A 144,179-nucleotide genomic window follows, 5' to 3' on the forward strand; every position below is an offset into this window, starting at 1 on the left:
CCTCGCGGCCAGCTCAGCGGCGCCTCGTGACGTCACAGAGTGGCTCGCGAGGGCGGCTGCGGCTGCGGCTGCGGCGGCGGCTGGCTGGACCCCTGGCGGGGCGAAACGCGATCCCCCGGCCCGCCTCATTGTGTCTCTCGTGCTGACGCGCACCCAGCTGGCCACGGCCGCCTTTTCCGGCATGCGAGGGCGTCCGCGGCGCTTCTGAACGCAAAGTGCGGGCTCTTTCCAGATCTCGCCGGCACGCTTCGGGGAATTCTCGATCGCTGTAACGCGCAGACGATCTTTTCTTGCTGCGGAAGATTTTGGTTTTAACCTGCTATTTATGAATTACGTGAATAAGATGCCCGTAAAATTCGGAGAACATTTTTCAATGCGACGGCCTTACGCTACCTGACTGGGAGGGCGTGTATGTCTGCTCTACTGGTCGACGTCTCGCTGCATCAACAACCTCCCCCATCAGCCTTGTACTGCTTTCCCCTGTGGTGCGGAAGCTGCGAGATCGGGGCTGTAGGGTGGATGAGGAAGAATAGTTCAATGACGTTTTGCCAGCTACTTCCGGGTACGCAGACTTCTGAGAGGCCTTGCGTTGCCATGGGAAAGCAGAAGTCTGTTAGCATTTTTGTGGCGACGAACACGGTCAAGTCGTTTCTTCAGTTTTCTGAGTTTAGCACAGTATACTTCAGAGTCCCAGAAAACCATCGAAATGACTTGACCGGCTGAGGGTGCGATTTTAAACATTTTTTTCTTCGGAGGAGAGGATGTTGTGGCGCCACTCCACGATTCTCCGTTTTGTTTCCCGTTCGCTTGTGACGATCTTTGGCAAAAAATTGTCACGATCAGCTTCGTATCGCGCAACGACTTCTGCACAGATGTTCGTTGGTTGCTCTTTATGGTATCCTGGTATCCTGTTAGGCGGAGGGGGGGGGGGGCGGGGGGGGGGGAGGAGGAAATCAGCGGGCACAGACCTTTGAGTGCCCCAACTGGTAGAGAAGATTGTTGTCAGCACTACCAACAGAGACGTCTGGTTGAGCAAAGAGGTGCCTGACTGTAATCCGTCGATCACCTCGAATGAGAGTGTCCACACGTTCCAGCGTTGCAGCAGTCACAGCCGTGTGCGGCCGGCTGGCACGCGCCAGGTCCGACATCGGACGGGTTTGCGCCACCTTGGAGCTGTAATGACAGACGCCTCGCCCAACTACTGACAGTGCTTTTTTCCACTGCCAGGTCTCCGTAGACATTCCGCAAGCGCCTATGAATGACTGAGATGCTCTCGTTTTCCGCCAAAACAAACGCCGTCATAGCTCTCTGCTCTGAATGCATTTCGTTACAGGCGCCATGTTGAATGCTATGTATAGCGTCGCCAGCAATTGGAAATCCATGAAACTATAGAGGCTGAAACGGGAATATTCCACGATGTCCCACAAGAACTACCTTATCGTTTCAACAAAAATTAGCCGAGAAAAAATGTGTTCCATTACTTATTGAACGCCCCAACATGTACTCGAATGTTTTCACATCAAACAGTCTACCCTCAGCTTGTTCGAAACCTTTGCGAAAATGACTGTCCAACTCCGCCGAGAACGGCAGGATTGCGTTTCTCGTCAGGAAAATGCGACACTGACTCGGGCAATTAGCTGAGAGAGGGTAGTGTTGTATATCACATTCTTGACGTGCAACCACAGACGAAATCACGAGACGTTAAATCAGTTGACTGTCCAGTCTCAAACCGCGTTCGGCCTGCCCAAAGCTCTCTAAAACATTGAGTTAACCGCATTCGTGCGTCACCCGTATAACGTGCAGTGGCTCTACCGCGTTGGCAGCAGAAGCTGCGAGGCACGCCAAGCCCCAACGCGTCCGGCAGCTGTGGTGTGGTGTGCAGAGCAGCGGGCGATCTCGCCTCGCTCACACCGTTCTGATAACGCCCTAGTTCGGCGAGCAACAGAGTCCACGAATTTCCTAATCAGGTGACAGTATGACAGCAAATTACCGGCAGTTAAAATTATAGCATCAGGAGGGATGACAAATAATCACATTTTACTTGTTGTTGTTGTTGTTGTGGTCTTCAGTCTGAAGACTGGTTCGATGCAGCTCCCAAGCTACTCTATCCTGTGCGAGCCTCTTCATTTCCGAAAACTACTGCAACCTACATCTTTCGGAATCTGCTTACTATAGTCATCTCTTGATATCCCTCTATGATTTTAACAACCCCCCCCCCCCCCCGACACACACACACACTCCCCTCGAATACTAAACTGGTGATCCGTCGATGTCTCAGCATTCTTTTGTAGTACCACATTTCTAAAGCTTCAGTTCATCTTCTTGTCTCAACTGCTTACCGTCCGTGTTTCATTTCCATACATCGCTACACTCCAGACAGATATCTTCGGACACTGACACTTGAACCTATATTCGATGTTAACAGATTTCTCTTCTTCATAAACACTTTCCTTGCCATTGCCAGTCTACTTTTTATATCCTCTCTACTTCGGCCATCATCAGTTATTTTGCTGCCTAAATAGCAAAACTCATCTACTACTTCAACAATCTCGTTTCCTAATGTGGTTTCCTCAGCATCACCAGATTTAATTCGACTACACTCCATTATCCTCATTTTGCGTTTGTTGATGTTCATCTTATATCCTCTTTTCAAAACACCGTCCATTCCATTCAGCTGGTCTCCCAAGTCCGTTGCTGTCTCTGACAGAATTATAATGTCATCGGCAAACCTCAACGTTTTTAGTTCTTCTCCCTGATTTGTAATTCCTATTTCAGATTTTTCTTTGGTTTCCTTTACTGTTTGTTCAGTGTACAGATTGAATAACATCGGAGGTCTCACTTGCTTCTCAATGTCTCACTCCCTTCTCAATCACTGCTTCCCTTTCAAGCCCCTCGTCTCTTATTGCTGCCGGTACAAGTTCTAAATAGCCTTTCGCCTCCTGCTATGTTCAGAATCTGAAAGAGTATTCCAGTCAACATTGTCAAAAGCTTTCTCTAAGCCTATAAATGCTATTAATTAGGTTTGCCTTTCCTTAATCTATCTTCTAGGCTAAATCATAGGGTTCCTACACTTCTCCGGAATCCAAACTCTTCCGCGAGGTCGACTTTAGTAGTTTTTCCATTGTTCTGTACATAATTTGTGTTAGTATCTTGCAGCAATGACTTATTAAACTGATAGTTCTGTAATTTTCACACCTGTGAGCAACAGATTTCTTTGGAATTGGAGTTACTATATTCTTCTTGAAGTGTGCAGGTATTTCACCTGTCTCATACACCTTGATCACCAGGCGGAAGAGTTCTCCCATGTCTGGCTCTCCCAAGGCACTCACAGAATGTTGTCTACTCCCGGGGCCTTCTTTCGACTTAAATATTTCACTGCTTTGTCAGATTCTTCACGCAGTATCATATCTCCCTTCTCATCTTCATCTACATCCTCTTCTATTTCCATTATATTGCCCTCAAGTGCATCTCCCTTGTAGAGAGCCACTATACACTCGTTCCACCTTTCTGCTTTCCGTTCTTTGCTTAGAACTGTTTCACCATTTGAACTCTTGATATTCATGCAGTTCCTTCTCTTTTTCCCAAAAGCCTCTTTAATTTTCCTGTTAGCAGTGTCTATCTTTCCCCTAGTCAAATATGCTTCTAAATCCTTACATGTGTCCTGTAGTCATTCCTGCTTAGCAATTTGGCACTTAGTGTCATTTTTAGACGTTTGTATTCCCTTTCCCCTGCTTAATTAACTGCATTTTTATATGTCCCCCTTTCAGCAATTAAATTCAATATATCTTGTGTTACCCAAGAATTCCTGTTATGCCTTGTCTCTTTACCTGTTTGATCCTCTGCTGCCTTCAGTGTTTCATCTCTTAAAGCTACCCACTCGGCTTCTGCTGTATTTCTGTCGTCTGTTCTAGTCAATTGCCTGATGCTTCCTCTACAGCTCTCAACAAACTCTGGTTCTTTCAAATTATCCAGGTCTCATCTCCTTAATTTCCTACGTTTTTCCAATTTTTTGAGTTTTAATCTACAATTCATAGCCAATAAATTTTGGTCAGAGTCCACAAATGCCCCTGCAAATGTCTTACAATTTAAAATCTGGCTCCTGAAATTCTGTCTAACCATTATATTTTACTTATCGCTCGTGTAAAGTATAATAGGAAAATTACACGATAACAATGTAGGTGATTTGCGTGTGTAGAGGGCGCAGAATTTAGTTCACAGTGCTGTCACGCCTGGCACCTGGCAGCCTTCCAGTCAGTCGCATTGGAGTTGGAAGAGACGTACAGGTACGGTTCTTCCATTTTTGTTCGTCTGTATGGTTCGGTATCTGTCACAGCCGCTGACGAGCGGTGGAGGGCCGGCGTGACGGCAATCCGTGACCAGGCGTTTCCGACGAGCGACAGATCTGGAGGAAGTCAACAGCTGAACGCCGTCTGTATCGAGACGGGACAGGGCAGCACAGGCAGCACGCGCTCCGTATTACGTCTCTTGTGTCTGTGACAAATATGTAACTGCTCTTGTTGTGAGTCAGACCGTCACACATAGGCAACACGCGTTAACTGGTCGGTGAACGTTACAAGTAACATGTACACGGTCCAGTCACGTCAATGCGCCCACCGCCTTTGTTCGACATCAACTTGCAATAATAACTCACAGACGGTTGGTGGCAGCGCTTGCAGTGGAAGGTATATAAAACGTGCCGGGGCGTGGGGTGGCAGGGGGGAAAGGGGGGAGGGGGGAAAGGGAGCGATCTGTCTGACGTCTAAAATGGTGTGAGTATTGGCTTACGAGCCCAGGGTGTAAGCACCTCCGAAACGGCCAAGTTTGTAAACTGCTCGCGTGCCGCAGTGATTGAAGTATACCGTGCGTGATAAAATGGCGCCGAGGCAGCACTGTGGAGCACCACGGGCGGCACATGACGGCTGCGGAGGTGCGTGCGGCCCAAGAGACGTGCAACTGTTGAGCAGCTGACCACCCGGATGCACCAAGGAGCTGTCTACAGCGTCTCCTCAACGGCTATTCAGCGGTCCTTGGTCCGTGTGGGTCTCTGCAGCGGGCACCTGGTCCGTGCACCCATACTGACTGGCGAAGAAAGCTAGAGCATGCGCGCCAATACACCAACTGGACATCCACTGGGTGACGATAGGTGGCCTTTTGAGATGATCACGTTTTGTGCTCCATCCAGATGGCCGTTGGCGTGTGCAACGTGAAAGCAAACACCCTACACTTCTTATGGTCTGGGGAATGTTTTCGTGGCATTCTCTGTGTAATCTCGCCGTACTGAAAGGCACAACGTATCAACAAACGTTTGAATCTGTTCTAGGAGACACTGTCCATTCGTACGTGCGGTTTTTTCTTCCTTGGCATGCAACAGGACAACCCAACGTGTCACACAGCTCGCTGCGTACGTGCGTGGTTCGAAAAGTACCTGGATCAATTTACGCCACTCCCCTGTCCGAAAGATTCCCCAGATTTAAACCCGCCGCAGATCGCAGCTGGCCACGACAGTGGACTGGGCACGGTTCCGCTCCGCTGTCGGTACGTTCCACAACTTTACTGACTCTCTTCCTGCACCTCTCGCTGCTGTCTGCTCTGCAAAAGTGGTTACTGAGGCTGTTTTACAACTTAAGAATGCCGCAACAACAGGTCAGCATCACAGCTCCAGTACTGGAAAAAATATTAATAAATACGTAACCTAGTCTGTGCTGTGGAAGTAACTGCAGTACAACAACAGATAATGTAAGTGCGACTCCTAACAGAAATGAGTCGCATTACCTTAAATAACACATGAAATATTACGAACTGATGATTCACAGTTCACAATTTATCTTATTCTTTAGGAACATCATCTTCGGAAGGCATAACATTCCCACGGAGAAACGAAAAGTCATTCTCTGAAAACTCCACGTTCAAAAATCGTAGTATATCACTCACGCACAGATGTTGCTCTCTGTAGCTCTGAAGGTAACTGCATCCATCTCTCTGGTCTGCTCATGACACAGGGCGCGGCAGCGTGCATAGTGGGATACTAAAAACACACCATCAGGCAGTAACTGTAATTTATCTATTACCTCTTATGTCAGTTAATAGTTAAAGGTATGCCATTTACTAATATGTAAGTCATTGTCCATTGTGTGGATTAGTTTTTGAATATGATTCCTGTGAAATGATGCCGCCTCTGCACAACACATTCATCTAGGCGGCGTTGGAAGCTTTCGTTAACCCGCGGCCAGAATTTGCACGGATTTCTTGCGACAGACATTTCCCTTTAGAGTAATTTCCCATTTTGGTGACATTTCCTGGCCACCTCGCTCACCTGATCTTTCATGTGCAGTCTTTTTCCTTTCGAGCTACATGATGCAAGAAGTGTTCCGAACACGTTGTGCCACCAATTCTTAGTTGCAGGATAGCATCAGAATTGCCGTCGGCAATGTCCCAGGGAATACGTGACGACGAGTTGTGGAAAGCTTCCAATGCCGCCTAGATGAATGTATTGTGCAGAGGGGGCATCATTTCACAAGAGTCATATTCAAAAACTAATCCACGCAATGGACAATGACGTACACATTAGTAAATGGCATACCTTTAACTATTAATTCACATAAGAGGTAATAAATAAATTACAGTTACTGCCTGATGGTGTGTCCTTCTATGAACGCTGCCGCACCCTGTTCAAAGAAATTGCATTTCCGTCGACTCAATTCGTTTTCCTAACATTTACCGAGGGCATGCAGCTTTACTGTATGATTACATGATGATGGCGTCCTCTTGGGTAAAATATCTCCGGGCGGGGACTACTCAAGAGGATGTCGTTATGAGGAGAAAGAAAACTGGCGTTCTACGGATCGGAGCGTGGAATGTCAGATCCCTTAATCTGGCAGGTAGGTTAGAAAATTTAAAAAGGGAAATGGATAGGTTGAAGTTAGATATTGTGGGAATTAGTGAAGTTCGGTGGCAGGAGGAACAAGACTTCTGGTCAGGTGACTACAGGGCTATAAACACAAAATCAAATAGGGGTAATGCAGGAGTAGGTTTAATAATGAATAGGAAAATAGGAATGCGGGTAAACTACTACAAACAGCATAGTGAACGCATTATTGTGGCCAAGATAGATACGAAGCCCACACCTACTACAGTAGTACAAGTTTATATGCCAACTAGCTCTGCAGATGACGAAGAAATTGAAGAAATGTATGATGAAATAAAAGAAATTATTCAGATTGTGAAGGGAGATGAAAATTTAATAGTCATGGGTGACTGGAATTCGAGTGTAGCAAAAGGGAGAGAAGGAAACATAGTAGGTGAATATGGATTGGGGGGAAGAAATGAAAGAGGAAGCCGCCTGGTAGAATTTTGCACAGAGCACAACATAATCATAACTAACACTTGGTTTAAGAATCATGAAAGAAGGTTGTATACATGGAAGAACCCTGGAGATACTAAAAGGTATCAGATAGATTATATAATGGTAAGACAGAGATTTAGGAACCAGGTTTTAAATTGTAAGACATTTCCAGGGGCAGATGTGGACTCTGACCACAATCTATTGGTTATGACCTGTAGATTAAAACTGAAGAAACTGCAAAAAGGTGGGAATTTAAGGAGATGGGACCTGGATAAACTGAAAGAACCAGAGGTTGTACAGAGATTCAGGGAGAGCATAAGGGAGCAATTGACAGGAATGGGGGAAATAAATACAGTAGAAGAAGAATGGGTAGCTTTGAGGGATGAAGTAGTGAAGGCAGCAGAGGATCAAGTAGGTAAAAAGACGAGGGCTAGTAGAAATCCTTGGGTAACAGAAGAAATATTGAATTTAATTGATGAAAGGAGAAAATATAAAAATGCAGTAAGTGAAACAGGCAAAAAGGAATACAAACGTCTCAAAAATGAGATCGACAGGAAGTGCAAAATGGCTAAGCAGGGATGGCTAGAGGACAAATGTAAGGATGTAGAGGCCTATCTCACTAGGGGTAAGATAGATACCGCCTACAGGAAAATTAAAGAGACCTTTGGAGATAAGAGAACGACTTGTATGAATATCAAGAGCTCAGATGGAAACCCAGTTCCAAGCAAAGAAGGGAAAGCAGAAAGGTGGAAGGAGTATATAGAGGGTCTATACAAGGGCGATGTACTTGAGGACAATATTATGGAAATGGAAGAGGATGTAGATGAAGATGAAATGGGAGATATGATACTGCGTGAAGAGTTTGACAGAGCACTGAAAGACCTGAGTCGAAACAAAGCCCCCGGAGTAGACAATATTCCATTGGAACTACTGACGGCCGTGGGAGAGCCAGTCCTGACAAAACTCTACCATCTGGTGAGGAAGATGTATGAGACAGGCGAAATACCCTCAGACTTCAAGAAGAATATAATAATTCCAATCCCAAAGAAAGCAGGTGTTGACAGATGTGAAAATTACCGAACTATCAGCTTAATAAGTCACAGCTGCAAAATACTAACACGAATTCTTTACAGACGAATGGAAAAACTAGTAGAAGCCAACCTCGGGGAAGATCAGTTTGGATTCCGTAGAAACACTGGAACACGTGAGGCAATACTGACCTTACGACTTATCTTAGAAGAAAGATTAAGGAAAGGCAAACCTACGTTTCTAGCATTTGTAGACTTAGAGAAAGCTTTTGACAATGTTGACTGGAATACTCTCTTTCAAATTCTAAAGGTGGCAGGGGTAAAATACAGGGAGCGAAAGGCTATTTACAATTTGTACAGAAACCAGATGGCAGTTATAAGAGTCGAGGGACATGAAAGGGAAGCAGTGGTTGGGAAGGGAGTAAGACAGGGTTGTAGCCTCTCCCCGATGTTGTTCAATCTGTATATTGAGCAAGCAGTAAAGGAAACAAAAGAAAAATTCGGAGTAGGTATTAAAATTCATGGAGAAGAAATAAAAACTTTGAGGTTCGCCGATGACATTGTAATTCTGTCCGAGACAACAAAGGACTTGGAAGAGCAGTTGAATGGAATGGACAGTGTCTTGAAAGGAGGATATAAGATGAACATCAACAAAAGAAAAACCAGGATAATGGAATGTAGCCTAATTAAGTCGGGTGATGCTGAGGGAATTAGATTAGGAAATGAGGCACTTAAAGTAGTAAAGGAGTTTTGCTATTTGGGGAGCAAAATAACTGATGATGGTCGAAGTAGAGAGGATATAAAATGTAGGCTGGCAATGGCAAGGAAAGCGTTTCTGAAGAAGAGAAATTTGTTAACATCCAGTATTGATTTAAGTGTCAGGAAGTCATTTCTGAAAGTATTCGTATGGAGTGTAGCCATGTATGGAAGTGAAACATGGACGATAAATAGTTTGGACAAGAAGAGAATAGAAGCTTTCGAAATGTGGTGCTACAGAAGAATGCTGAAGATTAGATGGGTAGATCACATAACTAATGAGGAAGTATTAAATAGGATTGGGGAGAAGAGAAGTTTGTGGCACAACTTGACCAGAAGAAGGGATCGGTTGGTAGGACATGTTCTGAGGCATCAAGGGATCACCAATTTAGTATTGGAGGACAGCGTGGAGGGTAAAAATCGTAGAGGGAGACCAAGAGATGAATACACTAAGCAGATTCAGAAGGATGAAGGTTGCAGTAGGTACTGGGAGATGAAAAAGCTTGCACAGGATAGAGTAGCATGGAGAGCTGCATCAAACCAGTCTCAGGACTGAAGACCACAACAACAACAACAACATTTACCTATTCCCGTTTTAAGGAAATCTGTTGCCTATATTACTTCACTAACGGCTTTTCAATATGTAGATTCATAACTTACTCCCACAATGCATGAGAACAATTACACTGCGTTGATGGCTATACTCTTACTGATATTGTGTGCTCCTGCTGAAATGCTAATCATTTTCATATCATAGCATCTAGTACACATTCTGCTACTTTGGATTTTTTTACACGCTTTCCTCATGGTGGTGCTTTTTAAATTGCCAGCAACGTAATTTGAATTCCAGGAAATCAGCAGAAGAAATTTAAAAAAAATTGTCTTAAAGGGCCAGACTGTGACTCGCAGGCAGAACGTTTACGTTTCGTGGGCAGTGTGCTACCAGGTATACTATTGATTAATGCTTGATGCCATGACTACATTTTCCAGTTTCTCATTTGTTTCCCTCCTTACCTCCAAAATAATTGGACTAATCCCTTAGCGAGAAATTAGACAGGAGGAACTGCAATTGGTATTTACTAAGCACGAGTCGCTAAGATTCCTTCGGAGCTAACTAAATTAGTGCGAGGAACACCAACTACGAGGCAGTCTCACCAGTATACACAATGCTCGTATATAACAAACGACGTATATTCAGATTCCCATTCGAGCATTCTTAATTTGTAATTTTATTTTTTGTTCCACATGACTGTTATAAGCAGATAATCATACATCTTATTACATAAAGCGGATAACAAATAAATTAAAATTGTAAGGTGATCACACCCTCAGCCATCTCAGATGCCCACAAATTTTTTATTAATGTACAGATGATTACAACTCTTTGCATGAATTTCTCAATGTATCCCTAAACTGAGTGCCTCTTTGATGAAGATGTCTGATTATAAAAGTACCGTAAAGAAAATGAACTGTTCAGAACATCGTTGTACTCCTCTGACGATGACGTAAAAGGCGCATCTTTTGTTTCTGTCATAGAGGATGCCACGTCGGTGTGAGCTGGACAGGGGCAGTGAGAGGACGGACCTGCATGTGGACGTCCAGGGAGTGCGTGCGAAGGACTGACAGAGTTATCAGCCGGGGCAGGACATCGAGGGAGCAAGTAAGAAATGAAACAAGTCCAGGAATTACTTCAATGTTCGACACGGTGTTTAACATAATTAATCAAAGTTCTGCAAGTAGTTTCGTATGTTAACAGTTGGTGCCGCCAGGCAAAGTGGACTACAAAAATCACAACAAAAAATACTAATTGTAGGTTTCTTCTCTAATTTAATCATCCTACAAAAACCACTGCAACCGAATTTTGCAGTGACGTCACCGTTGAAGGAGCAATGAAATCAACAAGTGGCCACTGTCATGATGTAGGTAAAGCCGAGACCATTACTGGCAACCTTCGAAAACCATCAATTCAAATGTAGAAGATTGATCAGACTTTCTTTTGCATCCAACCACTGTCCGCAACTCTTGGTGTAGAGGCTAGCGTTGCTGCCTGTGGATCACGGTGTCCCGGGTTCGATTCCCGGCCGGGTAGGGGATTTCCTCTGCCCGCGGACAGGGTGTTTGTGTTGCCCTCCTCATTTCATCATCGTCATCATCATCATCATCGTCATCATCATCATCATTCGTGACAGTGGCTATATTGGATAGCGTAAAAAAAAAAAAGGACTTTCTACGGGCGCTGGTGACCGCGCAGGCGCAGTCGAGCGCCCCACAAACCAGACCAAACATCGGCTCATCCAACCACTGCGCAAATCAAACTAAAAATGGCGTTTACAGGTCCACAAGAATTGACAGACAGGTCTTGTATTCCAGAATAAACGTTCAAAGTGATTCAGTTTATTAATTATACACGAATAGCAGTAACAACTCCACCTCAGAACTGCTTTTGCAGTATCAGCTTACTGAGAACCAAAATAATAGTATTAAGAAAAACAATGCGACTGATGAAGGTGTTAGAGCTATATTATTAATAACGAGTAATGGATGGGGAAGATCATGAACAAGGCTTATATTTTGTATCAGGCGCCAGGCAAGCGTTCGCTTTATATGAGTTGCAGAAACCGTGGAAGACGCTCGTCAGCGTGCTTTGATTAGGTAACAACCTTGAAATGTCATATAGCAACAAAACTCCTAAATTTGTTCACTTGAGAGTAATTCACCATTAAATGACGTACCTTGAGAGAACAGAACACGTTTCCTGAGAGAAAACTCGAATTAGACTTGAAAATATATACGCGTAGATTGGCACTGCCTGCAGTTGTTGTTGAAGTATGTTACAAATTTCTGCTGCTAAGTAACATTCTCACAGTTTTGTTTGCATGTGGGTCTGCAGCCTCGGTATGTTTTTCAGAAGGAAACGCTGCCCGTTATGGGATGTAAAATTTTCAGTTGTTTTGCTATAGGCCAATATCGACTTTTTTTCGGCCATTGATGCCACCAATGAAAATGGCCAGGATAACGTGTTTTTGCACCATAAATCCCCTTTACACCTGAAAATTGAAAGAATATAACGTAAACCGACTCCAGTGCATTACTCCTCCCAACAACGCGCAAAATTCTTATATCTACATGTCATGATGGTGTCCAACCATCATCTAGTTTAAAGAAACCCGATGTCATCTCCTTCCACCTTTACAAGGCAGGAGAATATTATTCGTGGCAGACTTATGAATGAGAAACTGAACGTATTTTATTGCCATTGACGGACAGCTTATTAGTTGTAAAATGGGCATCGAAAACCTGCAGTGCACTAATTGCTTGATTAATCAAGTCGTCAACTGAACCTATAACAATTGTGTAACTGGTATTATCCAACCCGAAAGTTTATGGAGATCCCTCAGAGCAGTATTATCTGAACCAGAAAGGAAATGGTGGAAGTATACAACACCGAGGAACACCCTTTCAGCTTCTCAGTTCATCTCTTCTCACGTAACAAGAGAGTTGCTAATTCCTCACACTTAAGTAAGAGTGACACCTATTGTATGTCTTCCCCATTTCCACAATCGTGTGATTAATTTAAACTGGTCCACACTGTCAAAAGCCTTTGTTTGTCAGGAGAGAAAGCTACTGGTCTATTTTATTTTATCAAAACCTTCAATTATTACGTGCAACAAACAGTAAGTTATCACCACAGTTCCAAAAATAGCACGACGTGTTGAATACGAGAATTATTGAATGAAAGTATGACATCTCCTTGTTGTAAGATAGATTACATAGAAAAGAGTATAAAGCGAAACAGAAATGAGAAGAGACGTAAATCAGTTTATCTCAATTTAGGAAGCAAGAATCAGGGACATGAATACACTCATCGCATTTGTGGACCTAGAAAGCTATCTGCAAGGTGAGATGAGAGAAGACGGTGAAATTAAATTATTTTTGAAGAATGAACGAATAATCTATTATTTCTAAACTAACTGCGTGCAAGTTCTTGTTAAGAAGAGTAAAGGCCAACTTACAGCTTATTGCGAGTATTGTTTATGAAATATGTCAAGGAAATAATTCAGAATCAGAATTATGGGCGCAACAGAGGTCAGATCGCAATGGTGTTCGCAGTCATAATCTCTCTTCTGACCATTTATAAGACGTAGGAGAAATTAAATGGAGAGGCTACTTAAAGCTGAACTTGCACTGAGGCTGAACAAATCAAAATGGTTCAAATGGCTCTGAGCACTATGCGACTTAACTTCTGAGGTCATCAGTCGCCTAGAACTTAGAACTACTTAAACCTAACTAACCTAAGGACACACACACATCCACGCCCGAGGCAGGATTCGAACCTGCCACCGTAGCGGTCGCTCGGCTCCAGACTGTAGCGCCTAGAACCGCTCGGCCACCCCGGCCGGCTGACCAAATCAAATCAAAAACGGAAGTGATAAAAGCAATAAAAAGAGATGTACGACTTGCTCAACATCAAAATTGGTTACTTCACCGTAGTTGAAGAGAAAGAAAGCTGAAACTCTCGGAGCATGTACAAATGTACATACCGTGTGACAACGGATTCATAACCTGATATTCCGGTCGGGTTGTATTCTCACGGTAATGACTACAAGAATATTATTGTCTACCTGTACAGCAAGGTATACGAGCTCCTCGAAGCAGTAAACAAAAGTTCTCAGAGAAGGCAATATTCTAAAAATCCAAATGCGTTACTACTATACAAAGTCTTAAGCTCCTCTACTGATGTGTTATTACACATAGTTGTAGTCGTTGGCGATGGAGTGGGACCCTACGCCCTGTAGTACGAACTGCTGTTGCTGTAGTAATGTATTGGTGTATTCTCGTACCCTCGTGCCTCTCATCAGCGGTCTCCGCTCTGCAGCGTTCGTATCATTCATTTGCACTGCTCACTTTTACCGATTCATGATACAAAATGGTTCAAATGGCTCTGAGCACCATGGGACTTAACATCTGAGGTCATCAGTCTCTTAGACTTGGAACTACTTAAAACCAACTAACCTAAGGACATCACACACATCCATGCCCGAGGCAGGATTCGAACCTGCGACCGTAGCGGTCGCGCGGTTCCAGACTGAAGCGCCTAGAACCGATCGGCCACACCGGTTGGCGATTCATGATACACTTAGCAGCGAAGATTGCCTCATAAATACTGCTTGACATAATAACTTCTACTCGCTAATAATCATTCCTTTACGCTACTTCATATATTATTTTCGCTCATAATAGCAACGAATGATAAAGGAGCAAATGACAGTTCGCAGGGCAATATGTTGAATATCCAATATGTCCGGTCACTAGCTGTCATACACTGCCTCCATCTCATACACTTCAATTTGTGCAGTTTGCAGCAGCGCGAAGAAATATTACGAATGGTTATGAAAAATATAAGTCGTTATAACAAAGTATTTCTTTATATTGTTTTATTTCCAGTCACTGTTCCTGAGTTGCTACTTCAGTATGTTTATCATGTACATAAGAATAAGTATCATCCGTCTTTCGCAACTGAATGCTTGTTATTATTTTCAACCACGATCAGTGCCCTATAAAAAGTAAAAGATGAAATTGTTTAGCTATACATGTTTTGTTATGAGACATGTAGTTAACCTGGCAGCACTTTTAAGGCATTACTTTTAAACGGTTTAACTTGTAGCCTGAGAGCGCATACACTGCTTCGACAACGCCCTGTGGAGGGCTGTGAAAGGGAAGGGAGGGGGGGGGGGGGGGGGTGCGGGGCAGCTGTGAGCGACGCCTCCCAACAACTGACAACAGTAAACGAGGCATGAGAGCGCTCCACGCACGGTCTCGTGCGAAAGGCGATATTCCGCCAAGACGTGGAGTGGCAACGCGGCGAAGTAGCTAGCCTTCTTCATTCTGGTTCACTGCCTTGATCTACGGTATGTCAAATTAAACACCTTTCAGCCGTCTAACTTCCAACCTTATTTTATTAGGCAACCAGTTTCAGCGTTTTACTACGCCATGTTCAGGCCGCTGACCGACGTGTAGGAAGATTCTGCCTCTATGGTGATCAAAACAGGGGCCAGCAACACTGGTATTAGTGGATTCACTTCAACCATCATCTGCCGACATCGAGATTATTGCTGGCCATTGTTTTGATAACGACCGAGGTAGAATCTTGATACTCATCGGTCAGCGGCCTGAAGACGGCCTAGTAAAACGCTGAAACTGGTTGCCAAATAAAATAAGGCTGGAAGTTAGACGGCTGAAAGTTGTTTATTGTGACATCCTGAATCGAACAGCCGAGTCCCGCAACCATCTCCAAAAAGACGAACATACAGAGACTTAATGTACGGCGGTGCACGGCTGACGTAGTGCGCGGTCCGGACTGTTGACACAACGTTTTCGCACCGTTGCAGACGTGCCATTGTTTTAGGTTCCAGCCCTCTGAATCGGCTACGCTGTGGAATGCGTGCAGACCTTTCGTACAGTCTTACCCCGTCGGCAAATCAAAAATTGCTGGATTTACGAGGGTAATCCCAAAAGTAAGGTCTCCTATTTTTAAGTACATAGACTGTTCATTTCTACAATGGTTTACATCAGTTTACAGCTTGAACATTTAGCTATTTTTCGACATAATCACCATTTCTGTCGATGCATTTTTGTAGACGCTGTGGCAGTTTTAGTATGCCCATGTCATACCAGCTGGCCGCCATGCTATTCAGAAAGTTACGAACCTCTTCATTCACCTCGTCGTCGGAGCTGAATCGCTTTCCGGCCAAATGTTCTTTTAACCTAGGGAACAGGTGATAGTCACTAGGTGCCAAGTCAGGACTATAGGGTGGGTGGTCGATTATGTTCCACTGAAACTGTTGCAGGAGAGCAACGGTTTACCGAGCGATGTGTGGGTGAGCGTTGTCATGGAGAGTGTATACGCCCTTGCTCAACATTCCTCTTCTACGGTTCCGAATTTCCCGTTGGAGTTTTTTCAGAGTCTCACAGTACCTCTCAGCGTTAATTGTGGTCTCAGCGATTCAGCTCCGACGACGAGGTGAAAGAAGAGGTTCATAACTTTCTGAATAGCATGGCGGCCAGTTGCTATGACATGGGCATACTAAAACTGCCACAGCGTCTACAAAATGCATCGGCAGAAATGGTGATTATGTCGAAAAATAGCTAAATGTTCAAGCTGTAAACTGATGTAAACCATTGTAGAAATAAACAGGTCTATGTACTTATAAAAAAATAGGAGACCTTACTTTTGGGATTACCCTCGTACATATTTTCCGCTCGTCCACCTATGGCAGCTACAAGAATTATCTGCTGATTTGTAACTTCTTATGTTTTCTTTCGAATCCCGTTTCAGCTATACCTACAGTGAAGCTAAGGTTAGGATGAAATGCAACAGATATGGATGTCACCTTCGAAACAGCGGCGAGAAAATTGATCCAACCTCCCTGACGCCGGAAAGAAGGAAACGAATGAACTACGGAATCATTAAAATGGAAAGGAAAAGTGCAAAAAAGGAAAATACTACTTGTTCCCGAAAGTCCGTATCATGTTTTTGGGCAACAGCTGTGCTTTGAAACAAGTCCTCTGACTGGGAGATAAATGAACTTGGGCCCTTTCGGACTGTGTCAGTACGAGTAGTTGACAGATGTGTACCAGACGAGCCCCTGACTTCCGACAGCACACTGCTCCACAAGGAAGCAAGCACTCCGCTTCCCAAGTGCAAGTGTGATCCAGGCTGCGGTCGCCTGCCGCCAGAAGAAAGAATGGCCCGGCGCTACAGCGAGACAGACACTCCGTATTCGAGCAGGTAGTGGGAGGGAGAATACCAAGAATGAATGGAAGAAGTGAGACAGGTGAATTCGCCAGCCGACACTATGTCTCCAGTCGATTACGTTGCAATCGGTGTGGGAAATCTAAACCTTTTAAAGTCATTCCAGTCGCGTGTTTTCTACCTTTGGTCTGCTCTGTGTGTTTCCTGACAGATAAACGTCGCTCCATGGTGCTTCTGTTACCCTTCCTTCGTCGTCCAAAATCAATTGCTGAAATGGTACAAGCGACCCTTCTCTCACGGGGTTTACATTTCAGAAAAGTAGATTAGATTATTAAGAAAATTTCACATTAATGAAATTTCCTTAGGTTACCTTTGCAATTTATAACTACACCACCACCACCACCATCATCATCATCATCATCATCATCATCATCATCCACTTATTATCCTCTGCAGGATATAGGTATCTTGCAGGCTTCTTCATACACTATGATCTTCTGCTATGATTTTCTCCTTGCATCCAGATTCGTGTTGCCTGTTTTATTATGTCGTCGATGCCTCTTCTATTACGTGCTTCTCTAGGTGGTTTCTAATCACGAGGAATCCAATGCAGAATCTTCTCCGTCCTTATCTCACCATTTCATCTCGCTATATTTCCAGCCCTTCACCATGTGGGTTTCTTAACAGCCATAGTTACTATCTCAGCTTCTGTGTTACTCTGTTTTTTTTTTTTTTTTCACCTAACAGGCATCTTTCCATTGCACGTTGGGTAAATCTCAGTTGTTCAACTTTTGGTGCCTTTAACGTCCATATTTCACTTTCATAAACTCGTACTGGCAGTGTACACTGCTGAGTTCCCAATTGAGACATAGTGAGGTTTTTGTTCTGAATATAGTGTTCAGTTTTCCAAACGTGCACGAAGCTACTTTTCCCTCCTTTTTACATCTTTAAGTGTTCATCCACTTGTTGTATTCATTTCTCCTAGGTTGTTGTTGTTGTTGTTGTGGTCTTCAGTCCTGAGACTGGTTTGATGCAGCTCTCCATGCTACTCTATCCTGTGCAAGCTTCTTCATCTCCCAGTACCTACTGCAACCTACATCCTTCTGAATCTGCTTAGTGTATTCATCTCTTGGTCTCCCTCTACGATTTTTACCCTCCACGCTGCCCTCAAATACTAAATTGGTGATCCCTTGGTGCCTCAAAACATGTTCTACCAACCGATCCCTTCTTCTAGTCAAGTTGTGCCACAAACTTCTCTTCTCCCCAATCCTATTCAATACCTCCTCATTAGTTACGTGATCTACCCACCTTATCTTCAGCATTCTTCTGTAGCACCACATTTCAAAAGCTTCTATTCTCTCCTTGTCCAAACTAGTTATCGTCCATGTTTCACTTCCATACATGGCTACACTCCATACAAATACTTTCAGAAACGACTTCCTGACACTTAAATCTATACTCGATGTTAACAAATTTCTATTCTTCAGAAACGATTTCCTTGCCATTGCCAGTCCACATTTTATATCCTCTCTACTTCGACCATCATCAGTTATTTTACTCCCTAAATAGCAAAACTCCTTTACTACTTTAAGTGTCTCATTTCCTAATCTAATTCCCTCAGCATCACCCGATTTAATTTGACTACATTCCATAATCCTCGTTTTACTTTTGTTGATGTTCATCTTATATCCTCCTTTCAAGATACTGTCCATTCCGTTCAACTGTTCTTCCAAGTCCTTTGCTGTCTCTGACAGAATTACAATGTCATCGGCGAACCTAAAAGTTTTTATTTGTTCTCCTTGGATTTTAATACCTACTCCGAAATTTTCTTTTGTTTCCTTTACTGCTTGCTCAATATACAGATTGAATAACATCGGGGAGAGGCTACAACCTTGTCTCACTCCTTTCCCAACGACTGCTTCCCTTTCATGCCCCTCGACTCTTATAACTGCCATCTGGTTTCTGTACAAATTGTAAATAGCCTTTCGCTCCCTGTATTTTACCCCTGCCACCTTCAGAATTTGAAAGAGAGTATTCCAGTTAACATTGTCAAAAGCTTTCTCTAAGTCTACAAAAGCTAGAAACGTAGGTTTGCCTTTTCTTAATCTTTCTTCTAAGATAAGTCGTAAGGTTAGTATTGCCTCACGTGTTCCAACATTTCTACGGAATCCAAACTGATCTTCTCCGAGGTCCGCTTCTACCAGTTTTTCCATTCGTCTGTAAAGAATTCGCGTTAGTATTTTGCAGCTGTGACTTATTAAGCTGATAGTTCGGTAATTTTCACATCTGTCAACCCCTGCTTTCTTTGGGATTGGAATTACTATATTCTTCTTTAAGTCTGAGGGTATTTCGCCTGTCTCATACATCTTGCTCACCAGATGGTAGAGTTTTGTCACGACTGGCTCTCCCAAGGCCACCAGTAGTTCTAATGGAATGTTGTCTACTCCCGGGGCCTTGTTTCGACTCAGGTCTTTCAGTGCTCTGTCAAACTCTTCACGCAGTATCATATCTCCCATTTCATCTTCATCTACATCCTCTTCCATTTCCATAATATTGTCCTCAAGTACATCGCCCTTGTATAAACCGCCCGCATCTCGTGGTCGTGCGGTAGCGTTCTCGCTTCCCACGCTCGGGTTCCCGGGTTCGATTCCCGGCGGGGTCAGGGATTTTCTCTGCCTCGTGATGGCTGGGTGTTGTGTGCTGTCCTTAGGTTAGTTAGGTTTAATTAGTTCTAAGTTCTAGGCGACTGATGACCTCAGCAGTTGAGTCGCATAGTGCTCAGAGCCATTTGTATAAACCCTCTATATACTCCTTCCACCTTTCTGCTTTCCCTTCTTTGCTTAGAATTGGGTTTCCATCTGAGCTCTTGATATTCATACAAGTGGTTCTCTTTTCTCCAAAGGTCTCTTTAATTTTCCTGTAGGTAGTATCTATCTTACCCCTTGTGCGATAAGCCTCTACATCCTTACATTTGTCCTCTAGCCATGCCTGCTTAGTCATTTTGCACTTCCTGTCGATCTCATTTTTGAGACGTTTGTATTCCTTTTTGCCTGCTTCATTTACTGCATTTTTATATTTTCTCCTTTCATCAATTAAATTCAATATTTCTTCTGTTACCCAAGGATTTCTATTAGCCCTCGTCTTTTTACCTACTTGATCGTCTGCTGCCTTCACTACTTCATCCCTCAGAGTTACCCATTCTTCTTCTACTGTATTTCTTTCCCCCATTCCTGTCAATTGTTCCCTTACGCTCTCCCTGAAACTCTCTACAACCTCTGGTTCTTTCAGTTTATCCAGGTCCCATCTCCTTAAATTCCCACCTTTTTGCAGTTTCTTCAGTTTCAATCTGCAGTTCATAACCAATAGATTGTGGTCAGAATCCACATCTGCCCCTGGAAATGTCTTACAATTTAAAACCTGGTTCTTAAATCTCTGTCTTACCATTATATAATCTATCTGATACCTTTTAGTATCTCCAGGATTCTTCGAGGTATACAACCTTCTTTTATGATTCTTGAACCAAGTGTTAGCTATGATTAAGTTATGCTCTGTGCAAAATTCTACAAGGCGGCTTCCTCTTTCATTTCTTCCCCCCAATCCATATTCACCTACTATGTTTTCTTCTCTCCCTTTTCCTGCTGACGAATTCCCGTCACCCATGACTATTAAATTTTCGTCTCCCTTCACTACCTGAATAATTTCTTTTATCTCGTCATACATTTCATCAATTTCCTCATCATCTGCAGAGCTAGTTGGCATATAAACTTGTACTACTGTAGTAGGCATGGGCTTTGTGTCTATCTTGGCCACAATAATGCGTTCACTATGCTGTTTGTAGCAGCTAACCCGCACTCCTATTTTTTTATTCATTATTAAACCTACCCCTGCATTACCTCTCTTTGATTTTTTATTAATAACTCTGTGATCACCTGACCAAAAGTCTTGTTCCACCTGCCACCGAACTTCACTAATTCCCACTATGTCTAACTTAACCTATCCATTTCCATTTCTCCTAGGTACTCATACAAAAATTCGCTAACAGTTTTTATAACTTCGTCATTAATCTTCCTTTTCCTCACGTCGGCATCCTGGCTGTACGTTAGCCTTTGTCTTACGGCGATTAATCTTTAGACCCACTGCTATACTTGCTCTATTTATTTCCTCCGTCCATTGCCAAAGTTCTTATGGATTCGAAGCAAACAAAACAATGAAATCTGAAAATCGTACGTAGCTAAGATAAGGCCCGTTTAAGCATGTTCCTTCTTCATTCTAATTTAATGATTTGAGACCCTCTTCCTAGGCTGCAGAAAATACTCTTCGTGAAACAGAGTCCCCTTGCTTAACCCCTTCCTCAGTTCTAAAGTTTTCTCTCTCTCAATGTAATCGGATGGAAGCCGGTACATTCTATTATTTGATTCTCAAGTACTGCAAGCATAGATATTATTGTGACAGAGCCAGACGCTTTCTCACAGTCTACAAACCCCGTATTGTATGGCAACTGAGATTCGTTCCTATAATTAATTTGTCAATCTGCAGATGGTCCATTGCGCTATATTCACGATATTCACGTCTAAAGTCAACTTGCTCTTTCCCCCAGTTCATATCTTAAGTTTTTTGAAGGCAGTTTGCAAGAAGTTTCGTAAAAGTCTTGAGTAGATAAGCAGTGTATGCTCTACTCGTGATCTGTTGATAACCGGTTGCTTATCTGAAGGTCACGGGTAAGGAATTCCAGGGTCAGATTACACTTGAGGCAATTGAGAGAGATCTATCCTCAACCCCCTCCCCCCCCTCCCCCCCCCTCCCACCCCACACACACACCACTCAGACCTACCCAGACACTTATATGTGGTACATTCAAGGTCACCCCTCCCTTCACCACCCTGGCTGCCCACATACCTAGGGCGCTGCCGTTGCGGGTACCAAACCAGTTATTACTGGTTGAATCCACTGATAAGATTTCCGGGATCCTGCCATGTACATCTACGACTTCATTCAAGGTCATACCCTCCCGTCCCCCATTTTTCTCTCGACCAATAGGAAAGCTTAAAAAACGTTGGAAATCTGTGATCCCTTAGGGATCGAGTTCCTCCCTCCCTTCCCCCTTTTTATATTATGAATCCATTTTGTGTAGGTCCCCACATTTGAAGTCTCGTCTTCATAATGAACGAATCACTATGAAGTGTAGCACGCACCAGCCAGCAGTCCCAGACGGAATAAAAAGAAAAAGTAGGTATCAGTCCATCAATTATTAATAATAATGTTATCATTAATATTGTTATTAATCATTTATAAATATATTCGATTATTCTTATATTTTGTCACTTTTTCTAGCAGCGCAATGGGCCCCTGATGCTGTAGAAGCAGAACTGCTGGACCAGGACGAAATACTGTTGTCTGTACCACCACAGCAGCAGCCAACAGACGGTTTTCCTGATTCACTGAACCTGCAATTTGACACTTCTGTACCTATTGTGTAGACTGAAGAGGCTACTCGCTGGTGCTTCTCTGTTGCAGCTATCCTGGCTGTTGAGTAGACTGGCCAGGTTACTCTATGGTGGTACTCAGTAGCAAGTACCCTACTCTATCTGGCTATTGAATAGAGTGGCCAGGGTACTTTCTGGTGCTTCTCAGTAGCAGCTATCCCCTTGTGGCTGGCTACTGAGTAGACTGGCGTTTCGCAATTGCAGCTGCCGTCGTCCTGTTTTTGCGTCAAGTACCTTGTTAGTATTCTTTATCGAAACATGAAACGTCATTTTGGAAGTGATGATGCTTCTTCAGGGGCTAATAAGCGTCCCAGATTAGACCCTAATACTTTTGCATGTACGTGAAGATTTCATTCCATGTTGTTTTTGTTGTTGTATTGTGTATATTTTAGTTGCAGTCCGCTGATGAATTTCTGTTGTTGTAGGTGAGAGCGTGCCGTCGAGCCCGATAAAGCTAAAGGCATGCTTGCTGAATTAGCATATTGATGTAAACACTGAGCAGAGAACTCGCGAGATATCTCACTTAGAACTACTTTTGAATACATTGTGGGAACAAACAATGATCAATGTTATTACCAATATTTACTATCAAAAACAGTCTTGATCACAAATTATTTATTTCGGTGACTGGTTTCGAGCACAACTGTGGTCATCTTCAGACCAATGAGCAAGAACCTCATTGATGGTAAATGTCTCAATTCGAAATTTTTAAATTAATGAATAATTAACTTTTGGGGAAACAACGGAAAATGTTAGAAGTATTCACTAAATTCATTTACTTTACCGTTGGGAGGTGTGCTATGGTGCAAGGGATTTCTTCATAAGGCCAAATTTTAAGTGGGTCAATATCTTGTACCAAGGACTGGATGCTGTGGAGATGGCTAAGGTTCCAGTGCAGTTCATACAGTCTGTCTATTTCGGAATAAGTACTATAAACCTCTTCAAACTGCACATGTACTGATTCCATTATGCGTTTGAGAAGCCAAACTTTGCTGATCCCTAGTTATTTTACACAGATAAAGACAGTTTTATCCACTGTGGAGTCTAAAAGGATCTCATGATCGAGCATAGCAAGAAGTGGCTGCTCATGGGCGTTGGCCCCACTCTGCATATGGTCCACCAGGTAGCCTTTCGATTACGTGGCCATCAGGAACATACCACACTCAGCTCAAAATAGGGTTCTCACGTCACGACGACAAATGGTTCATCTGAGGGAATGGGATCGGGATCCTACCATACTCACACTACTCACTTGAGTGACTGAGTCTGTGGATGGTTGTTTATTTGTAAATGGTAGATGAAGTGCTTGCCATTGGTGTGTGTATGAGTATGTGTGAATGATTACACACTATATATATATATGCGTGTGTAGATTATATATAGGTGCGTGTGTGTGTGTTTTTTTATTTTTGTCGTTTTGTTTGAACTGCTGCTTCTCGTCGCTATTTTCTATATTTTCTCATAGAAACGAAAAATGTATATAGAAAGGAATGATTAAAGTATAAATATTGGTTAAAAAAAAGGAATGATTAAAGTATAAATATTGGTTAAAAAAGAGCATCAAGTGTATATGGAAACTGACAAAATTGGGAAATGTAGTATTAAATTGTTTTGTGTGCTAGCTTTTAGTGATTTAATGTACCAGATAGTATTAGTAATAGTTATGTATAGGTCATCAGGAAAAAATATTTATTTTACACTAACTTTGTAATTTATTGTAAATAAACCAAGTATTAGTAATGTATAGAAATCATCAGAAAAAATTGTACATTAACTTTGCAATTTATTGTAAATAAACCATATAAGAGTAACGTATATCAGTCAACAGCAAAAATTATTTGTTGTAAAAATAGCATTTTAAAGAAACCAAACATTAAGAAAAGTTTTGAAAGAAAATCGTTCATAAACAAAAATCATTCTGAACAAACTGTATTGCACAAACGTCAATGAAAAATCATGTTACTTTTTTGTATCACTGTTGCTATTCCTGACTGTCTCACTCTGAGAAAAAAAATATTGTTAACACTTTGTTTGTAACAAACCTATCCTCTGCCCATAATGAACGAAACAAGAACGACGTCGCCCATGCAACTGATGTATTAATAAAAGGAGGGGGAGGGGTTTCCCCAACACTTCAATGTGTTAGTAGTGGCCAAGAGAGATAGCGGGATAGGCTGACCTCCATATTTCCTGTCACACTAGTGCCCATAGACCATGTGACTGGTATCAACTTATGTCACAACTTCGAATGTACCTCGTACACGTGTGAGGGTTGGGTTGCCAGAAGTCTCATCGGTGGATTGCCTTAGGCGCAGAAGTGGACACGGAGGGAAGGGGCGAGGAGGGGGTGACCTTATATGTACCACATACAAGAACACGGATAGGGCTGGATGGTGGTAGGAGCTGACCGTGAACATACCCTGCTCCAATGCCTCAGTGTAACTTGACACTGGAAGTCCTTACCAGCGACCTTAAGATAAGAATCTGATTATAACCAGATCACAGCTAGGTCATACACTGCTTATCTACTATCCTGCATACTTCTGACAAAAGGCTGATGGGTGTATAGTCCTTTAGACCTTCCCTGCTCCCTTTCTTGTAAATTATAGCAGATACAGCATTGTTCCAACAATATGGTGTCATACATGCCGACATTCTGTGAACCACTGTGAAGGTTTTCTTTGACCATCTCTCCTCCTTCTACTATTATTTAATCATTTTTAGGGTTTTTCCTCTTTCCACTCATCGAACTGCTATCCCTACTTCTGCCGAGGCAACTTTCGGGTTGCACTGAGGTACACAAGTTCGCTTCCGGTGGCTGACATCAACAGAACAGTGCCGGGGAGTATTCCAGTGGAGACCAGCCCGTCCCCGCTACCAGAGACTGGCGGCTCTCTGGATCGTCTTAGGCTCCAGCAGCGACAACTCCCTCCAGACAGCTGTCGGTAGAATCCTCCGCAGCACCACCACCAGTCATCCCACCAGACTCATCTCAAGGACAAAGTGTGCAGTGACAAGTGAACAAGTGCAAAAAAATTAAGAAGAAGTATTTCTCCTCTCGCCCCAAGTAACTTACCTCCACCAAGTATAACAGTGTGAAGTGCTCTTCTCAGTGAAATTAGAGGTTGCAAAGTGTTTTTCTCTCTGTAAGAACAGTCATCTGCATAATTTCAAATAAGAGTCCAAAGTGCTTCCAATGGTACTGCCAGTGTTTCTAAATGTGTCAAGTGCTGCAGCCTGATGCTTGTCCACACTATAAAACGCGCACATTGCAAATTCCAAGCCCTTCCTTTTTTGTGTGTGCCAAAACACACACTGGATACACCTCATTTTCTGCATATGATTTCGAGAATCATTCAAAGGAACGTAAAACGTTTTTGTGATCTATTTTATTTCTTTTAGACAAATCATTTCACAAAATATTTGACCGATTTCTTTCATTTTTTTTACTGTCAAGTTTTATTTAGAAAGCATGTTCTTAATTGAACCTTATTTGTTATCCTAGGTGTCTTCTGTACTGGAAACTGTTAAATTTAGTAGTTCATTCGAAGGAAACCATTTCGACAGTTAAATACCGCATCAATGTCTCTTTCTAGTAGTTCATTCGAAGGAAACCATTTCGACAGTTAAATACCGCATCAATGTCTCTTTTTACGCAGAAGGTAGTCAGACCTTGAAGAGATGAACTTTGTGACACTTCATTTACATAGCTAACAGCGGCGTTCGTGAACTATTTCAATTTTTCCTCAATTTCCTTAACTATCTTGATTACTTTCAAGCAATTAAATATTTTCTTGCAAAACTAGACCTGATGCCGGTCACTGGGATGTCCATTTTGCTCATTTCACACTCTTCGTTTGGCAATGAAAATTCGGACAAAAATTCATTGTGCAATTCGTAGGGAGTCTGGTTTTCTTGTCGTCGAAACGTTTGACAAAAATGTATCGAGTGTTAATCGAACGACCTTTTGCGTGTGTCATCTCTTCGTTTCGCTATCTTGAACCGTTTATGAAATACGACGATTTTTACTACCGCTTCATTCCCGATGCGTAGGAAAGGATTCTGTCGCGCCGCGAGCGACCCGTCTGCGGACGTAACAGCCACTATCTCGAGAACGAAAAGAGATATAATTCTGCTCTCAGTTTTAAATACAATTTCAGTATGTTGGCTACATTTCATACGCATTAATGTATGGGCTAAAATGAACTATACTCAAAGTCTCTGCAAACTCTAAAAAATTTTGTTCTGTCATTTACTTAGTTTCGTGCAGCACAGTAACTATGACGAATAACTAAAATAATTTCAGTCATTCATCGAGCGAAGACATGATGTATGATCCGGAAAAATCGAATTTTTTCTCCGAATACTTTTCTTAAAATTGACTGATAAGTATTTCATAGCTGCCGGCGAGTCCGCACCAGTCCGCACCACTGCTTTGCCGAGGAGACTCGTAGCTGTCGCACTCAGCGTTGCGCGCGCTGGGGCAACACGATTCAGAGAGGAAGGCAGCGCCGCGGGCGTCGCCCACCTACGACACTTTCGTAGCCACATCTGCGGCTGTGTTTCGTCGTCTGAAGCTGTCACGCGCTACCGGCCGCTTCTGTCACTGGAGTAGGACGTGGCCTAACATGCAAATCGGAGCCATCGACTGCATATTATTTACGAGTGTGAAGAGAACGTAACAAACTGGTACGAGAAAAACGAAAGAGGCATGTACAAGGATGATTTTGTTTTCTTTAATACATGGCTGAATCAACAAGTGGAAAGAAAGTGGGAAAGAAAAAGGTTCAACATTAGTACGTCCGCGGGTAAGAAAATTTTTAACTTTTTGCTGATACAAATGTGCATCCTGTTAACACAAAACAGACAAGAAAACAGCAATACTTTTAAAAATCAATTACAAGACTTTATCGATTACAATTAAGATCTGTGTATTTGAAAGGATTACGCAAATAAGAGTTAAAAATGAAAGTAATTTTGTTTGAGTTTTTTTTGGTACTTCTTGCGTAAACTTTGATGTTCGCATGCTACCCGTTTAATAGGGTGTGCGCCGTACTGGAAGAGGGTTTTGAGAGCTTTTGTAAACGTAAAATCGTTGCCTCGATTCTCGCACCTGGAATTTCATTTCCAATCCTACTTCGCATTGCAAACATATCAGGATTACGTTAACTGTGGAATCTTCGTTTCGACTCCACCGCCGGTCAAGTGACTCGCAGAGGTTGGCAGCCTGAGCCGTGTGAGCTGCCGCCAATCCGCGTCCTCCGGCGGGGACAGGGAGGGTTGAAGGGGCGCGCGCCGGGCAGCTCGGTGCGGGCAGTGTCGGCTCAGTCTTGGGGTCTCCCACCCGCAGTTAACGTGGCCTGCCAGTCACCCGTCGTTACTTGGACTTTTGGACTTCTGCCTGAACGGACTGGATTTGAGTTGCTTCATTGAATACGTTGCTTGTATTGTGGCTTGCTGTGTATCTGGACGCTGCATCTAATAAACTAAACTAACATCAAACTGTTGCTTAACACGTGTTGTTCGCCTCACCGCTCTTTTGTGTTCGAGTGCTACCACGTCCTCGTCGTTTACCTCTGGGACGACACAATATCAACAATATTTAATTTAGGCTTTAGACTGAAGTTAACTAGTTTGTTTGAGGATAAGGCACAATTTACTATTATCTATCAAAATCTGTTTGTAAGTAAAGTCGGTTGATACACTGATTGGGGGTAGCGGTATTCCAGTGTGCCTACTACAGTTCGGTCAGGTTCACGCTAATACGAACGTTCCAGTTGGAATGTTGGTCCTCCGTGATCTATAGATACTTTGCATTTCTGTCACTATTACGGATTCGAGAGCCTAAGTTGAACGTTCGAATACGGTTCTTGTAAGTAACTAATTCATGATGACAGTGATTTGCTCCTCTTTTTACAAGTTTGTCTTTTTCTATTCTTTTCGTCAGACGTGTTTCAGTGTAGCCGTTTGCAATCGGTTGTTTGACCGCGTTATTAGTCTTGTGCGGAGTTGCTTGAAGCGGGGGCATTAGGGCTTTAAAACATATCTGATGTAGCGATCGTTCAAATGATTAGTTCAGAATTCCCTTTCAATTTACACAGAAAACAATTTGTAATAATGCACTCATTAACTCTTAGGTGTGGATGAACATCACAGTGCTTTATTAAGCACGCTTCAGTTAAAAGTGTTGCTCTCTCGCGTTCCTGAAATATGTGAAACCAACTCCTCCGAACCGCTGCCGTTGAAAATAGCCTCCCGGTCACAGTACGAATAGCCCTGTTCTGCAAGCACTAAGTCGTACTACGCAGTTGACGTTGGGCGGTGATGCGCTGAGACTGCGCCCACTCGTCGTTCGCGAGGTGCTTTACCTGACCACCTGCTAAACACCTGAAGGTGTCTGGCAGCGGGCAAGGCGAAATGTAGCGCGCGGCGGAAACGGCAACTGGTTGCACCGCCGACACATAAGCGAGCGTTTGCTACTCCGAGATGATTTCACGATCCACATAATGTAGTTTAAACTTCGAAGAAACCACATGATAAACTCCAGACCTTTATATTATTTTTCTTCCCATTCCTCTTAGACTTCATATTGGCGGATAAAATATTAGTGGCCATATTTGACGATACGGTCTTCCGCCTTGTATTATAACGCTGCTAACTACGACCTGCAGTAGCTGAAGGCGGACTGCAGCTAGCCGAATAAAACCTGATCAGCCGTTTATCACTTAGTTTACTTGGTATATAAATGTTTGTACCGTGAATTATATTATATACCCTGATTTCGTATACAGCGGGACTTCCACATCATCCTGTTTGTAATACGTTATAAGTTCTGCTTGTCTCCAAATGTCTTGAGTACAAAAGTACGCAGTGATTAAAATTATGTTATAATTAAAGCAACCACTTTCAGAGACTAAAGAAAAGTCGGAACATGTGCACTACAGTGTTCTAAACTACAATTGATGGTACAACCAACCAATAAATAATGTCATGTCTATCGAAAAGAAAGCAGCAAGATGTGCTTAATTATTCAACAAATGTAAGCAGGGGAGTTTCTTCTGACTGGGAAGAAATCACTTTCGGGGTCCCATAACAGTCTTTTTTTTTTTTTTTAAGGACAGCATAGTATAGTGATCATTCACACCATACATACAGCAACAGAAGAAATAACAAATAATGTTATTAAAAGTATTATAGAGTTGTTTTCCCGCGAATGGTCTCACTCTCAGTTTCAGAAAGGCACAACATTTCAGTGCTGCATATCTAGAGGTACTACACTAACCAATCAAAAGTGTAACATGTGATAAAGAAATGATAACTAGGGAGGAAGCTTCAAAATCTTTAGATGTCCATATTCATGAGAATAAGGTAAAAAAAAAACAGTTTTTCGAACTCTTAAAACAACTTAGTTCAGTTACGTTCGCATTTCGAACTACTGCAAATCTTTGGGAGAGACAAATCAGTAAGCTGACATATTTTTGCCTATTTTCATTCAATAACGTCATGTAGTATAATGTTCTGGTGTAACTCATCTTTAACAAAAATGTTTTCATTGTTCAGAAACATGCTATGGGAATAATACGTCGTGCTCACCCACGATACTCTTGTAGAAACTGATTTAAAGTGTTGTTTAAAGCATTCTGACTACTGCTTCACAGTGTATTTATTCTCTTGTAAAGATTGTTGTAAATAATCCACTGCTATTCAAAAGGAACTACGGTGAACAGAACTATAACATCTGAGGAAAAAATGACATTCGTTAGTCATAATAAAGGTTATCTTTAGCTGAAAAGGGGGCACACAATGCTGGCACCAAAATTTTTGATTTCTTACTCATTGATACAAAATGTCTGACAGACAGCAAAGTTAAAATTGACCACAAACTCAAACCGTTTCTTCTTGACAATTTCTATTCCGTAGAAGAATATCTAGTTTTGTAATCTATAAAAGTATTGTGTAGGAATTACTGACCCACATCTTGAGGCGGCTTGTAAATGTTCAGCATATGGCCACCTTTACAAATGAATGTTTACTTTGAATGTAAGGTGACTCGTTCCACACCATTGCGATTAATCGTATAAATGCTACATGCAACACGGAACTAACAAACTAATTAACGGACAAAAGTGAGTGCTTGAAAGTAAATATACACTAGGTCCCTGCACTTCTTTTATTATAGGAGGAATGCTTTCTTGGAATTAGCTGTCACTGATGACACATCATATACCCATACCTTACAAACATAAAATCTCGAGATTCTCTAACATTACAAAAGCTGAAGATAATACCATTACATGGACGCTGATAGTGATCATGTAATACGACTACCAGCGAGTACTTACTATTTACTATGCAGTGTTTCTCACTCGACTGTTACGGGGGGGGGGGGGGCGGGGGAGCGCGTTACCGAAACGACAAAACGCATTCTAAATATCCTGTGCAAACCAAATGTCTTAGAATTCCGATCTTTCTGCCTGCAGCTCTTTAGTATTTATTTCAGTGACACTAAGACTTTGTGACATATGGCGCGGAAACTCTGTATTAGTGCTGCAAAAGCATGAGGCTCTTCTGGAGACTCTGTGGTGCACAGCTGACAGTAATGCCGTAAGAAATGGATTTTAGTAGTATAAAATTACTTAGTAGATGACCATAACAATGAAATGAAGTAAAACTGTCTGTGGAAATAAGTCATCTTGTTTGATTAGGGCATGTTTATTACACGGTAGCACAGTGTACGGGGTGTTTCGAAACCATTTGTTCAAATTAATACAGGAGGTACAGAATATCAAAACTACTATATTCCGATAAGGAAATTGTAGTCTTTGAAGTCGACTTGTAATGTTAGGGAACATTTAATTAATGCTGCCGACGTACGCTGTCGTGTCGGTGTCGCTGACTGGGTATGTATACTGACTTTCAAAACTGATCTGTGTTCAGATGGTTGACTCTGAGGTCTGCTTGGAATCACAGCGATTCATTCGCAAGCATTACCGCCTGTGACAACAACGCCGGCTTCCTTGTAGACACAAGTGTTCAGTCGTAATCATTACCGCCTTGCGACAGCATCAGTGAACACAGAGTTGTTTACGTACGCTGAAATGGCTGCCACGCACCTACTGTACTGATCAGTGAATGGAAGTGGACGAGCTGCAGTGAGAGAGTATCGACAGCGCTTTTCAAGTCGACGGGTTCCACAACATCAAACGTCCAGACGCTTGCATCCCCTGGTACGAACTCCCGAAATGGAAGATGAGATTCTGTGACATGTTGAAGACCATCTAGAAGTACACGACGATTGCATATATGCTTGGCGTCAGATATAGCCTTGTGTGGAATCCGTTACGTGACCAGCAGCTTTATCCTTTCCATCTACGGCGCGCGGCAGCACTAGCACCTGAAGATCTTCCCACCTCGTGCAGTTCGCACAATGTTTTTCCCAGCAGACTGCCGTACACACCTCATTTCCGGCCGAGGTCCTGTACACAACAGAGGATTTGTTTACTCGTTAAGGCTGTTTCAGTAGCCAAACTGCGCACGTTTGGGCACATGTGAATCCAGGAGGTAATAGGCTTTGTGCTCTACAACTGCGATTCGGTGTTAAGCTGTGGGCCGGCATTCTCGGTTATAGGCTGACTGGACCATACTTTCTTCCAGTGCGCCTCAGCATACGGATACATCGCACCTTTGTGGAACGTGTGTTACCGTAACTGCTGGAGGATGTACCGGTGAATGTTAGACAAAGGAAGCACTTCCAGCACGATGGGGTGCCATCCATTTCAGCCTTTCTATGAAGAATCATCCGAGAGTCACTTTCGGGAATCGACTGATCAGCCGAGGTGGCCCTGTGGCCATCCAGGTCACGTGAACTCACGGGTCTGGATTTCTTCTTGTGCGGGAAAATAAAGCAGCTGGCGTGTGAGACCGTTGTCGAAACAGAAGACCCTGTCGCTAGGATTGACGTCGTTGCTGGTAGCGTTGCGGATCAGGCGGGAATCTTGAAACGGCCACGACACTCAATGGCCCGGCGACATGCTGCGTACACACAGGCAACTGATGGTGCATTCCAGCAGATTCCGTACGTGCCACTGCTGTAATTAGCACGCTAAACTACGATCTGTGTAAATTGCTCCTAGCATCAGAAATTGCGGTCAGGGAAAATATGTACCATACGGTCTTTTCTACCTACTGTATTAATTTCAACGAATAGTTTCGGAAGACGCTTCATAAATATAATGTACCGCCATGTGACTGAGTGTCTAACTGAGCCATGAGGTGACAAAAGTCAAATGGCTCTGAGCACTATCGGACTTAACTTCTGAGGTCATCAGTCGCCTAGAACTTAGAACTGCTAAAACCTAACTAAACTAAGGGCATCACACACATCCATGCCCGAGGCAGGATTCGAACCTGCGACCGTAGCGGTCGCGCAGCTCCAGGCTGTAGCGCCTAGAGCCGCTCGGCCACTCCGGCCGGCGACAAAAGTCATGGGACAGCGCTGTGCACGTATGCAGATGGTTTGTGGTGTCACGTTCACAAGTACAAAAGGGCGGTGCGCTGGCGGAGCTGCCGTCTGCGCTCAGGTGCTCCACGTGAAGAAGTACCCCAAGTGATTATCACCGCACGACGGCAATTAACAGACTTCGAACGCGGAATGGTGGCTGGAGGTAGGCGCGTGGGACATTCCATGTCGGAAATGCTTAGGGAATCCAATATTCCGGGAGCCATAGTGTCAATAGCGTGCCGAGAATACCAAATTTCAGACATTACCTCTCACTGCTGACAACACAGCGGCCGACGGCCTTCACTTAACGGCCGAGAGCAGCGGTGTTTGCGTACAGCTGTCAGTGCTAATAGACAAGCAATAATGCGTCAAATAACCGCAGAAATTAATGTGGGACTTACGACGAACGTATCCGTTAGGAGAGCGCGGCGAACTTTGGCGTTAATGGTCTGTGGCAGCAGACGACAGAGCCGAGTGCCTTTGCTAACAGCACGAACTGCCTGCTGTGTTTCTCCTGGGTTCGTGATCATATCGGTTGAGCCCTAGACGACTGGAAAACCGTGGCCTGGTCACATGAGTCTCAATTTCAGTTGGTTCGAGCTGATCATATGGTGTGAATATCGTGCAGACCCCGCGAAGCCATGGATCCAAGTTGTCAACAAGGCACTGTGGAAGCTGGTGGTGGCTCGATAATACTGTGGGCTGCGTTTACATGGAATTGACTGGGTCCTCTGATCCAACTGAACCCGTAATTGATGGGAAATGGTTATGTTCGGCTACTTGGAGGCTTGCAGCCATTCGTGGACTTCATGCTCCCACGACAATGTACCATGTCAACAGATCACTACTGTTCGCGATTGGTTTGAAGATCGATGTGGCCACCTAGATCGCCCAACGTGAATCCCGTCGCACATTTATGCGACACAATCTAGAGGTCAGTTCGTGCACGACATCCTGCTCCGGCAATACTTTCGCATATAGGGACAACATGGCTCAATATTTCTACAGCGGACTTTCAGTCACTTGCTGAGTCCGCGCAACATCGAGTTGCCGCTGCACTACGCAAGGAAAAACGAGGTCACCCATTAATTTTGTCACCTCAGTGTAATTCTAATAGTTGAAGTTTCGAGATCTGATTGATCTTGGGACATTTTTAACTCAACTGTCGCTACTTTCACATCTGTTAACGCTTTGTTCGTGTGAAAAATGTCACATTGTGCTGTGGCTCGGATACTGAAGCACTGTCTGAAACAGGTCTGGTAATGCAGTTCACAGATTGGGAGAACGTAGGAGCAGCGTATTACGATGAAGCGCGCGCCAAACTGCCAGAGATGTGTGCGACGGCTGGGGGGAAGGGAGAATAGGATTACACGGCACGCCACGTCCGTCGGATGTCGGTGTAGTGTCTCCGCAGTGTCAGTTCGTTCGATGGGCAGACATTCATCTGGATGGTACAGTAACCTCTAATGTCCTTCAGGTTTGTCTTGTTCGAGGTGGGCGCTGGGCTCGTGTAGACTCTAGTCTACGTATTTATGTGTACTTTTGTGTCGTAATCACGCATCACGACGACGACCCCTCTGCCGCAGGAACGAGCACGTCTCGATCACGCAGAACGCACGACGCTCGGGACGGTGCTTAGCAGTCGCTGGAGATCAAAGACTTCAGTCGGCCGGTTTCGTGTGCACGGAGTGGGAAAAGCTGCTGATTTCAGTAGCGTCCACAAAAGACAGATTATGATGACCGGGCTGGGAGCGAGTACTGCGGAAACAGCGAAGCCGATCGGACATGCGCTCGCTGCTCCTACTGGTGTCGATAGAAAACGGGTAACTTTCGGTGGAAACTCTGACGTGTGAAAAGGCATCGGGCATCCAAACATCGTATCGGAGATCGCACCAGAGTATTCAATCTTCAATGTTTAGTATGTACAAGGCACTATGAAAGCTGCGTCATAAGCTCATATCACCGGTCACCACTTGAACACCTAGATCTGATATTTTCCCACTTTTGAGATTGAGATAGACGACTGTTCATAGCAAAGGGCCATAATGCTGTTATTGTTGTTTCAGTAGCGTTAACTTCTTGCTCTAGGATCTAAATTCTTCGGATATTTTTTCCCTGTCGAACGTATCTTAAATGCCATAGAACACGACATCATAGCTCACTAACCATTTCCTCGCAATTACAGGACATTTGTTCGAACAGTTGATGCCATGTACTTTTGACAAGGTACCGAGGGCTTGCAGAGCCTATGTCACGAAAATGCAGCTGGTTGGAGTGGTAAAGTTCTGGGACAGGTTGTGAAATGCGTGGTGGAGATGATAATTCATTACGTTAACGCTATTACAAATAAAGCTGGCGAAGTATTTGTAGCAGCTTGGAAGCGAGTCACAGTTTCTGCTGCTGAAACTGTAGATTCAGTTGAGCAGTTAGAAATAAATTTTTAGCGTTTCTTCCTAAGTCATCAAGCACTTTAGTGCATGTTTTGGCTACGCAAACAACAGAGCAGTGCGCTGTCCAGGCCTTTGCGTACCACTGCAGTTTTATTTTCTCTGTTCCTATTTCGTGTGTGTACTGCGATTTATGTAATTTCTCTCAGTTATACGTTATTATCCTTGCTTGATAAGTCTATATCTGCTAGTACTACTTTTTATTTAACCTATGGGGGTATCTTCGCGTCTTTCAGGGCGTATTCCTGTAATTCCCAGATTGAAACTCATTTTTCAGAACAGTGCTCTCTAATTGTTCGTCGTTTTCTTTGACTTTTTCTTTGTGTTCACCAGTTTCAAGTTAATAAGATTCCTGAAACACAAACAATTCACATTAATTAACGAAAAGTGTTTTTTTCTTCTTTTCACATATCGTTAGAACTATAGCGACGAATCATAGTGTGACTAGTTTTTTCTTCTCTAGAAGATGCGTGTAATTATTCCAATTGTTTCACCTTATATTGCACGGGATAACCCATAGATGTTCTGACTGTAGTTATTTAGTAGTAAAGTCTTACTGAGCGTTACAGAAGTTATTTTCTCCTGGCATAGCATTTTCTTGCGTTTATCGTCAGATCGTAGTCGCTATACTAAAAATTTGATTTTTATTTTTGAGATTAGATAGCTCAATTTTCTGAATGAACCTTGTATGCATTATGAATAATAAGTGTCATCTATACATTGATGAGATATGCTAGGCTCAACTCTTTTAGAATGATAAACAAATTTGCATTTGCTACAGAATACGTCCTATTTCTTTACCTTGTCGAATATTGCAGCTTTCACGTTATTTTACATCCATCTTTTACACTGTTAATAAAGTCACGAACTTATTCTGTTGTAAAGAGATTTGAGATGGCATTGAGCGCTAATTTTGTAACAGAGGCGATCTCTAGCGTGCGATGTACACACGAAGCATTCCGCAGTTAGTGCAGTTTGTCTACATTTGTAGGAATGTAGTGAACATTGCGTAAATGAAAGTTCAGTGTGTAATCTGTAAAGCAATATGAGCACAAATGCTTGTGATAAGCAGACATTTATATATTTATTCATTTCTTACTGTTTTACTTTACGTTTACGTTCTAAAATTTGAAGCATTAAGTGTGCTATATAGTTATAATTTACAACAACCGGAATAGGTCTTCTAGCTTTACGCGCATACTGCTATTAGTAATATCAAAAATCCTACCTTGCGGAATTTGAGCTACTGCTGCAACCCGTTTTTTGTTTCTGCCATTGATACGTCACTGTTGCACTTGCAGTTGTCAAGGGTGTGTACTCGTTTCATGTTTCTTTGATATTTCTTCATCGAATTCTACACAGAGAGTAATAGCTGCAAAACATACGCAGAGCAGCAAAGCCTAGAAGTTATTAGGTTCTGCTCTCTTGTCGTACGTACTCAGCCTCTACACGGAAAGATGCTGGCAACAACCAATAGTGTAATGCAAGAATTGCATTATTTGAGGCATATAATAATAAAAGTTTGTGAGCAAAAACAAAAACAAAAAAATAAAAGTAAAAAATACAAAGATCGTTCTAATGTGCAGAGATTAACATCTCATTCTTTTTTTGTAGTTTCAACTTGACTTGAGTCGTCAGTACTCTGTTGTTTCTAAAATGAGTTTTTATCACTCTCTCCCTCTCTTTCAAGCAACCGCAGATGTCACTGCCTCTTTGAGAATAGAGTTACTGTGTCAGTGTCATTCTTAAAAAGATCGCGATGCTATTTAGTAGCATGTAAGAGATTTGAAATTGGCATACGATACTCCAAAGCGCTTTTCTGGAGGGTAGTGTCTACTATTATCTCTTCAGCCATCATCTCTAAACAACATATCTCGCCATCGCAAGAAAAGTGACACAAGTCGAGAAACGGCATCTTCAGTTTTTGTCACTGAAAAATACGTGTGAAGTGCCCCAAAGTGCACGAAATATATAATAGAATTTACTGCCAACAATACTTGAAATATAAAGGAAGCTTATGGTACCTGAATATAATTTTTATAGAGTTAATTCTTTGAGTCGAGTTTTGTCAAGCATTGGATTTTTGAGTTGTGTCACCGTTCTTGCCGAGGTGCGAATATGTTGTCAATTCTACAGGCATCCATCCACGCTGGTATTCTTAAAGCCTTATTTTCTAGATGTTTTCTTCGAGGGATCGCAATTTTATTTTTCAGTAGAGTAACAGCCACCTGGACGTTTCTGCGAATATCGTACCTTCGATAACTTGGCCTTAAGGTGTACGAAAACGAAATTTAGGATATAAGGAATGCGGGGAAGTGTGACGACGCTTTGTGACGTTGAAGCGGGCCGGGAGACGGTTCGAGTGAAGCGTAAACAGTTTAAGCGCTCGGCGGCACGTTCCCCTTAATCGGCAGCGATTTTTTGGGCGGCGGCGGCGGCGGCGGAGGCAGCAGTAATCTGACGCCGGGCAAGAGGACTGGGCGGGCCGCGTCACGTGCCCCGCCGCCGCCGCCGCCGCCGCCGCCGCCGCACGCGGAAGCTCGCACGCAGCGAAACAGCCGGCTGCCGCACCGCGCCGCACGTGTCCGGATAAAGGGCGACGTAGGATTAAAATGCGGAGCGGAGGCGTACTTAGGGTAAGATGCACTAATGGCATTGCTGTCCTCACTCAAAGTGAGCAACAATCACAAGGCCGGGGTGTGACGTGTAGACGACCTCCAAGATGGTGCACCCCGGGCAGCCCATCAAGAAAAGAAGGGCGAAAAGTCTGCACAAAAACGACCGTACTGGATCAACGATCTCTGACGGTCCCCACCGGCAGCAGCGAAAACAAAACAAAAATGAAATTTTTAAACGCCAACTGACAAGGCACTTTGGGCCCAAATAAAATATCTTGCAAATCAATGTAGAGGGAATCTCCAAAGACAAATGCGAATACCTAAGCAGACTGGCAAATGGTAATACCATCGACATAATAGCTCTTCAAGAAACTCCCCAACCACCGGAAGCTTCTTAAGCAAGAATTAATATTACAGGATATAAGCTGATAGCACACACACCATCTACTGGCCATGGGTCAGCCGTATACATCAGGAACGATCTCAGTCATTACACAATAATTAAAGAAGAGCAGCAACATGACGTTGAAGCAATAGCCATCGACATTAACGGTGTAGCTATCATGACTACTTATCAACAACCCAAAGCAACTCTGTACTTCCCACCTTCCCTCACCCTTGTATATATATATAGGGGACTTTAACAGACGTCACACTAATTGGGGCTACACCAACACTGATGAAAACGGTGAAAAAATAGCCAGTGACCTGAAAACTTCCCGATTAGTAAGATGGAACACAAACACCAACCCATACTTGTGTATGGTTAGCAAGGACGCAGTTAACATCCCTCTACACCATGCAAAGAAAGTATTAAAGAACTTTCCAAACAGTCACCACAAGCCTACGCTAGTGACGGTGGCCACAGAGTTCCTCCTAGTAAACTCCATCAGGAAGGCACGATCGAACTTTAACAAAGCAAACTGGCCGCAGTAGACCAAAGAAATCGATACAACATTCGATGCACCAAACCTAAAGAAGAAAACTACAAACGATATATCGGGATGATTATCAGTGCTGCTAAGAGAAACATGCCCCGAGGCTATCGTAAGGAATATATACCTCGCTGGGACGAAGTCACTGAAAAGCTATACCAAGAGGACAGCGAGAGCGGTGATAACGAAAAGGGAAAACAAATAATAGAATCATTAAACCAAAAACGCAAACAAGGATGGAAAACATTAAATTCAGAGCTGAACTTTACCCACTGCAGCAGAAAGGCAAGGTCAATGCTAAGGAAATTGGGCTCTGCTTCTTCTAAAACCAGTAGTGAACCAAGCTTACGAGCCTCACAGATAGCACAGCACATTAAACAACGAGCTGAACATGTTCCTCTGGACCGAACAGCTGCAGCTGAAGTAAAGAAAGAGTTCGATGAAATGGCCAAAAATCTGCAACCTCACCCCTATTACTCGAACACCTTCACAGACTTAGAAATAAAAGAAGCCGTTAGGAGCCTCAAAAATGGCAAAGCCGCTGGCACGCACGGGATGCTTTCAGAATTTAACAAACACTAGGGATGAACGGCACAACTTGACTAAGAGACTTCTACAAAAACATTCTCAACACCGGGAAGATCCCACAACAGTTTAAAATAGCTCAGACTATAGCAATATTCAAACCAGATAAACTACCCAAAGATCCAGCAAGCTATCGCCCAATATTGTTACTGATAGTAAGTTACAAATTGCTGGAACGACTCATATATAAACGTATCTGTAAGGTTACAGATGAAGTGATACCACCATTCCAGGCAGGCTTCCGCAATAACCGTAGCTGCTCCGAGAAGGTGCTGGCTTTGAAACCATACATAGAAGTTAGCTTTCAAAGAGGACCGAAAACATCAGTGGTATTCGTAGACTTAACAGGTGCCTACGATGCTGTTTGGCTGGATGAACTCATGCTGAAGCTGGAAAAAGCGATCCCATGCCTTCGGCTCATGGCTCTTCTGAAGAACATGCTGACCAAAGGCAACTTTAAAGTGACAAGTGGAATCGACGTCAGTAAGTCTTTTAAGATCAAAATGGACTACTTCAAGGCTCAGTCCTAGCGCCACTACTATTCAGTCTCTACAACAGCGATATGCCTACCACAATGAGCAAACAAATTCGGCTACGCTGACGCCCTGGCGATAGCAGTGCAAAGCTCTCAAACAAGAGGCAAAGACTTTAAGGGATGACCTTGTAGTTCTTAACAAATACTACAGAAGATGGCGTCGGCACCCAAACCATTCTAAGACAGAAGTCTACGCTTTTGACCTCAACAATTAAGTCGCCAATGAAAGGCTGACCGTGTTATTTGACCAACAGAGGGTGAAACACAACCTCCATCCTAAATATTTGGGCATAACACTGAACAGGACCCTAACATACAAAGAACACCTTAAAAATGTTGGTCAGAAGGTCAAAACACGGAATAATATTATTAGGAAGTTGGCAGGAAGTTCCTGGGGTGCAGATGCATCAACTCTACGAACAGCAGCAACATCAACAATGTACATCATTGCTGCTGTCTGGCAGAGAAGTCACCATACCAACGTGGTAGATGTGCAGCTCCACGATACCATGCGTATTATCATTGGGACATTAAAATCCACCCCAATACCATGGCTCTCCGTCATCGCCAACATATCGCCGCCAAAACTAACACGACAAGAAACATCTATTAAAGAACGGAAAAAAATAACACAAATAGACGAAGCAAAATACCTACCTATTCAAGACGTCATTAGAAATTTACTAAATCACTGATTAATGTCACGAAACCCGATACGGAATAACAGCTAGGTACGAGGAGAGGATAGCTTCAACTTTACAGACGCTTGGAAAAAGGAAATGGAGAACTGTCAGTAATTATCACTTTATAACTGACCCGTCAAAAACACTAAAAGGGTTCGACTTTGCTAGGAAAGACTGGGTTAAGCTCAACCGTATCCGAAGTGGCCACACTAGATGCAAGAGCACGCTCTATAAATGGGGATTCGTAGATAACCCAAGCTATGGTTATGGAGCACCTGAGCAAACTCCGGACCACATTAAAAAGTGTGCCCTGCTAGGAAATTCAGTGGATCAGAAGGGGACTTCATAGAAGCCACACCTGGACCCTAGACCTGGCAATCGATGTGTAAGCAGTAGCTCCTAGTCTCGCATAACACGTTATATTTGTGTATATCATATCACATTGACCACTTGCATGTACAAGAAACACTTCATTCACTAGTTCATATATATTCCGTTGCAATGTAATGACGGTTTTTGTAAATGTGCTACTGGCGTTTCATACGATAAATAAATGAAATCACAAGGCCTGCTGAATAAAGTGGAAAGTAATCGGGACTAGACAAATTGAGACTTAACATCATAACTGGGTAGCACAAAGTTGACGAAGTGAAGGAATTCTAGTACCTAGGAAGCAAAACAATAAATCACGAATGAAGCAAGGAGGAAATAAGAGGAGGCTAGTACAGGTAAACGAAAAGAAGTCGACCGGTGTCAGATACCGGCCTTAGTCTGAGAAATTTCTGAGACTGAGTTTGGAGCAAAGTTTTGCGTGCAAGTGATGGCATGTAATGCTGTAACTTTGGCTGGTCGGTTTGAGAGAGGGGACCAAATAGTGAAGTCATTGGTCCCATCGGATTAGGGAAGGATGGTAAGGAAGTCGGCTCTGCCCTTTTAAAGGAACCATCCCCGCATGCGCCTGAAGCGACACAGAGACGTCACGGAAAAGCTATATCAGGATGGCTGGACGCCGAAAGCTAGTCCAGTGTCCTAACCACTGCGCCACCTCGCTCGATGCCACAACCTTGCGTTGTGTATGTTTTGATATAAAAACATAGTCTCCTACAAACAAATTGAGAAATTTTCGTTTTGCATCCTTAGAAGTATTCAGTAACAGTGAAAGGATAAGTTTCAGTCTGGCAGTGGTCGAGTAGTTCCATCAGCAGGAAATCTAACATATCTAACGTGGCGGCCACCGGTTGAACTCGCCCTACATCATCCAGAAAGCCGCCGCCGCCCTCCTTCGAGGGCAGCCCCGTGCCGTCGACGTCTCCGTCACGTTGTCAGCAGAGGGTCAGCCCCGCACCCCCCCCCCCCCCAACCCCCTTGCTCGGGGGCACACGCGCGCGCAGCGGCTTCCTGCTCCCGATACATGCATCTGACCTGTCGACGTTGCACCGTGCCGCGCATTTGCAAAAGAAATTATCGGGCGCTCTGGTTTAGCGACACGGTTTTGCATTACATGTTTGCCGCGGGACCGTTAGCGTCCGAGGGCAGGGGTCGCTGCCTGGCGGGAGCTCACGTGCTTCCGTGACGTCAGTGCTGCGGCCGAGGCAGCGTCATACGAAACGCCTGATGATCAACGGCCTTATGCTGAATTTAACTGTGTAAGTCGAAAATAACTACAGCAAGAGCTAGTTAGAGTACATTACTATTTCCTGACGTTCTAAATTTCACTAGAGCGATTCTAGGTGTCTTCGATGCCCTTAATTTTTAATCAGCAATCTAGCGAATGTCTTGTGAGAACGGAACTTAAAAAATGGCATTCACAGGAACTAACAAGTAAACCTACCCAAGGGATACACTTCGATTTTGATCAACTTTGAATATGTTGTAGTGTAGAGCAAAATAAGAGCCTATACGGCCGTTAATAGGGTGAAGCAACCCCTCGAGAAAAACAACTGAGTAAAATATTTCGGAATGAATCCCGATGAAATGGTAGCGGATATAAAAAGCAAAGCCACTTGAAATGAAAGTGCTATTCCTTTTAATGTACGTTACAACGTTGCACACAGATTTGCTGGAAAAGGTTTTTTTTTTTTTTTTTTTTAGAAATCCCCGGTCCTTGATGCGCAAACTAAAAGTGCATTCAGCATTTTTGAACTTCCTCATTACTGTACAGACTGACAATAATGTTACAACACTAATGTATTGGTTTTTTTGCCCTTAAAGAGCGCAGTTGGACCAATTCCTTTTGCTGCCTTCTTTGCTGCCCAAACTTACCTCATTCACTTGCTGTGTTTCTATTTCCGGTCTTCTGTCCATGCTTGTTGTCGGCTTCGTGTCTTCTGCTTCATCTTGATTGCCTTTTTGGTTGCCCATATTTCTTTCATCTTCCGGCTGTGATCTTGCTTGCGTTCTTCGGTCCATTTTACGCCTGTTCGTTTGTCACAGTGTATCTCATGTAGTTTACTTTTCTTAATAATGTTTCTGAATTTTATTCTGTCGCTTATTGTGTCTGCTGTTATTTTGAGTTGGTTCAGGTCGTTTTTTACCTCTGCCACCCATTTGTTGTTTTTACTAGTTACCCAGACAAAGATCTGTTTGGTCAGTCTGTGTGATGGCATTCTGTATAGGTGTCCATAGAATTGTAGTCTGCGTTTTCTAATCTTTTCTGTGATTGTCTCCGTATGTTTGTATAATTCCTCTGTAGGTTTCTTGATCCATATTCCATTGCTGCTAGTTGTGCCAGATAATTTCCTAAGTATTTTCCGTTCTACTTTCTCTAGTTGTCTGATACGTGTATGCCCTCGGATTAGTGTGGTCTCTGCTGCATATAGTGCCTCGGGGAGCACCACCGTGTCGTAGTGGCGTAATTTGGCTTTTTGTGAGATAGACTTCTTGTTGTAATGATTCCACACTACTTTGTATGCCTTGTCCAGTTTAATTTGTCTTTCTTCGTTTGAGTCTCTGTCATGTCCGTTCATCTGTAGTGTTTCACCGAGGTATTTGAAGTTTGCCGTTTTGTAAATCGTGCCGCACTTTGTGTTCAGAGATGAGAGTTTCTTTGTGCTCATAAACTGTGTCTTTTCATAAGAGATCTGTAGTCCAGTTTTGGAAGCGATTTCATGTAGTTTTTCAATAGCATCTTTCGTTTCCTTTATACCTTTCGCGACAATCGCCAAATCGTCTGCAAAAGCCAGGCATTTAATCTGTAGGCTTCCTAAGGTTATCCCCTGGGCTATGTTTGAAAAGGAGAGGTGAGAGGCCATCGCCTTGTCGGACACCTGTGCGAATTTCCAAGGGCTCTGATAGTTCTCCACAGAACTTTAGTTTGGAGGTCGTGTTGGTCAAGGTTTGCTCTATGATAGTCCGTATTTTGTTGTCTACTTTGTATTCTGCTAGAATTTTGAAGAGAGTTTTCCGGTCGATAGAGTCGTACGCCTTTTTGAAGTCGACTAAGGTAATGATCAGGCTCTGTTTGTGTTGTAAAATCATTTTCAGGTTCCAAATTTGTTCCGCAAAAGACCGCCCTTTACGGAAGCCTGCTTGGTATTCTCCAATCAAGTGGTCGGTCTGACATTCTAGTCCGTTTAGTAAAGCTCTAGAGGGGATGTTTAAGTGACCGGTAGTAGGGATATTCCTCTGTAGTTGTTCGGGTCAGTCTTGTCACCTTTTTTGTGTAGTGGGTGTATGAGGGCAGTTTTCCAGCCGTCAGGAATTTTCATGGTCTTCCAGATGTCTTCCAAGATCCGGTGGATGTCTTTGGTGAGTTCTGGATTTCCGCGATGATGCCGTCTTCTCCTGGTGCTCTACGATTCTTGTGTGACTTGATTATTTCTTTAACTGCTTCTAGAGTTGGAGGTTCACTATCCGGATTCTACGTGCCTGTTTCTGTCAGCATTTCTTCCATAGGGGGGTCCATGTTGAGGAGTTTGTCAAAGTACTTTCTTTGCCAGAATGTCACAATTGTTTTTGGTATCGTTCCATCCGGTCTTCTGATGCACAAGTTGGGTGGTTGATATCCAGTCATATTTTCTCTGAACGTTCTGTAGAAGTTTCTTGTATTGTTCTTCGTGAAGTCCGATTCGATCTCCATCAGTCGCCGTTTCTCAAACTGTTGTTTTTCACTGCGAATGATTTTGCTTGATTGTTTCTGTGTTTTCAGGAAGTTCAATCAATTCCCTTGGAATTTATGGCTACTAAATTTTTCCATGGACTGATTCGTTGGTCAATAGCTTGGTTACATGTGTGGTTCCACCAACGGTGTTTCCTTGTGCATGGTGCTTGTGCTAGTTTCGTGGCCTCTCGGATTATTCCTGAAAGTTGTGTCCAGTCTGTCGTTTCCTCCATTTTAATTTTGTCTAATATTTGTGTCTGGTTAAAGTAAGGTATTCTGGATTTGGTCTAACAATTTTGTTCTTCTGGAGCTTTTTCTTGGGCAAAAGACGAATCCTGATCTGTAGTAGGTGGTGGTCTGAGTCTAAGTAGCCTTTACGTGTGTCTATGTTCAAAATTTCTTTTTGTGAGTCATTTTAGACTATTACGTGGTCGATTTGTAGTTCTTGCTTTCCTCTGGGGAATTTCCGTGTGGTAAGTTAAAAATTAAATTGGACCTTATCAAAACTACACCTACCAAAAATAAAGACTAGTTTTCTGTGTGTAAATGTATTTGCAAAAGTTAATAAATATTTTGTACGAGAATATACATCTGTCTTATTTGCTAAGCTACCGAAAATCCTAAGACATTTCCTATACACAACGATCTATGTGCCTGTATTTCGGCTGTGGAAGTGAGCGGTTGAATGACCTTGAAAAGTAGTTGAAACTAGGTAGTTGAAAGCGTAGCGAACCTATATGAAAGGGGTGCCAGCGCCTCATGCTGGCTGCCGGCGCATCTCGACTTCTGGTAGCGTGTGCGGTCCAGTGGACAGGGGGGGTGGCGGGCGGTGCCTATGCGAGACTGTTGCATTATTTTGCGAGCATGTCTGTAGGCTGCGCTGTGCGTTATTTGGACAGTTTACGAGTACTGAGCGTGTCTACACATTAGTGTACAGTTTGCATGTCTGTACTGAAATTATTTGGGTAATTTAGGAGTTGTTTGCGTGCATGCCGAGCGTTATTTAGGAGTAGTTTACAGGTCTGTGGGCTGTGTGGTGTGACCCCAAACATGTCAAGGTGTGTGTCTTGTATCAGTGTGATAACCATACTATCTTTCAAAATCCATCCCTATATAAATTGTTCCAAAATAAATAAAGTACACTCCTTCCTTACTCTCTCCGGCAGCCCAGCGCAGTCTGAGTCATTTTCGCGACATTTTTGCCCTCGAGACCACCATCTTGCATTACATTACAGTAGGGATCACTCTCCGGTGGCAGTACTGTGTACTAGGTCAGTTGGACTCTTGATCTCATAGTGGAGACACTGTCTGCAAAATAAAGACTTACGTCCGGCACAGGCAGAGTCCTTTTCCCACCATTTCCTGCATCCCAGACCATCATCTTGGAGTACGTCACGGAATGGATGAGATCACTCTGTGCTGGTGGTACTGTGTACCAGACCTGGACCTCATGGCGAACACACTGTTTCCCGCAGTCTCGGATAACAGTACTTGCATCATCAGCTGACGTCGTGGTGGCCAATATTGGATTACATCACGGATGGGAGTGCCCTCTGGCGGTGGTACTGTGTACTAGGCCAGTTGTTTCCAGACCCCTTGGTCACCACACTGGATGGTGGTAGTGCCTCTAATTGTTTAAATAAAATAGTGCATGCAAAATAATAAAGAGTTATATCAAGCACAGGTCGAGTCCTCTCCCCACCAATCCCTAGGAAGAAATGGTGGTCGGGTGACTTAGGTTAGCAGAGGTAGCCCAACTGCCCTTTCTTTCCCGCTATTTTCTTAGGTTAGTAGAGATAACCCAAGTGACCTTTCTTTACTGCCAAAAATAAAACTTGGCGCCAGTTCCTAGGATGAGGTGGCGGTCAGATGACTTAGGTTAGTGGAGGCAGCCCAAGTGACCTATCTTCCCGCCATTTTCTTAGGTGAGTATAGATAACCGGAGTCTGATGCATTATCCTGTTGGAATTTGAACTTCCTGCCATTTTTCTGGGGGAGGGGAGGGGGGGTTAGGTTAGTGGAGGTAGTCCAATTGACCTATCTTCCCACCAAAATTCAAACATTCCGCCAATATCCGCCATCTTGGATGACGTCAGAGCCGCTATCTTGGATAACAGTGCTTTGGTGCAGAAACCCCCTTGCCACAATACTTGTATGTGTGCGTGTGTGTGTGTGTGTGTGCAATATACATTTAGAATATATTTATCTGGGAAAGACATATTCAAGATGGCATTGCAATGGAATATAGCGAGCTCACTTATGGTGATCTCGAGATATTTCTAGCTATTTCTGACAAATGCGTCTTTGGAATACCACCTCATCATATATGACTGAATTTGGTTTTTAAGATTCTGTACGTTTTGCTATTAGTCAAATACCAAAATAAAAAATAAAATAGTGAGGGGAGGGCATTTCGAAACAAATGGCATTTTAGACAAATCTGGATGCCACTGTTGTAACATACATCAGAAACGACAGAATTTTATTTGAATTTTATTTATTTCTCCCACCGTTTCGAAGGTATTCATTCAGTACTATTAAACTCATTTTTTTTTCAGAATAGTATTTCACCATCTTAACGGCCGCATGGGCACGTATAAGAAGCATGTGTCTCTTATTTTGCTCTAGACCACAACATATTCAAAGCCGATCAGAATCGAAGCGTATCCATTGGGTAGGTTTACATGTAAACTAGTAAGAAGGGTTAATCTAGGCGTGTTTTCTCGTGCACAAATTTCATTTATTTCTTTCATAGCTCATTAATTTTCCGTCTGGCTTCACAGCGATGTCTAACTCGCTGGTCTCGTCTGTGTGTTTTCACACCCTCTGACTCGTGTACAGAGTTTAATTCGTAACACGTTTACGGTTTTTTATCGACAGATCCTGTCCCATCAGCCACAGACATTGACGAAGCGGGTGCCTAGAGATCAGCCGAATTCTGCAATCCTTTAAATATTTAGGATGTGAATAAACTTTCCTACAGATAAACTCAATAGCCTACAAACAATATGTAAGTTCATTCGGTGTCAACTGCCACATCATCAAGCAAGGACTGCGAGTAATAAGGACTGCAAGAGTCAGCAGAAGCCCGTGAAAAGTCGGAAGTTTAGTGTCAGACATTGATGGGTGCTCTCACAGTGTAAATCCTAATTGCGATAAGTGACGAAAATGAATTAAAGTCGGCAATGTAAAGCTGAGCTAAAATTCGGACTCAGTGCAATTACTTCAAATCTACTTCACACAAAAATTACAAGTTCTGCTGAACAAACGGCGGAAATAAGAGTCCTGACCACTGCAGAGAATCTCTAAATCCTCAGTGAAGACATGCGAATTTTTTCGGCCTCATGACTCACGGCGTGAAAAATTTCTGTCACCGAGAAACGCGTAGCTGGATCGCTGCTCAGACAAGCATGGGTCTAGTGTCTTCATCTCCAACACGAACGGTGCACGCGAGCAACACGGACACCGCACTCTTACGGTCACGGAAAAACCATGCACTTCATGACCTGATGCCTTCAACAGCCCCATTTGCAACTTTATTATATAAATGTTACTAACAGTCTGAATGTGTCATCAGACAAGCACTAAAAATCTAAACAAAACTGATGTATTACACTTTATTCTATGTGCAGTAGTTTGCCCAAACGTTAATTGTACACAACTGAAAGTTTTAGCAGCAGTACTGAAAATAGTTTATGGTCTCTGTGCCCTCAGTTATTACAGAACAAACAAATGTGGCACAACTTTCTTATAGTAATTTTTCTGCTCTTTTCTCTGCCACAATCAGAGCTGACGTAGTTTTTGAATTATGGGTAAAAGTATGCGATTTAAGAAACAGTTAATTTAAAAAGGAAATTAAAAATATAAATCTTACGAACTAAATGTTAAGTGTGGTATGTAATCACATCTGCGTCTGCCAACGCATACTGCCTTGCTAATTTACAGGTGTCTTGAATTAAACGATATACTCATTTTAAATTAAAAGTGTCTCACAGATTAATTAATCACTATATGATACATATGCATAACGCAGTCGGCGCACATTGAAGAGTGGTACAATTTGATAGGCTTAACTCTTTGGTACCATAAATATTATAGAAGTTATTAACTTTTTACTGAATTTTAGATAGGTGGCCCTGTAACTTCCCTCACACAATAATTGAAGAGCGTATCTGAATATCAATAGAATCGTCTTTAACATGACAAATAGTGCTTCTCAGTTCCTATAGTAGTCTGCACTGCCCAGCCGCACGGCCTCTGCGGGAAGGTAGCCAGGGGCTAGGCCGCAGCCGCAGCCGCAGCCGCGTGCACAGACCAAACGCCGCTTGCGACCGAAATCGGCCACCCACACTCAGGTACGGTACGTCATGTCGGAATCCTACGTGCGGTAAGCTTTTGAGGACTAGATTCGTAATTCCAAGATTTTCTGCACAAATGAACTTTGTTCAGGGCACATAGAAACTTCCTTTAAATCATATTTTATTTATTGCTGCATATTAGTGTGTATAGTTTCAGAGGATTAGATGTTTATCAGCTGATTATAAAATTTCGTTTCGAGACGCTCTTGTTCTCCTGCAATTTTTCTTAGCTTTTTATTGGAACCTCAAAATATGCAGCCTCAAAAATTACATATTTGCAACACTATAATGAATGCCATGTGCAGAATGGTCTTCGTCTCGATTTTACGTAATCAAATGTGTTGACTGCTGATGACAAACCGAAAATTGCTGCAAATAATTACTTTGGGTAAATTCGTCCGTTAAAAGCACCTTAAAGGCGAAAATACCTCGAATGCACGTTTCAAAGACACCCCTCTTTTGTTAGAAAACTCTGCGTCCACATGGTTACCAAATGGCATGCTAGCGCCGGGCTCGGCTTACTAGTTTCGTGCACTGCCAACGAGGTCGAACTATGCTTTGAGAAACGCAGCTAACACGATCTACTGTATCACACTTATCTATTAAAAAGCTGACAACTATTCGAAGTAGGCTACAGCGGGTGCAGAACTGAAGGAGTGGTTTATACATACAGCGAATAATTGCAACTCTTAAGAAAGTAAGGCAAGGAATGGGAACGACCTTGGCATATATTCACTCTTCGTTTCTTACGAAGTCATTCAGTGCACAGAAGATACCATCCGAGTCACTAACGGGAGAAGGTGTAATCAGATACACTTTCCGGTCCATTTTACAAGAAATGTTGCCTAGGACTCGCAATCATATTTGATTTATTCTGATAACTGTGTTTTGACAGAAGTCACAATCTGCAGGATTATCGATAAAAGCGACCTTCATCCTACGATTCTGAGATGAGCAGAAACTTTTAGTTACTCAGTAATAATCTTTGTTGAGATTCCTTACACCTGTACGATAGGCGGATGGCAAGGAAATTGCGGTAAATAGCTCAGAGGTGTGCTACACGCCGATGGTGGCTACCAGTGTAGATCAATGAGTCTTGGATGGTAACAATAGAATTTTAAATTAGGTGACTCTTTTGTCCATTCATGATGACTACATTGCTTAGAAATACCAGGTGGCGAGAAAAGTGATGATGTATCAGGGATCAAAAATGAAAGCCTTCGTATAGAAAAGAACAAACTTACCAGGGTATTAGTCACAACCACGAAGTACCTTAACACTTGGTATTGTAAACTGGACTAAAGCGTAAATTGTCATCCCTGAGATCTGGGATAGAAAATCCACAAAATAAGTAGGTCATGTCATCTAACATGTGGCGTCTTTGCTGCAGTAGATGAAAACTTAAATCCTATGAACAGAAGCGGAATGTAAACTATTCAGAACATGTTTTTTACCAGCTACATACCAGTCAATGTACATGGATTTGGAATAAAGATCAGCAGGGAATGAAGTATTAAACCTTAAGAAACTGAAAAAAATAATAATTTCATATTGAAATGAAAACAAAACAGTAACCAAAATAAAGTCAGTCTGTTCAAAACTACACATTTTTGCACAGTCAACATCTGCTGCTGTTTGACATTCAGTGTCGTTTTGTTCCGCCCCATACATTACACAATCTTGTAGTACTCCCTCTGCGCTGTCACAGGGCGGTCGGTGTGTTGCTGCTCGAGCCAATGGCAGTTCTTGGCACCGACGCTCCTGAGACCATTAAAAATAGAAAAAAAAGTGTACAAGGAGACCACGCACTACGACTTTTAACTGATCTCAACAGCTACGAACAGAGCATGACTTCCATTCCACTGATGCCTGCCTCCTCAATAAATGTGTTCACGATCTGGGAATGGCGTGCTCACTTATTATCGTGCTGAAACATTTACCCATCACCTCAAATTAGCCCCGGCACGGCCACGTGCCCGACATCCGTATGCGATACCAGCCAAGCAGTTTTCACGTCTCTACAGAACGCCTGACGATGCATGATTGAGGATCTTCCTTTTTATATCAACTGGCGCCACACAAATCCTGCGCACAAATTTGAAGAGAATCAGTCTTCACTGATACGGGTTCCATTCCAGTTGCTCCCTTGCCCGACACCTTCTCCACGCACGACGGTGTTAAGGGGGGGTTGAATGTGCAGGGGGAGAGGGGCGGGGGGGGGGGAGGGGTTATACTGTTGTTCACAGTGAACGCGTGGAGGCCACATGGAGCGCCCGGAGACGGCTGTGTAAAGTCTGCGACAACACTGCCCCACCAACTCTGTTCCCACCAGCCGTAATTTGTTGTGGGCCGTCAGCAGCTGGTGTTGTGCCTTACGGTGGTCATCCACGGCCAACATCTTTAATGTTTGGGTCTCGTCGTAGCCACTTAACATTCAAAATAACACTACGAAGTCGCTGTGGTGATCGCCAATTGAGTGGGCAATTTTCCATGACGGCAATCCTTCTTGCTGTAAAGCGATAATTAGCGCGCGGTCTGAGCCCGAGATGACCCCCCGAGGCATGTTGGCGGTCTCTGCAGTGCAAGAGTGCCGTTTTAACCAGTTAAACGATTATTAAATACGGCAAACCGGTTACTCTCCCAGGGTGGCAGCACCATCGAGTTTAGTGTTTACCCTCGAAAACAACTTTGCTGTGCTGGCACTGCGAACGACTGAAAGCAGGGGGAAACCACAGCCGTAACTTTTCCCCAAAGCAAATAGTCAAAAATGGTTCAAATGGCTCTGAGCACTATGGGACTTAACATCTATGGTCATCAGTCCCATAGAACTTGCAAGGGAACCTCCCGATCGCACCCCCCTCAGATTTAGTTATAAGTTGGCACAGTGGATAGGCCTTGAAAAACTGAACATAGATCAATCGAGAAAACAGGAAGAAATTGTGTGGAACTATGAAAAAAAAAGCAGAATATACAAACTGAGTAGTCCATGCACAAGATAGGCAACATCCAGGATAATGGGAGCTCGGGAGCGCCGTGGTCCCGTGGTTAGCGTGAGCATCTACGGAACGAGAGGTACTTGATTCAAGTCTTCCCTCGAGTGAAAAGTTTAGTTTCTTTATTTTCGCAAAGTTATGATCTGTCCGTTCGTTCATTGACGTCTCTGTTCACTGTAATAAGTTTAGTGTCTGTGTTTTGCGACCGCACCGCAAAACAGTGCGATTAGTAGACGAAAGGACGTGCCTCTCCAATGGGAACCAAAACATTTGGTTGCAAGGTCATAGGTCAACCGATTCCTCCCCAGGAAAACACGTCTGATATATTCTATACGACACTGGTGACGGCATGTGCGTCACATGACAGGAATATGTTGTCGACCCACCTAACTTGTACACTTGGCGAATGGGTAAAAAGATTCTTCTACCTTGCCCGATTTAGGTTTTCTTGTGGATGTGATAATCACTCCCAAAAAAGTGATGAAAACATAAGAGTTTGTCACATAAACTGCAACAAATGAATGCAACAGTTTCACAGTCACACAGTTTTCCCTGTGCTCTGTCAAAACATGTTTTTAACGTTTTCAAATTTTTCCGTGTGTAGACCGTCAAATCCTGCATATGTCCATCTGAACATGTCCTGGAATTCTGGAGAGCGAAGATTATTATGTATGAGTGCCTGAACTTTGATAATTGTCTGAAAATAAAAATTTAAAACTTTTTACTCGAGGGAAGACTTGAACCAAGGACTTCTCGTTCCGCAGCTGCTCACGCTAACCACGGGACCACGGCAAACCCTTAACTCTCACTATTCCTGATGTTGCATATGTTGCACATGGACTACTCGGTTTGTATATTTTGCTTATTTTTTTTCATAGTTCCACACAACTTCTTCCTGTTTTCTCGATTGATTTGTGTTCAGTTTTTCAAAGCCTATCCACTGTGCCAACTTATAACTAAATCTGAGGGGGGTGCGATGAGAAGGTTCCCTTGTTAGAACTACTTAAACCTAACTAACCTAAGGACAGCACTCAACACCCAGTCATCACGAGGCAGAGAAAATCCCTGACCCCGGCGGGAATCGAACCCGGAAACCCGGGCGTGGGAAGCGAGAACGCTACCGCACGACCACGAGCTGCGGACAGCAAATAGTCCCCGATTCGGATCTCCGGGCGGGGGCTACTCAAGAGGACGTCGATATAAAGAGAAAGAAAACTGGTGTTCTATGGATCGGACTGTGGAGAGCTAAATTTCTTAATCGTGCAGGTAGGTTAGACGGTTTAAAAAGGGAAAATGTGTAGGTTGAAGTTTGATATAGTAGGAACCACTGAAGTTTGGTGGCAGGAGGAGCAAAACTTCTGGTCAGGTGAATACAGAGTTATAAATACAAAATCAAATAATGGTAATGCAGGAGTAGGTTCAATAATGAATAAAAAATAGGAATGCAGATAAGCTACTACGAACAGCACAATGAGCGCATTATTGTAGACAAGATGGACACGAAGCCCAAGCCTACCACAGTAGTACAAATTAATATGCCAACTAGCTCCGCAGATGATGAAGAGATTGAGGAAATGTATGACGCGATAAAAGAAATTATTCAAACAGTTAAGGGAGACGAAAATTTAATAGTCATGGATGCCTGGAATTTGACTGTAGAAAAAATAGGAGAAGGAAAAGTAGTAGGTGAATATGGACTGGGGGTAAGGAATGAAAGAGGAAGCCGCCTGGTGTAAGTTTGCACATAGCAGGTCTGTAAGCTATTTGCTGTGACTCCAAGCACGTCAGAGCGAGTGTTTTGTATCACTGTAATAAATAAACTACGTGAAACCCGCCCCTAAGCAAATAGTTGTAAATAAACCACGTGAAATCCGCCCCTAAATAAATAGTTTCAACTGTCCACTGAAAATAAATAAAGAATAGTCCTTCCTCTCTCCAGCAGCTGGACACAAACTGAGTCCTTTCCCTGTCATTTTTCTCCAGACCGCCATGGCACGACAGCGCCTTCTGGCGGCAGTACTGTGTTGTAGGTCAGCTGGACTCTGATCCTCCTGGTGAACACACTGGATGGAGCTACTGCCTATGACAATTCCAACTGTTTAAATAAACACTGCATACAAAATAAAAACTTAGGTCCATCCTATCCAGCAGCCTATCACAGGCTGAATCCTTTTCCCGCCAATTCCAAGGAAGATGTGGTGGTCGGATGACTTAGGTTAGTGGAGGTAGAACAAGTAACCTTTTTACTGACAAAATTTGGAATTCCCACAATTCTTTGGGGGAGCTGAGGTGAAGGGAGGGGATTAGGTTAGTGGAGGTAGCCCAGATGACCAATTTTCCCCCAAAATTTTAACTTCCCGTCATGGCATCATTGCGATGTTGCGACATTTATTGCCACCATCTTGGAACCACCATCTTGAATAAATTCGGAGACAACGGCGACAGCTGCAGAATATAGGTGGCCCTAATACTTATGAGCAAACCAGTTGTGTCTTTGTCTTTGGTTACTCGTTGTTTACATACTTGAGCTATATATGGCTGTGTTCCGCCAGTGGTCTGCATCATCCCAACACGACATCCTCTGACAGTCTCAGGGAGCACCTGATGTAGACGTCCAGTTAAGGCGTGGAAATATCGTGTTGGAAAGATGCGAACCACAGTCAAAACACCCGGTCTCAACGAGATGACATCGAATTGCCCTGAAAGGAGATTATAGTGCTACATAATGCGAAAAATGTTGTTGCAATATATACTTTGGGTAAACGATTCTCTTTTTCTTACTACGTATTTAAAATCTGCGTACCCCTCCCTTGCAATAAACAAGTTCTTGAAGAATTTGTTAACTTTGCCGTTAGAGCTGTATACAGATTTCATTATTACAGTTTTGTTAACTGTGGAAATGTGTGGTGTTAGTGGTATTTTTTTTTTTGGTCATCAGTCTACTGACTGGTTTGATGCGGCCCGCCACGAATTCCTTTTCTGTGCTAACCTCTTCATCTCAGAGTATTCCAATCTCTGTCTTCCTCTACAGTTTTTGCCCTCTACAGCTCCCTCTGGTACCATGGAAGTCATTCCCTCATGTCTTAGCAGATGTCCTATCATCCTGTCCCTTCTCCTTATCAGTGTTTTCCACATATTCCTTTCCTCTCCGATTCTGCGTAGAACCTCCTCATTCCTTACCTTATCAGTCCACCTAATTTTCAACATTCGTCTATAGCACCACATCTCAAATGCTTCGATTCTCTTCTGTTCCGGTTTTCCCACAGTCCATGTTTCACTACCATACAATGCTGTACTCCAGACGTACATCCACAGAAATTTCTTCCTCAAATTAAGGCCTGTATTTGATATTAATAGACTTCTCTTGGCCAGAAATGACTTTTTTGCCATAGCGAGTCTGCTTTTGATGTCCTCCTTGCTCCGTCCGTCACTGGTTATTTTACTGCCTAGGTAGCAGAATTCCTTAACTTCATTGACTTCGTGACCATCAATCCTGATGTTAAGTTTCTCGCTGTTCTCACTTCTACTACTTCTCATTACCTTCGTCTTTCTCCGATTTACTCTCAAACCATACTGTGTACTCATTAGACTGTTCATTCCGTTCAGCTGATCATTTAATTCTACTTCACTTTCACTCGGGATAGCAATGTCATCAGCGAATCGTATCGTTGATATCCTTTCACCTTGTATTTTAATTCCACTCTTGAACCTTTCTTTTATTTCCATCATTGCTTCCTCGATGTACAGATTGGAGAGTAGGGGCGAAAGGCTACAGCCTTGTCTTACACCCTTCTTAATACGAGCACTTCGTTCTTGATCGTCCACTCTTATTATTCCCTCTTGGTTGTTTTACATATTGTATATGACCCGTCTCTCCCTATAGCTGCCGGCCGCGGTGGCCACGCGGTTCTAGGCGCTTCAGTCCGGAACCGCGCGACTGCTACGGTCACAAGTTCGAATCCTGCCTCGGGCATGGATGTGTGTGGTGCCCTTAGATTAGTTAGGTTTAAGTAGTTCTAAGTTCTAGGGGACTGATTACCACAGATGTTAAGTCCCATAGTGCTCAGAGCCATACATACCCTATAGCTTACCCCTACTTTTTTCAGAATCTCGAACAGCTTGCACAATTTTATATTGTCGAACGCTTTTTCCAGGTCGACAAATCCTATGAAAGTGTCTTGATTTTTCTTTAGCCTTGCTTCCATTATTAGCCGTAACGTCAGAATTGCCTCTCTCGTCCCTTTACTTTCCCTAAAGCCAAACTGATCGTCACCTAGCGCATTCTCAATTTTCTTGTCCATTCTTCTGTATATTATTCTTGTAAGCAGCTTCGATGCATGAGCTGTTAAGCTGGTTGTGCGATAATTCTCGCACTTGTCAGCTCTTGCCGTCTTCGGAATTGTGTGGATGATGCTTTCCCGAAAGTCAGATGGTACATCGCCACACTCATATATTGTACACACCAACGTGAATAGTCGTTTTGTTGCCACTTCCCCCCAATGATTTTAGAAATTCTGATGGAATGTTATCTATCCCTTCTGCCTTATTTGACCGTAAGTCCTCCAAAGCTCTATTTAATTCCGATTCTAATACTGGATCCCCTATCTCTTCTATATCGACTCCTGTTTCTTCTTCTATCACATCAGACAAATCTTCACCCTCATAGAGGCTTTCAATGTATTCTTTCCACCTATCTGCTCTCTCCTCTACATTTAACAGTGGAATTCTCGTTGCACTCTTAATGTTACCACCGTTGCTTTTAATGTCACCAAAGCTTGTTTTGACTTTCCTGTATGCTGAGTCTCTCCTTCCGACAATCATATCTTTTTCGATGTCTTCACATTTTTCCTGCAGCCATTTCGTCTTAGCTTCCCTGCACCTCCTATTTATTTCATTCCTCAGCGACTTGTATTTCTGTATTCCTGATTTTCCCGGAACATATTTGTACTTCCTCCTTTCATCAATCAACTGAAGTATTTCTTCTGTTACCCATGGTTTCTTCGCAGCTACCTTCTTTATACCTATGTTTTCCTTCCCAACTTCTGTGATGGCCCTTTTTAGAGATGTCCATTCCTCTTCAACTGTGCTGCCTACTGCGCTATTCATTATTGCTGTATCCATAGCGTTAGAGAACTTCAAACGTATCTCGTCATTCCTTAGTACTTCCGTATCCCACTTCTTTGCGTATTGATTCTTCCTGACTAATGTCTCGAACTTCAGCCTACTCTTCATCACTGCTATAGTGTGATCCGAGTCTATATCTGCTCCTGGGTACGCCTTACAATCCAGTATCTGATTTCGGAATCTCTGTCTGACCATGACGTAATCTAATTGAAATCTTCCCGTATCTCCCGGCCTTTTCCAAATATACCTCCTCCTCTTGTGATTCTTGAACAGAGTATTCGCTATTACTAGCTGAAACTTGTTACAGAACTCAATTAGTCTTTCTCCTCTTTCATTCCTTGTCCCAAACCCATATTCTCTTTCCCCTACAATTGCATTCCAGTCGCCCATGACTATTAGATTTTCGTCCCCCTTTACATACTGCATTACCCTTTCAATATCCTCATACACTTTCTCTATCTGTTCATCTTCAGCTTGCGACGTCGGCGTGTATACCTGAACTATCGTTGTCAGTGTTGGTCTGCTGTCGATTCTGATTAGAACAACCCGGTCACTGAACTGTTCACAGTAACACACCCTCTGCCCTACCTTCCTATTCATAACGAATCCTACACCTGTTATGCCATTTTCTGCTGCTGTTGATATTACCTGATACTCATATGACCAGAAATCCTTGTCTTCCTTCCACTTCACTTCACTGACCCCTACTATATCTAGATTGAGCCTTTGCATTTCCCTTTCCAGATTTTCTAGCTTCCCTACCACGCTCAAGCTTCTGACATTCCACGCCCCGACTGGTAGAACTTTATCCTTTCGTTGATTATTCAATCTTTTTCTCATGGTAACCTCCCCCTTGGCAGTCCCCTCCCGGAGATCCGAATGGGGCACTATTCCGGAATCTTTTGCCAATGGAGAGATCATCATGACACTTCTTCAATTACAGGCCACATGTCCTGTGGATACACGTTACGTGTCTTTAATGCAGTGGTTTCCATTGCCTTCTGCATCCTCTGGTCGTTGATCATTGCTGATTCTTCCGCCTTTAGGGGCAATTTCTCACCCCTAGGACAAGAGAGTGCCCTGAACCTCTATCCGCTCCTCCGCCCTCTTTGACAAGGCCGTTGGCAGAATGAGGCTGACTTCTTATGCCGGAAGTCTTCTGCCGCCAATGCAGATTAGGCAGTGGCGGGGATCGAACCCGGGACCGAAGACGTTTTGATTATAAACCAAAGACGTTACCCTTTTTTTTCTTTTTTTCCGATATAGTTATAGTTCGTTGCGTTTGGTCGGGGCGGACGTCACAAGACATCCGTTCAAATTGATCGTTGGTTCCTTGACTCAGTTTTTTATTCCAGAGAGCACGCAGCCCTCTGACCGAACACGCTGAGCTACCGTGCCGGCTGTACATAGGGTGAAACTTTCTCACAGATTAAAACTGTGTGCCGGACCGAGACTCGAACTCGGGACCTTTGCCTTTCGCGGGCAAGTGCTCTACCGACTGAGCTACCCAAGCACACCGTAGACCACGGGTCTGTTAGTGGTACAGATAAGTAATTGCTATATCTTCGAAGGCAACTGAATTCGATTAGGAGCAATTAAGAAAGATTCGAGGAAAGAGAGAGTGACCTAAAAAATCAAAAAGAATTTTTGGCGTATTAGTAAATAAGATCACATGAAATTATTTCCGTGACAATAAATATTGGCGCAACGATCGAGGTTAAGGGCATATTCTTCAACAAGTTCGTAAGTGTGGATTAGATAAGCCCGCTACTAATTGTAGATGATCTAACTATGAAGGCCGATGCCTATAACAACAATGGAGTTTCGTCATTGACAGCAAGTGGCAAATAAACTCATAGTCGACTGACCTCACACACCGCCCTTCGTTCTCCACTGTTGAAGATGTGGAAAACTATTCCATAAACCGTTTTGTTTTTAAGACTTTGGTAAAAAGCTTTCAGTGTTTCTAAACATGTAGTAAAGTATACAACTTGCAAGACATAGAATCAATATTTTCACTCTAAATTGAGTTCTCGTCTAGTAGTACACCAAGTTCCCTAAATACAAAACTGAGTCGAATTTATTTACCAATAAGAGTAAGAATGTATATGAAAGTAATTATGTCACTCTATTACGTCTTTTGACAGAGAAACCTAAGGTATTATTTTTTGTAACAGGTCTAAATGAAACTATTAATATCAAAAGGGGAAAAGAAGCATTAAAATCAGAAGGTACAAAATTAAAAGAGTATATATGAAAGTGAGAAACCTGTACAATAGAAAATGTTAATTAACTTATTATAATATAGCTCTAAAATCAGAAGCCCTCTATGGGTTGGAAACACTATTTTTATCTGGATGTAAAATGCCGTTTTAAGCTTTTCAGAAGACAGAAAAAAAAGAAGTTTGTGAGAAGTATTAGGCGCAATCGAGAACAAAGGTGGCAAATGGATTTTGAAACCAAATAAGGATATATACTCATTCTGCCCTAAAATAACAGATGAGATCAGGAAAAGATGAGTTATACACAATTTACATCCAAAGAGAATAAAGGAAGACAGATTAACTAAGAAGCTCCGCATATTACTCCCCAACAGGGAAATATAAAACGAAATTGATGGGGAGGCACGACAAAAAAGTACTTGGAATAAATGCAGATTGAACAGGAAACCTTATTCAGCAGAGAGAAATTCAGTCTAGAGGTTTTGATCTTACGTAAAATCAATAGCCGATTGGAAATCATCTAGTCTGTCACTCAGTGATCATCCTGGCACCGAAAGGGGAAGATAACAGAGATAAGGTCAAAACACCGAATTAGGTCTTCCGGAACTGTTTCACCGCGGGAGATCTTTTTTTTTTGTGGTTTTAGGGCGCAAAACTTCTATGGTCATTAGCGCCCAAAACGCGGGAGATCGTAATACAGTGCTTTCTTTTATTCATCAAACGAACGTCGAAATGGCAGGTACTGAGATGACCGTTCGCGGAACAGAAAAGCAACTACAGCCGCCTAGCAGTGGGGAGGCGCCAGGAGCAGATGAAACACCTGTAAGATTCTACAAAGAATACAAGAAACAACTTGATCCCGCTAGCAGCGGTTTACCATACCACAGTTCGCTGGATCAGCAAGCGGTAGCTAGCGACTGGGAAAAAGCTCAGGTCATTCCTGCTTTCAAGAAGGATGGACACTTATCATTGACTTCAATCTGTTGTAGAATTATGGAACATGTTTTATGCTCAGTGATTATGATGTTTTCCGGGAACGAAAATCCCCTGTATAAAAATCAACATGGATTTCGCAAATGGAGATCGTGCGAAACTCAGCTCGCTCTGTGCCTCCATGAGCTCCACAGCGTCGTATAACAGTGCTCAGGTTGATGCCGTGTTCCTCGACTTAAGGAAGGCATTTGACACCGTTCCGCACTGCCGTTTAGTGAAAAAAAGAAAGCTTCCTTGCAGATAAAACTCAGTACGTCACCCTTATCGAAACAAAATGGACAGTTATAAAGGTAATTTCCGGACCACCCCGACGGAGTGTGGTAGGACCGTTACGGTTCATAACGCACATAAATGATCTAGTAGCAAGTGATGCGATTATCTATAAGAAAGCAGCAACGCCATAATACCGTATCGATTTGCAGAATAAACTACAGAGGACTGATGAATGGTGCAGGCTCTGGCAGTTGACCCTGAACGTGAATAAATGTAACATATTGCGCATACATAGGAAAAGAAATCCACTATTGAACAGCAACACTAATGATTTTAAATTGCTGGAAACAGCATCTACCGTAAAAATCTAGGAGCAACTATCCAGAGCGACCTTAAATAGAGTGATCACATCAAGCAAGTAGTAGGAAAAGCAGATACCAGACTGAGGTTCATAGGAAGAATGTTAAGGAAATCTAACTCATCCACGAAAGAAGTGGCTTGAGTACTGTTCATCAATCTGGGACTCTAAGCAGGTAGGACCGGTAGAAGAGAGTGAGAGAGAGAAATAGGCGAGAACATATAACGAAGAGCGGCGCGCTTCGTCACGGGATCGTGTAGCCGGCGCGTCAGCGTTACAGAGATGTTCAATGAACTCCAGTGGCAGAAGCTACGAGAGAGGCATTGTGAATTACGGTGATGTTTCCTGCTACTGAAATTCCGAGAGAGTACTTTTCGTGAAGAGTCGGACAGCACTTTAGTTCCTCCCATATACATCTCGCGAAATGACCACACGAGAAAACTCGAGAAATTACAGCTAATACAGAGGCCTACAATCATTCTTCTCACGAGTCATTCGTGACTGGAACGGGGAAGGGGGGATTAGTTAGTGGTAAAGGAAGTACCCTCCGCCACATACCGTCCGGTAGCTTGCGGGGTATTGATGCATATGTAGAAGACAAGAAATTCAGAGGTTTTCGGGCATATAACACAAAAAAAAAACAAAAAAAAAGCAACTGCAGTCAAGTGGTCAGGTGAGGTGAAAAGAGCTCGTTCTGAGAAAACGAAATAGTTTTGGAGGAGCGTGAAGGGCGTGGTCCTTAGTTGTCCTGACATGAAATTAAACAACAAAAAACTGCAGTACGCAGGTAGGAATGGTTATCATACTCGTAAGGGATTATGTTTAACTCGCTGCCTCCGTCTGAAGAGTATGTTGTCATAGTCGGTTACTGACATAGGATATTATACGTTGATATATTGCACTGTATGTCTCGATCGTTGATGTTTCTTATGTCGAATTTGTGAAATGCAATGCACAGACTGAATCCCATGGAATCAGCTGTTTTCATCGTTTCCTGGAAAATAATGGAGGTTTGAACCACTGAATAACGTTTGACAGTAAAACGGCGAGTCATTGTTAGGTGATAGATGTTCAGAAATCACTTTCGTCACACGACAGTTCCTACTGCAAGCAAGCTTTCCCCGTGATGCTCACCGATGAAATCTTATGTCAGAGAAACAAGTTCTGTAGGACATTTATTATACGCAAAGTCGACCGTCTTTACCATAGTGATGAGGCGCATTGAACTAGCATAATTGATAGGCTATCGAGATACATATCAACACGAATGTATATTTCGGCGAACAGTCTGGCGCTCTCATTTAAATATATGACGAGTTACGGAGGCTGGGCTGGGTCGCAGTGTCAGGGAACTGCGTACCGCTTATTAACTGAATGCCGATAGGATTCTAATTTGTTTGCTCGTTCCGGCAGCCGTTTATGTATCGAGGCTAAACCGGGCGACAATCACTTAGCTAATTTTAACCGTTCATGCCCCCAGAACTCGAAAACGAAGGGTACGTTACGACTGACAAGCGCACCACATTCGCGTATAATTTGTTGAGAAGTGTAAAAGGTTGCTCATAACAAAAAATAACGCTGAGCAAATAGGGAGGTTAGTGACTACAAGGCCGTTATAGAGAAGCTGAAAACCATAACATCCCATCCTACAAAAATAAACGCAAAATATATTTATTTAATAAAGCAAATTAAAATTCGCTTGAAGCCTTCCTAAGAGGCAATATCCATTCCATGAGAACTAATTATGCAAGCGTTGACCAGATGTACCTTACATTCAAAGAATAATATCGACAACAATTGAGAGATTTATACAAAATAAATTAATAAGAGATGGAAATGATCTCCCATTGTACATAAAACAGGACAGAACACTGTTGCAGAAGCAACGAAAAAAACATACCCAAGAGCGCAAAGTTCTCAGGATAAGCTCGAGTTTACCGTAGACTTCAACGCGAGATGCTTTTAACAGTTTCCACAATGGAACTCTGTCTAGAAACCTGGGAAATTCTGGTCGTATGTAAAGTACACCAGAGGCAAGACTATCAACAATATCTTCACTGCGCGATAGCAATGGTAATGTTACCGATGACAGATCCACTAAAGCGGAATTACCAAGTACGCATTTCCGAAATTTCTTCACCACAGAAGAGGAAGTAAATACTCCAGATTTCGAATCAAGAAATGCTGTCAACATGAATAACTTAGAAGTAGGTATCCTCGGTATAGCGGAGCAACTCAAATCTCCTAAGAAAGCCAAGTTTTCTGATCCATACTATATACACTCCTGGAAATTGAAATAAGAACACCGTGAATTCATTGTCCCAGGAAGGGGAAACTTTATTGACACATTCCTGGGGTCAGATACATCACATGATCACACTGACAGAACCACAGGCACATAGACACAGGCAACAGAGCATGCACAATGTCGGCACTAGTACAGTGTATTTCCACCTTTCGCAGCAATGCAGGCTACTATTCTCCCATGGAGACGATCGTAGAGATGCTGGATGTAGTCCTGTGGAACTGCTTGCCATGCCATTTCCACCTGGCGCCTCAGTTGGACCAGCGTTCGTGCTGGACGTGCAGACCGCGTGAGACGACGCTTCATCCAGTCCCGAACATGCTCAATGGGGGACAGATCCGGAGATCTTGCTGGCCAGGGTAGTTGACTTACACCTTCTAGAGCACGTTGGGTGGCACGGGATACATGCGGCGTGCATTGTCCTGTTTGAACAGCAAGTTCCCTTGCCGGTCTAGGAATGGTAGAACGATGGGTTCGATGACGGTTTGGATGTACCGTGCACTATTCAGTGTCCCCTCGACGATCACCAGTGGTGTACGGCCAGTGTAGGAGATCGCTCCCCACACCATGATGCCGGGTGTTGGCCCTGTGTGCCTCGGTCGTATGCAGTCCTGATTGTGGCGCTCACCTGCGCGGCGCCAAACACGCATACGACCATCATTGGCACCAAGGCAGAAGCGACTCTCATCGCTGAAGACGACAAGTCTCCATTCGTCTCTCCATTCACGCCTGTCGCGACACCACTGGAGGCGGGCTGCACGATGTTGGGGCGTGAGCGGAAGACGGCCTAACGGTGTGCGGGACCGTAGCCCAGCTTCATGGAGACGGTTGCGAATGGTCCTCGCCGATACCCCAGGAGCAACAGTGTCCCTAATTTGCTGGGAAGTGGCGGTGCGGTCCCCTACGGCACTGCGTAGGATCCTAAGGTCTTGGCGTGCATCCGTGCGTCGCTGCGGCCGGTCCCAGGTCGACGGGCACGTGCACCTTCCGCCGACCACTGGCGACAACATCGATGTACTGTGGAGACCTCACGCCCCACGTGTTGAGCAATTCGGCGGTACGTCCACCCGGCCTCCCGCATGCCCACTATACGCCCTCGCTCAAAGTCCGTCAACTGCACATACGGTTCACGTCCACGCTGTCGCGGCATGCTACCAGTGTTAAAGACTGCGATGGAGCTCCGTATGCCACGGCAAACTGGCTGACACTGACGGCGGCGGTGCACAAATGCTGCGCAGCTAGCGCCATTCGACGGCCAACACCGCGGTTCCTGGTGTGTCCGCTGTGCCGTGCGTGTGATCATTGCTTGTGCAGCCCTCTCGCAGTGTCCGGAGCAAGTATGGTGGGTCTGACACACCGGTGTCAATGCGTTCTTTTTTCCATTTCCAGGAGTGTACCAATTAGATTCCTTTCAGAATTTGCTGATGTAGTACCTCCATACTTACAAGGGAAACCACCCCTATCGCACCCTAGTCACATTTGGTTGTAAAATGGCCGAGTGGACGGATCGTCAGAAACTGAACACAGATCGAGCACGAAAATCGGAAGAAGATGTACTGGACTGTGAAAAAGCAAGCAAAACAGAAACAGTGAACGGTCCAAGCTCAAGATGTGCAACATCGAGCGAGTTGCAAGACCCACGGCCTTTTGACAAAATTTTGAACTATCCGTCCGGTCATTGACGTGTCTGTTCGCTGCATTGAAATGTTTGTCTGTGTAGTAGTGTAACGTCCGCTTGCAACAGCGAGATGTAGGGAAGGGACCTTCAGATGTACGTGCCTCCTATTTGTTCTACACAAGTACATGTTATGACTCTTGCGTTCCGTTTTGGAAGTTCTGACTCTTGAATTTAATTTCTTTAAATTAATTGTGTGAAATCTTATGGGACTTAACTGCTAAGGTCATCAGTCCCTAAGCTTACATAGTACTTAACCTAAATTATCCTAAGGACAAACACACACACCCATGCCCGAGGGAGGACTCGAACCTCCGCCGGGGCCAGCCGCACAGTCCATGACTGCAGCGCCTGAGACCGCTCGACCAATCCCGCGCGGCACTCTTGAATTCCTTTGTTATCACATAGTTTACACGCGTTTATTTGTTAGTTTTATTTGTGTGAGAGATCTATACGGCATCTCGCCTGCTCTCACTGTGCATCACATTTACTTGCGATGGTAATGTGTACTTATCCATGACTCGTGTTCTATAACCAATGTGTAGTACGACAATTGCTAAGACTACAGAAGGAGAAGAGATACGTCAATTACCGGACGAACAGTTCACAATTTTGTGAAAAAAGCGACACGATGGAGATCTGAACACGGATTTCCCGCTTTATTGTCCAACACCGAGACCACACAACCAGGACGCCGGGGTTCTTGCAATTCGGTCGATGTTGCGCATCTTGAGTTTGGACCGTTCGCTGTTTCTACTTTGCTTGTTTTTTCACAGACCAGTACAGCTTATTCCTGTTTGCATGCTTCATCTGTGTTCAGTTTTTGACGGGCTATCCATGGGGCTATCTTGCCACTAAATCTGACTGGGGTGCAATGGGCTGGGGGGAGTGGAGGGGGGGGGGGATCCCTTCTTAGCAATAATATACAGCAGTGCGCTCGACGGAAGATCCGTACCTAAAGAGTGGGAAGTTGCACATGTTACACAAGTACTTAAGCAAGGAAACAGTAATCTGGTGAATTACAGATCCATATCAACGACGTCGATTTGCAGTAGACTTTTGGAACATATATTGTGTTCGAACATTATGAATTACCTCGAAGAAAACGATATGTTGACGGATTCAGATTAAATCGTTTTTGTGAAACACAACCAGCCCTTTACTTACATGAAGTAATGAGTGATATTGGCTCAAATGGCTCTGGGCACTATGGGACTTAACGTCTATGGTCATCAGTCCCCTAGAACTTAGAAATACCTAAACCTAACTAACCTAAGGACATCACACAACACCCAGTCATCACGAGGCAGAGAAAATCCCTGACCCCGCCGGGAATCGAACCCGGGAACCCGGGCGCGGAAAGCGAGAACGCTACCGCACGACCACGAGCTGCGGACGAGTGATATTGACACGGATCTTAAATTGACTGCATATTTCTAGATTTCCATAAGTCATTTGATACCATTCCTCACGACAGACGTCTAATCAAATTGCGTTCCTATGGACCATCGTCTCAGTTGCGCACTGGATTCGTGATATCTTGCCAGAAAGACCACAGTTCGTAGTAACTGACGGAAAGTCATCGGGTAAAACACGAGTGGCATCAGACGTTCCCCAAAAAAATTTTGTAGGCCTTATGCCGTTCCTAACGCACATAAAAGATTTAGGAAGCAATCTGAGGAGCCGTCTTAGATTGTTTGCGAATGATGCTGCCATTTACCATCTAGTAAAATTATGAGAAGATCAAACCCAACTGAGAACTGAAAGGAATCCGTTAAATTTAGGCTGCACGATAGAGCACACAAATATACACACTTCAAAAAAGTTTTGTATCAACCCGGTTCCCGGAACTCTGAAGATAGACGTTGATTGTGGATATTATATCACAGACAGAGTCCCTATGACTGTTCAGAGATGTCACTAAACACGCCCAAAGATGTAAACAACTATGCAGGAGCAGCGACTATTAGAAGAAGAGGGTGCGACAGCCGATCAGATCCAGTCCACACTTTGTGCCAGGAATGGCTCTCAACAAGGGAAGTGTTCAGGAATCTCGGAGTGAACCAAAGCGATGTTGTTCGGACACGGAGGAGACATACGAGTAGAGACACAGGAACTGTCGATGACGTGCCTCGCTCAGGCTTCCCAAGGGCTACCACTGCAGTGGATGACTGATACCTACGGATTATGGCTCGGAGGAAACCTGACAGCAACGCCATCGTGTTGAATAATGCTTTTCGTGCAGCCACAGGACGTCGTGTTACGACTCAAACTGTGCGCAATAGGCTGCATGATGCGCAACTTCACTCCCGACTTCACTCCCGACGTCCATGGCGAGGTCCATCTTTGCAACCACGACACCATGCAGCGCGGTACAGATGGGCCCAAGAACATGCCGAATGGACCGCTCAGGACTGGCATCGCGTCCTCTTCACTAATGAGTGTTGCATATGCCTTCAACCAGACAATCGTGTTTGGAGGTAACCCGGTCAGGCTGAACGCGTCAGACACACTGTCCAGCGAGTGCAGCAAGGTGGAGGTTCCCTGCTGTTTTGGGGTGGCATTATATGGGGCCGTCGTACGCCGCTGGTGGTCATGGAAGGCGCCGTAACAGCTGTACGTTGCGAGAATGCCATCCTCCGACCGCTAGTGCAACCATATCGGCAGCATATTGGCGAGGCATTCGTCTTCATGGACGACAGTTCGTGCTCCCATCGTGCACATCTTGTGAATGACTTCCTTCAGGATAAAGTCTTCGCTCGACTAGAGTGGCCAGCATGTTCTCCAGACATGAACCCTATCGAACATGCCTGAGATAGATTGAAAAGGGCTGTTTATGGACAAGAGACCCACCAACCACTCTGAGGGATCTACTGTGGATAGTATGCCACTACGAATACAGGCATGCATCAATGCAAGCGGACGTGCTATTGGGTATTAGAGGTACCGGTGTGTACAGCAATCTGGACCACCACCTCTGAAGGTCTCGCCGTATGGTGGTACAACATGCAATGTGTGGCTTTTATTAGAAACAAAAAGGGCGGAAATGGTGTTTATGTTGATCTCTATTCCAATTTTCTGTACAGGTTCCGGAACTCTAGGAACCGAGGTGATGCAAAACTTTTTTTGATGTGTGTACAATCTGTCAATCCAACTACATACCTAGGGATGACAATTAAGAACAACTTAAGGTGGGACGTTCACACAAAAAATGTTACGGATAAGCGATCAGAACGAGACTGCCTATACTACTCTTGTCCGAACTCTGCTAAAGTACCGAGCGAGGTGGCGCAGTGGTTAGCACACTGGGCTCGCATTAGGGAGGACGACGGTTCAATCCCGTCTCCAGCCATCCTGATCTAGGTTTTCCGTGATTTCCCTAAATCGTTTCAGGCAAATGCCGGGATGGGTCCTTTGAAAGGGCACGGCCGATTTCCTTCCCCATCCTTCCCTAACCGGAGCTTGCGCTCCGTCTCTAATGACCTCGTTGTCGACGGGACGTTAAAACAACAGTAACCTAACCTGCTAAAGTACTGCTGTGCGTTTTAGCATCCTTACCAAATATGATTAACGGAGGAGATCGGAAAAGTTCGATGGCAGGCAACTCATTATGTATTATCTCGCATATGACACACGAGTTGGGTTGGCAGTCATTAAAACAAAGGTGTTTTCCGTAGCAGCGAGGTCTTTTCACAAAACTTCATTCCCTAACTTTCTACTCAGAACGCGAAAATATTTTGTTGATGCCCACCTACAAAGGGAGAAATGATCTTTGTAATAAAATAAGAATTTTCAGAGTTTCCTAAACCTTCATCTCCTGTTTTGTAGAGGCTACTGCTGTGGAGGCCGAGATTGTGAGTTTGTGAAACGGCTTCTGGTGCAGTACACCGTTAAGACAATTTCTCCCTGCCATTATTACACAGCTTTGCCCCAGGGTCTGGTAACAGGATAGGAGAACGAAGGTTCTCCAACAAATTAATAACAAAGTCACACAAATGAGTTAAAGGTTTCCTTATGTTTGTGACTGCTTGAATATTCAAGTATGGAACACTGCTTGTTATACAACACAAAAAAGGCCCTGAATGGCTAAGCGCAGATAATCGCACAGTACACAGCAGATGCAATTTACAACAACTGTCTGCTCACTTGTAAGAGTTCAGTAAACGACCTTCCCTGTCTGTGTCAGCCCTGGGCGGTGATGTACAGCCAAGTGGGCGAGAGCTGCTCTTCTGAATTCCGTGTAGGCTTCTGTCCGTTGTCGTCCCGTCATCGGCGCATTGCACTCGGCCGGCAACTGGCCGAGGCGAAGTCGATATCTTCATCCTCAGCGCCGCCGGTGGAACTGGCGCGAGTGGCGGTCTCTGTGGCTCTGGCACCAGCTCGCACCTTCTGCCCTGGCTGTGTCTTTTTCGGGCGACACAGCATAGAGGTCGCACGGGAAGATTTAAGAGTTTGTTTTCCGGGGCTCCGTTCCAGAGTCGCATGGTAGAGAAAGGGTGTGAAAGTTGTTCGATGAAATCTCTGCCTAACACTGGAGAGTAGTCATGCAGATCGTAGGTGTAGATGAAGATGTAGATATTGCCGAGCTAGAGATACTTTGGGTCCGGGACAGTCTATAGTTCTCTCGACGTACGCTTTTTGACACAAGTATTACGTCGCTGGCAACCCGCTACAGATTTGTAGATACTGTGAACAGCATGTGAGCGAGCAGGTCTTTCTTCTTCTCTTCGTAGGCGTTTATCCCGTCTAGTACGGACTCCGCCTTTTAGGATTTGGCAAATTTTATTTTATTGTTGTACTCTGACCGGATGTCCCTTCTGACGCCACAGTCGCCAAGGTATTGTGTGAGAAGGAAGTCTTGAGCACCACCTGTCTGTGAATCGTCTTAACTTTGTCCTATGTGATTCAGCTTTTTGTGTATCGTAATGTCTGAGGTGGAATTCTGGAACATGCCTGTGTTGTTGTTGTGGTCTTCGGTCCAGAGACTGGTTTGATGCAGCTCTCCATGCTACTCTATCCTGTGCAAGCTTCTTCATCTCCCAGTACCTTCTGCAACCTACATCCTTCTGAATCTGCTTATTGTATTCATCTCTTGGTCTCCTTCTACGATTTTTACCCTCCACACTGCCCTCCAATACTAAATTGGTGATCCCTTGATGCCTCAACACATGCCCTACCAACCGATCCCTTCTTCTAGTCAAGTTGTGCCACAAACTCCTCTTCTCCCCAATCCTATTCAATACCTCCTCATTAGTTATGTGATCCACCCATCTAATCTTCAGCATTCTTCTGTAGCAACACATTTCGAAAGCTTCTATTCTCTTATTGTCTAAACTATTTATCGTCCACGTTTCACTTCCATACATGGCCACACTCCATACAAATACTTTCAGAAACGACTTCCTGACACTTAAATCTATAATCGATGTTAACAAATTTCTCTTCTTCAGAAACACTTTCCTTGCCATTGTCAGTCTACAGTTTATATCCTTCGGCATCAGTTATTTTGCTCCCCAAATAGCAAAACTCATCTACTACTTTAAGCGTCTCATTTCCTAATCTAATTCCCGCAGCATCACCCGATTTAATTCGACTACATTCCATTATCCTCATTTTGCTTCTGTTGATGTTCATCTTATATCCTCCTTTCAAGACACTGTCCATTCCGTTCAGCTGCTCTTCCAGGTCCTTTGCTGTCTCTGACAGAATTACAATGTCATCGGCGAACCTCAAAGTTTTTATTTCTTCTCCATGGATTTTAATTCCAACTCTGAATTTATCTTTTGTTTCCTTCACTGCTTGCTCAATATACAGATTGAATAACATTGGGGAGAGGCTAGAACCCTGTCTCCCTTCCCAACCACTGCTTCCCTTAGATGCCCCTGGACTCATAACTGCCATCTGGTTTCTGTACAATTTGTAAATAGCCGTTCGCTCCCTGTATTTTGCCCCTGCCACCTTCAGAATTTGAAAGAGAGTATTGCAGTCAACATTGTCAAAAGCTTTCTCTAAGTCTACAAATGCTAGAAACGTAGGTTTGCCTTTCCTTAATCTTTCTTCTAAGATAAGTCGTAGTGTCAGTACTGCCTCACGTGTTCCAACATTTCTACGGAATCCAAACTGATCTTCCCCGAGATCGGCTTCTACCAGTTTTTCCATTCGTCTGTCCTATGTGATTCAGCTTTTTGTCTGTCGTACTGTCTGAGGTGGAATTCTGGAACGTGCCTAGCGTTTTCGAAAAACGAGCCTAAAAAAGAAAAAGAAGAGAAAAGACCACCCTCATGCTGGCCAGTGTACCAGCCTAGCCCATGGCAGTTAACGCGCCGCGCGGATTTTACCTGAGCCTGCCTCACCTCGCCTTCTCGCTGCGGTTTAAGCTGCACGAGCGGGTCAGCACCTACGCGACCACTACAAGAAGGAAACGTTCCTGTGCGTATCTAGATCGGGAGGAGGTCACTTCCGTGATTTTCAGTCACTCTCTGCGGATGGCAGGTATATAATGAGTAATGTATCTTTTCTACGACAGAATTCGTATTTTACTGAACTGTTTCTGTCTCGAATATCACCGCCTTCTTTCTGAGAAGGGAATTGTTAGCAAAACAACCGGAAGCGGCATTGCTGGATGGGATTGTCCTAAGGGAAGGTTCAACCGCCGAGCTGTAAATGCTTTTTTTTTCCTGTCCTTCGTGGACAATGGCATCTTTTCTTCGCGAAACGTGAGTCGTGTGGATAAGTGTAGGTGACTATAACGGGTGTCTGTAATGCGGCGTAATATTTGTGTCGAATGCCGATTAGAGAATGGAGAGGTTGAAACCCAGTGGCTCCTCCACGGGCCCTGTTCTGTATCTCTGTGCCATTTCGCCGATCGGTTCGGTACGCGAATGCACCGAACGGTCTTGTTTTCGAACATTATTCTCTAAGCATTTCGGAAGCGATGCGGAACGGTCCTAGCGAACCGAAACGCTGTTGTCACTTCTCCACGCGCCAACCAATCAAAAGCGATCTGCCTCAGATCAGATCCGTGGATGCGCACTGTAGCACGAACCCGAAGCGGCCAGCAGCCGACATAGGCACGCTTTCCTCCACAGTGCCGACAAGTGTGTTTACAGTACGTAATACTGTTCGGATTTCGCTGACCACGTGCTTCCACGAATGCATGATGGCGATAGAATATTGACTGTGTTCTGGAAACTGTCCATTTTATTGTCATTCACATCTTGACGTCTTGTTTTGGATTTTGCATTTCAAAATATGAGTTAATAATGGAGTGCAGTACCACATTGGGCATCTACAGAAACACCCGAAAAATTCGTCATTTTTTCTGTGTTCCGTCGTCCCTTAGTTGCTTCAATATTCATGGAGGTACGTTCCGTCTATGCAACTAATTGAAGGCAGTTTGTTTATTCCCATACGCGTTTCGCTTCTTTTACTCGTGAAGATGTTTCACAAATAAAAGAAGCGAAACGCGTATGGGAATAAACAAACTGCCTTCAATTAGTTGCATAGACGGAACACATCTCCACGAACCCGAAAAATTGTTTAAGAGAGTATCAAAGAATAAGAAGATGCATAAAAGGTGGTTGTAACTCGCTCCTAGAGATTCAAATGATGAAGTAGCCTACTTCCCTATATGATGCGTCAACGATTTGGTTCATAAAAACAACATTTAAAAAAAAGCCTTTTCCAGAGCGTGTGGTGAGTGCAGTTGTAGAAGTTCGTTGTAGTTTATAACATGCGTCTGATGAATCAAGATATTTCATATATGATGGTATAGTCAGTCCGCAGCTCGTGGTCGTGCGGTAGCGTTCTCGCTTCCCACGCCCGGGTTCCCGGGTTCGATTCCCGGCGGGGTCAGGGATTTTCTCTGCCTCGTGATGACTGGGTGTTGTGTGCTGTCCTTAGGTTAGTTAGGTTTAAGAAGTTCTAGGGGACTGATGACCATAGCTGTTAAGTCCCATAGTGCTCAGATCCATTTTGTATAGTCTGAAAATATTGTGGCAGGAACCTTTCATCTCTCTCTCTACTGTCCTTAAGGATTCGATCGCAGATAAATACTTGTGACAAGGTAGAGTATAAAGACGATTGCTGATAGTCTCATAAGCAGTAATTTACGTTGCAGTCTTAGATTCCTGTCTGACCACACTCTCGGAAATCGCTACGTATTCCGAAACAAATGGTGAATTATTTGTGACAGGAAGTAGTATAAATGTCACTGTAAGTTGTTTCGTGTACTGTAATTGCATCTTTCATTTCGTAAGCACATGAAAGTCACGAAATAGGAGATACTCGTTACTGAATGAATGATGAATTATTTGTGACAGGAAGTAGTCACTGTAAGTTGTTTCGTGTACTGTAATTCCATGTTTCATTTCGTAAGCACATGGAAGTCATGAAATAGGAGATCGAATATTTCAGAAAAATGCTTAACTTTGACGATAAACGAAGTCTCAGGATGTGTTACAAACACGAAGAGGGGAAAAAAATGTTTTGATGTCATGCAGTATGCGAACCTAAGATCTTCGAGAGGGCAGTTTGTAGCCTTATCAACGTCGCTATTGGAACTCGCATATATTTGGCGCTTTATTCCACATAACACTCCAGAAAAACGCAAGCTGACATCGTTGCCTAATGATGCGGGCATGAGCCGTAAATGCATGAAATTTCGGAAGGTTTTTTATGTTATAATTATTCACAGTAACAACAATACAAATCATATTTCTAACAATGGAAAATAGTCTATTATGAACTCACTCTCCACTCAGACGCATCCTGGTGATTCTTCAGTAACACAATCACTAAATCCGAAGCTAAAACCGCTTAACATGTTTAAAATAACTAATTTTAGGTGTAAATAAACCGCACCGAACCGAACGAGAGGGCCATACCGAAATCCAAAACCTCTCGGTACACTTGTCGAGAAATCAGCAGGAGGACCGATCGGTAACAGGTCTCAGAAGCTTACTGAATAGGAACTTCGGATAAAGAACCGAAAATGACGTCACTACCTAGGTTAACCTGCCGCAACGATCGGTATGAACGATACAGAATAGGGCCCCAGTTTAGTACCAAGGGGGTCCCCGAGCTTAACGTCCACATCCGACGGACGGATCACCATTGACAGTGTCACATGCCCTCGCTTCGCGCCTCATCTTTGCTGTAAAGGGAAAGAGAAACCATCCAACAACATGTGGCACACCTAGACGGTTACCAAACAAAATACTAGTCACGCCCAGTGTTGCCTAATTTCGGTTATCTGGCGAGAACCGACGTGTTCAACGAGGCCAAGCTGTTGGCGATAGAAAAGGTATCAGTAGTATCAGCAGAATGTAAGACGCTGTTTCAAGAAGTACTTTTGTCTGTGAAGGTAAAAATCATGTAGTTTTCTACCGAGCTGCATTTTTTCTGTTCCATACATATTCAGTCATATCGTAAGAAGCAAAAGAAATCATTAGGAAGGGTACTTCGAACGAGCTAAGCACCCGTCGTAGTCCAAGTAACAATTTATTCGAGTGAATCTTCCTGGCAGATTAAAACTGTGTGCCGGACCGAGACTCGATCTTTCGCGGGCAAGTGCTCTACCAACTGAACTACCCGAGCCCGACTCACGACCCGTTCTCGAAGCTTTACTTCCGCCACTCTCTCGTCTCCTACTTTCCAAACTTCACAGAACTCTCCTGCCTTCTGTCAATACAGTTCCTCCTTCCCCCTCTCTCTGCGCACCTCCCCCACCCCTCCCCTCTGTCTACACTCTCTCTGACAATCCCCTCCTGTTCACCTACTCCTTCCCTCTCTGTCCATCTGCTCATCCCCCATCTGCCCTTCTCTCCCTCCCCCCCTCTGCCCACGTCCTCCTTGCCCTCTCCTCGTCTTTCCTTTCTCTGTCAATCTCCTCCTCTCCCCTCTCTCTGTCCTCCTCCACCTCTTCCCTTTCTCTGTCCAATTCCTCCCCCTTTTTTTCTGTTCATCTCCTCGTCTATCTATCTCTGCCTATCTTTTCCTCACCCTACCTCTGTCCATCTCCTGCTCCCCCTTCTCTCTCCACGGTATTACCCGCGTCTCGGTAGAGGATGGCGATTGTTACATGCACTGTACTTCTTTCCGGATAGTAACTGAATGTGTATCAAATTTGGTTGAAATCGTTCCAGGTATGTAGGATGAGCTTCTTAACCACGGTTTTGCCCGCGTACACACATTTCAAATATGTTTCACATATATTTAACATATTTTACTAGTATTTGAAATTTTATACATGTAAATGTGAAAGTGTGTTGCAAATACAGTTAGTAATGAAGAAACAGTAAAACGAAACGTCGTGATTCATGCGGAAATTTTACTGCATGAACAGCGAATTTATAGTGAGCGACAAACTTGTTCTGCGGGTTATCGAGAAAAAGTTGCGCAAAGGTTTGCAATTATGTGTTAAGTTTGTTACAAGTTATTGAGTGCTCTTATTCTTCTGAAGTATGGATATTCGCACGTCGTGGACTGTACTGATTTCTGATCGTCATCGGCATCTCTTTACAGGTAGGTGGTTCTCACCCCCAAAGAGGTTCTTCCCAGGCGGTGTATGTCATGTGTGCCAAGTTTGGTTGAAATCGGTCCTGTGGTTTAGGTGGAGATGTGCAAGACATGTACATACAAGGTTATTACAAATGATTGAAGCGATTTCACATCTCTACAATAACTTTATTATTTGAGATACTTTCATAATGCTTTGCACACACATACAAAAACTCAAAAAAGTTTTTTTAGGCATTCACAAATGTTCGATATGTGCCCCTTTAGTGATTCGGCAGACATCAAACCGATAATCAAGTTCCTCCCACACTCGGCGCAGCATGTCCCCATCAATGAGTTCGAAAGCATCGTTGATGCGAGATCGCAGTTCTGGCACGTTTCTTGGTAGAGGAGGTTTAAACACTGAGTCTTTCACATAACCCCACAGAAAGAAATCGCATGGGGTTAAGTCGGGAGAGCGTGGAGGCCATGACATGAATTGCTGATCATGATCTCCACCACGACCGATCCATCGGTTTTCCAATCTCCTGTTTAAGAAATGCCGAACATCGTGATGGAAGTGCGGTGGAGCACCATCCTGTTGAAAGATGAAGTCGGCGCTGTCGGTCTCCAGTTGTGGCATGAGCCAATTTTCCAGCATGTCCAGATACACGTGTCCTGTAACGTTTTTTTCACAGAAGAAAAAGGAGCCGTAAACTTTGAACCGTGAGATTGCACAAAACACGTTAACTTTTGGTGAATTGCGAATTTGCTGCACGAATGCGTGAGGATTCTCTACCGCCCAGATTCGCACATTGTGTCTGTTCACTTCACCATTAAGAAAAAATTTTGCTTCATCACTGAAAACAAGTTTCGCACTGAACGCATCCTCTTCCATGAGCTGTTGCGACCGCGCCGAAAATTCAAAGCGTTTGACTTTGTCATCGGGTGTCAGGGCTTGTAGCAATTGGAAACGGTAAGGCTTCTGCTTTAGGCTTTTCCATAAGATTTTCCAAACCGTCGGCTGTGGTACGTTTAGCTCCCTGCTTGCTTTATTCGTCGACTTCCGCGGGCTACGCGTGAAACTTGCCCGCACGCGTTCAACCGTTTCTTCGTTCACTGCAGGCCGACCCGTTGATTTCCCCTTACAGAGGCATCCAGAAGCTTTAAACTGCGCATACCATCGCCGAATGGAGTTAGCAGTTGGTGGATCGTTGTTGAATTCCGTCCTGAAGTGTCGTTGCACTGTTATGACTGACTGATGTGAGTGCATTTCAAGCACGACATACGCTTTCTCGGCTCCTGTCGCCATTTTGTTTCACAGCGCTCTAGAGTGCTCTGGCGGCAGAAACAAAACTTTATGAGTTTTTCTACGTATCTGTAGTGTGTCGTGACCATATGTCAATGGATGGAGCTACAGTGAATTTATGAAATCGCTTCAATCATTTGTAATAGCCCTGTACATACATGCATACTTCAATCCATTTTTATAATTGGTACGGATTCTGCGAACCGTATTTGAAGGGAAACAGCCAGATAAAATTAATGCAGGCTGCAGTAAATATTGGTGCTCGTCCTGGACACGTGAGAGCAAGGTGCCCGGCACAGTGGATCGCTTATTGCAGGGTACGCCAACGTTGGTCGAAGCTGTGCAGAGCCCGACTAGAGGTGCCGCAGTCCCTCCTCACGTCGGTACAGCGCAGGATCCCGCCGTACGGCAACGGAAGCGCGTCCTGCGAGGCCGCGCCAATAGTGGTGATTATTCGCTCGTGTGTGTCTGAGTAAGAGAGGAGAGGGAGGGGAGAGAGCTTCATTAATTAGCGATCTATCTCGTAAGCAAAAGCAACGACGTTCCAAAAATATAGCATACTACTGGTACAATGAAGTTTATTTGTATAGAATGTTTACTTACCTTCCTGCCAGGGCAATACAATTTACAGGCTTCGGTGCCCTGCAAAGACATGTCAGTGCGGCTCTTCTATAAGGCAGAGAGCTTAAAGGGAAATTTTATGCAATGTTTCGGATTCGCGTTTTGATAGAAGGATTAATATCTAACACTTTTTGAAAACGACAGAGCAAACTGACATTTTTGCCGAACTTCAAAAGAGAGAATCACTGAAATATGGCAAAATACAAAAAATGTAGATTATTTAGTCCATAATTATTAATTTTTTGTAATCAGTACTCAGACACGTAAAAATATATGTAATGTCCTGTTTATCGTTCGCAAAGATGCCGTGGAGATATGTTGAGGTACGGCAGCAGATACAGAGCCGCGGTACAATGGGTTCTCTTAGCGTTTAAATTCAATGATTTATGCTTTCTGTTCGAAAGAGCCATAGTAAGGCGACCTGCAGAGCAGTGTAAAGCCATAAAACAACGGTACACAATACATATTTACAAGAAAGAGAGATATACTAATATTCATTCCATATATGCTAAGTTAAATGGTCCTCGTGCATGTGGAATAAGTCAAAATAATGTGAAACATATTTTCATTTGAGAGGTAGTAACAAAATTGTCATAAAATATGCGAGTACAATACTATGAGATACATACGATAATTTTTAGGCTATTTTGGTCACGGAGCATCAAACATAAAATCTGTTTGGACGGTTACTTACGTTGATCACATTACTGTACTGAACAGGCACACAAGTCAGTGCTCACGTAAGATTCCCCTTATTGATATTATTATAAGGAGCGATCAAAATGTTTCCGTTCGAGGGCCGTACAGTCCAGAACCGGTACGCCACTCAGGCAAAATCGCCGTGAGAATTGGGGCGACCATCCCTCCGACGCAGCAGGTTGAATATACCCGTTCGGTAAAATGGCACGTCCTGCTGCCACAAGAAGTCCGTAACTGCCTCGTGTGACAGCTACCGTCGACTATTCGAGGCCTTTTTAAGGGACCGAAGGCGTGGCAAGCGCATCGGGAGGTATCAGGACTACAGGGCGGATGGTCGACTGTCTCCCATTTGAGTTGGCGTAACTTTTCGTTACGAGTTCTGCGCTATGGGGACGTGCGTAAGCGTGAACTAGCTGCAACCCCTGTCGCAATATCCCCGGACGCTTCGACTTCATTTCACGTCGCAATTTCTCCAGCACTGCGCAGTACCGTTCCCCAGTGATGGAGAAACCTGGATCCTTGCAAATGGACGAGGCTGAGCTCCCAGATCGACTGGCGTCTTGTGTCGACTCACGACCACCACGGAACTTGGTGCACCAGTCCACAACGGCGTTTCCGCCAGACACGCTGCTCCATACACGTTCTCATCATTCTCCTATGGATGTCTACCGGTGTTTGTCCTTCGGCAGCCGAGAAAAGAATGACAGCATGTTGATCCTATTCGGACATATCTTGTAATAACGTCGCCAAAGTTCAACCTGGTTTTTGATGTAACATTTATATTGCATGATGTAACGCAGGGTAGTGTTACTGTACGGACGCTCGGCTACTATTTGAAATCGCTTAGCGGCACCCATCGAGAAAATACAGTGAAGCGCCAAAGAAACTGGTACAATCATGCGTATTCGGATACGGAGATATGTAAACAGGCAGAATACGGCGCTGCGGTCGGGAACGCATATGTAAGACAATAAGTGTGGCCGGCCGGTGTGGCCGAGCGGTTCTAGGCGCTTCAGCCTGGAACCTCGCGACCGCTACGGTCGCAGGTTCGAATCCTGCTTTGGGCATGGACGTGTGTGAGGTCCTTAGGTTAATTAGGTTTAAGTAGTTCTAAGTTCTACGGGACTGATGACCTCACATGTTGAGTCCCATAGTGCTCAGAGCCATTTGGACCATTTGAACAACAAGTGTCTGGCGCAGTTTTTAGACCGGTTACTGCTGCTACAATGACAGATTATCAAGATTTAAGCGAGTTTGGACGTGGTGTTACGGTAGCCGCACGAGCGAAGGGGGACAGCATCTCCGAGGTAGCGCAGAGGTGGGGATTTATATCTGCGGCCGGAATAAGATCCTGCAAGAACGAGACCAACGACGACTGAAGAAAATCGTTCAACGTGACAGAAGTGCAACACTTCCGCAAATTGCTGCAGATTTCAATGCTGCGCCATCAACAAGTGTCAGCGTGCGAACCATTCAACGAAACATCATCTATATGGGCTTTCGGAGCCGAAGGCCCTCTCGTGCACTCTTGATGAGAGCACGACACAAAACTTTACGACTTGCCTGAGCACGTCAACACCGACATTGGACTGTTGATGACTGGAAACATGTTGCTTGGTCGGACGAGTCTCGTTTCAAATTGTATCGAGCGGATGAACGTGTACCGGTATGGAGACAACCTCATGAATCCATGGGCTCTGCATGTCAGCACAGGACTGTTCCAGTTGGTGGAGGGTCTGTAATGGTGCGGGGCGTGTGCAGTTGGTGTGATACGGGAGCCCTGATACTACTCTGACAGGAGACACGTACGTAACCATCCTGTCTCATCACCTGCATCCATTCATGTCCATTGTGCATTCCGACGGATTTTCGGAATTCCAGCAGGACACGCCACACGTCCAGAATAGCTACAGAGTGGCTCCAGGAACACTCTTCTGAGTTTAAACACCTCCACTGGCCACTGAACTTCCCAGACATCAACATTATTGAGCATACCTGGGATGCCTTGCAACGTACTGTTCAGAAGAGATCATTCTGTTACAGATTTATGGACAGCCCTGTAGGATTCATGGTGTCAATTTTATCCAGCGCTACTTCACACATTAGTGGAGTCGATGAGATGTCATCTTGCGCCACTACTGCGTGCTCGCGGGACCCTACACGATATTTGGCAGTTGTACCAGTTTCTTTGGCTCTTCAGTTCAGGAGAGCAGTAGACCACTGTAGTACTTTCTTAATACCACAAACGATTTCCTTTGTTCGGTTTTGGACTCGGAAAGCTTTAGCTCGGCTTGGTGGGTTACCAGAAAAAGTACCTCGCATGAATGGAATCGAAGTAAGAGAAGTATTCTAGTATTCTAGTTATCACCCGTCAACGGAATGTGAAGAACGCACGTGCGTAACTTTCATTCGCAAAGCACATACAAAGAGGTTATTCGAATCAGAATGATTGTCTTGTCAACCGAGAAATACGCGGATATTCTAAAGGTACTTACCGAGACCGCTTTTGTAGCGCACTTCGGCCACGGAAGAACAGTCTGTCAGGCTAGTACCGAGCGGCCAGCTTCGCCAACAAAGTGCAGGGTGGCGTTTCGTTGCGGAAGCCTGGCGGAGGAGGAGGAGGCCCGTCGCCATATGCTGTGTCCGGGCCGATTCGCGCTGGAGCTGCGCAGCGAAACCTGAACGGGGCCGACGAGTGCAGAGTGCGCATTCCGGGAGCGGCCGACTCCGGCTGAGCCCACGTGTGGCCGCCGCTGCGCTGCAAGGACGCCTTCTCCCTCCCGCAGCTGGCGACTCAAACCGAACTGCAGAAGGAATTCCCTCTGTTGTTGTTGTTGTTCTTGTTGTCGCCGTCGTCGTCGTCTTCAGTCCGAGGACTGGTTTCGTGCAGCTCTTCACGCTAGTCCATCTTGTGCGAGCATCTTAATTTCTGTAACCTACGTCAATTTGAACCTGCTTACTGTTGTCAGGCTTTGGTTTTTCTCTGCTGTTTTTACCGTCAATCCCACCCAGCACAATCACTTCCATTGACAAACTGAGAATTCCTTCGTGCCTCGGGAAGTATTCGCCCAGCTTATCACTAGTCAGGTTGTGGCATACATTAGCAAAAACAAACTGTCATTTTACAGACAGGAGCGTACAATGTTCGATCCTTTAATCGGGTTGGTAGGTTAGAAGATATGAAAAGGGAAATACTTGGGGTGAAACATAGTGAATTATGGCGACAGGAAGACCGGGCCTTCTGGTCGGTTGAGTACAGCGTAATCAATCCAGAATGAAATTGGCGTAATGCAGAAGTAGATTTCATACTGGTTCAAATGGCTCTGAGCACTATGGGACTTAACTGCAGTGGTCATCAGTTCCCTAGAACTTAGAACTACTTAAACCTAACTAACCTAAGGACATCACACACAGCCATGGTCGAGGCAGGATTCGAACCTGCGACCGTAGGGGTCGCGCGGCTCCAAACTGTAGCGCCTAGAACCGCTCGGCCACTCCGGCCGGCAGATTTCATACTGAATAAGATGATAGGAATGTGCGTAAGCTACTATGAACAGCGTACTGAATGCATTATCGTAGCCAAAATAGACACAAAGGCAACACCCACCAAAGTACTTTATATGCCAACTAGACCCGCAGATCATAAAGAGATTGAAAGGACCCATGGTGAAAGACTGGAAATTGATTCAAATGGCTCTGAGCACTATGGGACTTAACATCTGTGGTCATCAGTCCCCTAGAACTTAGAACTACTTAAACCTAACCAACCTAAGGACATCACGCACATCCATGCCCGAGGCAGGATTCGAACCTGCGACCGTAGCGGTCACGCGGTTCCAGACTGAAGCGCCTAGAACCGCACGGCCACACCGGCCGGCGACTGGAAATTATTCAGGTACGTAAGGATGGTGAAAATTTAATTGTGTTAGATGATTGGAATTCCGTAATTATTAAAGGAAGAGAAGGAAAATGCGGGACAGGAACGGAAGGAGAATCCGCCTGGTAGCAGTTTGCCAGAGCATAATTTACTCATCGCTATTACTTAGTTTAACATTAGTCAAAGAAGACTGTATGTATCGAAGAGATCTGGGACCACCGGAAGATTTCAGACTAACTATATAATTCTAAGACAGACATATAGAAACCATATTTTGAAACTGTTACACATTCCCACGGCCAAACGTGGGTTCTCGCCACAAGTTTTTTTTTTTTTTTTTTTTTTTTTTGGGGGGGGGGGGGGCAGGGGATGTCGGCCGCGGTGGTATAGCGGTCCTAGGCGCTCAGTCCCGAACCGCGCGACTGCTGCGGTCGCAGGTTCGAATCCTGCCTCGGGCATGGATGTGTGTGATGTCTTTAGGTTAGTTAGGTTTAAGTAGTTCTAAGTTCTAGGGGACTGATGACCACAGATGATAAGTCCCATAGTGCTCAGAGCCATTTTAACCATTTTTTTGGGAACAGGAAGGCAGGGTTTACAAACAATCTTTATTCGTACAATTGTGCTATCCTAGGGATAAGAAAAGGATCGAGACAGCAAAAACAAAGCAAAAACAATTTGGAAACCATAAAATCAACGTAAAGGTCGCCCTTTTTTTGTGTAACATGAATAAAGTAAATGACAATCCTAGTCACGGGCGGGAGTGAAAATGAAGTTATCATCTGCATCACAATCCCTGCAGCACACGGTGTCGCATCATAAACCTGGCAGACAGCCATATAATCTTGACCATTTCTGCCTTTGTGGGCGGCATGTATTTCTCCTGCGTCGACCAGGTAGGGGCCAGTTTTCTTCTCAGTGTGCTATATGCCAATATAACTGAACCTCGCAGTATTGTCTCTAGTCGTTCTGCTGCAGGAGTCTTCTCAGTTCTGGAACACCCCAGCTGTCGGGCGGATTGTGAAAAACACTTCTTAAAAAAATTGGAAAAGTAAGTCCTGTATTTCGTATGACTCCGTATGAGCTCGTGTTGTTCTTGTAAATACATCCAATAATCCATCACGGACTTAATATCATACGAATACAAATATTTCGTCGCATGTCCAGCGATCCAATTGACCGCATACGTCTTTTGTTTGGGAAAAAAGGTCTTGTCCGGTAGAAAAAGTACATCCGATGTGATTTCTGTGTAGTTAGTGCGCCGAAGGAAGGCCAGTATTCGACGCGTCAGCATCCAGACGTCCCTCGCTGCGCCACACACTAAATCATGGAGAATCGACCATATGAATTGTATGTAATCGACTCCTGGTCACAAGTTTACGGTTTATAAGAATATACCACATCGATCTCGCTGCTGTTGACAGTAATGGAGTATGCACTGCACACCAAATGTGGTTCCACGTTCTCGACGGGTATTTGAATTCCATTATGTTGCGGGCATGGTGATCCATCAAGCACCTATAGATCTCCCGAGTCGTGGGTATTCTCGTCGAAGGTACTTTCAGACGAACATAACTGTAATCAACAAGAAATGAGGCAATGTGTGCAAGAGAAGGCGAAATATTGCCCACCGCAATAGGGGGTTCGTACGAAGGCGGAACAAGTACTTCTATCAGAGCTGACGTTATGGTGTGTCTTCGTTGTTGCCAATTTCGTATCATCGCTCGCATGTAAAGCGCCAGAGCTTTGTTTCGCACGTTTGTGAGGCTGAGGCCACCGTTCCGGAAATGTAGCGTTAACGTGTCATATTTGATCTTAAATAACATCCCAGTACTAACATAGTAACCAAAGGCAGCCATGAGGCGGTCGGCGATACCCTTCGGTATTGGTAGGATCTGCGCTAAATGGGGCAGTCGTGACGCTATGTGAACGTTAGTGTATGCCACACGCTGGATCATGTCAAAGGCTCTCAGTGAGTTGTTGCGTATCGCCAGACGAACATTCTGCAGAAGCCGCCGAGAACTCGCCGCCGCTGACCTCCGTAGTGAACGGGTAAATGTGATCCCCAGACATCTCAGCGATTCCACCGTCTGAAACGGTCCCGGTATGTCTTCCAGATCCCGTCCAATGTGCATAATTTTGGATTTCGTCATGTTAACGACACTGCCTGCTGCCGTCCAGTAGATGTTCAACAGCCTGACGCACTTCATGACCTGATCTGACAAGAAGGATCAGGTCGTCCGCATATGCGCGACAAACGAAAGAGTTCTCATTAAGCGCTATCCCAGTAAGTGAGCGCCTCATAACACACATCAGCGGCTCAAGCGCTATCGCAAACAGCATCATGGAGAGTGGGCACCCTTGTCGGACGGAGCTGTTAATAGGAATCGGGCCCGCTTTCCGACCGTTTACAATCACCTTCGATGTAGCCCCTCGTATTAGCCTCATAACGATGGAGATGAAAACAGGTGGAATCTCCATTCGGCTCATGACTGACGCCAAGAAGTCATGGTTTATCCTGTCGAACGCACGATCGAAGTCCACAGATATCATCGCTGCTCGCATTTTACACGTTTCCGCATGGGCGATAACGTCACGGTATTCACTTAACGCCGAGGAGATGTTGCTTCGCACCCCTAGGCAAGCCTGATCAGGGGATATTGTCCTGGATATCGCCAGCTTGAGACGAGACGCTATAGCCGTGTAAAGATTTTATAGTCGGTGTTTAGCATAGTGAAAGGCCGATATTGATTAACACTGCGACTCCCCGCCATCTTCGGGATGGGAAGAAGAAAGCCCGTCACAAACTCCGACGGTAGGCGCATGTCCGGACGCATCGCCCCATTGTACATCGACACCAACTGTGGCATCATCATGTCCACGAATTCTCGATAAAACTCTAGCGTAATCCCATCTGGCCCTGGTGATTTATGGGCCGCTCCTTTTGTGAGTGCCACCTTTATATCGTCTTCTGTGAGTGGCTCCATAAGGGCTGCCTTATCCGTCTCTGTCAGTGTCGTTTGCAGATGGCTCTGAGCACTATGGGACTTAACATCTGAGGTTATCAGTCCCCTAGAACTTAGAACTACTTAAACCTAACTAACCTAAGCACATCACACACATCCATGCCCGAGGCAGGATTCGAACCTGCGACCGTAGCAGTCACGCGGTTCCGGGCTGACGCGCCTAGAACCGCGCGCCCACCGCGGCCGGCGTTTGCAGATGTTGCAGTATCTCATCCCCCACCTGACGGTCCGTCGGTGTACCGGCATAGAGATGGTGGAAATGCTCTAAAAATTCATTTGCAATGTCGTGTTGTGTTGTCAGTTGACGGCCATCTAAACCGTGGAGCACTGTTACCAATGCTCGGCGGTAACGTTTATGTTCCCGCGACACATGGTGCATCGAGGTACGTTCCCCAGTGATGGTGTCAAGACATCTTGCCCGTATTGGGATGCCACCCAGTCGTCGTCGCGTGATGGATAGGATTTGTGCCTTGACACGATGAACTTCCGCATGATGTTCTGCAGACGGCACCTGGAAGGACAGCTCACGAAGCATGGGGTAATAATAATCAAGAGTGTCTCTCTGCCATCTCGTCTTATCCCGACCATACTGTATTAGAGCTCTTCTTATTGCTGGCTTAGTACACTCGAGCCACCATTGAAGCACGGAGGTATACGTTGGTAGACGGCGTTCACATGTGGCCCATACCTCCTCGACTCTCTGACGACATTCGGGGTCCGCCAAAAGTGACGAATTGAGCTTCCATATCCCGCGGCTTCACCACACACTTTGCCTACGCAGTGATATGGTACAAATGTAAGCCAGACGATCAGTAAATGCCGCAGGCCATCGTTCCGCGTCGACCACCTTATCCTGTAGGCCAACCGAAACATATATTCGATCGAGTCTGCTCGCCGAGTGACTGGTAAAAAAAGTATATCCCTCACGATTCCTATGAATCATGTCCCAGGTGTCGCTTAACTCCAGATCCCGGCACAGCACATGCAATTCACGACAGGTATTGTATTGTGGAGTCTGGTCTTTTTGGGCTAAAACACAATTGAAGTCCACCTATAATGAAATGATCGAATCTGCCGGTAAATAAGGGCACAATCTCTTCCGAATAATATCTCGCATGCGCCAGTCTGTTGTCTGTGCCGGAAGGGGCATAAGCATTGAGAATGCGAATTCCATTAACAGTTATCGCCAGTCCTCGTGCCGAAGGTAGATAAGCCAGGTCGCGGACCGGAATCCCGTCCCGGACCAATATCGCCGTTCCACTGTCGTTGTTCGAGTGCGGCGAGGTGTAGGAGGTGTATCCAATTACTTCCTGGAACTCAGGAATGTAAATTTCCTGCACCATCAGTATATCCACATCCGACGCGTATATCATGTCCCTAAACAACTGCTGTTTCACGGGCCATCTAATGGTATTTACATTCACTGTCCCTATTCTGTATGCCTGTGGTCGAGTAGCTGTCATCCCCACATGATGTTAAAATGACAAAGTTTCACCGTGTCGATAGTCCCTTTGCACATCCGCAGAGGGTCGCCCGAGGAACGTGTCCCTGCGGCATTAGGTTTCTTGAGATGCGGACGGATGCAAGTCCCCACCAATAGAATGGTCCGCATCGGTGGTTTCGTCGTCCTGCTCATACCAGCTGATACTATTGGTGTGCTCCAAATTTTCCTGTGCGGCGTTGATGTGTGACATCTGTTGTTCTTTCGCAGTTGTAGACTCCACCGCAGAAGGGGTAGCAGGCCCCTGAGCGGATGCGTCGTCTGAACGATATGACATCATTTCACTGTCCTAATTCATATGATCTGCGACATCCGAAGCTTGTGGTTCCATGTCAGACAGGTCCATAGTGTAAGACTCATCTGGGCTCCCAAGAAGAGAAGGGAGCGTCTCCGCAGAGATTAGTCGGCTCTTCTTGCGGCGAGCGTTGTTTGCGGGCCCTAACCTCGGCCTCTGGTGTTGGCGCATCTTGCATCTCCTGCGTTCCCGCCGCCGCCACAATGCCCTGGGGCCGTTCCACTTCAGCTTCCATGCCTGTTGTGATGTTCTCATCCTCTTTCTGCGCCACCTGTAGTGTCTGAGATTGGAGGTTGGTCGGAGCCATTCCTTCTTCAGTGGCGTCCGAAGGCGCCTCAATCAACTGCGGTGTCGGTTCGATGGTGCGCTCCGACCTCGGCGTCACCTCCCCGCGAAGTGCCGTCACGTAAGTCATCGGCAGTGACGTTGGTGTAGTCGGATTCTGGAAGTCTCCGCTGGGGAGTTGCACGAGTCTCCTCTGCATACACGCTGATCGAAGATGTCCTTCACCACCACACCCGGAGTATGTCCGGGGCTGTCCATCATATATGACAATAGCTCTACAGCCGCCGATGTTTATGTACGATGGCACATGTTTCGTAAGGGCAATTCGCACCTGTCGGACACCATTGAGCACTGGATACGTGCTAAAACTTGCCCAACGTTCGGCCGTATGACTAATAACTCTGCCATATGGCTGGAGTGATTCAGTGACCAATGATTCGGGTACCTCGAAAGGCAGCTCGGAGATTCGAATCGTACGCACGCCCAGGCCCGAATGAGCGACTAAAACTTCGCCAATATGACCATCGGAGTGTCGGAACTGGAATCCTCGTTTGGCGGCTTCAATGATCCTATCACATGCTGCGTCGTCAATCATCTTTTCGTAAAGAGTGCTGCTCACGATTGATAAATGAATTCCAATAATCTCCGTGTAGTTAAGATGCATTCGTCCCTCAAGAAACGTTCGATTTCGAAAGCCTTCGGTCTTGCATACTCGTTACGGAACGTGAACCGTATCGTGATTTTTCGGAAATTGTGTGCCATTGCGTTCGATTCAAACAGTAACACACGCGAGTGACGACGGTGTAAACACCGCTTCTTCCGCGAACGTTCGCAGCCGGGACGTAAACAAGTCCGAGCTGCTCCGCGGCGAAAAGCGGACTGCGTTATTCGTTATGAACTGTAGATTGAAGCTGAAGAAATTGTAAATAAGTAGTAAATTAAGGAGACGGGGCACGGATAAGTTGAAAGGACCAGAGGTTGTTGAGAGTTTTAGCGGGAGCATCAGCCAACAAGTAAAAGGCATACAATAGAAGACGAACAGGTAGCTTTGAGAGATGAAATAGTGAAGGCAGCAGAGGAACAAACAGGTAAAAAGATAAGGCCTGGTAGAAATACCTATAGAACAGGGCAGATACTGAATATAACTAACAAAGGAGAAAATATAAAAATGTGGCAAATGAAGCACGCGAAAGTGAATACAAACGTCTAAAAAACGAGACTGACGGAAAGTGCAGATCGGCTAAGCAGGAACGGTTATAGGACAAATGCAAGCCCAGAGTAGTGAATGACCTAAGTGGAAAAAAGGTCCGTGAAGTAGACGACATTGCGTTAGAATTATTGAGATCTTTGGGAGGGATAACCTTGACGAAATTATTCCACCTGATGTGCAAGATATATGAGGCAGGCGAAATACCCTCAGCCTTCAGGAAGAACGTAATAATTCCAGTTTCCAAGAAGGCAGGTCTCACAGGTGTGAACACTACCAGACCATCAGTTTAATAAGTCATGGCTGAAAATATTGGCACGAATTATTTACTGGAGAATGAAAAAACTGGTAGAAGCCGACATCGGGGAATATCTGTTTCGGTTCCGTAGAAATATAGGCAATACTGGCCCTATGACATATCTTAGAAGATAGATTGAAGATAGGCAAATCTACATTAAGAGCATTCGTATATTTAGAGCAATCTTTTGACTGTGCTAACTGGACTACAGTCTGTGAAATTCTAAAGGTAGTAGGGATAAAATAAGGGGAACGAAAGGCTTCTACAACCTGTACAGAAACCAGACGGCAGTTATAAGCGTCGAAGGACATGGAGCTCGCAGTGAGACAGGGAATCCCGATTTTATTCAATCTGCACACTGAGCAGCCAGTAAAGGAAACCGAGGAGAAACTCGGAAACGACATTAGATTTCAGGGAGAAGAAACATAAACTTTGAGGATAGCAGAGGACATTGTAATTCTGTCACGGACTGCAAAGGATTTTGGAAGAGCAGTTGACTGGAACGTATAGTGTTCTGAAAAGAGATTATAAGACGAATATCACCAAATGCAAAACAAGCGTGATCGAGCGTAACCGAGTTAAATCAGGCGTTACTGGGAGAATTAGATTAGGAAACGTGAAATTAATAAATCAAAATAACTGATGATGGACGAAATAGAGAGGATATAAAATACAGATTGGCAATAGCACGAGGAGTATTTCTGAAGAAGAGAGATTTGTTAACTTTTGATACAAATTTAAGTGTTAGGAAGTCTTTCCTGAAGGTACACTAGTGTCCAAAATTAAAGCAACAAACCTCTATTTCCCCATCCCGTGTGTCCACGATATAATTATACTGTCAACCAGACGACCGTACGGTCTTGTTCTGCACGGAAGATGACATTCCGGTCAACGGATAACCATGCCAACGTTCACGTCACGGCACCTATGAGACGAGGGAGTGTTTGCCGCGTAGCCCCACTTCCACAATCGCCGTGTACACAGTCACAGACGGTACAGTATGGCAAAGAGAATATGTCTACCAGACTCTCTGCAGTAAGGGCCACAGAAAGAACGGAAGCAGGAGAGTCACAAACTAATTTGGCCCGATGGCTTAATGTGAATCGTTCTGTTGTTTTTCGGATCAGTTTATAGAGACTGAAACTCTATCGCGCAGACCAGGGCAGGGCCCACCATGTGTGACTTCAAAGAGAGGACCGCTATTTGGCCGTAAGGGCACGACATACCGCCTTAATACAGCATGGCATGGCAACTGGCATGTGATCTCGTAGCATCCACGGGTCGTGTTGTATCGAAGCGAGCGGTGTGCAGAAGGCTTCGGCAGAGTGGCCTTTATTGTCGGAGACACGCCGTATGTCTACCTCTGACGCGTCATCACAGGAGGGAACGTCTAGAGTGGAGTCATCAACATGCCATCTGGTCGGTCGAACAGTGCGCCAATGTTGTTTTCACAGATGAGTTCCGATTTGGTCTGGAGAGTGATTCTCGATAGATTCGCATATGGAGGGAACGTGGAACACGATTTCGGGACCCAAAAATCGTGGAAAGAAACCGAGATCGAGGAGGATCCCTAATGGTGTGGGCAGGGATTATGTTTACCACACGAACCATTCGTCATGAAATTGTACTGGTGATTCGGCAAGGTTTATCTGCTGTCAGGTATCGTGAAGAGATCTTGGGATCTCGTTTGCGGTTATTGCGAGGTGCTGTGGGCCCAGACGTCGTATTGATGGACGATAATGCTCGGCCTCATAGAGCACGGGTGGTTGAAGTTTTCTCGGAAACGGAAGATATCATTCACAGCATGCCCTGTCGTTGTCAGGTGCGTATTGCTGCCAGAGGTGGTCACACCCCATAGTGGGCACATTACCCAGTTGTCGGAATGTGTGTGCAAATCTGTTAAGTGGAAAAATCGAAGAACATTTCTGTTATGCGTGTTGCAGTATGTTCTGTATTCTTCACATTGTTTCTACTTTGCTGTCACCTGTTTGTACTAATTTGTGGCGAAATAAATGCAAACTTGCAAAATTTCCTTTTATTGCTTTAATTTTGGGGACCAGTGTATTTGTCGAATGTGTAGTTTTCTACGGTGGTGAAACATGGCCGATAAACAGTTTAGACACAAAGAGAACAGAAGCTTTTGAGGTGCGGTGCTGTAGGAGAAGGCCGAAGATTGGGTGCGCAGATCACGTAACCAAGGAGCAAATACTGAATCGAAATTGAATGAAAAGAAATTTGTGACACAGTTTGACTACAAAAAACGGTCGGTTAATTCTGGGGCATCAGGGAATTGTTGTTTAATATTGGAGGGAATTGTCGGGCGGGGGTGGGGAGGGGAGGTAAAAGTTATAGAGAGAGGTCAAGGCTTGGATATTGTAAACCGGTTCAAACGGATGTAGGCTGCAGTAGTTACGGAGAATGGAGAGGCTTGCACGGGACAGACTAGCACGGGGAGCTGCATCAGACCAGTCTTCAGACTGAAGATCCCAACAACACCGTGGCACACACTGGTCTGACTCCGCAGCCGAGTCGTCAACGCGTCTGACCCCGTGCGGAGGATCGGGGGTCATTTCCCGACACTGTCACGGATTTTCTGCCTGGTCGCAGGGCTGGAACAGTGTGCCCTAAGCCACGAAATGACAAATGGAAAGCTACTTGAACGAGTCGTGCCGGCTCCAGGGTCTTACGGTCGGCAACGATCGCGAGAGTGGTTAGGTGACTACACGCCCTCCCAAGACGCATCTGCATGGCGGCGGATGACACGGTGGGCGGTCGACATCGGTTCGTCTTCAAGCCTGTTCGTGGAGTTAAAAAGAAAAAAACATAGGCCTACATAACCCGTCCCAGTACCTCCATCTACCTAGCCAAACTTCAGAATTCTCCTACAGCATCACATTTCTCTTCTTGTTTCATCCGTTTTCGTCCACTTTTCACTTCCGTACAAGGCTACACTCCAGACGAATGCCATCAGAAAAAACTTGCTAACATTTAAATTTATACTTAATGTCAACAAATTTCTGTTCTTCTAAAACACTTTCTCGCCATTGCCAGTCGGCATATTATATCGTCTGTATGCCGGTTCTAGTCAGTTACTTTTCTCCCCAAGAAGCAAAATGCATGGTTACTATTTATTGTCTCGTTTCAAAATCGAGTTCCCCCAACATCACGTGATTTAATTCGACTAAACTCCATTACCCTTGTTTTAGCCCGGCCGGCTAGGCACACGGTCTAACGCGCTGCTTCCCGAGCGGGAAGGCGTGCCGGTCTCCGGCACGAATCCGCCCGGCGGATCAGTGTCGCGGTCCGGTGAGCCGGCCAGCCTGTGGATGGTTTTTAAGGCGGTTTTCCATCTGCCTGGTTCCTCTTATTCCACCTCAGCTACACTATGTCGGCGATTGCTGCGCAAACACTGTGTCTACGTACGCCTACACCATCATTACTCTACCACTCAAACATTTGGGGTTACAATCGTCTGGTATGAGACGTTCCCGAGGAGGGGGGGAGGGGTCCACTGGGGGACGAACAGCACAATAACCCTCGGTCCGGTATGGGGCGGCGGTGGGGTGGGTGGACTGCTGTGGCCTGTTGTGGGGTTGTCAACCACTGACGGCTACGGCGAGACGAAGCCTCTCCGTCATTTCTACGTCCACAATTTAATACAGAATACACACACACTCTTGTTTAACTCTTTTTGATGTTCGTCCTGTAATCTCTTTTCAAGACACTCTCCATTCCCTCCGTCGTTTCTACGTCCACAATTTAATACAGAATACACACACACTCTTGTTTAACTCTTTTTGATGTTCGTCCTGTAATCTCTTTTCAAGACACTCTCCATTCCCTCCGTCGTTTCTGCGTCCACAATTTAATACAGAATACACACACACTCTTGTTTAACTCTTTTTGATGTTCGTCCTGTAATCTCTTTTCAAGACACTGTCCATTCCTTTCAACTGTTCTCCCAAGTACTTTGCCGTATCTGATAGAATTAAAGTGCCATGAGAACTTAAAACGTTTTATTTATTCGCCCTGACCTTTAATTGACTTTCCGAAGTTCTGTCTGGTTTCCTTTGCTGCGTCCCCAGTTTATATATTGAGTAACATCGTGAACAGACCACAACAGATCTCAACTACTGCTTCCTTTCCACGTCCTTCGACTCTTATAACTAAAGCTTGGTTCACGTGCAGTTTGTAGACGAACTTTCGCTGCCTGTATTTTATCCCTGATACCTTCATAATTTGAAAGAGATTCCTTCGTTTTGTTATGGGTTTAGCACTTTCACTCATTCTGATTCATCATTTGCTCTCAGATACCAGACGGTTTCCTTACTGTACAGCGTCATCCACAACACAAGCATGCCTAACGCATAAACAGGTGGAAAGACTATGGTATTGTTTGATTACGCGATTGCATAACAATGCTTACAAAACACTCGTTCGACCCATACTTGAGTATTGCTCATCAGTGTGGGATCCGTACTAGGTCGTGTTGACAAAGGTGACAGAGAAGATCCAAAGAAGAGCGGTGCATTTTCGTCACAGGGTTATTTGGTAAGCTTGATAGCGTTACGGAGATGTTTAGCAACTCAAGTGGCAGACTCTGCAAGAGAGCGCTCTGCTTCGCGGTGTAGCTTGCTGTCCAGGTTTCGAGAGAGTGCGTTTCTGGATGAGGTATCGAACATATTGCTTCCCCCTATTTATACCTCCAGAGGAGATCACGAATGTAAAATTAGAGAGATTCGAGCGCGCACGGAGGCTTTCCGGCAGTCGTTCTTCCCGCGAACCATACGCGACTGGAACATGAAAGGTTGGTAATGACAGTGGCACGTAAAGTGCCCTCCGACACATACCGTGGGGTGGCTTACGGAGTATAAATGTAGGTGTAGATGTAGACTGAAACAGTCACATCCATTAAATATCATGGAGTATGCCTAAGGAGGGATTTATCGTTGAATGATCGCAAAGGACAAATCGTAGAAAGACAGGAGCCAAACTGAGATTCGTTAGAAGAATCTGTAGGAATTGTAGCGTATCCACGAAATAGTTGGCTTGTAAAATCTTCGTTCCACCGATACTTGAGTATTGCGCCTCAGGTACCAGGTACGGTTGATAGGAGAAATAGAGAAGGTGCAAAGAAGAGCGCTGCGTTTCGTCACGGGTTCGCTTAGTAAGCGCGAAAGCATCAGAGAGGCACACAAGGGAGGAGGCGCCCTGCACCAGGATGATGCTCCACACTGGTCCGCAGAAGAGTCAGCAAACGTACTGCCTACTAATAAGTGAATGAATCACGCAAGTGCGCCTGTACACGGTTGCATAACACAGGATGTACCCGAAATGAATGTAGAAAATGAGAGGGCTAGTGGAGTGGGCTATAACAAGGATATTTCACACATCAACCAATGTACGAATGCCGTAGCGTATGGCGCTAGACGTCTTTGAACAGCGCCGCCAAGAGGGTAGGCGCGCAACATGCCGTCCGAGCCGTCACGCTAGCAGGTCTGCAGTGCAACGGTTTCAATGAGATTGTGACATCAAGATGGAAGAGACGTGGGGTTGAAGTTTTATGACATTTATTGGCAAACGCTGTAGTTGACGCAGTTAAGAATATTCCAGGCGGGGCAACACCACGGGTTTTCCTCCTCTTACTCGGACGTGGACGTGTTGCTTTTGACTCTACAAATGACTGTTTCGTAGGTATTGCCTAGAGGGCAGCACTTGTGCACAGTGCGGAGTCTGCGTCAGCCATCAAATGGGGACACTCTTCTGTTTGTTGCCGTGTGGAGCGGACACGAAATGGAGCGCTATTCTTTGGAGGAGATGGCAGACACGCACTGTGCTTACGGGGCAGCGGATGGAAACGTTCACGCTGCCCGACGTTTCTACGTTCGGCGGCTTCCGGACCGTCGAGTGTCAGATCCCGCACATTTGCTGCTGTCCACAGGTCATTACGAGAGACAAGTTCATTTGAGGTACATTTTCCACTGGCACTTTCTCGTAACGGCACATGTGCATTTCTGGCCTATTTGGATACCTGGTGTATTCATTTTGTGTTACAAGTGCGAACGCCTAACGGACGCGATCGTCAACGCACAGGGCTTGAAGATGATGCTGAAAAACAAAGCCTCAACAATCTCGCGGCATGTTGCACGGGGAATGGGTGTAGGCCATTCCACAATTTGACGTGTGTGGCATGAAGATGATTTGCACCACTACCGCCTTCAGAGGATTCACACTCTTAACCCAGACGATTTTCCACGTCGAATTGAATTCTGCCAGTGGTTTTTTGCAAAGGTGTGCCATTCAACCGACTTTATGGGCCGTGTATTTATTACGGATGAGGCATCCTTTACGAGAGGGTATGTTCAACAGCCACAATCAACACATGTGGGCACGGGAAAATCCGCACGCCGCCTTTGTTCGTGGTCAGCAAGATCGCTTCGCTGTCAACATTTGGGGCAGTTTAGTAAGTGCCGGTCTGGTCGGAACGCAAACAGGTACTTACTCAGTTTACGAGAAACTCTGCCAGAGGTGTTGGAACACGTTCCGCTCAACATGCGACAGTAAATGTGGTACCAAGACGACAGTGCATCTGCGCACCTCGCACATTCAGTGCGATTGCATTTGAATGAAACCTTTGGTGAGAACTGGAGTGGGGCGGAGGGCCAGTAGTTCCCCCGACTTGGCGCCCACTCATTTTTTCTTCTGGGGTCACCTGAAACCTGTTGTCTATGAAACACCCATTGTGACTGATGCAGAGTTGATAGGGCGCATTATGGCATCCTCTGATGCGATTTACACGTTGCTAGCAGAGTTTGGAAGACTGCGATAGTTGCTCCAGCGTCGTTGCACTGTGTACACTCAAGTAGGAGGGCGTAATTTCGAGAAATTTTTTTAGCTGTTTTCAAATAAAGATTATAAAATTTCACCCCGTCTTCTCACTTACTTTGATCCCACATATACATTGAAATCGTTGCCCTGGAGACCTGCTACCATGACGGCTCGGATGGCATATCGTGTGCCTACCCACTTGGCGGCGGGCGACTCTATTCAACGACGCCTAGCGCCGTACGCCGAGGGCTGCCGACATGGGCTCCTACATCACTTACGCCTGTTATGACCCCCTCTATCAGCCCTCTCATTTTCTGAATTCACTTCATTACACCCTGTATAATCTTATTATTTTTTTTAAATGAGTAAAAAAAATATTCGTTTCACGACAATGCCGTCTGCTGTGCGTTAGCGCCATCAGCGCCGCTGGTTTTCTTGTCGTTCCACGGCCGCATGCAAGCGACTCTGCACTTATGCTTGGGCAGAGGAAGTTAGTCTGTATCAACAGTGTTCTGATAGGTGCAAGTTCTGCTGTCTGAACCATTCTATTCGGTATACGATGTAGATCTGTTTCTCTCTGTATGTTTCTCCTTTTACGTTCAGTTCCTTTGACTATAGCTAGATACCGAAACACGTAAGGGAGAAATAAAATAAATATTTTCTAATAAATATGAGAATATCATTATAAATGAGCAGAGTTGAGCAATTGGACTTACGTAGGTGAGGCAAAAAGGAACATCTCTGACTCCCAGTTACGTATAGCACGAAAATCGAAACTGATAACATACAAGAAACACAGAGAGGATCAGTAATACGCCTTAATTGTATGTGTTACTCGTGTCATGACTTCTTCTAGTATCACTAGCCGACAACCGACATCGGTTGTCGTATCGGCCAAGCACTGATGAGAAACGTAGAGCTAATATAGCGTAAGTAAACTAGAAGTCAAATAGTACATAGGACAGTCTTAAATTACAGCAGATATTTGGCAGCATAGATCCATGATGACTGAAAGTATCACTCGACCGTGGAACCTCACACATGGTCTCTTTCTCATCGTTGATCATGGAAGTGGCACTGGGGATTTTCAAGACCGTAATTTCATAAATTTCCATTTGTTATATTACAACTATTAGAGAACGAAAAACAGCCACCCTTTATAAGGAAATTTTAGGTACCAAGGACACTGTACAGTGAAGTAGCAAGGCTGCTGTTTTCCGAAATACAGTAAATACATTGTAACCTGAGCCAGGTACATAAACTTTCGTTATTGAAACACTTCGATGGCTTGCGTCACAATTTCGTAACTTAACTTTCGAAGCAGCTTCTGTCTTTACTCAGGCAACGGAATGGATCCAGTTTCAAGTCTTCCTATCACTGAAAGATCTGGGTTGGCTACCTGGAATACAACTCGTGTCTACCAACAGCTTGCAGTATCAACGACTTAATCGAAGTCGTGGTCTCTTTTCGAACTTGATACTGACCAATTCACACTGACGACTGTGTTCAGATGTTGTTTCATTAACATACGGACGAGCTTAGTTATTTCACTTTCTTGCTCAAATCATCAGATTTGAGCATACAGGATGCGGCGCTTAAATCCGGATAAATTTCAATTTGAATTTCCCGCCATATCGTAATTCCGTCGGTGGTCGCGAGTGGGGTTCTTGGAAGCCATGGGCATCTAGTATACAGTCAGAGCCTCACAATGGCCGGGATGGTATGAACAAGTGAGTAGAATAACCGAAGAGCCGCAACTGTCGAACGTCTTCACGCTGGGCGTTCGCCCATTCCAATAGTTCCATTCTTCGTGTACCCGAGATTAACTGTTTACGATATTATGGCCAAGTACAATGCTTCGAAGAAGTCTGGGGTTCACGTCCTAGGTCTTATGTCTAGTGAGTGTGATATCGTGCCCGCATATCTGTTTGAAAAGGAACAAATTGTCACAAAAGAAGTTTATCTGCAAGTTTTGACGAATCCTGTGAAACGTGGATGGTAACTGTGGCTTCGGTGAGACAATATGTCTTTCAACAGGACTCACACGAGCCATTTCGTCCATAAACGGCTCTCGGATAACGTCGACATGTTCTGGTCAAAGGAGTTCTGGGCCCCCAATAGCCCTGATTTGAACCCCTCGACTTCTATGTTTGGAACGTAGTGGAAAGAGTTACCAATAAGAGGAGGCACTCTAATGTCGCATCTCTACGCACTGCTATCGAAGCAGCATTCGCGAATATGGACAGCGCCGTTTTAAAGAGTGCGTGCGATCGCTTTAGGACAAGATTGGAGGCGGTCATTGCGGCTGAAGGGAATTACATCGATTAATGTTACTCTTGAAAGATACCACTATCTATATGTAAAAGGATTTTCATTTTTATTTGTATTTTGTTTTAATAAATTTGCTTTTAAAAATACGTTTCATTTGTCCGGATTTAAGCGACGCACCCTGTATGTGGTTGGTATTACGACGGAGAACGCACTACAGATTTCCTACTTTCATATCGACGACCGATCACAAAATTGCAATGCAAATATATAATTAGTGGGATGGAACTATTCTGCGACGAACCACAGTTGTACAGCAGAGAAAATGCGTATTAATTACGTTCTTTTACATAACGCACTTTTATAAATCAGACGCAATATTCAATCTTCTGGAAGGTGGATGGAGCGAAACGGCACTCAAATACTTTGCTCGTCCCGGCACAGGTTCTCGAAACTTGCAGAGCCGCAGAACTGAGCTGTCCGTCGCTGTACACGAGAAGTGGGAACGAGAAACTGCCTACCAACAGGTCCTGCATCTGCCCTCTCGTCCTAGAACATCAACATACAGCGTCCGATCCCTCATGATGGATGTTGTTTTCTCCAGTAGATGGTCGATCTAAGCGTTTCGCCACTGCAGTAACAAAACTTATATCCTAGTTAAACTTTTCTTTGGTGGATTACCAACAAAAAAACTTGACGCAAAGGTGACTGTATGTGACGAAATACTAGAGAAGTGAAAGTTTAAAACATGGAACGCTCGGATAGCCGAGAGGGTTAAAGCGGCACTTTGTGGCCTCGGGGAGGGAGCCTACCCGGATTCGACTCCTCCTCGTGGATTAACGTGGTTTTTATGTGGTTTCCCACATCCAAATGAGTAAATACCGGGCTGATACTCTCGTTCCGTTACAGATAAACGCTACAAAAAATTTAGAAAATGTTCTCATCCTTGAACATGGGATTTACAATAGTCACACACAGATGCGGTACATATATTAAGGCTTCGGCATCGGGAAGGTCAATTGGCCACGAGCTGTCACTAACATTGCCACAACTCATATAACAAAGCGACCCCGCAGAGAATCGGGAAATGGCGAAGGAGAGAACGAAGAAAGGTTTGAAACATAAAAATCAGTTTTAGGGGAAGTAGCGCTTCCGTCCTAAAGCCTGGGCGACCTTGATAACTGCGGTAACGCACGAACCAGCTACAGACTTGAATGTCTCGGTGGAAAGTTGAGTTCGTGTGTGAGACTGTATACGAATATACTCTTGTCATACATACTAGCGGAATACACTTTCGTACACATATCGATAGAAATCAAGCAGCAATTTCTTGTGAACTATCATACCAGCACTGACGTGAACGAATTTAGACCAGTATGATCTGGCGTAATGGTCGAGTACACAGTGAACTTTTTTCCTATTTAAACAAAGAAATGGAATCTTTGTACATAAAGCGTAAGATGAGCCACAAAATTAGTACATTTCTCAACGTTTGGACGTATTCTTGTTATGGAAGTCATTTTGAGCCGTGTATCAGTGATGAAAAATCTTCAGTAAAGCCAATTAAAATCTAGCAAGAACATACACGATAGCTAGACTCCCCGCGGACTCACAAAGCCACGCGATCTGGAAGGAAGGTGTAATCATCATCAGTGCATCGTAGGTCGCGACGGGCACTGCTAAGAGAGACACCCAAACACACAGGGGCACGAAATCTTCCGCTGCTTATTTGTCTCTACACATGAAGCTCAATAAAAGTTTACTCAACGCAACACAAAAACGGCGATGGAGGACCTGCGCTTATGTAATAGATAGGCTAAATGCAACTGCGATAAGTATATTCAGAAAATACATAAACACTCGCTTAACCCTGCTCGCCGCAAGCAGCCGGAAGAAATCGCATCTTTAAGTAGCAGAAAAAAATCCTCTCCCTTTCATGTGATTCGTGGATGGAGATTCTCCTGACTGAATTAATACTCGATAGGGAGCACAACCTAGTACACCGCCGTATAAAACGAACTAAAAATACTGCCGTTGTAAATCAAATATGGAGACTGCGCCGTATTCATATTTCAGTAATCTCCTAGCGAACCCGCAATGTATGAATCCTTTGTAATCGGATTTTCCACGTGACACATTCGGTACGACGTGAGACGGAGGCGACTTTGCTTCAGCTCGGCAGAAACATTTTGCAGTTAGACTGCAACAGATGTTACGAGACTTTGATTAAAGCGAAAAAGCCTTAGAACAAACGATCTGTGGCCTTTGTCAGGTACTGGTGCCCTGTAAATACTACTGTGTCGGCAAGATTAATAAAACTTGTTACGTGAACAGTATATTGGTAAGAAACAATCTGACAACCAAGTAAGTTGCAAATTAATGAATTGGGCAACAAGACTATCATTTACACTACTGCATCTGTCTCAGGTTCGCAATCTCGCTTTTTTTATTTTTCGGAATGACGAAATGTTCACCATGGACTGTAATTTGTTATATTCTCCAAACGTGGAGTTTCAACTTTGAAGTTATTTTCAAGTGGTTAATGTACAGAGAACACATCAGTTATTTTACTAATGGTTGACAACTTATAACTTAACGGCACGAAAATGACTTAATTGTCGGAACTGCAACTATGGAGATTATTATAATACTGCAGTTATGGTGAAAATATCGGCATTTAAGAAAGACTTGACTGTGTAAATAAAAATTCTGGCTTTACTGATTAAGAGCAACGATCAAATTCAATGGTGAGCTTACGAAATTTTTCCAAAAAATGTGAGATGACAGCGTAACACGAACAGCAGTAGTATATTCATGGCGCAGGGGACAGTAAACGAAAATAATGCAAACTTCTGAGTCTGCATGTCGGCTGAAGAACGACGAAGCCTAATGATTCTGTCTGAGATATCCCACTCTCATCACATCTGTTTCGCCAGTAGGAAGCGGTAGTCCTCGCAAGGCGTTAGACGCTGCCGCAGACTTTTTAAACCTTAATTAATCAATTAATGTGGCTAACACGATACCTGCTCAGTGGTCACAAGGCGTACATGTACGTAGAAATTGTTGCTGACAGTTACTGATCTGATCACATGAAGGAACGGCAGAAATAATTCCAGAGAAATATGCACCATTTATGGCAAACAGTCTTGGAAATTTTCCAGGACCAGAAAGTTAACAGATGCGTTACAGTCACTACTATACAACTGGTGAAATCAACGTGTTGTGTTGAAAATCATAAATCTGAAAGAAGTGCAAGTCTGCGGTAGCAAACCGGGAATACTTCGTACCAGCGAAACCACTATTTCGATTCACCTTTTACATTAACATGAATACGTAAAGCAGATAAGTATAAGTATTTAGAAGAATACACGCCTCTTAAACTAGCATTTAGGGAAACTGTCAAATAGAAATACGTGCAGGCACATCCTGCGGGTTAGAACCTGTAAGCCGAGGAATGATTAGAGGAAGTTCGTTTGATCGAAATCGGAAAGTACAGATAGAGTAGTACATAATATGGAACCACACCCGCTTGTGTGTTAGTACCGAAATTGCCTTTCAGTCTCGGTAGTGACGAGGAAACTGTACGAACGGTGATAAGGATCCGCGGAAGTGGATCTTACATAGGCAGTCTAAGTGAACGAAAGGCATCGTGACACTATTGTGTGTGTGAAACCTAGCTGCACTGTAGCGGGATGAAACTATTTTGAGAGTTTCACGGCGCGTAATCTCAAGTAGGGGAAACTGGTGGAGGACCATCGTCAAATAGGCACATATTTCAAAGCAAGAGAATACGAAACCCGTATCTCGACCAGACTAGGACTGAAATTAGAAGGTCCACCGGTGATGTAAAAGCGTAATTCTGCAACACCAGTAGCGGTCGATAGTGTCGTATGCGGACTATACAGATCCAGCTGGCAAGTCACCAGTATGCATTTATTGTTGTCCAGGCAGAGTGAGGTAGTCTCGCAGAAAGGTGGAGATAATGCGAAAATACGGGTAAGCTGACGGACGCAATGGAAGATATTATGCAAGAGGCAAACGACGTTGAATATAGAATGAAATTTTCACTCTACAGCGGAGTGTGCGCTGATATGAAACTTCCTGGCAGATTAAAACTGTGTGCCCGACCGAGACTCGAACTCGGAACCTTCGCATTTCGCGGGCAAGTGCTCTACAGACTGCGCTACCCAAGCACGACTCACGCCCCGTCCTCACAGCTTTACTTCTGCCAGTACATCGTCTCCTACCTTCCAAACTTTACAGAAGCTCTCCTGCGAACCTTGCAGAACTAGCGCTCCTGAAAGAAAGAATATTGCGGAGATATGGCTTAGGCACAGCCTGGGGGATGTTTCTAGAATGAAATTTTCACTCTACAGCGGTGTGTGCGCTGATATGAAACTTCCCGGCAGATTAAAACTGTGTGCCGGACCGAGACTCGAACTCGGGACCTTTGCCTTCCGCGAGCATATCGACGTTGAATATTATTACGGAAACAAGTATCGGGAAACAAAGTAACAGGGGAAATCACCGATGGCGTATTGAGAGTACACTTATGAGACGAGCACACGATTGAACATCACTGCTGGTGTGTCTCTAGCGTTGTTTCTATTCTTTTACGTTCGTAGTGAGGAGCAAACCATTACGAATACACAGTGGTACAGTCCAACACAACACGTGGCACCAAGCCATTGTTGCCAAGGTACAACTGAGGTGTCTGATGCAAAGTGCCGATGTTCGTGCGAACACATGTTTCGTAATTGGAGACAGTATCCAACCCTGAAGTCTTTCGCGTTACGATCTCGTATCGACACGCCGGTAAACGAATTGTTTAATAAAGTAGCCGGGAAATCGGTCACTAAGAGAGAGGGACTGATATTCATTTCGGATCACTGCCGGTGTAGTACTGGAGTTGCCAGATACGCCGAAGACAGGAGATTGCGGTGATGCACGCACAGAAGAAGTCATCGCACCGCTTCCGATCGCAGCTGTCCCGTTAGTGTCGTTCCGTACGGAGGGTAAGCAGCACGTGAGTGCGTAAGGGCAACCGAAGGGGAAGTCGGTCGCAAAGTGTGAGGGGGTGGTGGTGGAAACGGCGGCAGCGCTGAGAGCCGGCGAGGCGGTACTCACCGGAGCGGCAGCGGCGTGGCGGCGAGCCGGGCGGCCGGTGGCTAGTAGCGCGCGGAGCGGCCGCCGCCGGCGTCGCAGCGCTGGGGGCGGCGCCGGCCGGGGGTGGGGGGCGAGCGCGGCGCGCCATTGGCCGGCGCCCGCCTCCGGCCGCCCATATAGCGCCGGCCGCGCGCCACGCACCGCCAGAGCCCTCCGACCGGCGACTCGCGAGCTCTCTCCGCTCAGCCTCAGCCTCAGCCATGGTCCTCGCCGCGCTGCCCGCCGTCACGCTCGGGGTGGCCACCGCCGCCGCCGCCGCCGCCGCCCTCGCCGTGCTGGCGCTCGTGCTCGCCGTCGTGCAGCGCCGCCGCCCCGCCGCCCCAGCCGCCCCCGGCGACCCCCGCGACCACGAACGGCCGGCCGCAGCCCCCAGGTGAGACGCGCGCCTGCCCGCTTTCTGCCTCGCGCTCTGTCGCCGCTCGTACCTGCCGCTGTGACCGCAAAAGCGTATACCACTTTTGGTACAGAAGCTTCTCGCTATTCTACCAACAAAAGAGTCAATCTTTACGTGTCAGTCAAGTTGCTCGCATAACAGGAAGCCCTGGTGACGAACATTTGACCTCTAAATGTGCTTTGCCGTAGCAAAATTCTTATAAAAGTAACAGATGGATTTTGTTATTAAGTTTCCGATACAAAATTTCAAGCTTAGAACTAAATTTAAGGGTTTTTGTCGGAGAACACGCTTTGTACCTTCAGTTGTCTAGCCTGATCATTGCATTTCCAATAACGTTTTCAATAGTTGTATACATTAATCTTCACTTAGCAGTTATTGAATGTATGCACAGTTTGTAATACCTGGCTAGACAATTTTAATCTTCCTATAATGAATTTTCACTGTGTTGTGGAGTGTGTGACGATTTGATATTGGGCAGGTAGAGCAGAAATACGACTGATAGAGGGGGGAAGGTGGCGGACGTGCGACGGCGGTGGCTCGCTCGAGTTGGTACAGCATTTGCCCACGACAGGCGAACTTTGTGGGTTCGATATTCTGTCCGATACATCTTTTTAATCTGCTTGGAAGTTTCGAATTCAGTTAAGCCGTGCCGGATCCTTAAGTGAATAGCAGGGAAAGAAAATTAATATTTAATAAGAAATTAATATTGAAAAAATTAAAGTAAATTAATATTTGAACCTAAGGAGTTGTACTAATTTGCAACAGCATGAATAAGTTCAGTGTCAGTTACTAGTATTACGGCAACCCACTATTTGTCTGTGGCCGTGACAAGCATTGTTTCGGTATATAATAATAATTCAGTTACTCCACTATAGCGCGTTTTTTTGCAACGCCTGACGCGTTTCTGAATATAACACTTCCAGCGGCTGCGATTCGTGATTTTTTTTTTTTTTTTTTTTTCTTGAAGTGATGGTGAGAACGTCGCCGCATAGGCTGCTCTAAATAATTCTGTGACCCTCGAAGATGCTCAAAAGGTCAGACATTGAGGCGCTGTGCCGTACAAATCATCAAAGGAGCACTGGGTTGCCGACAGGCCGGCGGGCCCGCGGCCGCTGCCCGTGCTGGGCTCGCTGCACCTGCTGGGGCAGCACGCGACGCCCTTCGAGGCGTTCACGGCGCTGGCCAGGCAGTACGGCGACATCTACCAGCTGACGCTGGGCGCCACGCCGTGCGTCGTCGTCAACAGCTACCCCCTCATCAAGGAGGTCCTCATCACCAAGGGTGCGCACTTCGGCGGCCGCCCCGACTTCATCCGCTTTCACAAGCTCTTCGGCGGCGACCGCAACAACTGTAAGTATTCCTTGCCGCTGTCCTATATCTTCTCGTTCGGACATTACTGCGCGCTGCGCTTATTCCCTCGAAACCTTGCTACTCCCTGCTCAATTAATCAGACATTTTGCACTTTGCCTCTTTCCAAACAGGCTCTCGCCTTATCGATTATCTGATAACGTCTTGTAGTGTACCCTCTTCAACGGAAAGAAAAATTGCTTTGCGAAGAGATATTTCGCTTCGTAACAGCGCCCCTTTCCCAGTCAGATCGTGGCAGGATGCCGCAGCTGCTATGCTTACAAGTACTCTTTACTCCACAATTTGCGTGAATGATAATGTAGCTAAATAAACGTTTTAGCTATCGTTATACATAGACTAGATAAATATTGAAATTTTTTGCATTATGTTTATTTGCAAGTTGCTAATAATTATTGTCTCCGCAATTCTAGACTTTATGATAACCTTACAGACGACAGTTTTGCAGTTTTTAACTCACTAATTAGACCTGTCTCGTCATATTTGTTTATAAGACACTCTTACCAAGAAATTTGCTAGCTATTTCTGACGCAAACTAGTCGTGTGATTACAAAGTCACGTTTATTGTAGTGAAAGTCATTTTGTGTCCACGAGATCACGAATCTATTAATATGCACGGAAATCAACTCTAGAAATTGTCGCTAGTGAAGAGTGTTTGTGCTGGACCTTGTCCCAGAACACTTGTCTTTGTAACCTCGGAGCTTGTTGGAGCTGTGAATAACAATCTACCTAAAACATCCTTCTCTGGGACAGAACTGAAAAAATTCTGTGGTACGCGCGGTAATTGGAAAAAGTTCGTCACGGGCGAGTCTATTTTTCACCACTGACAGTGTTACGAAGGATTCAGCTCTGTATATCGTGCATGTAAGAAGCGAGAAGGGCAGTGCTACGCCCCGACGACGTCGAGTCGATTAGGGACGAAATAGAAGTCCGTCCGGACGAGCGAGCAGAAGGAAGGAAGGAAGTAGGTTGCGATTCTGTCACTGGGCGTTGGCTGCAGAGTCGTACGCTGACTCGGCCGATCTGCGGTCAAGCCAACGGTGCATTTAAAAGGCGGCGTCACAACTTTCTCGGCCGAGGAGTTTGGGCGGGCGCGCCGCTGACGTAACGGCGCCTCATCGCCCTTGACCGTCATCTCCTCAGGCGGGGCCGCGAGCTTCCGGCACGGAGCGCGCCAGCCACACCGACGGCCGGGTCTCCACAGCAAGTGGGACCGAGTTGTCAGTGCTGTCTCAACCTGCATACCCAGTACTTTCTGTCGCGTCGCGACAAGTATCGTTTTCGCACCAGGGTTCTTGCCTCGATATTCTTCTTAGTCAATAGCTCTTTCACAACCTCTACAGTCTTATTCACATTCCTGTCTCCGCTTAATAGGTCTAGATATTTGCATTATTTTACTAGAATTAAGTTCTTTCTTTGTGCAAAAACAAGCGTTTTGTCAGTAGTTGTAAAAGAAAACATAAAAGTGGATGATGGATAGATAACTGGAAACGGCTTTGAATTAAACCTACTGTTAAACTCCGAAACATTTTTAACACTCTTTCATTTAATCACTTGTCACTCAGGAAAAATGAATCAATAACATTGGAACATACTTGCTAGAGCAAGGCATGAGATTCAGTCCGATTTCGTTCTTTGTTCGGGAAAACTGTCGCAAAGTTTAATTAATTCTATTGAAATGAAATGTCGTGTGACGAGGGCCTCCCGTCGGGTAGACCGTTCGCCTGGTGCAAGTCTTTCGATTTGACGCCACTTCGGCGACATGCGCGTCGATGGGGATCAAATGATGATGATTAGGACAACACAACACCCACTCCCTGAGCGGAGAAAATCTCCGACCCAGCCTGGAATAGAAACCGGGCCCTTTGGATTGACAGTCTGTCGCGCTGACCACTCAGCTACAGGGGGCGGACATTAATTCTATTAAAAATTACGTTTGTTATTTTCTCTTTAAATGAGATAGTTTTGTGTAGAATCATTACCACACACGACACGCAGTTTCGCTACACCGCGAATTTAATTTCTTTTCATTGTGTGGTTTAGAGTTTTTAACTGGACAAAATAGGAATGTTCTTGTAATTCGAATGACGGACAGCTGGGCAGGGAGTAATGAATAAGTAGAAACGTATATCACCGTAAATGAAGAAAGTTTCACAAGCGAAGATCGCTAAAAAAAAAATCATTTTATTGGATGACCGGTTTAGGCAGAACTAGGCTGTCATCATCGGTTCTTATGCTTTAAAATCTTACAACATATCGTCCAACAGTGTTTCAAGGCGTTTCGCATTCCATTCGCACTGCCCACTCTGATGACATGCCGTCTTGTATTCATCTTCATGCGACCTTTGCTTGTGAAATTTTCTTTAGTTACCACGCACTGCTGATCGCCCCCACACTGACAGTGTCACCAATACATAAACATAAAGTAAATGGTTGAGGCTCTGTCCTGACATATAACCAACTTTGCGCATTCTTGCAACGTAAAAGCATCACGTTACAGCTCTACACATTCAGCACGTTCAGTCGGCAAAGAGCAAATATCCGAATCGTCGAAATTCAAAAGACGAAACCGATATTACCGAAACAGTTTCCCCGCAAACTGAGTTGAGTCAGAACTGAGTGGTAACAAGTTTATCACTTGTGACTGCAATAATACATAACACGAAATACTTAAATAGACGAGATTGATGGATGTTAAATACTAGGATGGGAAGAGTATCGATAGAAATGACCTGTTTCAGCGCTGGACTAAAAAATATGACGTTACGAAGTTTTGCTGTGAAGAGTCTCGAACCCTAGATGTAAAACCTTTTATTCTGTTTCCTCAGAAAAACGCTCAAAAACGATACGGCGTCCTGAACTCTCAGATTCAGTGTGATACCGATGTATCTCAGGGGTTCCAAATTGGCGTCCTCGACAACTCGCGTCTCTGCTTGTGAAGGCGATCCTTATTCAGCAGTTCTCGATACGCAGAGGAAGTCACTGAAAATCTGTCCAATTTTGAAAGACTGGCGTGCAGCAACCGCCGTTTACAGCTCCCCAATTTCAAGCTTGGAGGAACGTTTATTGAGAGGCGCCGGAAAGTTAGTAATTGCACGACACAGTTCCTCTCAGTTACATTATTGCCTGCTTTGAGAAACAATATTTAGTGAATATAAACAGAGAAAAACTGAATTCTGAGAGTAAAGTGCTTCTAAGTTCGAGAGGCTAGGAAAGCAAAACTTTTCATTCGATTGACGTAAAATGTGAAAGTAAGCACTGCTGAGCCAATTGGCAATGAGACTTGTATCCTGGTATATTAATACAGGGTGTTATTGGTATCTTTCTGTATTAGAAAAGTAACGCTTACGAATCGGGAAAATAGGTAGCTCGAATTTTGTCCTCGGAGCGTGGGAACAACGCGTGTTGGAGGGGCTGAGGTAGGCCCCAACTGGCGATCGAGTTCCGCCCCGTGGAAGGAGTTGTTCCGTTGCGTCAGTCGAATTGTGCTCCTACGCATTGAAGCTTTTCACGTTTTTAGGGTTCCCTCAGAAGAGGTAACAGCAGGGGGTTGTCAGACGAGAAGGGTGTTTTGGTGAGTGGGTGCCCGCCGTCCCAGCTGCTCCCGACGTTCCCTTTCAGCCGGAGGCCACTTTCTCCGGCCAGCGCCGGCGGCCGGCGTGCAGCCTCCCTCGGCAGGTCGGCAGACGCGCTCCGAACCAAATCACAGCCGAGGTTCCACGAGCTGCTCTGATGGCAGCTGCCGGCTTCAAGGTCGCAGCGCGGCATTGTGGGCCTTGGGCCGCTACCTGCCGGGGGAGGCTGGCGCGACCTTGGGCTGGGGGTCAGCGGGGCAGGCGGGCTCCCCAGCACGAAGTGGCGGAATGTCTACACGCCTCAGGGCTCATTCTTCCAAGGACATTCCTTCTGTTGTTACCTAGTTTTTCCACACTCTTTTGCATTGTCACTTCACCTCCTCCTAGTTACTGCATTGTGCATTTCCTCGTAACCCCGATTCACCACTGATACCTAGCTATTTCTGCTAACTGTCCTATACTGACTTTCTGCTTCGACTATTCTGCTCAATACCTCTTCATTTCATGCTTTACCTCGAGTGCACCTAATTTTCAACTTAGTTTGGTATTTCTTCATTTCTTCCCTGCACGTTTCCTGGGCGTCTGCATTTCACTTCAACATAGTGTTACAAAGCTGTCTCGTAATATCAACTATGTTATTTAACTTCAGTACGTTTCTATTCCTACAGAACTTTTTTTTCTGGGCGTCTTGTCGTCTAAGTTACCTGTGTAACACTAGAAATTTTGTTTCGATTAGATAGCAATATCTCTCTATTGATTCTGTTGTATCTTCCCAAATTGTGAGATTTAACGTGTTTTTGTTCTCATTCCGTTACTCTTCAGACATTTTAATGTTTTCTTTACCCTGAAAGCGATTTTCGTTATCAGTAACACGCGCAGTAGTGACAATTTAATATTGGTACGTTCACTTACAACTCGAGGCTACATCTGTTTTGCATATTTATCCGCTTCGTTCATCATCTTTTACTTCTTTACAAGTCAAGCAATTCAGACGGTGATTCCTATTGTCGTTTTGCCTCTTACTAATGAGCACCTGTCGTCGTTAAAGTGGTGCTGCTATAATTTCCAATCGCTCTGAGCAGATGATATAGTTACGCTCGTCTATTTCGGCCGTGTGCCTTCGTGGCTAAGCAGCGAGCATCGGTAACTTCCACGTCGACGTCCTGGATTTCCCTTACCAGTGGTACCGAGGGATTCTAGCTAGAGGGAAGAATGAAACAGGGTACAATCACGCTGGTGACAAGGAGCTCAACTACCGCGAGACGAAGTGTCTCCAGACTGACGTTCCCTGCCGTCGGTGGTCACAGAGCGATGTCTCGGAGAGTTTCATGTAGCACGCTCGTGGCTGGCAGCAGCAGCGCAGGCAGCACTTGGCCGGCAGGACTGACTCGGCGCTTTTTCGGCGGCATTCCTGTGAAGCGGACTGAGACGGTGCGCGGCAGAGCGTCAGAGCGGCCGGCACCGTTCGGAGGCGGCGGGCGGCCGCTTCCGGCCGCGTGGGAACAGCGCGACCCGGCCGGGCAGGCGCAGACGTGGCGGGGGCGAAACTCGAAACCGCCCGGCAAACAGCGCCGCCGTGGCAGTCGCAAAAACGCCGCGCATCTGCCGTCTTCTGCCCGAGCCGAAATCAGCGCTTCCTCACTTTGTATTATTATTCGACAGTAGTTCTGACTGCCGTCCAATGCACACAAGGAACAGTCTTCGAGGAAAGTAGTCGACTGGCTTCTAGGGGTTCGACGTCCCGTTGACGTAGAGCCTATTAAAAACAGAGCAGAAGGCGTAGCGCGTTGGGGCATATGTCTGAAACCCACAACGTCTGAACACTTGCCGAGACCAATGCTAGCCGGCCGAAGTGGCCGTGCGGTTAAAGGCGCTGCAGTCTGGAACCGCAAGACCGCTACGGTCGCAGGTTCGAATCCTGCCTCGGGCATGGATGTTTGTGATGTCCTTAGGTTAGTTAGGTTTAACTAGTTCAAAGTTCTAGGGGACTAATGACCTCAGCAGTTGAGTCCCATAGTGCTCAGAGCCATTTCAACCAACCAGACCAATGCTCCATCTCACTCGATTACTGATTTTTAATGGTAGCAGGGACAACGTACTCAATTCATCGATGTTAGATGAAACCCAGAAGGTAATACGAACAGAGAAAGAAGTTGTCATAAAAAGGCGAAAGACCGTTGGGAGGGAACTACGTCTTCCAGCAACACGTATAATTCGAGACGCGTCATTAGCTAGCAGTCTGACGCTAGCAAAGACCTTAGACGTTTGCCAGAATGCATTAAGTTGTTTGACGGAGTGCTGGGAAAGAAGCTGCCAGTAGCGGTGACGGGAGGCCGCGACGCAGCGCGGGCTACGTTTGTTTCGCGGGTTGCCTGCTCGGCGACGGGCAGGCGCTTCGTTCGACAGCGCCGGCTGCGCTACCGAAGCAATCCAGCACAGTAATCGGCAGAATGTTGTGACTTGCTACTTAATCCATCAACAGTAAGCAGCCCGACCTTTCGTTTAAATCAGAAACTTAGGAGTGGAAGACAAAATGGTTTTTGTAATTATTTGGTATTAGTGCGTCAGGACCGGCCTTCCCAACGGCTCTCCAAGCAAGTACTCCAGAAGGTTGAAACCGAAAGATATACATGCCGTTTTGCATTGAAGTAAGAATTCTGAAGCGGAATACGGCACTACGTACATAACGGAAGTGCGGTCAGTGAACGCAGCGAGAATATCGAGAGCAGACCACATGGCTGAGAGAAGCGCACTGTGCGGCAAACTCGGTAGGCAGAAAACTAATTGGGGTCCGATCAGAGCGTCGATCACGTATACTGGCGAACGAGAGCGCCTTTTAGCTTTTTTCCGTCAGCATAAATGCACCTATACTAAGATCGTATATGTTCTTTCGGACATGTCCGAAAGAACAGATACCATCGGTGACCATGCAGTTCGTTAGAATCAAATGACAATGAAATCAACACGCTTAGCTGCTTACAGGCGTTGATATACGTCAACGGGGACAGATGAAAATGTGTGCCCCGACCGGGACTCGAAGCCGGGATCTCCTGCTTACATGGCAGACGCTCTATCCATCTGAGCCACCGAGGACACAGAGGATAGCGCGACTGCAGGGATTTATCTCTGCCACGCCTCCCGCGAAACCCACATTCTCAACGTACTCTCCCGCACTACATTCGTAGTGCCCCCGCCCATTATACTCATTACTCGCGGCGCGTTGCAGATTCCCGTAAGAGTTCGGGCACTGTTTGTTCATTCGCACAGAAGAAGAAGATGGTGAAGTGACCGGTGAGCCTTAACTATATATATATACTAAGATGGTATCTGTTCTTTCGGACAATACGTTGAGAACGTGGGTTTCGCGGGAGGTTTGCCAGAGATAAATCCCTGCAGTCGCGCAATCCTCTGTGTTCTCAGTGGCTCAGATGGATAGAGCGTCTGCCATGTGAGGAGGAGAACCCGGGTTCGAGTCCACACATTTTCATCTGTCCCCGTTGACGTATGTCAACGCCTGGGTGTTCATTTCATTGTAATTTCATAAATGCACCTGTCAACTTCAGACTAATAACACACCCACAGCCTAGGGGTACCAAATTTATTGCTAGACAACCGTGGTCTAAAAGTAACTGACGATACGAGAAAAGGAATGTTACTCGACCATAAAAAATATAGAAGGTGCTAGACGCAGATGTTATTGGAAGAGTCCGTCATACCCAGATTCTGAAAATGAGAATCATATCAGGATTAGGGGACACTTAACGTGATGGAACTTGACTCCGGTGGAGGATGTGAGGTGAGGTGACTATGCGCGGGCAGCTGGTGCTTAGGGCGCGGTGTGTGGCGTGTTGCAGCGCTGGCGCTGTGCGACTGGTCGGAGCTGCAGAAGACGCGGCGCAGCATCGCGCGCATCTACTGCTCGCCGCGAGCCGCCTCGGCCCACTACGACCGGCTGGAGCAGGCGTGCGCGCGCGAGGCGGCGGCCCTGCTGGGGCGCCTGGGGGCGGCGCTGCGGCCGCAGCCCGTCCACGTGAAGCCGCTGCTGCAGGCCGCCTGCGCCAACATCTTCACCAGCTACATGTGCTCCGCCTCCTTCGACTACGACGACCCCGGCTTCAAGAAGGTGAGCCGCACACCTCTGCGACGTCACCCAGACCTTCCACTCAAACGCCAACTCGTTACCGCCTCCGACTCGAGGAAACTGCACTAGTAATTCAACTGCCCGGTCCTGTACGATGCATAATGACCCTTACAGACTTTGGGGACACGTTCCTTACACACAAAAAAAAGTATAGTAAAAATGGGCTTTAAAATGTATACCTTAAGAGGTATGGGCACTGGTTCATCTTCGATACTGTGAGACACATCTCTTCTACTGCAGGCTCTTTGCTTTCCATATATCGGGAGACGTTATCAATCACCAAAACGAGAAAAAAAAGTCTGGTAAATACTGGTTCTAAAGTGCATGCTTCAACAACTACGAGCACTTGCTCATATTCACTATTATGAAACACATCTCTTCTGCTGAACAACAACAAGTAACTCTTAAGGTATGCGTTTAAGAGCTCATGTTTACTGGACAGTTTTTTCTTGTTTTGGTCCATACTATATCCTCCACGAATACGGAAAGCAAAGAACTTGCAGTAGACGAGAGCTATGTCTCCGCAATATCCTTTCTTTCAGGAGTGCTAGTCTCGCATGGTTCGCAGGAGAACTTCTGCGAAGTTTGGAAGGTAGGAGACGAGGTACTGGCGGAAGTAAAGCTGTGAGGACGCGGCGTGAGTCGTGCTTGGGTAGCTCAGTTGGTAGAGCACTTGCCCGCGAAAGGCAAAGGTCTCAAGTTCGAGTCTCGGTCCGGCACACAGTTTTAATCTGCCAGGAAGTTTCATATCAGCGCACACTCCGCTGCAGAGTGAAAATCTCATTCTGGAGACGAGAGCTCTTTCACGCACTTATAGCCATTAAGGTGTGCATTTTAGAGCCTACCTTTACCAGACATTTTTTGTTTTGTTGTGGACGACTCGTCCTAAAATTCTGCAAAGGGAGTTTATTTAGACCGTGCCTACCTCTTCACAGACACGCAACAACAAGCGGCCTTAGGTTTCGAGCTCCTGTAGTCCGCAGCTCGTGGTCGTGCGGTAGCGTTCTCGCTTCCCGCGCCCGGGTTCGACTCCCGTCGGGGTCAGGGATTTTCTCTGCCTCGTGATGACTGGGTGTTGTGTGATATCCTTAGATTAGTTAGGTTTAAGTAGTTCTAAGTTCTAGGGGCCTGATGACCATAGATATTAAGTCCCATAGTGTTCAGAGCCATTTGAACCTTTTTTGAGGTCCTGTATTTTACTCTGCGGCTTGCGTCAAGTATAACTCGTACATGAGGACGTCCGAAAAATAATTCAGTACGACGTCTCATAACAGCAGCTGCGGTTTAGTTCTGGGCCTCATCAACTGTTTTTGCAAATAGTGCACCGAACAGTAGCGAAAAAAATACACATTCTGTAACCCGAGCAATGCCAACGCATTTTGCATAATGCGAATTACCAAGGGGAGAGGGAAAGGGTGGGGTATCTTGAGGCCACGCTAAAAAAAAGTTAAGAGAAAAAAATTTCAATAATTGTTGTTAAATTTTATTAACACCATGCTTTTTAAAGAAGTACTGGTGCGTAATTAGGGTCCAGAACCTAAAAATGTCTTTTACGACAGTCTTAGCAATATGAATGCATTTTCAGTATCGTGTATCACCAAGCTGGTGGTGTTACATGACCACCACAAAAAATTAAGGCAATTTCGTTGACTTTTACTAACAACATACTTTTAAAAGAGGTTTTGATGTGTAAATGTATGTCATTGATTGTGGAAAGAGACATCTACTACTTAGACTTACATTTTTGGGTAGAGTGTAGCTGAAAATTTTAAAATGCTTACAAAATCTTGTGGAAGAATACATTAAAATATAAAGTAGCCGACTATATTACAATTTTTTCAAAAGGCTTGTGTAAATTATCACCCCCTCTCCTCTCCCCCGTTGGCCTTGTGGGGGTAAAGTTTGGGGAGGTACGATGTTATCTAAGTAGCATCACACCATTCCCTCTGCTGCAAACATGTCAGTTTACGATCTTTCCTGTAGCTTATCTTGTCGTGTCGCGGGAAGATTACAAACCGAGTATTAAATAAAAGCAGCGATACTTTCTTCATCATTGGAGACAATGTACGGAACACATAATTTTCAATTTTTAATGTACTACATTCAGTGGACCATTTATGGTGAGGGCGTACAAATTTCTTCTACCAGACTCCGCGTGTTATTCGGAGCTTATTGTCGGTGTCCCGTGTTGACTGACCTCCTGCCAGTAGAGTCCGCTAACGCTGTGAAACCCCGGCAGATGGTGCGCACCTTCGACGAGATCTTCTGGGAGATCAACCAGGGCTACGCGGTGGACTTCATGCCGTGGCTGGAGCCCGTGTACCGCGGCCACATGCGCCGCATCTCCGACTGGGCGGCCGAGATCCGCCAGTTCATCCTGTCGCGCATCATCGAGTCGCACCGGCGCTCGCTGGACCGCGCGCAGGGGCCGCGCGACTTCACCGACGCGCTGCTGCTCTACCTGGAGGAGGACCCGCTCCTCAACTGGGAGCACATCATCTTCGAGCTCGAGGACTTTCTCGGTGAGTCTCACCAGAGCACGCTTGCGAACAGGGCAAAAGTCAGGCTCCGGCATATTTCCTCTGCTGGTCTCGAAATTGATACCCGTCTTACTATCGGGACCTCGCTGGCCGACGACGATACCACACATATGCGGCGAGTCAAGTTTTCATCGGGAGGAGCGGTTCGTAAGTTTTTCCGTCGGTGCGAGTATTAGCCGCGAAAGCCACCGTCTAGGATTCGACTCACAGCGCAACAGAATGTTTTAGTCTGTTGGGAAATTTCAAAATAGCTCACACTCCGCTGCCGAGTGAATAATTCTCAGAGTTTAATACTCGACAATGGGTTCTGTCGTAGATAGCTCTGCAAGCGACAGTAAGACAGTACGCCAATGTCGTCGATCGCATCTGAATCACACGATGCTACACATCACAACAGAACACTGACATTTTCTGAAGCCCTACATTTAGGCAACTGAACGTACGCTTGCGTTATTCCAGCCAACAGTGCCACAGAGCTTTTCAATTCACTTGGGGATGTACCCGAAATGTTACACTGACAGCCCTGATGGCGTGCCGAATCAGAAAGTGAAATATTTTGTTTCAGAAGTAGCTGGCTCGGTTAATTATTATAACGCGAATTTTAAATATTGAAGTGGGTCAATGTGGCTCCAACTGTTGATTCGAACATCGTGGTTTTAAAAAAATAAAACATTAAGCAGGTTCTATATAATTACCGCAATTATTATCTCAATGAGATAGCGGTAATGGTGGCTGAAAGATTACGTCCAGGCCGGCTAATTATAGTCGTGAAGCAAACTCATCGATATCTGCGGAGTATGAGATGTCAGAATAGAAATATATTACTTGTGACAGGGAAGTAAATAAGGACTATACAATGTGTCAATTTAGTGGTCTTATTATTATTCTCCGAAACGGTAACTTCCCAACCACACACATGCGTATAGCCAGAGGCTAGCAAGAAAAGAAATAACGCTCGAAGTGGCAAGATAACGATACAAAAAGGAAGATATTTCCAGAGTTATCGACACACTGAACTTACTTATTACGCGAGTCTCTTTTTTATCATACAGAAAACATCGAGTGTCCTCCTAAAATTAAATCACAAAAGAAAATTTGTGTCTACAGCGTCATTCACTGTTCTTCACGCTGCTCACATTCATGAAAACGGGGTGACTGCTTTTCTATACTCAACGGATTCGCTACAGGTCTCCGCTCAGTTTCTGAATTCGTATTAGAATCGTACGAGGCATTTTTATCGATCTAAAGCAGTGTCCCGTACGGTGTTAGAAACTTGCCACTGACTTTTGTCCTACGACTGAACTGAGGCGAGGCGGCAGAGTGACACTGTGGCTGTCCCTGGTGCGCAGGTGGTCACTCGGCCATCGGCAACCTGCTGATGCTGGCGCTGCGGGCCATCGCGCTGCACCCCGAGGTGGGCGAGCGCATCCGGCGCGAGGCGGACGCGACCACCGGCGGCTCGCGGCTCGTGTCGCTCTTCGACAAGCCGGCCATGCCCTTCACCGAGGCCACCATCCTGGAGACGCTGCGCACCGCCTCGTCCCCCATCGTGCCGCACGTCGCCACGCAGGACACGTCGGTGGCCGGCTACGCCGTCGACAAGGGCACCGTCGTCTTCCTCAACAACTACGAGCTCAACAGCGGCGAGACTTACTGGTCGCAGCCGGCCGCCTTCCGGCCCGAGCGCTTCCTGTCGGCCGACGGCGGCGCCGTCGTCAAGCCGGAGCACTTCATCCCGTTCAGCACGGGCAAGCGCACGTGCATCGGCCAGCGGCTGGTGCAGGGCTGCGCCTTCGTGCTGCTCGCCGCGCTCGTGCAGACGCACGACGTCGCCGCGCCGCCCTCCGGCGAGATGCAGACGTTCCCGGCGTGCGTCGCCGTGCCGCCCGACACCTTCCCGCTCGTCTTCACGCCCCGCCAGCCCGCCGACTAGGCGCCGCCGCCGCCGCCGCCGCAGAGGCCAGCACCGCCACCGCCCCCGCCCCCGCCGCAGCCGCAGCCGGCGGCTCGCACGCCCCCTCCTCCCCCGCAGCGAGAGGCAGCCCCGAGACGGCGCCCCGCTCCGGAACTCACCGTCAGTCCGGACTCCGGCGGCTCTCACTGAACCGAGGCCTACTTTCCCCTTACATCGATTGTAACCATCTACAACTACCGACACTAACGTAGACACGGATAGCAATTCTATTTCTCTAGACGAGGGAATTAGGTAATTTGTAGTGCATCAAATGCTCGCTCGTAACAGATATTTGGCAAATTATTTTTCTCCTCAACCATCCTACTACGTGTACGGTAAGCGTCATTAGAGAGTGCTAGCGTCCAGAACGGGGGGTCGACTGACCGTGCAGCCCTTGTCACCTTACTACACGAGTGTCTTATACAGCGTCGCAAAAATCATCTGCGACAATTCCCTAACGTGTATAAAATTAATATCGAGGGCTGTCCTTCTGCTAACATAGTGTCCATTTGTTCTTTTACGCCTGTAGACTGACATGGAGCTTTCTAATCATCTTTCAATTGCAGAAACATAAACCATCTGGTAATACTCCAGCGCGCAGGAGGTCATATCGGCTATTAAATGCCTACGCTTATTTGCATCTTCCGTGCATTCCACATCTCTAAACTCCACGAGCGTTCTACTAGACATCGACGTGTCTCCTAAGTAACAATAATGAAAGGCGCTTAAAAATATGGAGTTTGAGTAGTATGCTGTCAGAAGTTGCGTCGAAACTTACGTGCTTGTCATTTCATATACTCATCGTTTCTAAGGTTAAGGTGTTTAAGGAAACTTCCGAGAGATTTCGCATTTCGCAATGATTTGCTACGATACCAAAGTATTTTATAGAGTAGATTTTACTGACTAAACGACTATACGTAACACCAGAGACTTTCACGTTTATTTCTGTGGGAAGGGATTCTGTCCTCTTTTCATACGTATTGTTTGTTACATTCGCCACCGATAGTAGTCTCGCTGGTTTTGAATGCAAGTCGGCATGAATGTGTATACGCGCGTGATCGTTATATGCTTGCGTTATATGTTGTACGTTCCCAGTGTTCTTTTTTTCTGGTCCTAGAGTTAGGAACAATCTAATCACTCAAGTACCTTCTTAAAAGATGTCTGAAAAGAACAGCACATATCAGTATGCGTCAGAAGGCGCTTGTTTTTTACGTTTAAGTGTACTTTTTTATACAGCGCAACAGAAATACTTATACTGTGTCCAATGTAATTGGACGCTCATACTAAACAATGTATAGATCTGCAAATAATAAAAATAGTCATTTCTGTATACAAACAAGTTTCTCATTTATTTACAAATCAGCTGTTTCCCGAACACCCTGTTCCACTTTCATCTGTATCCTGGATTTCCATCACTGCTGCTAACATCACGTTACCTAAACACATAAATACAAAGTTTGATACAATCAGTCATGTAATTTTCCTCAGTACTTATTTTACTGCCACAATAGCAATTTAAAAAAAACGCAATGTGACAAACAATATAGTGTTCTGTACTTTCCTTATAATAAAGATTGGGCTGTGGAAAACGCTATGCAGCAATGTCACTGAGCAATAGCATAAACGAATCATATCCAATAGGAGCATAAATGTAGTCTGTCACCACTACTCTTCTCTATTATGAAAATTGTTTTATTATCAGAATTATGTGTCACAGTGGGGCCAACTATCGCTGCATGTTACAAAGCAATTCCAAAAACAATCGCATAAATGAATAAAAATATAAGCTGTCTGTAATATTATCCTTTTGATTATTACGAAAATGGTTTTAACACAAAATTTTACTGTACAATGGCAGCTACTACAGTATTTTGCGGATGAAATTGGTTTTAATATTAGAATTACTTAGCACAGTGGGACCAACAATCTCACCATTTTGTAGATCAATTTAAAAAGCAAATGCATAAATGAATTATTTCCAAAAGGAGCATAAATATGGAAACTCATCAATATTATACTTTTGATTATTACCAAGATATTTTTAGTATGAGAATTATTTTGCACAATGACAGCTATCACAGCTTTTTACAGACCAGTTTCAACAGCAACATATCATTTCTAACATGCCCTACGTTTGGGCTTAGCGCATCTCATAATGTACGCTGGCTGCAAATTCATCACATATGACATTATAAACAGCTCTGAGTACGTAAGACTCGGCAGTATAACTGTCATGCATTATGTCGCTTAATTTTAAGTACCGGAATAAGAATTGTCCAACACCTCACAAGACAATCTGGTAAAGAAAAACACCGATGAACAGAAAGGTCGAATTCTAAACGAAAATGATAAGAAAGGGAAATAAAATTCAAAATGAAGCATTATGTAGTTCTGCTGATTCGCAATGAACAAGGAAGCAATGTTGTTACTTCCATTGTATCTATTCTACCTTCGATCGATTTCTTGAGCTCCCATCCCATTGACATTGTTTTCGTATCAAGTTCGAGTGCCATTTGCTTACAAATTCAGGGGTTTTGAGGGCACACGCGACCTGTGAGGAAACTCAGGTGTTACTTCAGAAAGTAGGCTAGATTAACATACTGCAAGAGCGCTGTCTGAAACATTTGAGCTGCTAATATAAGCGATACTTTTTCTTGCGAAGTACAACCCACAGCCAACCAGTGTGTAGATATCTGCCGAGATGCATTAAAGAAATGTCGTAGACTACTCTAGCGTAATGCAGTCGTTGTTGTCGTTCATATGGACAACTGGATTCAGTAAAGAAACCTCCTAATTTCCCATATATTTGACGCCAGAGTGAGAAAATTGCCTACCGCTGTCATATGCGTTTGCGCTCTAGTTCTGAACTTTTTCGGTCTTATAAGTAAGAATGAATCTCGGATAATGTAACGAGTGAAGAGGATCCACTATTGGTATACCTCAAGCTTCACCCTTTCGCTTGCTATTAATATTAGGTGGTTCTCAAGTACTATATTGATCCCATATAACACGCTGACCAAACTGAAACAGGTCCAGTAATGGTGCAGATGCACTCTAAGCTCGATCTCTCACGGGAGTCGGTGAGAGTAATGAGCAGGGCCATTACATCGGTAGAGTGTGACGTAAGCTCAGAATCTGGGTCTGACGGGAGGCGTGCTGAGGTTGTCCGTGCGGTTTTGCGGACAACTGTGTCCGGATGGCATCTGCGTAGTTAGTAGGAGACCCGAGTTCGAATCCTGGTCCGGCACAAATTTTCAACTTGCCCCTGGCAGCTAATGTCTTTAATTCCTTTCTGTCTTGAAACGGGTCTTTGTGCCTGCTGTACAAATATTATCACTAAGATTTTTAGAATATTGTTGTTTTGACGATAGCGCAAAAATAAATTAGAAGAATTCTGTAAACGGGAGGGAAAGTGGTATGATATTGACAAGGATGAACATGCAGATGAGACAAGAGTCTGGTGGCTGCTACAGACTTCTCGACGGGACTCAACGCATGAGGTGTGTCTTAACGGCTATCCCCAGGTGTCGTACTCACGTCTCCTCGTTGCGCCATTGCGAGGATATTGTCCTGGGTAATACATAGTTCACACGTTTTTGTTGCACAGCTTCAGATCAACCTGCTTTCCAGTGTCTCACCTAGTCACGTTACAGTAGGAAGATAGTCGGCGGTTTTGTTTGAAGCCGTTAGTTGGTGACGACAGTTTTCGAGGTTCTTGACACAATGGGCATTTAAGACTTAGTGCAAGACTTGAGAAATGGTTTACGTCACGAACTGGCCTTGAACCGATGTTGACTACAAATTTTATTATAAAGCGAAGCCTTTTGAAACTGATGTTAGCATGCTTAGTTACTTGAAGATTAATGCACCTGAATTTCGAATATAAACTCCACTGTCACGCATTATGCTTCCATAATAAATCTTTCACCCTCCAGCGCTGTTTTGAAAGACCCTGGCAGATTAGAACTGTGTGCGGGTCTGGGACTCGAACGCGGAACGTTGCCATACCTGCTGAGCCATTCAGGGATGACTTTCACAGTCTGACTCCTGCCAGCACTTGTCTTCTGCTTGTCACACTTCACAGAAGCTGTGAGAACAGATCTCGAGAGGTGTCTGAACATCTCACTTGGCAAGAGCTCTGCCCACAGCACGTAAGGGTCCGGGTTCGAGTCGCGGTCTTACTCCGACAGGAAATTAAAATGCGCATACTAGTGATATAGAGTAGTATAACGCTCTAGTAATGTGCGGATATCCTGTTTTTGTTGTGGGCACTACTGATAAAGATACGAGTAATTACCGAAGGATACTAGCCAACTCATTATTCTGTCATGAAATATGCAGAAAAACTGTTACTGAAAAGTAAAACATAAATATAATTTACGTTTAATTTACAATGCTACAGGAGACTAAAATTTGTGCGTGGTCTACAATATGCTAAATAGGTCGCTGAGAAAAAAGTCATTGACTGGATGTAAGCAGACTTTATTATTCCAATATTACGCGTTTGTGAGATTACCATCATCAGCTATCTGCAGAAAACGAGATAAGAATACAAAGCTGTATATAAAATAAAAATAAGTTACGAAATTCAAAGCATGAGACACAAAAAACGTTACAAGTCATTGGAAGACACATACTCACATACCCTGGAACATCATGTTGCACGTAGGTAAAAAATTAACTGTAGTAGTAACGACCCTAAGCCGACTGGTAAAAAATTGATGGTTGCCATCAATACAAATTTTCAACACCAGATGACGCTGATATAGTGAGACTAACGCTATATAATGTCAAAGTATAAACTATAAATCATTCACAAATAAAATAGAATATGATAACAAATTATAACTAGCAAAAGTAAATATTACTTTTTTACTTATTTATTTGCTGCTGCCATTTACAGATGACCTGCCATCTAGTTTCTAAGACAGTCTTTTTTTCACAATATGAAATTGTACATGTGCAGAATGCGAAACTTATTTAGTTCTTCTTATAAGTAATAATGATTAATAGCATAGAACCTTTAAATATATATAGACCTAAAAGTAATTAAGAAATCAAAATCTTAAAATTATTTGTTTATGAATAATATATAGACATATTATAAGTTCGAAAAAATTTTCTAACATAATAAGAATCTTGCAAAAATAGGCATACAGACAAAAAGCGTAATACAGAGTAACTCGAAAAGTTCATTGCTTAAAATATTCTGAATACAACGTAGTATCAAAAAGTGCCAATTTGGCTACAAGTAGAAGATAACGACAATATCTAACGCAATAATTGCGTAAGTATTACACACGAACATTACGGGCGCCGCTGTGCTATCTGACAGTGCAATTCTGTGATGAAACGCATGTATGCAAAAGATACAAGAAAGAATGGAAAATTGGAGCTCCGTAATAATAAAAAAAAATTGTATGGAAGTAATATACACGTAACGCCGGCATACTGGGATATTATAATAAAATAAATATTTTTATAAAAACATTATACAAAGTAAAGAGTAATGCTGGGTAACGCAGCCTACGTAATATTATTGTCCCAGGGAGGTGACCATCTCCTGGCGAAGTTCCCGGAAAGCGCTAGCCGGCAGTCGCTCAGGTCAACGCCACCTGGCCATCCGGCCTTCCTTTGTGGAGATGCTGCCGGGCCTAGACACTACAGTCGCAGATACGACATCCCGCAGTGTAGGGCCACGAGCCGAGTCTGTTTCACGACCTGTAGGTGGAAAGAGGGAAAATGCCGTTTTTGGCGAGGTCCAGCTATCCCCAATCAATTTAGTTTAGTGTACTTTTTTGTCCGTATATCATATTTTACACTGTATTAGACATGTCATATTTACAGTTTTATGTAGAATAAAACAAAATTCTTAGAAATTTGTCATTGACACATAAAAACGATTTCATTGTAATAATGTTTTAGAGATAATCAGTATTGACACACAATGATGAAATACACTAATAGCCTACATTAACTTATGCAACAGGCTTGCATAATAAAGAAAGGTCTACAAACTCATGTATTTTTGCCACTCTGCTGAAAACACTAATAGATTTAGACAAAATCAAAACAAATTTTTTAGATCACATATGTTGGCCATACTGCAGAAAATCTTTAAACACCCATTATTTAAATCGTATTCGCATCAGTACACTCAATACACTTAGTCTATGTTCTCTTCTGTATTTTAGGCACTACGCTTCGTTTTCCGTTTTCCTTCTTTAAGAAAATTCGTTTAAACATGAAAAAGAAAATGTTTTCCTCCAGTTCCAACTTCACATTTGTCCTATGGATTTGCCTGAAAGTACTTCCTCGCCTTATACCAATATCTAGAGATAAGACGTTCCTTCAGTTTTCTTTTGAAGGTCTCCTCTTCCCTCACGCCAAGTGGCAGTGTTACATAATAAGCTTCCTGCGTTTGCAGGGTTCCTATCCGTCATTTTCAATATTTTGCTGCAAATATGGTAGTTATCCCTAATTCGTGTGTTGTGGTTACATAAATCTCTATTTAGCGGTGCTGTGCAATTTACCATTAAAAGAAGTATTATCTCGTATTTGTGCAATCTTGGCACTGCCAATATTTTAAATTCTTTGAATTTGTTAGTTTAGTTATGCATCTGATGGCTTTCTTTAGAAGTTTTAAGATTCCGTGAATGTGAACATCTGCTGCTCCTCCCCATATTGGTATACAGTACAGTATGTGCAGGAAGATAAGTCCATGGTACATTTTAGCAAAGTTTCTGTGTCCATAGTTTATCTTATTCTTTTCATTAAGAATAGATTTGCACTTATTTTTGAACTGATCTTACCAACACGCTTTTCCCGTGTCAGAAATATTAACAGTCCACTTCTGCTAAGTCTGCATCCGCAATACTCAGAATAAATTCCTCTCAGCTTTTAGTTGTGCTTGTTTCAAATTTTGTACACATAATTTTCTTCCTGCTGATCAATAAATTATTTCGATCCGCATTTTCCAGATTCTTACCGATTCTATTCTCCAAATCCTCCACTGAGTCCCTACATAGGGGTAAAGTTGTGTCATCGGAGTGCTCGTACATAATCATTTTTTCACTTACTGCAATGGGCATCTCAGTTATATACAAGATTCTGTGCTTTTCCGGATTTATGTTTTATTTCGACGCGCTGTTGTCGGTTTTCAACAAAAGTTTTTGTAATGTCAGCAACTTTTCCTCTTATGCCACAGCAGTCCAGTTTTTCTATAAGAACTTTATGACCGATACAATCAAAAACTTTGAAAGACCTAAGAACGCGCTAGACACTTCCCTTTGAACTTTGATGATCCAGTGCCTCAATGATATGTGTTCCAAAGTTTGCCACTGCAGTCTTAGTGGATCTCTTCTTTCTAAATCTATGTTGTGCTTCACTCAAGATATTTTGTTTCTCTATGAAGTCTTTAATCACTGCTTCTACTATTTTAGATAGAACAGTTGTGACCGTTAAGGGTCTATAGTTACCTGGATCTCCTTTCTCTCCTCCATTAAACAGTGGCACTGCCTTGCTCCTGTTGAAACGTTTTGGGTATTCTCTTTCCTTCATCAATAAATTTATTAAGAATACCAGAGGCTTTGCAAGACGTCTAGGACAGTGTTGGACCATTTTTGTTCATTTTTATTTATTTATTTATTTATTTATTGTTCCGTGGGACCACATTAAAGAGAAGTCTCCATGGTCATGGAACGAGTCAATACATGAAATTATAACACGATTGTAGAAACAGATAAAATGAAATATAAGAAATATATTCAGTTGTAGATTGTAGAAACAGATAAAATGAAATATAAGAAACATATTCAGGCGACACGTCGTTAGTTTAAATAAAGAAAATCAAGAATGTAACACTGGAATTTGCTTAATTTTTTAGCTCTTCCAGGAGCTCCCGACAGAATAGAAGGAGTGAGCCATGAGGAAACGCTTCAGTTTAGACTTAAAAGCGTTTGGGTTACTGCTAAGATTTTTGAGTTCTTGTGGTAGCTTATTGATAATGGATGCAGCAGAATACTGCACTCCTTTCTGCACAAGAGTCAGGAAGTGCATTCCACATGCAGATTTGAATTCTGCCTAGTATTAACTGAGTGAAAGCTGCTAACTCTTGGGAATAAGCTAATATTGCTAACAACAAACGACATTAAAGAAAATATATACTGTGAGGGCAATGTCAAAATTCCCAGACTATTGAATAGGAGTCGACAAGAGGTTTTCGAACTTACACCACACATAGCTCGAACAGCCCGTTTTTGAGCCAAAAATAGCCTTTTTGAATCAGAAGAATTACCCCAAAAAATAATACCATATGACATAAGCGTATGAAAATATGCGAAGTAGACTACTTTTCGTGTTGAAATGTCACTTATTTCAGATACTGTTCTAATGGTAAATAAAGCGGCATTTAGTTTCTGAACAAGATCCAGAACACGGGCTTTCCACAACAGCTTACTATCTATCCGTACGCCTAGGAACTTAAACTGTTCCGTCTCGCTTATAACATGCCCATTCTGTCTGATTAAAATATCAGTTCTTGTTGAATTGTGAGTTAGAAACTGTAAAAACTGAGTCTTGCTGTGATTTAGCATCAAATTATTTTCCACAAACCACGAACTTATTTCATGAACTACATTATTTGATAATGTTTCAATATTACACACAAGATCCCCCTACCAAGCTGGTGTCATCAGCAAACAGAAATATTTTTGAATCACCTGTAATACTAGAAGGCATATCATTTATATAAATAAGAAACAGCAGTGGCCCCAGCACCGATCCTTGGAGAACGCCCCATTTAACAGTGCCCCATTGGGACTGAACATCATTACCACTCTCAATATTGCGGAGAATTACCTTCTGCTTTCTGTTCTTAAAGTAAGAGGCGAACCAATTGTAAGCTAGTCCCCTTACTCCATAATAGTCCAACTTCTGCAGTAATATTTTGTGGTCAACACAGTCAAAAGCCTTCGTTAAATCAAAGAAAACACCTAACGTTCGCAACCTTTTATTTAATCCGTCCAAAACCTCACAGAGAAAGAGACTACAGCATTTTCAGTTGTTAAGCCATTTCTAAAACCAAACTGTAGATTTGACACAAATTATGTGAATTTAAATGCTGCAGTAACCTTGTATATACAACCCTCTCGATAACTTTAGCAAACACCGATGGCTTAGAAATAGGTCTATAATTATCATCATTATCCCTGTCTCCCTTTTTATAAAGTGGCTTCACTACCGAGTACATTAATTGGTCAGGAAACCGACCACTACTAAAGGAAAAGTTACAGATATGGCTAAGTACTGGGCTAACATACATAGAACAATACTTCAGTATTCTGCTAGATACCCCGTCATATCCACGAGAGTTCTTGGTCTTTAGTGATTTAATTATTAAGTCACTTTCCCTCTTGTCAGTATCATGGAGGAGCATTTCAGGTAACAGTCTCGGAACACTTTTTTTTTCTAAGAGCGCTATATGATTCCCTGTTAGGACTAGGTTTCTATTTAGTTCACCTGCTATATTCAGAAAGTGATTATTAAATACTGTACATATATGTGACTTATCAGTAACACGGACATTCCCACTACGCACTGATTCTATATCCTCGACCTGTCTCTGCAGACCAGCCACTTCCTTTACGACTGACCATATGGTTTTAATTTTATCATGAGACTTAGCTATTCTCTCTGCATACCACATACTTTTTGCCTTCCTAATAACTTTTTTAAGCGCCTTACAATACTGCTTGTAATGGGCTACTGCATTTAGATTGTGACTGTTTCTAACGTTTTGATATAATTGCCACTTTGTTCTACAAGATATTCTTATACCTTTAGTCAGCCACCCAGGCTGCCTGTTTGTGCTAGTACCCTGTTTTGAACGTTCTAACGGAAAGCAACTTTCAAAGAGCACGAGAAAAGTCTTGAGGAAAGCATTATATTTATCGTCTACTGTATCAGCACTATAAACATCTTGCCACTCTTGTTCCTTGATAAGGTTTACAAAAGTCTCTACAGCAACTGGATCAGCTTTCCTAAAAAGTTGGTAACTATATTTAACACGTGTTGCAGCACAAAAATCTTTTAGACTTAAAATTTGTGCATCATGATCTGAAAGGCCATTCACCATTTTGCTAACAGAATGCCCTTCTAGTAATGACGAATGAACAAAAATATTGTCTATGGTTGTTCTACTGTTCCCTTGCACTCTCGTTGGAAAGAATACGGTTTGCATAAGATTATATGAATTAAGGAGGTCTAGCAGCATCCTTTTCCTTGCACAATCACTTATACAATTTATATTGAAGTCACCACATATCTAGCTTTAGCAAAAATGTTGTGAACTCGGAGTCTGGGGATCTGTAAATAACAACAGTTACAAGTTTAGCTCCACTAAATTTAACCACACCTGCACAACATACAAACACCTTTTCAGTGCAGTACTTTGAAACATCAATTGACTCAAATGGGATACCGTTTTTCACATACATGGCTACTCCCCCAGACCGCAAAGAGCTCCTAGAAAAGCTACCAGCCAACCTGTATCCTGGTAGAGGAAGCCTCTGAATTATCTCCTTATTTAAGAAGTGTTCAGATATAACAATAATTTCAGAGTCAACATCTATAAGCAGTTCACTAACTTTATCTCTAATGCCTTGTATGTTTTGATGAAATATACTAATTCCCTCATTAATCGGATACCTAAGCTTTGTCGAAAGTGGTTTCTTTGTTAGAGAGACTTCCCTTAAGCAGGAATACCTGTCAGCTGACTTCAATCTAAAAAAGGTACAGCTCTAACACCCACAACTACCGGAATTTTCCCATGAGTGATCCCACCACCCCCACCTATGCTGTCACCTATAAGCTTTGCCAATCTCCCCTTTCCATACCTGCTGAGGTGCAGGCCATGTCATCCAAACCTTCTGTATTTTTGTTTTTTAGTGCTACGGTTTTTTAAACTTCCATTTCATCCATAGGGAGTAGGTATAAACTGTCAGCCAGTCTTCTGCGAATATATATGCTATGCGTTTTGTTTTAGACGTTTCTCCACTATAGCTATGTAGTAGTAACTGAAGATATTAGAATATGTTGTATTTCGAATTTTTGTGGCTAGGCTTTGCTTCTCTTACAATCTTAGCGTATCTGTTTTTCTTGCACCTGTAAGCCTCAGGACGATCATGTTTTTTGTCTTTCTGATAATTTTAACAGAGCTCAATCAATTCATCACTTTCTTTTAAATTTCTATGGTGTACAATTTTTTGTTTGGTGCACCCCTTATAGTACTGCATATTTCAGGTCAAGCTATGTCATTGTGGTGTCTTAACACATCACAGAAACATTCCCAGCTTTTTTCTGCAATGGCTTCTATGTACACATCATCCTACTTTTCTGCTTTTAGAAAAACTTCTAGTCTACTCAAATTTCCAAGTTTAGTTTGTCTAAATTCGGCCATTGCGTTCTCCTCATTTTTTATACTATCTCGCAGTTCGATTGTTTATCCAAAGTGGTCTGCAATAACAGTATTTACAACACGAACTTTTTGTCTTTCTGTACGTATATTTGAGAGAACATCGTCTGTTAATGTGCTTGATGTTTCTTACTATCTTGTTGGTTTTTTTAGATGAAACTGGAGAATGTTTAGACAACATCGTTCTTGTGAAACATAACTAGCTCTTTATTCGCATAAAGTGTTGAGTGCTATTGACAAGGGATTTCAGTTCGGTTCCGTATTTCTGGATTTCCAGAAGGCTTTTGACACTGTACCACATAAACGGCTTGTAGTGAAATTGCGTGCTCAGTTATGTGACTGGATTTGTGACTTCCTGTTAGAGAGGTCACAGTTCGTAATAACTGACCGAAAGTCATCGAGTAAAACAGAAGTGATTTCTGACGTTCCACAAGGTAGTATTATAGGCCCTTTGGTCTTCCTTATCTACATAAGCGATTTGGGAGACAATCTAAGCAGCCGTCTTAGGTTGTTTGCAGATCACGCTGTCGTTTAGCGACTAATAAAGTCATCAGAAGATCAAAACAAAGTACAAAACGATTTAGAAAAGATATCTGAATGGTGCGAAAATCGGCAATTGACCCTAAATAACTAAAAGTGGGAGGTCATCCGCATGGGTGCTAAAAGGAATCCGTTTAACTTCGGTTACACGATAAATAAGTCTAATATAAAGGCCGTAAATTCAACTAAATACCTAGGAATTACAATTACGAACAACTTAAATTGGAACACATAAAAAACGTTGTGGAGAAGGCTAACCAAATACTGCGTTTTATTGGCACGACACGTAGAAAATGTGACAGGTCTACTAAGGAGACTGCCTACACTACGCTTATTCGTCCTCTTTTAGAATACTGCAGCGCGGTGTGGGATCCTTACCAGGTAGGACTGACGGAGTACATCGAAAAAGTTCAAAGAAAGGCAGCACGTTTTGTACTATCGCGAAATATGGGAGAGAGTGTCACATGATACAGGATTGGGGCTGGACATCATTAAAAGAAAGGCGATTTTCGTTGCGACGGAATCTTCTCACGAAATTCCAATCACCAACTTTCTCCTCCGAATGCGAAAATATTTAGTTGACACCAACCTACATAGGGAGAAACGATCACCACGATAAAATAAGGGAAATTAGAGCTCGTACGAAAAGATATAGGTGTTCGTTTCTTAGAGAAATGTTAAGGCACTTAAATATGATTTGCAGAGTATCCACGTAGATGTCTGTCTTCATAATGTCATGAACACTTCCTGTGTAACTACTGTCTGTCAGCATATATATTTTTAACTCACCTGCTAGTATTAGAAAAATGTATTTCTTCATGACTCTCTCCAATAGCACATCAACTTCCTGTAAAAAGTTTTCAGTGCTTGAGTTAGGTAAGCGATATAGTCCTATTAAAAGCATCTTTCTCTGATGAGCTTTATTTGCACTGCTACTGCTTCGAAGCAAGAACCTGTGCAGTTTGTGATCTTTCGTGTAGTGCAGTCCTCTGCTTTGCTATCTACTCATATTGCTACTCCCCCAAGTTTATGTTCAGTTCTGCTATAATATGCTACATTTTTGTACACCCTTCGATTGAGACCTTTAATTCATTCTCCTTTAAATATTGCTCTATCACTATTAAAATAATTGAGTACTTCAGCTGTTAATAAGCCTTCTATTTCTCCTGTTAGATGCATATTTGACTTTCTGATGCAGAATTTTTAAGGTGTAATTTTTTCATGTTTTGCCTTTTTGTTTTATGGTTTTGTTTTCCTACCTCTGGCTACAAGAATTTTGGTCCTTTTACGTGGGCTTCCTGTTTATTGTGCTTCTTTCTATGGTTCCAGGTGGTGCCCCAGCAGGTTTCTGAAGACCAACTGCTGATGTTTGCACTACCCTTGCTGTTGATGCTGGAAATATTACTAATTCTGTGGTTGGTAGCTCCTCTGTTGTCGATGATGCTTTCTTTGATGGTAAGTTTACAATTTCTGCAGATGAGGTAATTTTAGATGAATCTTGTGTTTCCACTTGTTCGTCAGTTGGCGAAGCATTTTTCTCTTTCACAGTATGTTTAAGAAGGTGTTTTAGTAAAACGTAAATGTCGTGTGACTAGGGCCTCCCGTCGGACAGACCGTTCGTCGGGTGCAAGTCTTTGACGCCATTTCGGTGACTTGCGCGTCGATGGAGATGAAATGATGATGATTAGGGCAACACAACAGGCAGCTCCTGAGCGGAGAAAGTCTCCGTCCCAGCCGGGAATCGAACCCGTGCCCTTAGGATTGACATTCTGTCGCGCTGACCATTTTTTTTTGTTTTTATATATTCATTTTGTTCGGTATTGTTCGTTACTTTTGGTCTGGGCGGACGTCACATGATACCCGTTCAAGTTGATCGTTGATTCCTTTACTCAGTTTTTTTATTACAGAGGGGCAGCGCCCCTCTGACCGAACACGCTGAGCTACCGTGCCGGCTACAACTCAGCTACCGGCTGTTTTAGTCTGTCCTTGCAATTTCAGGAAGAATCACCCCGATTATGTTTGCTGGATCACTAAGTACAATTTTCTTTATTCTTTGGTTAGATATGACACTACCCATTACTTGGCTACGCCATCAATCCCACAAAACTTCAGTTATCTAAGAAAATACTGTGATTTACACAGTCAGATGTCTTAGATAGGTTGCAGGAAATAACAACCAATGTTATTTTGTAATTTAATGCTTGTAAAATTTAGCGAATCAACACATGTATGGCCTTCTCAGTAGAACAACTCTTCTGAAATCCAAACTGTGATTTACTGAGGATATTATTGGTTTTCATGTCGGATACTGTTCTAGACTATATCTGTCAAGAATTATGGGAAATGATGTCAGCTGTGAAATAAGTCGGTAATTTCTGCTATCTCTCCTGCCATTTTTCTTAGGTTTAAGAACGGCATACTTCAAACTCTCTGGAAAAATGCCTTAAGTTAGTGATACATTACATGTTTCAGATAAAAAAGGACTTATTATACTGGAACAAATCTGTCAGAACTGGAACAATTCTGTCAGAAACACCATCAAATCCAAATGAACTTTTATTTTTGAGAGAATATATAATTTCCTGAATTTCAGTCTCGACACAGTTTTAATCTGCCAGGAAGTTTCATATAAGCGCACAGTCCACTGCAGAGCGAAAATCTCATTCTGGTAACATCCCCCAGGCTGTGGCAAAGCCATGTCTCCGCAGTATCCTTTCTTTCAGGAGTGCTAGTTCTGCAAGCTCCGCAGAAGAGCTTTTGTGAAGTTTGGAAGATAGGAAACGGATACTGGCGGAAGTAAAACAGTGAGTGGTGCTTGGGTAGCTCAGATGGTAGAGCACTTGCCCGCGAAAGGCAAAGGTCCATCAATTTAATTCAACAGTATTTTTATCCTGTTATGTGGTTAATTCTCCTATCTGTCATTTCGGGGTGCATCCGGTATAGCTTTAAGTCTGTTGTCAGAATTACTGACTTCTGATATAATGTAAATGTCTCTTGATTTTTAATAACTTTTCTTGGTAATCTCTGAGTAGGTTTCTGTAGGATGCAACTACTGCAGGCTCATTACTTGCCTTGCCAACAGATTCATTTCCATTTTCCTGTCACAAGTAGGGTTAACACAATCCAACACCCAAAATCAAGGACTTAATCCAGGCATTAACACCATCAGCAAAAGAGTTGTCATTAACGGAAAAAATAACTTTGATTTGCATTAACATAGTTTTTAATTAAAACATTAAATAAAAATTACTAGAATATACATAACCGTGTTGCTACAGCTGAGATCTATTTTACATTAAGTTCTGTACCAGTCGTACTTCTCTGAATGTTGAAAAGAAGAAAAGAATTTGCTCTGATTCTGAATGAGTGTGCGAAAACCAATGCAAGTTTTATTTTTCAGGTTATACTGAATTTGGAGTCGTACGTTGACTGAAGTTAATGCCGGCTTGTCTCTTTCTTCTGTTCATTGTGCATTCATTACAGAAAATACTCTCTCCACATTAACATTATGCCCTGGACTGGGGAAATAATTTTGCACAATATTTTGAATATTACTCTTCAGAAAGACTATCTTCAAAAAATTTTACCTGCTTGTAATGAGACGTAAGCCACAAATTCTCTTTCGTTGCCGCTCCTAGAAAACACTTCAGTTTTACTACCTGATCAAACAGGAGATCCTGTAAGACGTGTATATTTCTATTGTCTATTGGCAAACCACAATTTATGAAAGATGTTTATATTTTATTAATAGGATTAAGTAGGAATAATTAATATTTGTCATGTTGGAAATAATTGTGGTAGCAGGGAATGTCTGCACCAAAGTATTGTTGGCAAGAGAGACCGCACGTTGATATAATTTTAAAAAGGGCGGGAGAGACCGCGTATGGATACATTTTAAGAAAAGAGCGGGAAAGACCGCGCATTGATACATTTTGTAATGGTAGCAGGGATTGTCTGCACCAGAAAGCATTGTTGGCAGGAGAGAACGCAGTTTAGCGTTCGTAGGAAGTCAGTAGTAAGCGAGATGTGAAGCGAGTCGGTAGCAGGTCTGAAGCGAGAGGTTGAGAGGAGCGGTGTGTCTGCCAGCCACTAGCTATGATTTACAAGAGATTTTAAACGGATGTACAGAGACACCAGATAACTATTATCATAAGAGGAACTAATATTATTGAATTAATGTTTTGAGAAACTCAGGACCACTGAAGGTATGTTTGCGCATTGCTAGTTGTAAGATTATTGTAAAAAGTAAGTCCTACTTGAACGTTTGTAAAATCATTTGATTCAGAATATAATTAATTTTTGGCAGCAATATTGCATTACTTATTACAATCCATCCCAAAAACCATCAACGTAAAACTTTGCAAAATTTTATTGTTGTCAAGAAAAAGTTTAACTATGAATTACGTAACTTCAGTCAAATTAATTAAAGAATAACGTCAGCTTTGCTATTAAAGAATAACGTCAGCTTTGGTAATAAATACAGCCACTTATTATGACAGTCCACCAACAGCTAATAGAGTATAGTAAAACAGAGTAAGTATATTCATGTCGCAGTTCGATGTAGCAGTCAGATGGCGATCCAGTAACAGTAAAAAAGGTAAGGAACAGTTTTGGGTTGTTGCAGGTAACGACTGAGGGCCATGACGACGACACACTCTATGTTTCGTCGAAATAATCAGACAATCAGTTTTAATAAGCAGCATTTAAATTTGTATGCGAAGATTGAGAAAGAGAAATAATTTCAAAGGGAAGATTTCATTTGTTACTATTAAGCAAGAGATAGAAATCATAAGGGAAGGTTTCATAGGTTATTGTAGAAGGGAAGGTTGCGTAACAAAAGAGATATAGAGAAGACGGGAAGGTTTCAATCCTTATCCACTTTGCAGGTTGTATTTCTTTGCATCCACTTCAGTGAAGTTCTACAGGCTGATTTTTTCCACCGTATACAAACTCTATGGATCGTTCGACGAGAGGGTATGGAAAAAAGGGTTTAATCAACTTACGTCCGGAAATGCGTGGTTTCCATGCTATAGACCATTTATTCAATCATACTTTGTTACAGAGACTGCGGTCTAATACGCGCTGCACCGTGCAGCTACGGTTATAGTATGCGTGGTCTCCTCCTAGAGGACGTCATGTCATAGCGCCCTCTCCTGCCACAGTAATTGGCAATGTTGTATCCCATTCACTTTTCTTGTTGACTCATCTTGTTGTCGATGTGATGCAGAGTTGTACACGAAGGTTCCATATGAGCTCGCCGACATGGTGTTTACTTACAGAAAGTGAAATAGCAATGGGCGGCGGGCAGCAAGGTTGTATCAGTACACCTATCCAAATGATTCAAATGGCTCTGAGCACTACGGGACTTAACATCTGAGGTTATCAGTCCCCTAGAACTTAGAACTACTTAAACCTAACTAACCTAAGGACATCACACACATCCACGCCCGGGGCAGGATTCGAACCTGCGACCATAGCGGTCGCGCGGTTCCAGACTGAAGTGCCTAGAACCGCTCGGCCACTCCGGCCGGCTAGACCTATCCCCGCCGACAACAACCACAGTGCTCAATGTTTGCAACAGTGTTTCACCGTTTGTCTGAGACAGGGTAGTTTTAGGAAGCAGGGAATCATGAAGGACGTATCCGGAATGATAGGACACCAGACTTGGAGGAAAGGGTAAGCCAGACGGCCATGTGGAACATTCTCCATGCGAGTTGTTACTACCCTTATCACTTACAGTGCGTGCAGCGCCTACTAGCGACAGACTTTCCACATAGGGGTCAGTTTTATCACTGGTTTCTTCACCAGGCAACCACGATTCCGGGATTTGTGTCATCCATTCTATTCACAGATGAGGTCATCTTCATGCGGAGTGGTATCTTCAAATTTCGCAACAGTCATCTGTGAGATAGTGCACAGAAACCCCAATGGTATTGTGACAGCGAATCACCAGCATTGGTGCAGCCAGAATGTGTGGGCCAGGATAATCGGCGACCGTATTTTGGAACCAGTCTTCCTTCCACGTCGCCTAACAGGGCGGAACCATCGGCGTTTCTTGCAGTGACTTCACCTCCAATGCTGGAAGAAGTGCCATTGATGATTCGAAGGGTTATGTGGCTTCTACGTGATGGTGCTCCAGCCCACTTCGCCGTTAGTGTCCAGACGCATCTCAATTGTGTCCTCCCTAGTCGATGGATCGGACGACGGGGTCCAGTTGAATGGCCTGCTCGTTGACTGGATCTCAACTGTGCGATTTCTGTTTATGGGGCCATCTCAGAAGTATTGTGCATGCAGAGCCCACTGCAAACGTGGAAACGTTGGAGCAGCGTATTAATGCTGCCTTTGGCACTGTTCGGACGCAGCATGACCGATGTGAATGTATAAGACAGAACATGCTACAGCGCATACACGGATGTATTGAGGCACATAGCAATACATATTGTAACTGCGTCTGCATGGTACAGCGCGTATTAGACCGCAATCTGTGTAACAAAGTATGACTGAATAAATGGTATCTAGCTGGGAAACCAAGCGTTTCTGGACATGAGCTCATTAGATGTTTCTTGGCCCGTATCCTCTCATCGATCAATCCCTTGGATTTGTACACCGTGGAAAAAATCACCCTGTATATTTCTCCAATCAGACGCAGCCTTCAACAGTATCCTGTCAAAATGTTCACAGTATCCAGTCAAAATGTTCAAGTTCGGATAAAGGCCTTCTCCATGTCATCAGGTAATCCACACCTGTCTTATAAAGTAATGTGACGTCCTCTTGAAATTTCGACTGCTGATACTGTGTCAGATCTGACATCAATATTCTTTTACTTTGTAAGTCATGAAGTTAAATATTTTCCATTCCTCTAACACAAGCACAATGTTGTTAAGCTCCAACATGAGCTCATTCACAGGTATATTCCCTTTCTCAGTGCAGGCAACTTCCCTTGGAAATGGATTCATCTGTGCATGCAGAAAGTGTAAATAAATTTTTCCACAAGAATTAGGAAAAAAAGATTGAGGAAAAAGCTATCAAGAGGTAGGAAGTATGATTTAAGAGACAAATGAAGTTTTCAATTGCGGTAAATAAGCTCAGCCACCTAGTTTCTTCACATGCCTGAGTATTTATGTGTCACATGCAGGAAACCACTAAAATCCTTTAGCGCTGCAACACGAACAGTATAAATTTAAAAGTGTTATAAACATTAATAATTGTAGTCTGAAACTAATAATTCAGGGTCATCGAAAAGGTATTACCGCCATTTAACTGTAGTTTAAGAGACTAGTTAGGTAGAATCATTGCGCAAATACGTGGAATACAGACGTACTAAGGAATGAAGAGATACGATTAAAGCTCTCCTAGGCTATAGATATGGCGATAATGAATAGCTCAATAGGCATTTCAGTTGAAGGGGAATGTACATCTCTAAAAAGGACAATCATACAAGTTGGAGAGAAAAACGTAGGTGGTTCAAGGAAGGTGAGTGAGAAGAATCCATGGGAAACCGAAGACATACTTCAGTTGATCGACGAACGATGGAAGTATAAAAGTGTTCAGGGATATTCAAGAATTCAGAAAAACAACTCGCTTAGGAATAAGTAAACAGAAGTGTAACGTAGCTAAGGCGAAATGGCTACATGAACAATGTGAAGATTTCTCAGCATATAGAGAAGTCAAAACAGTCTTCGGTGAAATTAAAAGCATTAAGGGTGCAAAGGGAATTCCACTGTTAAACGCAGAGGAGAGAGCATATAGATGAAAAGAGTACAATGAGGGCCTCTATGAGGGGAAGGACGTATCTGATGACGTGATAGAAGAAGAAACAGGAGCCAGTGGGGAAGAAATAGGAATCCAGTATCAGAATCAGAATTTAGAAGAACTTTTGAAGATTTAAAATCAAATAAATGCAGAAGGGGTGAATAACATTCCATCGGAATTTCTAAAATCATTGGGGGAAGAGGCAACAAAATTACTATTCACATTGGTATGTAGTGTCTATGAGACTTGCGATGTACCATGTACCATAAGTCTTTGGGAAAAACATCATCCACACAATTCCCAAGATTGCAAGAACCGACAAGTGCGAGAATTATCGCACAATGAACTTAGCAGCTAATGCAACCAAGTTGCTGACAACAATAATAGACAAAATAATGGAAAAGAAAATTGAGGATCTGTTAGATGACGATCGGTTTGGTTTTAAGAGAGGTGAAATGTCCTGTGGCTAGGGCCTCCCGTCGGGTAGACCGTTCGCCTGGTGCAGGTATTTCGATTTGACGCCACTTCGGCGACCCGCGCGTCGATGGGGATGAAATGATGATGATTAAGACAACACAACACCCAGTCCCTGAGCGGAGAAAATCTCCGACCCAGCCGGGAATCGAACCCGGGCCCTTAGGATTGACAGTCTGTTACGCTGACCACTCAGCTACCGGGGGCGGACTTAAGAGAGGTAAAGGCGCCAGAGGGGCAGTCCTGACGTTGCGGATGATAACGGACGCAAGACTGAAGAAAAATCAAGACACGTTCACAGGGTCTGACGATCTGGCAAAAGCGTTCGACAATGTAAAATGGTGCAAGATGTGCGAAATCCTAAGGGAAATAGGAGTAAATGATAGGGAAAGACGGGGTATATACGATATGTAAAAGAACCAAGAGGAAATAAGAGTCGAGAATCAAGAACGAAGTGCACGTATTAAAAAGGGTGTAAGATGGGGATGTAGTCTTTCGCTCCTGCGGTTCGATCTATACGTCGAAGGAGTAATGACGAAATAAAAGAAAGGTACAAGAGTGACAGTAATGTTAAAGGTGAAAGGATATCAATGTTAAGATTCGCTGATGACATAGGTCTCTTCAGTGAAAGTGAAGGATTACAGGACCTGTTGAATGGAATGAACGGTCTAATGAGAATAGAACATGGACTGGGGATAAAACGGAGAAAGACGAAAGTAATGAGAGTAGAAGAAATGAGAACAGCGAGAAACTTAATACCGTAATTGGTGATCATGAAGTTGAGGAAGTTAGGGAATTCTATACCTAGGCAGAAAAATAACGTATGATGGACTGAGCAAGGACGACATATAAAGCAAACTAGCACTGGCAAAAAGGGCATTCCTGGTCAAGATACGTCTACTAGTATCAAACATAGGCCTTAATATGAGATAGAATTTTTTGAGCATGTACGTTTCGAGCACAGTATTGTATGGCAGTGAGACACGCACTGTGGAAAAACCGGAACACAAGAGAATAAAAGCATTTTAGATGTGGTGCTACAGAAGAATGTTGAAAATTAGATGGAATGATAAGGTAAGAGAAGAGGAGGTTCTCCGCAGAATCTGCGAATAAAGGATGTATGGAAAACATTGACAAGAAGGAGAGACAGGATGATAGGACAGTAACTTCCATGGTACCAGAGGGATGGATAGAGGATAAAACTGTAGAGGAAGACAGAGACTGGGATACATCCAGCAAATAATTGAGGACGATGACTGCAAGTGCTACTCTGAGGTGAAAAGGTTTGCACAGGAGAGGAATTCGTAGCGGGTCGCATCAAACCAGTCAGAAGACTGATAACCAAAAAAAGTGCTTATTTCACTATCTAGATTTCGTCGTAGGCCATTTTCGAGGGTTAAAACGTTAAAAATCTTCCAATGTGTGTGAAATACAAGTCATCGTCGAAAAATGCATATCAGTTCATACTAAGCAGATGTCTCGTAAGCGTGAGGACATACGTGGGATACATAAAAAGGCTGGAAATTTGCATGGATGGCAAATTTAGTGAAGCTGTGATGTAAAAACATCAACTTGATGTTTAGGTACAGTAAAATCAAACTTGCACCTGTGTTTTTTTAAGTCTAATTTACATCGTAGCTTCAATACATTTGACAAGCATGCAATTTTCCAGCCTTTTGATATACCGCAGATACGTTCTCACATTTACTTACGAGACAACTGGTTTCTGTAATCTGAAATGTGTTTTTTCACACAAGTCTACGATTTTTGGGGTTGTAACATTTGAAAATAGCCTAAGGCAAGATGGTGAAATGAACACATTATATACAGTCAAATGACGGAAATATAGCTTCGAAAATTTTACGTGATTGTGGCTCCAGAAAACTTCAAGCATGCCGGTTAATATTTTTTAGGCTACAATTACCTAATGTTAGATCACTAGGCTGCACCTGTTACACAGGGCAGGCACTCTATCAGTATAACAGTATCTTTAGGTTAGTCTTCGATCTGTTTCTGTTTGCTCAATTATTTAACAGTAAGGCGGAAAGTAGTTCGAACAGAAATCGTAAAAGCGTGCAAGAGCAGTGAATTGCAAGTAGCTCAGGGCCAAAACAGGTCATCCCAGTGATTAGCCTCAACGTTAAATTTCCAATATTGTAAAATTATTTCTACGCTGATTATTAAGCAAAACTCTCATAATTAAATGTAACTTGTTAATTTCAATGAATATGAAAATAAACTGTGCTTTTTGGTATACGTATTCCGTTCACCCACACACGTTACAAAAAGCCTCATGTCCATTTCGTCCACGTTTCAGGCTTGGAAATGGATCCATGCGTTCTTCTCGGAAGTGAATTTTTCGCTTTGACAACATTTTGATTTTAAACTACCATGTAATGATGTCAAGTAACTGTGGATAATCTTCAAATTGTGAATTACACCCCATGCAGTTGAATATTAATCTCAAACAAATCACAGAACAAGAGATACGAACACCGGGCAGTAGCCGGAAATATAGGAACCGGAAACTGCGTAATTCACAGAGAATCGAATATTGCACTGCTTCCGCTGTCACTGTTAGCTCGAGATCGGCGATGTATAAATGTTCTTGATAAGAAAGTAAAGTATTATGGACAATTTCGTCAGCCACGGCGAAGCCGTCTGCAAAGCTCTCTGGCAAGGAGTGATGAAATATTTGAACGGTGGTCGGCAGTAAGACTCAAGTTAATAATAAAAAAAATTAAATCACTGACTACTATTGTGAATCTCTTCGTCCAGGACATACCTCTTCTAGCATAAACTCGCGGACTGCCCGCCAGATCTGCGACGTTTGGCTACCCCGTTCACAAGATACGTTAATCCCTCCAGACATCCGTGGTTTTTTACGTCTGTGTTTAATGTCCTATCCGATTACCTTATGCGGAAAGTTGTTTCCAGACATCATATGAATTTATCATGGAATATTTTCAGAACGAAATTTTCACTCTGCAGCGGAGCGTGCGCTGGTATGAAACTTTCCGGCAGGCTAAATCTGTGTGCCGGACCGAGACTCGAAGTTTGTCTTTTGGGGGAAAGCGCTCTGTCGATTGAGCTGCCCAAGCACAACTCACGACCTGTCCTCACAACTTTACTTCCGCCAGTATCTCGTCTCCTAGTTTCATGGAATATTTTATTTGTAAAGTTCCGTCTGATTATATAAAATGCACAATTTACAATTACCAGTTTCGGCCATTGCCATCATCAGATCTGTTACAAGTATAAAAACAGTGGTGTAACAACCTAAGTTCGATTAGCTGAAGTAAAATTTATAACAGGCCTAGTGATACATAAGGAAAATAAAAAAATATTAGCATGATTAAGAGCCATATGTACCATTAAAAGATCCTGATGTCAGCATCTATCTATCTAGATACGAAACCGCCTGCGATCACAGAGGTAGAGAGAGATTCTAAAACAACCAAAAGGACAACAGAGCTCCAGGAGAAGATGGTCTTATCTCCGATATCTGAAAACTCGAAGACAAATACATCACAAACAAAAATTCTCAGAGAAATACGGAGTACAGAGAAAATTCCACGGGAATGGAAACGTGCTTTGATTCACCCATTTCACAAAAATGGCGACAAAACAGACCCTAACAGTTACTCAGGTATCTAATTATTAACGGTCACCTACAAAATTCCCTCCAAGACAGACTAAACCACAAGCTGATACAAAGGCAGGTGAACACCAGGTAGACTAAACCACAAGCTGATGCAAAGGCAGGCAGCTCAACACCAGGTAGGCTTCACAAAAGGTAGATTTCGAACTTGCGAACGCTCCTGAAGGTCGGAAAGACGAACAACCCAGTAATCACATTCGTAGACTTTAAGAAGGCTTGCGACTCAGCAGACAAGCAGATTCTCTTCGACACCCTACAAGAATATGGAATAGACAGACAAACCAAGACACGCGTACAGCAAATACTTTTAGGCACCACATCCAAAATTAAATTTAGGGGAGGAATTTCAGACCCATTCGACGATCCCTCATCGCTTTTATTCAACATGACCCAGGACAACGTTATCAAACGATGGGAAGGAAAAGTAAAATGGGATTCAGTTAGGAAGAACAGGTGCATAGAAGCAATCACAAAATGCCTGGCATTTGCAGATGACTTGGCAGTACTCAGCAACAACAGACAAGAAGCACTGAATACTTAAATGAAGTCTCTGTTTCAAAACAGGTCTACAGATAACATGTGAGAAAACGTAATACATGGAAAGAAAAAAACAACAACACACAAGTCATGCTCACAAAATACGGAAGAGTTAACAGAGTGTAAAAATTCAAATATCTCGGGGAATATACACAAATAGGGGGATCGAACAAGGCACTTAACATAGAACGAATAGAAAAACTTCAGAAAGCGTATGAATTGACATGGACACACTGCAATAAAACAAACATTTCAAGACAGGCCAAACTCAGGCACTAGAATACCCTTGTACTACCAGAAGCACTCTACGCATCAGAACCGTTCACAGTCGGAACATCAAGAATGGAAGAGACAAAAAAAAGTAGAATAATGATGGTATACGGATGTCGAGATGAACCAAAGAATTACACAAACACGGAGACAGACTCACAGCCATGATCAGGGAACGCCGACTAACGTTCTACCGACTCATTCATAGATGAACAACAGGTTGAGGAAGAGGACTTCTGCTATAGTAGGCAGTTCGATCACAATACACCTATTGGTTTCAAGAAATAGAAGACCGAAAACAAGCAGGAATCTGTAGGGAAATGATAAATGAATGACACAAGTTCAGAAATAAAATTATGAACTCGAAGTTTCAAGTAAAAGAAAGGAAGAAAAAAGAGAAATTTGGACAGAGTAAAGGAAAGAAGAACACGGCCAAACAATGAAGAGGTTTAGGGAAGAAAAAAAGAAGAAAAAAAACAAGAAAAATTACTAATCATGTAACATTCAAGTTAATCACTGTGTTAAGGGCAAAATATGTAATAATAATAAAATAATAATAATTATTATTATTACAACAAATCCAGGTACAAGTATGTGCTGGCGATGACCTGGGCGCGTTCTGTATTCATGACGGCAGCAGAGAGCACTAATATAAAGGTATATGAGCAACCAATCCCGTAAATTCAATAGCTAAAATGCAGTATGCATAGTCATTAATTAAAATTACCTCGTATTGCAGAATGAGCAACTGACAATAAAATATAAACTGACAGATAAAATTTAGAAATATAATCTATACATATAATCCACCTAAATCTTGAAAAAGCAATAATAGAACTCTCCTATACTGGAAAAGTAAACAACACATAATTGTGTAAAAGTAGTAAGTTTAAAAGAAACATCACATCCATAAATCGAAACCTTTCAGCATTACGACAAAATTAAACATAACTTAATTAACAAGGCAGTGACTATTAATTAAAAACTCGATAGTCGATGACACATTCGAAGTGGAATCTTTTCGTTGTATTTTTGGGGTCAACACTCTTCCCCCAAAAGTTTTTACTCTCTATAGCTCCCTCTCGTATCTCGGAAGTTATTCCTTGATTTCTTGACACATGCTCTATTATCTTGTCTCTTCTTCTTGTCAATATTTCCCACATGTTTCTCTACAAGCCGAATCTGTGGAGAACCTCCTTATTTCCTGTCTTATCTGTCCAACTGATTTTCAACATAGTACCGCATCTCAAATACTTTGATTCTCTTATTTTGTGATTTCTCCACATTTTATGATTTATTTTCATATAATGTTGTGTTCCAAAAGTACATTCTCAGAAATTTCTTCCTAAAATTTTGTAGGCTTCTTTTAGCCAGCAATGTTGTCTTAGTTTGTACTAGTCTGCTTTACCGCCCTTCTTGTTCGCCCATTAGGCGTTATTTTGTTTCCAAGGTAGCAGAATTCCTCTACTTTGACTACTACTGGGTCATAAGTTTTCATGTTTAGTGTATTGCTAATTTCATTTGTGCTAGTCCGCACCAGTTTCGTCTTCCTTCGGTTTACTCTCAGTCCATAGTGGTGACATGTCGACTTGTTCCATGAATCATCAATAACGTAGTATCTGATGCCCCCCCCCCCCCTCCCCCCGCTTCGCGGAGTGGTCGCGCGGCTTGAGGCGCAAAATTGCGGGGCCCCTCTCTCCGGAGGTTCGAGTCCACCCTCGGGCATGGGTGTGTATCTTGTTCTTAGCATAAGTTAGTTTAAGTAGTGTGTAAGTCTAGGGACCGATGACCACAGTCGTTTGGTCCCTTAGGAATTCACACACGTTTGAACATTTTTTGTCAACCCCCCATTATGCATCTTAGATATGGAGATTTTAGCCAACATTTGTGTTCTGTACTTAAAAGCTTGGTTACGTTAATTCTGCTACATCATTTTGTTTAGGCCTAACATAAAATGACAGCTATGTTTTGTAACTACTTATGCACTTAATTTGACAGTTCACAATCATGTTTTAGGTAGCAATTCCGACAGATATGTATCTATGTGTGTGTAGTTATTTATTTATTTTACGTGTGGAAATTCTGCACAGCTTTTGTATAATTTTTTACGCAAATATCTACTTCCGAACATTTATTTTATATCTGTAATTGCTTCTTCAGTGTACATACTGAACAGAATGTGAAAGATTGCATTCTCGTCTTACACCTTTATAAGTGTGGTTCTTATGAATAGTGCACGTAGAGACTTCAGAAACGTTATGCTACACTAAGGCCATTGCGCAACAAGGGCGGCCCAGAGTCAGAAGAGGGTTCTGGTTGCTGGTTTCCTGCGGATACGGTTCAGCCGCGGCACGGATATCAGGTGCAGTGTGCGAGTGAAAAGGCGCAGCAATTGGAAACATATTCCGAAGTTAAATTACGCAGGTCAGTACAATTCTTGTGGGAAAAACATCTAAATTGCTCGCAGATTCACCTTGAAAATATGGCGGTATATGGACCAAATACAGTGCCGTGTCCAGCTGTAGTGAGATGGTGCCAAATGTGAACTGTCTCTCTTGTGCTTTTACGTTCCCCAAATCCAAACAAATAGTCATCTACATATAGTCGATTTTCTTTTCTATTC

At 43.9% G+C, this 144,179-nt stretch overlaps 1 protein-coding gene across 1 annotated transcript; it reads left to right on the forward strand.

Moving 5' to 3' along the window:
- The first annotated feature begins 34,648 nt into the window (after positions 1-34,648).
- On the forward strand, positions 34,649-116,877 carry LOC124795559 (cytochrome P450 307a1-like). Its single transcript, XM_047259631.1, has 7 exons — positions 34,649-34,686; positions 37,725-37,891; positions 103,205-103,253; positions 104,368-104,624; positions 112,069-112,337; positions 114,595-114,877; positions 116,245-116,877. The coding sequence occupies exons 1-7, from the start codon at positions 34,649-34,651 to the stop codon at positions 116,826-116,828; spliced, it is 1,647 nt and encodes a 548-aa protein (XP_047115587.1). The 3' UTR covers positions 116,829-116,877.
- Positions 116,878-144,179: the final 27,302 nt, after the last annotated feature.

The sequence above is a fragment of the Schistocerca piceifrons genome, chromosome 4 (assembly GCF_021461385.2).
Source record: "Schistocerca piceifrons isolate TAMUIC-IGC-003096 chromosome 4, iqSchPice1.1, whole genome shotgun sequence".
NCBI lineage: Eukaryota > Metazoa > Arthropoda > Insecta > Orthoptera > Acrididae > Schistocerca > Schistocerca piceifrons.

Excerpts from the sequence above, each read along its gene's own strand:
- LOC124795559 (XM_047259631.1), top strand. The coding sequence starts at position 34,649 with ATGCGCTCGCTGCTCCTACTGGTGTCGATAGAAAACGG. Across the intron at positions 34,687-37,724 it reads CTGGTGTCGATAGAAAACGG|CGATTTTTTGGGCGGCGGCG; the intron begins GTAACTTTCGGT and ends CTTAATCGGCAG. Across the intron at positions 104,625-112,068 it reads CGGCGGCGACCGCAACAACT|CGCTGGCGCTGTGCGACTGG; the intron begins GTAAGTATTCCT and ends GGCGTGTTGCAG.